We start from the raw sequence: 144,179 nt of genomic DNA on the forward strand, positions 1-144,179 counted from the left end.
CAGAGCACTGGAGGTAAAAACTTGTTAAGTGTGTTTAATTTTTATCAGAGAGGAGGGAAAAAAAATCATTCTTGGACCAGGAAAACCCTGGTAGCACGGCCAAGAGAACAATCCCAGATAGAACATACAGTTGCTTGGTTTTGAGATATTACAGAATGAAACCTGAAGACACTAGCTTAAACTGAAGGAGTAACAAAAAAGGAAATTCAAACAGCTTATACCAATTAAGGAGTTTAACTGGACCCTCTAGATGGAGTTTAGAGAAATGAAGTCATCTTCTTGTACGTGGACTTCTGTAGACAATCCAATTCAGTGTTGTTATCATTACATTTTAGTAGCTGGAGCATTCAAAAGATGAGCAATATTTGTGATTTTAGGAAAACTGTAAAATTGTAAATTTTCTTTAAAACATTTTGTGGGGTAATCTCTATACTACCTTCCAAATTCATCTGTGAGAGAGATGGAGGGGTTTTGGTTAAAATATCCACAAACACTGTGCAGTGTATGTGTTTTCCTCCTTGTAAGGAGCAAAGAAGGAATAGGTGGTGATAGGACTTTTTGCCAGTCAATCAATATTACTCTGAAAAACGACTTATTTCCAGCTTTTCCCTTTTTAGGGATTTTTTCCTGTCACCAATATTTACTATGTCGAAGAGTGAATTATCAGGCTGTGATAATTGTGGAAGTTCCAATGTAATATGCAAAGACTAATGAGCAAATCAATGATATCGACACTGCACAAGTTAGATACCTTAACTTTTTTTACCTTGTTTCCTAATTAAGCATGTGTTCCTCTAAAGTGCTGTTTAGATGGTCATAGTAGTCCCATCAGTCTCCTTCTGCAGTCAGTGGGAAAGTCTGGATGCTTCTGAAGACCTCGAGAAGCTGCGGGCAGACAGGCTGTGAAGAATTTAGCTACAGGTTTTTTTCCATATATTAACATGCTTATCCATATAGAGCCAGGAAGGAACGTATGCCCACGCCTCAGCCACTGCTGCTCAAAGTCCAGCATCTTGACTTCAAATGCTAGCGAAAGTTTGGAGTTGCCTGTGAGCTGAGGACACTGAAAGGTGTCATCTCCAATCCCCAAGAATGGGAAATTCTTTACTTAATTACCATCTTATGTAAAAAATATAGTTAAAAGAATAGGGATAGTGAATTTTACACTTTCAGACTGCCTGAATTCTGTGGTGATTTTGTATGAGAAGGAGCAGTGGTCTTCGATTTTGAAAACATTCAGTTGAATGTATTTGATAGACAACCGTCAGAACTTATAACTAAAACAGTGAGTTTTTTTACCACATTTTTATAACTAACAGTGATATTTTTTACCAGAAAAGGAGATCTTTCAGTAAACAGAAGAAACAAACTACTTTTTATTTGCTTATAAGGAAATCCCCATTACTTTTCCTTTCTCCTTCTCTGGGTGAAAGCCCTAGGGATGCAGTAATGTATGTGTACTGTTTCTTGTCATTTTAAAACATTTTTAGTAAAAAAGCAACGAGTACTGAACAAACTTATGGTTGCCTTAACCATTGAGCTTGATGGATAGATGAAGGTGTATCATGTTCTATTTAAGCTTACTGGGGAAAAAAAAAGCACCAGTGGTAAATAAAGTCTGAGACATGCATTTTAGTTGCACAAATAAAGTGTACGTGGAAAAGAGAATGTGAGTAATTGGGTGTGCGTGTAAAGTATATGTGTGTATATATATGTATGTATTACTTAATTGGAGGAATTAAAATTATTTACGTAGGTAGTGGTGGTGGTTGTCACTTTCCTAGGCGGGAACTTAAGATATTAAGTATTTAATGACATGCTGATCTTGCAGAAAATTCATGAAGATTAAGAATAGGACAGGAGTCTGCTGGAGCCAAACATATGATGCAATGTCTAATCAAATCAAAATCATACAAATCATGTAGGAACTGTCAGATTTGTATAGTTTGCAGTTTGGATATATCATGGTTGTCAAATTCCTACTGTAGAGTTAATAAATCAAAACCAGCATGATTGGTGCTGTTTTTCCTCTCTGCTCTACTATCCTATAAATAGCTCGCTGTTCAGTGAGAGCTGTGGCAACCTTCCCAGCAGGAATACGATAACACAGATGTCTGTCTTCTACACCTGTCTTTGTGCCTTTTTCAATACCACTGTCTCTTAGGGGTATGGAGAAGGCGCTATTCCTACTATGAATTTACTTCTTCTGTTCGGTACATACATATTTCCTCTTTCCCTGAATTACAGTAAAGGTGAAGAGAATGAAATCAGGGTGCTGTCTGGATGTTGTACTGTATTTTTTGTATATCATCACAAATACAAGTAATCTTCTATTTTGACAGTGCTACATTTTGAAAAGCTTCTGGCAAAGTTTGCTTTCTCGCATGCATTTTTATCTCAGTCCAGCCGCATGGTGTTAATTTTGGACTAGACTGAAGAAACAGCACATAATAACGTTTCTTCTTAACTTTCATTTTTTAAATATAATTACTTGTCTCACAGGAGCCTGTGTAAGAACGCAACCTCCCATCAAAAAAGTCCTTAAAAGAACAAGGAAAACTACCATTTAAACCACCACAGTGTTCCAGCTGTGCTGCTGTCTCCAGATAGTCTGACAACACCTAGCAAAGGAAAAACATGCTGTACAGTTGTAGTAGGATTAAATAGTATAAACCTGCAAGCAGAAATGTGATTAATATGGGATATTTCTAAATGCTGCAGTGATTATATTGCTACACTGAGAAAACTAGAATCTGTTTATTAGAAGCATTTTCAGTATGTATACAAATTTTTTTGATGTTATTTATAATTGTTGCCTTTCTCTCAGGCCTGCAGGAGATAATTTTTAAATTAACTGTGCAGTGTAATCAGTATCAGTAGAGTATACAATACTGAGATGGCAAGAATTATGATAAGCCTTATACTAAGCTCTGGAGAAATTTGTAAATGTGCAGTTTGCACTGCCCCATTTTTATTAGCATTTTCATTATAAAGTTGTTACTGGAAGCATAAAGTTAATGTTCTGTAACAAGAAAACAGCAATTATGCAGTCCTAAACACAGAACTCCACATTAAGTATAGCAGATAACAATAACAAGCAGATAGTTACTCCAGACAGATACTGTAGAAAAAAGAAATGAAGCATTTACAGTAAAGCAATGACAACTTTTCTTTGTTAAGCATAAAACTAGTTGCAAAACAACCCCCATAATTTCTGAGCATTCATCTCCTTTGCATTTTCAAATAGGACTTCCAAAAGTGCACAGCAACAGCTTGAGTTGTCTTCTCTTTGAAATCAATGGGAAAATAAAAGTAAGGTAAAAAATATGTGCTGAATAGAAATTCCTCTAAAACCTGGGTAGCGGTGGACTGACTTTTGCCACACAGATGATCAAACTGATGCAACAGGGATAAGGGGCAGTATTATTCACAAGAAGGTGAAGGTAAATTCACTTTAAGCACCGAATATTTTTGTTTAATATAGTGCTTTGAACTTCTCTTTGGAAGAATCCATGTTTTTATTCAGATTTAAAAAAAACCCCTTAAATTATACACCTTACATACCCTAAATTATATATTTAAAATACTTCGAGAACGCTCTCCTTTGTGTCCTCTTCCAGAATCTTCCATATCTTAAATGGACACTGTTGTATACCTCCACAGCTACAGTTTCCCCTTAGTGGAAAAACAGTTTAAAAACCAGGAAGAACTACTTAATTACTTAACAAACGTTAGTCTTTGCTCTCATTAAACGATGGTGCTTTTATTTTAAAAATAATGAAACATGTTTCCTAGGTGGTAATACATGTTCGCCCAGGTTTCTGAGTTGCAGGTGAAGGTGATGGACTCAGACTGTCTCTACAGTGTAAAATGAAAGGTGATAGTTGCACTGATTGGTTTAAAACCTGTTTAATTGACTAAAATTAAAGAAGAGATGTTATGGATCAATGAATAGTGATACAACTCCCATTCCCACTCTCTCCTGTCTGCTCAGTTGTTTCAGTGCGGTTGTCTGTGGGCAGTTGAGAGAACTAATCCAGGTTACAAATAACTCTTTTAAAACAAGTTTTGTTTGTAGATTGTTTCGCAAATTGAATATAGAATCATAACTGTTTAGGTTGGAAAGGACCTTTAAGATCATCGAGTCCAAACGTAAACCTAACACTGCCAAGTCCACCACTACACCATGTCCCTAAGCACCACATCTACACGTCTTTTAAATACCTCCAGGGATGGTGACTCCACCACTTCGCTGGGCAGCCTGTTCCAAGGCCTGACAACACTTTCGGTGAAGAAATTCTTCCTCATATCCAATCTAAACCTCCCCTGGAGCAACTTGAGGCCGTTTCCTCTCGTCCTATCACTTGTTACTTGGGAGAAGACACTGACCCCCACCTTGGAAGGGGTGCACAAAATGCTTGTGGGGAAAAAAGGGAAAGTGATGCACTGCAGTTTAGGTAAAAAGTTTCCCTAACTTTATATGTTCAATTTAAGACATCTAGGATGAGAGTTTTTAAAAGCAATTATCACATTTAAGCACAGATGCTAAAAATTTCAGCTATAGAAATACATAATGCTTTTCAAAGCACACTGCAAGATGCCATGGTGAGCAACCATACAAGGAGGAAGACACAACTAATGAACATTGTTTCTCTATCATACATGAACTCTTTGAGAAAAGTATTATACTCCTGAAAAATCTATTCCTAATTTCCCCCTGTAAAACCTCATGTTTACTTCTCAGTATTTTCCAACTTCTGTAACAAATGAGGCAGAGTCTTGTTTTACAAACAACCCGCTTTGCTATGTAGTCCTAACGCATATCTAGGTCAGGTCCATCAGCAATGCTAAATGAGTCAGAGATCCTGCACAAATGCAGTATATGACCATGATGTTAAAGATTCCCAGAAACAGCTTATGCAAAACCAAATGGAGATGAAAGCTGTACAAGGCAGTACTAATTCTAACTTTTTATTGATTTTATTACTTTAATTCTGTGGGACCACTCATATTGAACAGCTAAGCAAAATGCACTTGGTTTCACACCTGAAACACATTTTCAGTAAAGTGCTTGTCCTAGTATTTGTGAATAAAGCCAAACCACATAACTAGGAAAAGGAGGAGTCAGTATCTGCTGTGCCCTCAATCATAGAATGGTTTGGATTGGAAGGGACCTTAAGGATCCCCTAGTTCCAACCCCCCTGCCATGGGCAGGGACACCTTCCACTAGACCATGTTGCTCAAAGCCCCATCCAACCTGGCCTTGAACACTTCCAGGGACAGGGCATCCACAACTTCTTTGGGCAACCTGTTCCAGTGCCTCACCACCCTCATAGTGAAGAATTTCTTCCTTATATCTAATCTAAATCTGCCCTCTTTCACTTTAAAGCCATTACCCCTTGTCCTATCACTACAGGCCCTTGTAAAAAGTCTCTCTCCAGCTTTCTTGTAGGCCCCCTGTAGGTACTGGAAGGCTATAAGGTCTCCCTGGAGCCTTCTTTTCTCCAGGCTGAACAACCCCAACTCTCTCAGCCTGTCTTCATAGGAGAGGTGTTCCAGACCTCTGATCATCTTCGTGGCCCTCCTCTGGACTCACTCCAACAGGTCCATGTCCTTCTTATGTTTGGGGCCCCAGGGCTTGACGCAGTACTCCAGGTAGGAGTACTCATAAGAGCGGAGTAGAGGGGCAGAATCACCTCCCTCGACCTGCTGGCCACGCTTCTTTTGATGCAGCCCAGGATACGGTTGGCCTTCTGGGCTGCAAGCGCACGTTGCTGGGTCATGTTGAGCTTCTCATCAACTAACATCCCCAAGTCCTTCTCCTCAGGGCTGCTCTCAATCCATTCTCCGCCCAGCCTGTATTTGTGTTTGGGATTGCCCTGACAGTGTCAAATGCTTTGCACAAGTCCGGGTAGATGACATCAGTTGCTCTTCCCTTATCCACCAATGCTGTAACCCTGTCGTAGAAGGCCACCAACTTTGTCAGGCACAATTTGCCCTTAGTGAAGCCATGTTGGCTGTCACCAATCACCTCCTTATTTTCCATGTGCCTTAGCATAGTTTCCAGGAGGATCTGTTCCATGATCTTCCCAGGCACAGAGGTCAGACTGACTGGCCTGTAGTTCCCCGGGCCTTCCTTTTTTCCCTTTTTAAAAATGGGGGTTGTGTTTCCCCTTTTCCAGTCAGCGGGAACTTCACTGGACTGCCACGACTTCTCAAATATGATGGATAGTGGCTTAGCAACTTCATCTGCCAGTTCCTTCAGGACCCGCGGATGGATCTCATCGGGTCCCATGGACTTGTGCACCTTCAGGCACCTTAGATGGTCTCGAACCTGATCTTTTCCTCCAGTGGGCGGCTCTTCATTCTTCCAGTCCCTGCCTTTGCCTTCTGCGGCTTGTGCGGTGAGGCTCGAGCACTTGCTGGTGAAGACTGAGGCAAAAAAGTCATTGAGTACCTCAGCCTTCTCCATATCCCGGGTAACCAGGAGTCCCGTTTCATTCCGGAGAGGGCCCACATTTTCCCTAGTCTTCCTTTTATCCCTGACGTACCTGTAAAAGCTTTTCTTGTTGCCCTTGATGATAGATTTAATTCTATCAGGGCTTTAGCTTTCCTAACCTGATTCCTGGCTGCTTGGACAATTTCTCTGTATTCCTCCCAGGCAACCTCTCCTTGCTTCCAACCTCTGTAGGCTTCCTTTTTGTGTTTGAGTGTGTCCAGGAGCTCCACGTTCATCCATGCAGGCCTCCTGGCGTTTTTACCTGACTTCCTCTTTGTTGGGATGCAATAAGGGCATCTACACTCTCTTCATGGATTCCAGCTCCAGAAGCAGGCTGAAGCTCTGTGCAATACTTAACTTGCTCTATATGTGAACTTTACATTTTCTAGCACTCTGTAGGGTTTTTCATTATAATTATATGAGAGTTGGTTAAGGGAAGTCAACTTGGCTAGACGTGGAGGCTAGAACAAGGAACTACTCAGTGGACTGAAGAGAGGGAACTGGTAGCTGTATTTGATGAACACTTGTGCGTGCAGGAGCTTATCTGCAAGTTGGCTAGACAGAAACTGGGACGAGAGAGTAACTGCAGAAATTACCTGGAAAGAGCTTTTGAGGAAAATAGGAAAGATACACCTGGGAATGAAAACTGGGACTGGGAGCTGAAAGGTAGCAAAAGAAGCCAGACAAGGAGATATGCAAGAGAGACAGGGAATGCATGGGTAGAGACTGGACCTTGAATTTAGTCGATAAGGAAACTAGGACAGAATGAGATGAATAAGCAGACCACGATCAGATTCCCTCGAGGTAAAGGAAGGAATGAATGTATAGAGATCGTACTGCCTTGAGGAGCCTGACTCAAGACTCATGAATACTGTTACTCCTCCGTTTTCGGAAGATACCACTGAAACTCCTTTGTATCTTGGCATCTTCTGTTGCTGTCTACTTTGAGAGGGCACTTACAACTGATGATAGTTATCCTGTTAGCTGGATCAGCTGTTGTGTGTGCATCTGAACTCATGCTGGTGATGAGTTATGTGGGTTTTAATATGACGGCACGTGGTGGAATTTCTGGAAGAACGTGAGGGCATTTTTGTTTAAGCTGTGGAAATTGTGATTCAGAGTTGCAAAGACTTTGCTTTAATCTGGCTCTGTGACCTGGCTAGGCAGCCCAGCAGTGATAGCTTTTCTCCTCCTCTTCTGACCTCCAACAGACAGAGCTCCCAGAACATTTTGAGTAGGCCAGACACCAAAGCTCAGAGATTCCAGCTCTGATTTTTTGTCTTTGGTAAAGAACAAGCCTTTATTCATGTGGCCTTTTACACCTTGTGATCGTGCAAAGCAGAACTGTATGAAATAACTGTGTAAAAACTAACAAACCACATGTCATACTGACGTTCAACCAGTGGTTCTAACTATGTGAAAGATTCGGGACAAGTACTTTTCTTGGCAGGAGAATCCACCCTACTTGCTGTAGTGAGGCTCAGGGACTCAAGGACCAGAGAATGTTCTTTCAATGCCAAGGTAAGGATGAATATTACTCATGTCCTAAGAAGAGCACAATCCCTTCCTTTCACGGGTAGTGAGTGCCTGAGCATGTGCTTCCATCTTTATTGCTCCTATTCTCCAGAGCTGGTAAATACAGTAGTGAGCAGGGATGGGTAGAAGGGCAAAAATGGGCACTTGAAGTAGGAGTCCAGAAGGTGAAGAGGGTGAATCAAGGCAGCAAGCTAAACACAAAGGCAAACTCCTAAATGTTGCTTCTCATCAGGTCAGAATATCCATGACTCTGCTATAATGTTACCCTGTCATTCAGATCAAACGAGACAAATTAAGTAAATTAGCAGAGGAGTGTGTCCACAGCCTCTGGAAAGGTCTGGTCTTCCTTCCCTTCTGCCTTGTATTTGGGTCCCTGACATAAATTCTAAATAACACGTTTCTGTATTAGCTGTCTCATGCAAGTCACTGTAAGCGAGAGTATTGGTGTGGTGAACATTGGTAGAGTACAGCTGCTCAAAGTCTTTCTGCTGGGGCCCCAGACTCAGTCTGGCTCTGGCCAAGCCCTCCTTGGCAGTAACTGTTCTCTGTGCTTTCATATCTGCATCTGTAGCAACTAATGTGGCAAAACTCAACAGAAGACTGTTTAATGCTGTGAGCAGGGTAACAGAGCAGCATGTGACACCAGCTAGGAGAGGCGGCTTTGTTTTACACACAAATTATTTCATTTCTTCACACTCGCCTTTCATACGCATAAGCACCAAGGATGTTTGTTCAGGTAGTCCAGCCAGAATTACTTGTGGTGACACGGAGGACAAGGGACTCAGGCCACTGAGTCCCCATCATCATGTCTTCCAGTTGTTCCTCGATTGGCAAGCCTGGTGTTTGGATGTGTCTTTTGTGCTGTTTAGGAGCTGACAGTAATTTTCATCTTTTTGTGTTCATCTTGCCCCACCCCGTGAGTCATTGGCAATGCTGCTGGTTGATTTACTGTCTCGTGTCTTCTCTGGGTGCTGTCTGCCCTCCACTTTCCTGATCTGGGTGACTCGAGGAGCTACGTGTAGACGTGCCATGGTATCAATGACCTGCTGAGCACACACCCTTCTTCAGCTCCTTCTGCTTCCATTTGTACCAATCTGTTAGAAATCTCCTCGCTCTGACCCCTGCTAGATCCTTGACTGCTGCTTCCCATAGGTCCCGATGAAGGCTAGAAAATAAACATAAAGGATAAAGAGGAAAATTGCAGACATTAGCCCCCACCGTTTTTTGAGATGGGGTGGTGGTAGAGAGGCTGCTTCCACCTCGGCAGGAAGATCACCAAGATTGCACTGGTAACGTTCCAGTGGAATACAGCAGAAATGGCCAGAAAATACCCAAGTGATGGCAGAGATGGCTCAGTCTCAGAGCTGTCATGAACCAGGTTTGGGCTCAGGACTCATAAATATTTTATGATGTGAATCATCAGATCGATATTTTCTAGGTTAAAAACTGTTTTGTCGGACTAAGAAATATATAGGTTTTGTGGCCTTCTGCCTGTGGCTGAATTTTACTTTTCAGAATGAGATATAAGCAGTGATGTTTAAAAAATATTTTTATAAGCTATTTCTCAATTAATATGTATGCATTATTTCTCTTACAACAAGAAATAATTTAGGTTTATTACTGTAATTAATATGAAATGAATTGCTGTTTTCACTGTTTTTACTCTACATTTAATTGAGTACATCTGCTGTATGACAAAAACAATAATATAATACTGTTAATGTTTAGGAAGGATAATGAGATTCCTACACAGTCATTTGTACTGAAATTAACTACAGTAATAGACATTATGGAATTCAACACTAAATTCATTAATATTGAATACATACAGCATTTATGACGATTTAAGAGTGAAAGTGATAAAGCTGGTATTCAGTGGTTGTTAGTGTAGAAACAAAACAGAAAAACAACAAAATAGAAAAACATGAGGCAGAAGTGGGTGTTTATGAGTATTCCAACAGCAGTAGTCGTGCTGCATCATGAAACCACCTGTCTTCAAGCTCCTATTAAGAAAAAAAAAAAAAGAAATAATTTAATACCCAAATTCATAACTTAGGAGCTGAATCAAAAAATTAGGGTGATTCACCGGACTCTTGATACACGTTTATATGAGACTCGCTGAGGCAAATGTGAAACTTGTGAAGTGCACCGAGATAAAAACAAACTTGTGAAACAATCATGGTTTTAAGCATGAGGCTAAATATCCATCTGAACTACACATCACAAATGTGTTTATGGACTTGTTTGATATGGTGGAAGTTGTTTTTTCCTCCAAGCCTGTCCAATTATCTCGTAGTAAATTTGCAGATGTACCAGGTTCATTAAGACACGCTTTTGTAATCATTAGGGGTATATCAGAACGGCTTCGGCATCGAAGGGCTGTGTCAGTATGAGCCTCCTCAGGGTCCTGGGGCAGGGATCAGGCTGTTCCCGGCCGCCCGGTGGAGAGGGGCACGGAGACCTCACCCCAGCGGCTAGCCCCGGGTCCACCGCGGCTTGGGCGGTGACCGGAGGAGCATCCCCCTTGTCTCCGCGTATCTAAGCCCTGTGCCGCCGGGACCCCAGCCCTGGGCAGCCCGCGGGAGGCGGCGGCCGCCCTGCGGGCACGCCTGAGGAGCCCAGGAAGCGCGAACGCGCGCCTGCGGGGAGGTGGCGGCGCCGCAACTGCGCAGGCGCCGCCCAAGGCCGCGGCTCAGCCGTTGGGGCGGCGCGTGCGCTCCCTCCCTGCCCTCGCGCCCCGCCCTCTCCCCCTCCCTGCCCTCGCGCTCTCTGTGCGACGTCGCCGAGGAAGAAGCCGCCGTGTCGAACGCGGCAGATTCGCCATAAGGCGCCGCCCGGCCAGTCGCACCCCGCCGCCCCCACCCATTAAAATAATATTTTCTCTGCTAAAGCGGGAGGCCCGCGGGGCCCCCGCGCGGCCCGCGGAGCCCGGCCCGCCGGCGCGAAAGTGATTTTTGTTTTTCCCTTCTCCCCCCCCCCCCTTTTATTTTTAAACCAGGCCGCGCCGCCTGGCTCCGGGTCAGCTCCCCCGCTGCCCCCCGCCCCTTCCCCGCCGCGGTTATGGAGGCTGCGGCTGCAGGTGAGCGGGGCGGCGCGGGGCCGGCCGCAAGCGGCGGGCCGGGGAGGGCGGGGGAGCGCGCACGGATCCTCTTGCAGCAGGGCCGGCGCTGACTGGGGGGTGGGGGGGAGAAAGTAGTTCCGGCGGGCGTCTGGCGTCACGCTCCATCCGCACGAGAACTAGTTCCTTCACAGGCGGGCCCGTTGCTGCTCCCCCCGTCCCGACTGTCACCGCGCCTTCGCTGGCGGCAAAGGGCGGGGGGGGGGGGGGGCAGTGGCTGGCAGCCGCCCTGGGGGTTTGTGGAGCTGCCTCAGCCGGGGACCCGGGGCCTAGGCCGGGGGTGCCCCACGGCGGGGCTGAGGAGGCCCACGGGCGTGCGGGGAGGCGCCGGGGCTGCCCCAGCGCGGTCTCCCTGCGGAGGAGGCGGCCACGGCCCGCCCGGCCGCGCACAGGTCCCGCCGCGGTCAGGGGGCTCCCAGCGGTGCCCGGGAGCGCGGCGAAGGGCTGGGGCAGCCCGAGCGCGGGAGTCCCGAGGAGCCCCGACTCGCGTCCCGTCGCTCCTGTTGAGCAGTATGTCGGGGAACACCTGGAAAAGAGCAGCTGCCGGGCTGCCTGCTGTTTGTATTGAACTAATGCACATCTGGATTTAAAACACTCGTGCTTTCCTTTGACAGCTTGTGTAAATAGTTTTAGCTCAAGAGCCTAAGAGTTCAGCTGCAGAAGGGAGATGACGAATTAAAGTTAGATGCTTCCATTGCATTGTCGTCTCAGTCCTTTATGTGCCTTATATTGGCCTGACTTTCATGGGGATTACACTTGTAAGTAAAATTACGCAGGCATGACAGCCATAGTAATACTGAGTATGTGCTTTCTGCGTTTCACAATCCCTATGTGTTTGTTGCAGTACAAGTTTGGGAAGTGATGATGCAATAATTTAGCGCTTAGTTAATTACCCTGTATACTCAAATTTGGCTTTTGGTTGTCATTCCTTGAGATGACATTTTACTTTTTAGAATCCTAAGTTATTTCTAGCTGTCCTATGGAGTATTTACAGACAATTGGTTTACAACTCAAACAGGATTTTATGCCAAAGAGAATAGCACTATCAGGAGAAAACTTTTATAGCAGAATCTCTAACAGGTGCTGTATTATTTAAGTACTATTGTAAAAGCATTCCAGGACTGCTTTATATTCTCTGATCCAACTTTAGATGAGAAATTAATTCTCTTACTACTAGTACTACTACTGCTGCCAATAAATTCTTATTTATTCAAGCATGTTTATCTTAATAAAAAGTGTTCTGGGGGCAGCTGAACCCAGAACTGTCACGAGTGTCCAGTGTGTTCAGTGTTGCAACTGCAGAGCTGTGTCTGACTACAGATGCATTTCTGTTAAGTGTGCTTCCAAAAATCAGGTTCAGAGCATTTCAGCCAGGCCATCCTGATGCCGATGGCGGATCACATGGTTCGTGCTTATTTTTTGAGAGGTGCCCGATGTTTTCGGTATCTCTGGTAGCGTGGCTTAGGTTATGATACTGTCTGATGGCGTGTTTTAGTGGTAACGTCAACAGTGTTGCATTTAGCCGCATGAGGGCGATCTTAGAACATTAAAAAAACCCAAAGTCTTTAAGTATATCTGTTAAGGCGCTTTTTTTTTAATGATGGAAAGGTACTTTGTTTATATGTTTGATAAACTGATTATTCTAAACTGCTGCAGATAAATTAATTTTGTAGTTATTAGAACATCCTTTTTCATCCAGTTCTGAATTTTGTGTATTCTAGCCAAGATAAGTGTGTGTAGGCAGTGTCTTCTTTTGAAGAACTTTATTTGACTTTTTCCAGGAATGTTTGTAAAGCTGATGTGTGTAAAAGAAAAAAATACATACACTTTTATTTGCTTTCATTAGCTAAATTTCAGTAGTTTTAAACTCAAGTTTCTTTTGACAAATCTAGTAACAGACTAGTTAAATACAGTATGTTTGGTTATGGTGAGAGTGTGAGGACACGCTTCAGACGAAGAGAGAGAAGTGTCGTGGCTTAACCCTTGTGCCCTTTTCCTGTTGGGGCAGCTGTTTCATTGTGTGGCATGAGGCAGGTGGTATCTTAGACAACTCTGAAGCAAGTCAATGTAACCTGGATACTTAGTCTTCCAGTAACTCAGGTTAGCCATCTAAAATTGATCCACCAAAAAGCAGAACTCTAGCCCATTACTAGTCTGTTTCTCTACCTTTGTATTGGAGATAATGATGTCCTTATGGCAAGTATTTGGAGATTTTCAAAGGTGCTGTGTTATATTGGTGAAATACTGTAATATTTGCATGCTACAGTAGATGAGCTGTGTTAAAGTCTACATTGTGTAGTGCTGTTGTGACTTAGAAGAAATCTAAGAAAACATAATCTGGTTCTTAATTTTGTGACATGCCTGACACATCGTGTCTCTAATGGTGGCTCATGATGGATGTCTAAATAGAGAAGTGTAAGAACAGGGCAAGCACACCGTGACATTTGTGCAGGATACTCTTTTAGGCCTTCTTATGGGCTTGCTGAGCCCCGAATAGTGTCTTTCCACTTGCTAGTTCTTGATGGACTTCCCTTCCAAGAATTTTAACTCCAAGTGGATGTGTTCCCATCTTACAGTGAAGAACTGCCTCCTTCCGTGTTCTCTGCTTCTTGCAGTGCAGGGAGAGATCCACTGAAAAGAGCAGACAGTAGTTTCGGAGGGATCATTTGCTGGTCATCTTCTCCATGACACACGTGATTTCCCTGTTCTTCATTTTACTCTTTGCCTTTTCTCCACCCCTCAGATCCATCCTTCCCAGGCAGAAAAATTCTAATTTATTTAACTGCTTCTCGTATGGAACTGTGCTGTGTTGTTCATTGTCCTTATCTCTGTACCTTTTAAGGATTATTTTTTAATTATTATTTCAGTTTTTTAATTTTTCAAGTTAGAGGAACAGTATCCAAAGATGTAAGCCCGGTATGGACTTTTGCAGCAGTAATCTTTTCCGGTTTTTATAGGTCTACATGTTATAGGACCATCATTTTCATAGGACTGTCTATTAACAACCGTAAGGTTTTTTTTTTTGGGTAGTGCAGTTCTTAGCTTTGTTTTGAGGCTGTCTTTAAAGTGTTTGCCAGAATTGGGAGATCTTTCATAGAAAACCTCTCCAAACCCTTGTAGAGCGACAGCAAATTGAAAAGCTTGTTTTGCTACGGCCTCACCTTCTTTGAAGGGTCTTTTCATGCACAGATTACTTTTTACTACACAGGCTCTCAGGGAGGCCTGTTAATGTTGAGGTGTTTTAAAAAAAATGCCGCATTCTGCTTTTTATTTTTCAAGTTGATAAAATTATCCTTATTGACCCGCCTTGCTGTGTTTTTACATTTGATTTGTCACAATTTCCAATCTTTTTTTGTTTTCCTCGTTTGACAAAACTTTAACTTTTATAAAGATGTGTTCTTCTACTAAAGCTTTCTTTCACTGCTATTTAGCTGTGCTAGTTTTTTTTCTTCCCCTTTCTAAAATCTTTTTTGATGATTAGCATCAAGTATGATGCTTTTAAATAGTCTTCATGCTGCTTTCAAGGATTTAACTCCTCTTGAAACCTTTTTAGTCCTTTTTGTGGTTTGTTTTTGTTTTGTTAAAGATGCTTTTTATCATTATATAGTTCACATTGTTGGAGTTAAACACAAACATTTGGCTCTTTATCACTCTTTTAAAGGATTTTTGAGTGCTTCTTTAATCATGGTTACAAAGTGTGTCACTTTGAATGTGGTCCTGATAAAGTCAAGAACTGTTTCTCCTCATGTGGTTTCCCTGACTGCTTGTTGGGTGAAGCAGTCATTAATGGTGTCTAAACATTTAATCTTGGCATCCTGTCCTGATCTGACATTTAACCAGTCTGCATAAGGGTAATTGAAGCCTACAATATATTGTTGTTTCTGTCTTTGTAAGCTCTTTTATCCCCTTCAGTGTGTCACAGTCATTCTTACCGTTGTGGTCAGACTGTTGCTAATGTAGTCCTAACACTGTGTTTTTCTGTACAGTGCGAGTATTTCAGTCCGCAGGGATTCTGTTACCTGTTAAAAAAGCCTGTTAATCAGATTTGACCCTAAGCTGCTTCTAACAGATGGCATTGCTTCACAAACAATACATCCTGCTTTCCGTCCTCAATGTTTTGAGGTGGTAGTGTCCCGCTGGCATTACAACAATATTTTTCAGAAACTTGTTTGAATGCATGTCTGTCAATAATCCTTGTCTACAGCTAGGTATTCTGGTTTTGACACCTTATTAGGCTTCTTGCATTATTGTAGTAGTATGTAGATTTATCTTTTTAAAAGCAGCTACGAAGAAATGGAAAACAAACCCAACAATTTGTTTCAACTGTTCTTTGTTGTTTCCTGTTAAAATTTTACTAACTCCTGTGTCATCCTTCATTTGAAAATAGTCTTCATGATTTTACCACTGCAAGGTGAATCACCTTGATCGTTGTGGTCTTTTGCACTTGTCACCTACCCTTCAGTCTTTAATTTAAAACCGTTTCCAGAATCTCTTAAATTTTGGGTTGGATGAAGCTTGTTGCTCCTCTGTATTTTTTCTCAACTTGTTCCCTTAGGTATATACGAAACTATAAACTTAGTTCTGCTTACAACAGCACTGTCATGCATTCATGTCCCAAGCACCTTAACTAGTACTTTTTTTTCTGCTTTTGTTTTCTCTGTCCTCGTATATTTGTATTGTATAGATTTTTAAATGCAGTTTATTTCTTAATCAGAAACATTCACAAACTTCAGTGTAATTTAATCTTATATACTGTGTACCTCTCTGTAATGTCTGAGAGCCTCTACAGATGTAGTTTACCTTGTAAACTAAACTTGTGGCCTTGTTAGAAAAAATGTTGAATGTATACGATTAGGTTTTCCATAAAAGCATATTAAGTGGTATTGATTTTAGTATAATCTTTTCGTTTTTGCAGGAAGGCATCTTATATCAACATTGCTATAACTTACTTTTTTAACGTTAAAATAAAAAAATGTTTGTGGCATTTAACTAATGATAATTAAATTGTCCTGATTTTAGTTAGCAGCTAACAGTGAGAACAGACATGGTCAGGTGCTCCTTTTCCTTGATTGAATGTATTCTGTGTTGTGGGTTTTGTCTCGGTAGTCATCCTATGCTGGTGAATTAAAAAATAGTTACTTACTATTCAGGATAGTTCAAACTCAGATGAAGGAAGCCCTGAAATAGCTTTCTGTTCTCTCTGGCCTGCTGCTTTTAGTACAGTTAATTTGTTAGTTTTGAACATGGGATACTTGTGATGCTGCTGTTCTAATGGTAGCATATAGTGACAGGTTTTATATATATATTTTCTTTAACACTTAATGAGGATCATGCTTTTGATTTGGAGATATGCCATAATCCTGCATATTAATTTCATGATGAATCAAAATAGAGAAAATAGCAGGAAACAAAAATTGATTTATTTAATTTTTTTACTCTATTAAATGAAGAGAAATAAAATTAATTTATAACAGTGTCTTTATTAAAATGATAACTAAAATGTTATAAGGTCGAGGAAGAGGTCTAGGGAATAAATCTAAGCCTAAATATAGCCTTCTGAGGTTAAAGTGTATGTAATCAAAACTTATATTAATTTAAAGATCCTTTTTTGTAAGATGGAAAAATGCAGCTGGCAGGTATTTACATTTTACTGAAATTATGAAATAGTACTGATTACTTGAAGGTATTAAAAACACATAATCATACATTTCACAGTATTCTAAAAAATATTTTGATTTCTTTTCTAAACAGATAAAAGTAGATTTTAAGTAAAAAAAACAACATCAAAAAAGTGTCCCTCCAGTGAAGCAATAAAAATCAGAGATACATTATAACATGTTTTTAAAAATTTCATATATTTGAAATAGCATTGAAAATGAAAAAATCTCTAACATGCACAGAGGAATAAGATCTGCTGTCTAAGAAAAATATTTTTAATGTATTTGACATTAGTATAGGATATCATAATTCATTGTACTATGTGCCAATTCTTTCATGTTCAGTTCAAACCATTTTTTTGCTGAGAAGTAATGTTGCTTGTATTAAACACACATTACTGGCTTTTTACATGTTGCTCTCATATTAACTGTTATCTCATGTTTTCAATACTTCTACCTAAAGAAGCTATCAGGGAAAAGTCTTGTTTATTGTCCCTAGATACTGCAATAGCTTACATGTTCAGCATTTGTGTATGAAGAGTTCTTTAATAAAAACAATAGTTTTATTGGAAGATTGGTGCTCACTTTTTATTGCACTTGATATTTGAACAGAATCCCTTGTATTTTCTCAGTAATTCTCATGTTAGTATTATTACATTTAACTGCATTGCATAGAGACAGCTTGTAGTTAATAGAGCTGTGATCTAGTAATTGCAGATTTCAAGGTGCAGGGGGAGAGCAGTTGCAAGATAGTGAGGAAGTCAGGTACTGAAGTAACATAAATAATCTTGTTTTTTATAAGCTTGCGGGACAGCAGTGCAGTGCTATGCTTTGCTGGTAGATGAAACTACAATTTGTATTTGATTGTATTGTAATATTTGTGTTAGCTAGACATTGTTAGAGTGTTAGATATTGGGAGTTTTTATAAACATAAGTAATTATTTTAGGAATATTTTGAAATAAGTGCTGGATTTTAGGCAGTTATCTCTGAATATAGTCCAGTGCGCTGAGATATATCTAGGTGGAACTGTAGGATTTGTTATTCCTTGGTCCTCAAGCATAGCTGTTTTTATAGGTATGGGCTTGGAGATTTGGGAGTAGCACACCTTAAGGAAGTAAAACTTGTTGGAGAAAGATCATAAATGACATTCTGGGGGACTCCCTGTCGCAGGCTGATGGATTCAGCCAGCAGCAAAGCTGAGTACGTGTCCCTGAGACACGCTCTGCAGATACCACGCCAACACGGGAGGCACTGCCTTCAACAGCACCTACGTACAGGGCTCACATAAAATGCAAGTAGAGACAGCCAAGTCCTCTTCTTCGGCTGGTGGAGACTGAAAGTCACTAGCGAAGGCACACACAGAGCACTCTCTAGATTCACAAGCACACACACATTCACGGATCCCCCAAGTACCGGCATGGCCCCGCTGTCTATCCAATGTCACACCCACACACTAGGTTTGGGGAAGATGCAGACACTTGTCATCCCCCTGCGCCCAGCAGCTGGCACCAGGCATATGGGCTGTGACCCGTGGTCCCACACCAGCTGCTGGTGCTGAGCCTCTTACTCACTTCACTCACCCCAGTCCCCCCAGTAGCTGTGCCTGGGACACGCAGCGGTCCCATCCCAGTGGCTGGAAGCGGGGACAGTGAATGGAGGTTGTAGTCACCTCATAACCCTTTGTCTGCCAGTCCTTCCTTCTCACGCTCTTCCCCTGCTCCAGCATGGGGTCCCTCCCATGGGAGACAGTTCTTCATGAACTGCTCCAGTGTGGGGCCCTTTCCACAGGGTACGGTCCTCCAGGAATGGACTGTTCCAGTGTAGGTCCCCCACAGGGCCACAGCTCCTGCCAGAAAACCTGCTCCTGCATGGGCTCTCCTCCACAGGCCGCAGCTCCTTCCAGGACCCTGCTCCAGCACGGGCTTCCCACGGGGTCACAGCCTCCTTCGGGTGCATCCACTTGCTCCGGTGTGGGGTCCTCCACAGGCTGCAGGTGGATATCTGCTCCACCATGGACCTCCATGGGCTGCAGGGGACAGCCTGCCTCACCATGGTCTTCACCACAGGCTGCAGGGGAATCTCTGCTCCGGTGCCTGGAGCACCTCCTCCCCCTCCTTCACTGACCTTGCAGTCTGCAGGGCTGTTTCTCTCGCATTTTCTCACTCCTTTCCCCGGCTGCTGCACAACGTTTTTTACCCTTTCTTAAATATGTTATCACAACGACACTACCAACATCACTGATGGGCTCAGCTTTGGGCAGTGGTGGGTCCATCTTGGAGCCAGCTGGAGCTGACATGGGGGCAGCTCCTGGTGTCTTCTCACAGAAGCCACCCCTGCAGCCTCCCCTTGCTACCAAAATCTTGTCATGTAAACCAGATACACGTCGTCCCACAGACACTCCTAAAGTATCCCAAATCTTCTTGTTCCTCTTGTTTCCCTTTTCTTACTGGTTACAAAGTCCAGGTGGCCTTCTCCAAAGCTGTGCCTGCAGTTTCTTGGTGTCCCATTAATTAGTACCTGGAGACTTTTGGTCCTTGGCATAGTCTGTTATCTCTTGTCTGCCAGGTTTGTGTCTCTGTATTCTTGTTCATCACTTATCCCATTAACTTATTGACCTCCTTTGCATTGAAAATATCCTTGATCAGATAGCCTTAATAAAGCAGACTCACACCTTCCACATACCCTTCTAAATGATAAGACTAAAATCTTGTTTAAGAAGTTGATGTTTCTCATCTCATTCTTGGCTAACTACATTCTGTTTCCTGGATGTACCCTTGGATGCATAACAGAAGAAGGACTTTCATACAATTGTTTTTAAGAGCTTTCATGCAGAGAATGTTAAAAAAACAAAACAAACTTTTCACCTAATAATTAAATTTGCAACAAGTGCTGCATGCTATGGCGTGACTTACCCCAGAGTTGGAAAACCTTAGTGGTGAAGAGCATGTGGTCCTGTGGACCTGCACATCAGGCGAAGGGATGGAGCGTCCGGGCTGCAGTGTGCTCCCCGCTGCACCGCTCCCTCGTAGCTCTTGTGGAGCTGCCTGGTGAGCTGGAGCAGGGAGTTAAGTGACCCGCAACAAACTGGAAATGCAGCCAGACGCTGGAGAAGGAGCTGGTGTTGTGGAACTGGGAGAAGGAGAATAGACCTGGGGACATGGTTCTGAGCTGAAGGCATGTGTTTGTGTTTCTAGCAGGTTCCGTAAAGAAAGTCACACCACCACAAGGCCTTTCTTTGCAAACCTTTATGTGCTTGTGGGTGGGAAGATAGAAGCAAAGGGAGTTTAGGATCAAGCATCTGAGGAACCACATCTGTGGCCAAGTACATGGAGATCCTCTAGCTGTTTTGCTGGGGTAGAAAATAGCAAATCAGTAGCTTAAATTGTGTCTTTACAGGAAGGAGTACTGCTGGAGAAGAGACATGGTGGTTTTCTCTGTGGTGTAACTGGGTGTTAACCCTGGAAATAAAGATACAGTTTCTTACTTAATCTGACTTAAGAATACTTGAATCTTCTGGCAGGATTCAGTAAGACAGTGTGTGATAGCCGTTCGGTATAATATGCCCAATGAAGACTATGGTAGCTTTAGATCTGACATGTCTAAATCTTGTGAAACCTGGAAGCTATGTTTGCGTTTAAGATTTTAAGATAAGAACAAGTACTGTGGGATTCCAACCAGGCCTCGACAGAGAGGGGCGAAGTCCTTGTAGCTGCAAGAAAAAGGGAGGTTGGAAACAGAAGTACCAGTTAACATGAGTAGTTTTAACATGTTGAAAGCTTGGAAGTGCGTAGTAAGGAACAGGAGAGAGAAGAGAGAGTCTGGTAGAGAGCATGGCGTAAGAGATGCAGGAGATGGAAAGAGAAATGTTAAAAATGCATGATAGAAAGTGGGGGAAAAAAAAAAAGAATTGGAAACAAACACTAGTATAACTTAAGAGATAGAGGAGTTACTAAACTGAGAATAAATGCTATATTACATATGCTGAAGATGGAGGAAATCTTTTAGATTTAATATACTTTATTCTTTTTTTCACTTTCACCATTAGCATCACTAATTGTCTGTAATAAAATCACAAATACCTAATTGTCATTTAAAAAAAAGACCACTAAGGAAAAAAACCAACAAGATAAAGTCCTAGTCTAAGAATGATGTATGAGATTTTTCATTGCAGAAAGTTCTCGTTCTTAAGGATTTGATGGTGATGAGGCAGCAAGGTTTGTTTCAGCTCCGCTCGCTCACTCCTCCCCACCCCCCCCAGCGGGACGGGAAGAGAATCGGAAGGGTAAGAGTGAGAAAAACTCGTGGGTTGAGATAAAGACAGTTTAATAGAACAGAAAAAGGGAAAATAATAATGATAATGATAAAATATACAAAATGAGTGATGCACAATGCAATTGCTCACCACCCGCGCTGACCGATAACCAAGTAGCGACCGCTACTTCCTGGATCACGCCTACCCTTCATATACTGAGCATGATGTCACATGGTATGGAATACCCCATTGGCCAGCTGGGCTGGCTGTCCTGATTATGTTCCCTCCCATCTTGTGTACCTAGCTCAGTCAATAGGCACGGGAGCTGTCCTTGGACTAGGAGGGCACTTAGCAACAACTGAAAACATCAGTGTGTTATCAACATTCTCCTCGTACTAAATCCAAAACACAGCAGTAGGAAGAAATTTAACCCTATCCCAGCCGAAACCAGGACAGAAGGAAATAAGTAGTTATTCATATTCTGAACTTTATTGCTGTGCATTGTAGGAAGGTTGACCAGGTGCATAAGTATGCATACTGTCAACTCTGTTATTCCACAGCCCAATAGATATCTGGTGAATTTTTATTTTTGTATTTAACTTTGGAGTTCTAGTTCCTTTTAACAGTTGCAGAACTTCAAAGGCTATTACAGAAGTTTTAACTATTGCCTGCATTGAAAATAGTGGTGAAAAGTTTTTGGTACGTTAGAATGACGTATTTATGGCATATAAATACAGATTTGTTTCCTTGCTTTGTGTTTCTTGTTAATAGTTATTTAAAAACAAAACAAAATAGTTATTTAAAAATAAAACAAAACAATACCCAACCCCTAGCCTACCTTTTATGTAAAATTAACATTTTTGATTAGTTAAAATCAATTAGGCTGGATCGATGGGCTGAGGCCAACTGTATGAGGTTCAACAAGGCCAAGTGCCGGGTCCTGCACTTCGGCCACAACAACCCCAGGCAACGCTACAGGCCTGGGGAAGAGTGGCTGGAAAGCTGCCCAGAGGAAAAGGACCTGGGGGTGCTGGTTGACAGCCGGCTGAACATGAGCCGGCAGTGTGCCCAGGTGGCCAAGAAGGCCAACGGCATCCTGGCCTGTATCAGAACTAGTGTGGCCAGCAGGAGCAGGGAGGTGATCGTGCCCCTGTACTCGGCACTGGTGAGGCCGCACCTCGAATCCTGTGTTCAGTTTTGGGCCCCTCGCTACAAGAAGGACATGGAGGTGCTGGAGCGTGTCCAGAGGAGGGCAACGAAGCTGGTGAAGGGCCTGGAGCACAAGCCTGATGAGGAGCGGCTGAGGGAACTGGGGTTGTTTAGTCTGGAGAAGAGGAAGCTGAGGGGAGACCTCATCGCGCTCTACAACTACCTGAAAGGAGGTTGTAGCGAGGTGGGTGTTGGTCTCTTCTCCCAAGTAACAAGCGATAGGACAAGAGGAAATGGCCTCAAGTTGCACCAACGGAGGTTTAGATTGGACATTAGGAGAAATTTCTTTACTGAAAGAGTGGTCAGGCCTTGGAACAGGCTGCCCAGGGAAGTGGTTGAGTCACCATCCCTGGAAGTATTTAAAAGACGTGTAGATGAGGCGCTTAGGGACATGGTTTAGTGGGCATGGTAGTGTTGGGTTGACGGTTGGACTTGATGATCTTAGAGGTCTTTTCCAACCTTAATGATTCTATGATTCTATGATTCTAAAATTAACTCCGGACTAGGTTTTGTCATACAATGATCGGAAGTATATATATGCCAATAATATATTACCTGATTCCGTTAAATACTGTTAATTTCAGTGATTTTTCCAATATAAGCACTTCTTTCTCCCCCTTTCTCTCCTCCCCACTCCAACTTTAAAGCAAAACAGAACAGGTACTGTTTTATGCTTTGTGAAAGGGATTGGGAATAAGGGAACCTGCTTCCTGCAATTTTCTATTTGTCTTTAGTAATCCATTTGTTAATCTCCCTTTGCTGTATACATGCTCGATACAAAGAAAAAAAATTGACTAATTCAGAAATACGCTGAGATCTTTCGAAGAATTGAAAAAAAAATTGAAACAGCTTCAGTTACGTTATGGCTTAATTTGCCACTTCTCCATTTTAGAAGAAAATAACTGGTATTATTTATTTCAATGTACACTCCACACAGTTTATATGGGCAAGCTGAAGATAATGAATTAACACAAAGCATGTTCAGTGAATGGAATGTTCCAAATTGGTTTTGGCCGAAATTCCTGTTGTTTGTTTACCTGCATACTTGATTACTGTTCCTTTCTTTCTCTGCATATTTAATTGCTGTCTAATTAATTGCTCTGTTGATTTCCTGCATAATTAATTATTCACTAATTAATCATTGATTCCCTGCATAGTTAATTAACTTATTGCTTATTTGATTTTTACACTTAATTGACTATAATTCATTGCTCTATTGCTACACCACCTAATTAGCAACTGGTTAATCAATTATCGTTTGCTTACTTCTAAGCTAGTCGTTTAGGCCCGTGATCAGCACAGTTTATCCTCTGCTTTATGACCTCCTTTTCCAGTCATTCTTCCTAAAATAATTGCTTTGCTTAGTTTTTTTTCCACCTCTGAGCAAAGCACATGCGCCTTCTGCATATTCTCCTGATGCTTTCTGCACCTTCACTAACACACTGTCCTCTGCCACCTGATCTGTTCGCTTCTGGTTTTGTTCCAGCTTTACTTCTGTTTGATGGTTTCCCATGGTTTTACTACTTCGTGAATCCTGGAAAAACTTTAAGCAATGGTTTGTGTAATCAGGCACTTTAAACAACCAAACAGATTTTTGGCGATTTTTCCTGCTCTTCTGCCCCTCTCCAAGTCCTCACTGGGAGGAGGGAGAGAGAAAGTGGCGTGTGAGTAGTGATTACAGGTGTTGAAGGAGGAGACAGGAGACACAAAGCAGTGAGCATGAACTTCTAGGGAAAACAACTAGCTGGTCAGGAAGCAGAAACAGTGGCAAATAAAACCTCAAAACAGAAGTGTTGCTAAATCATGGAGTTTCAATGTTCGGTGTTAGTTAAACCTTTGGGTAAATGCTTATAGGTTTTGTAGTGTGAATCTGAAATGCGCATTTACATTTAGAGAGAACAGTTGTCATCCTCTGGGTCAACAACAGGCTTCATTCACTTTTTAAAAAAAATTAAAAGAATAATACTTACTAGAGCAGAACTAGTTCAAAGGAACATTTCCATTATAAACATACTGCAATCAAAATAGAAATGTCTGTGTGCTTAAGACAGCAGAATGCCTGAGAAGGAACCCTACCGAGCTCCTAAGAACACGTTGAGTGTATTATACATTTTACATAGCTGCTTGTGTGTGTAATATAGAGTATATTTCAAACAACAGGAACAGTATTTAGTTGTTTTTCAGAGATGTTTTAAAAAAGATGAAGGCATACTCTGCCTCTTAGTTTTGAGGTAGTTGTATTATTTCTGAAGATGAGGATACTTTTGTTACAGTTTTGGGTGCAAATAACTGTAAAAGAGAGCCAGCTCTGCTGGTTGTAACATTCAGAACGCCTTAAAGATGGATTTTTCTTGAGTGGGGTGAACCATGTAATTAGTGTGTCATGAAGGGAGGGGAATATGTTGAATAGGGGTAGTGATCTTTGCTTGGGATTGTTTTGAAAACAGATCCCAAAATATAGCTTCCGTGTTCCCCCCAGATTCATCCCAAAGTTCACAAAATATCACTTTATTTCTATACTTATCCAGCTAATCTGTGGTTTGGTTTGTACCTCAAATAACGTTGGTTGTTCCAGTTTGATTTCAGTGAGCGTATGTCCCTAATTTTCCTTACGGAGGTGGAGGAGAGAGGAGCAATTGAAACCAATCTTTGCTCCAGGAGTTTATAGATGTAGCTGAAGAACAAGCATGCTGTTAAAATTGATTCCTGGTTGTTGTTAGGCTTCATTGGACACTGAAGGAAGCAGGGACTGTTGAAAAATCAAACCATTAAAACAAATTACAGCAGTTTTAGAAAGTGAACAAAGTCCTCTGAATTAACTCTCTGCCAAAAGTTTGTAAGCTTTTTTTTAGCAGGATTATTAATTTTGTATTAACCCTTCTTTATTGTTATTTACTCTTTTGTGGCTTTGCTTTCACATCACACCTCTAGTACCTATGAATTAAAAACAAACCACAAAGTTTTATCTAAAAAGTTCTGTAAAATTTCTGTTTAAAGCATTGTCCAAGGAAAGTTTAAATGAAATTCTTCATCTGCTGCGGTTTTGAAAGTTTGTTGGGTTTTTTTTTTAATCAACAGGAATTTTTCACAGAACTTGTATGTCAAAGCGTATGAAATATTAGATGGTTTTGTTAATGTCAAATGTTAATATTGCCTCTGAGGCTGATATGATGTGTTTTGTTTTGAGAGCAGAACTTTTTTCCCCCTCCTTAAATTTTCCTCCTATTCCTGCCCATTTTTCTCCATGTAGATGGGTCAAGATGAGGCCTGATATTTTTTTCAAATATTGGGATAAAAGAAGAAAAAACTTTGTGTTTTTGAAGTGAATGGCCAGAAGGAGAAAGGAAGATGATGTAATTGCATAGCTGTGACTGTCATATGATGCAATATTTTGTGGTCTACAGTGCTGCAGATGTTTTGACCCTTCCTCCCCACTCTTTCATTAGTGGCAGAGCCACATCTAAGGATAATGACTCCTGAAACCAAGCACTTAACATTTTTAACTCACAGTGTATGCTCGTGGTAATGTGCTAAGGCAAAAATGACACATCAAAGCATACATTTATTATAAAATATATTTATTTTCTAACAAACGTTACTATAGTGAAGGAAAAATTTCCTTTTATCTTTTTATGGTATTTAATTCTTTCTAACCTTCTTTTGTTTCCAGCATTTACACAGCTATTTAGAGAATTAGACTTGCTTAGGTGAGGTGAGTAGAAAGGTTAAGTACATGTAGTAAAGAACAGTGAGGTCTTTGAACATAAGTTAGTATTTGGGGCCCAGCTTCTCTGTATTTCAGAGCTACTTTGTAAAGGATAAAATGTTTTGCATTTTATTGATGTGATACACATCAAACCTGGACAATGACTTAATGTCTTATATAATTTTATCAGATGTTTGAAAAATATGAAATTGTAACATTGTCTGATGCTGGAAGAGAAAAAAAGGTCTTAATCTGTCCTGCTTCCTTTTGGGTCTTGTTATTTCTAAGATTTGAGCCAGAAGAAATTTTTTGCCCTGTGAGGATCTGGGTAGAATTTTAACCCCTTCTTCAATTAATTCATTTTGGGATTTATTATGAATGTCTTAATTTAACGGTGTAACATTCTTCACTTCAGCTTATTACTGTCTGTTAAGTGTATTAAGTTAACTGATAGCTACTGTGTTAACTGAACCGAAATCTCAATAACTAGTGGTAATATAAATAAAATCTAAAATCTGGGAATATTAACTCCTCTTTTTAAACTTCTTTTTCAGGGATCAACTCCATCTTCATGTGCAAGCTTTGTAACTTATTTTCACCAAATCAATCAGAACTATTGTCTCATGTCTCTGAGAAGCATACAGAAGAAGGGACCAATGCGGATGACATCATTATTCCGCTCCAACCTCTAACAGTACCCACAAACATAAACAAAGATGGAGAAGGTACATTCATAAATTGAGAGGAATGTAATTTATTTTTTTAATAAAACCTGTGGTATGATGATTCTACATTGTGTACAGAACGATTTTCATAGCTTGTTTCTGTAATAGTCATTGTACATTGCCAACCTGAATTTCATTCAGTGCAGAGAATATTGGAGGACAGATGTGGATAAACTCGGCATGTGACAGAGGATGATGACATTGGTCCATTAATTTTAAGTGTCAAGTATAGCAAAGTCTGCTTCCTACGGCTTTAATTTGAAGCTGTGTAATAGCAGTGGGAAGGTTGTGTTAATAGGCATGGAAAGCAACCAGGACACCATGGATGGAGGTCTTGGGCTTAGGAATGGTGGTATGCTTTGAGTTGTTTAACTTGTTCCTTGTTGTGTTTCAGATAATATTAATAGTTCTATTCCAAAAAGGAAATGGCATGACTCATGATTTATAACTGTGCCTTGATATTGGCACTAGTAAATAAAGCAATCTGCTAGGCAGAGGTTGAATTAGTTATACAGGACTATTTTACTCTGCAGTGGAAGAAGTTACATTCGTTCCATTTTTAACTGATTATAATTGCAATCCCTTGTTATATTAGCAATGAGTTCAAAATAATTCAGACTTCATAATTATATCTTCTTTTAGACCCTTACTGAGCAATGGATTTAAATTGTTGGCAAAATTCTTATTTAACACAACTACTAGGATTTTCCAATCATTATGTTTTCTGGATTTTAAAAAGTATGTGCTTATGAATAAAAAACACTTTAATATCATACTTAAAAGAATTCTTTTTATCATTAACATATGCATGTGATATTTCTTAATTTATTTACCAGCAGTAATTCAATAGTTATATTAACTTCATCAACACAGAAAATATTTCTAATAATGGTCATGTAGTATTCAACTGTAGCTGCTGTCTTGCCAGATGGTTGATGAGGAAAAATTGCACCAGATTATTAGTTCACACAATGCCTAAAATTAACAGTGCATCACAAGAAAATGAATAAATATCAGACCTACATCAAGTTTCAAAATGCCATTATAATTTTATTTTAATTGTACAGAATGAATTTCTCGGGCATGCAGAATGCATCTTCCTTTCTTAAATCTTTGTTTCCTTAGCCCTTCATTAAACTGTATTTCTGAGCACAGTGAGACGAGTACTTTGTAACATATTCCTTTTAGTAAAAAGGCTCTTCTGTAAACTTCTTTTTGCATTTGTGTCAGGGACTGTCTGCACTTTCTGTATTGTATGTTGTTAAGCATGCATTATCCATTTATGAGAACAGTATGTGTCGTGGTTTGATCCCAGCCAGCAACTAAGGCTCACACAGCCGCTTGCTCGCTCCCTGACAGTGGGATGGGGGAGAGAATTGAAAGAGTGAAAGTGAGAGAACTTGTGCCTTGAGATACAGACAGTTTAATAGGTAAAGCAAAAGCCGCACACGCAAGCAAAGGAAAACAAAACAAGAAATTCATTCACTGCTTCCCATCGGCAGGCCATCTCCGGGAAAGCAGGGCTCCATCACGCTTGGGAAGACAAATGCCATCACTCTGAACGTCCCTCCCTTCCTCCTTCTTCCCCCAGCTTTATATGCTGAACATGAGGTCATATGGTATGGAATATCCCTTTGGCCAGTTGGGGTCAGCTGTCCCAGCTGTGTCCCCTCCCAGCCTCTTGTGGACCCCCAGCCTCCTCGCTGGTGGGGTGGGGTGAGAAGCAGAAAAGGCCTCGACTCTGTGTAAGCCCTGCTCAGCAGTAACGAAACCATCCCTGTGTTATCAACACTGTTTCCAGCACAAATCCAAAACACAGCCCCACACTAGCTACTATGAAGAAAATTAACTCTAACAACTAAAGCATCTGTGTGTAATCAACATTATTCCCATCCTAAATCCAAAACACAGCACTATACCAGCTACTGGGAAGAAAATTAACTCTATCCCAGCCGAAACCAGGATACTTAGTCTATGGACTACCCCTGTAAAATGTCCATAACTGTCCACAAAATGTCCACCGAGTTGATTTAGTCCATGAGTTTGGGCTCCATCTCTTATGGTGGTCACTCAGGACAGGAGAAGCGGTGTGTTGTGTGGAGTTACTGAGCACCAAAGCCAGCTCAGGTTAGGTCACTGCTGCACTTGCACTGCTTCTTGTAAGGCTTGTCCTCCATTTGTTCAGGTGGTTCCTGCTATAATAATTCCTGTAACATGCACCTCAAATCATGGGTTACAACAATTTAAAGGTATTTCCATTACAATCTCCAGCCCTGGTCCCTTTGGGCCAGGTTATAGGGTTTAACATTCCAAACATTCCAAAACAACTTTGCAAATCAAATTACATAAAATATAACATTCATATATTAACTTACGTATTCATAAATTACATTTTTCATTATTCTTGGTGAATACTTTTCGTCATCTGATATGATTATATGATACCACGTTTTCCAGATTATGTAGCCCAACTCTTTGCCATCTCCTGTCAGTAAGAATGTCAAGGTAAATTACTTTCACATAGATTTCAACTCGTATTATAGACATAGTCTAATATTCTTCTTTTCCATCACACAGATGATTGGAGAATAGGGTAGTCTGTTCTGAAGTCCTATTCAATTATCTCCTGTGTCCTGTTTAAAAAAATAGGGTATTTCACAGTTGAATATAGGAATTTGAAGAGTTGTTCTTTCAAGGCACCAATTTTTTCCCTCCTGTTACAGAGTCTGCAGCAGATAAAACTTTAAAGGTTTATAATATACATTTTTTTCTCAATGGACCGTTCTTTGTAGTAATTCAGTATTGTCATTAAAAGGGGGAGTGATTGATCAATGACAGTCTAGAAATTACAACTTCCTTTTAGTACTCGTTGGCTGATAAATGAACATCGTTTTGTCCTTTGAAAGCATATTTTCTCTTCCAAGTATTGGTAAACACTGTAGCTACTCCAGGATTGGTATAGACTAGTGAATGCTGAGTTGTTAATGGAGCTCTGTGTTCTGCCTGAATAATAAATTAATGATTTTATAAGTACTATGAACAAGTAAAATGTTAGGCAAGTAGTACGTGTTTATTACTTTAATGTTATTTTATTGGCAATGCTCTCTGCTGAATTTTATTTAGTCCTGCCACTTTCCCGTAGTTAGGTCATGATATATTTAGAGTTGATTTGTCCTAACCATTTTGGTAGGATGATGTTAGAATTTTGTTATCAAGTGGAACCAAGGATACTGGGCAGATGTTGCTGTTATACAAATTATGCATAGGTCACATTTTGTTGAGTGCTGGAGTGTGGCATCTTTGTTTGGGAAATGACAGGTATTTATTGGTTAACTGTAGTCACTCCTACTCCACTTCTGCATAGGGTTTGCTTTCATAACTTTTCATAATGACCTCCACCTCCTTCAAAGTGCTTGTCAAAACTCTCTGCTTTGGTTTGCTTCTACTTAGATTGGTAATGGTTTGAGAGACAGCATGCATGGCCATAGCTTCATCTGTTAATAATAATATTCCCTGATGGATTGTTGTTTTTTTTAGGTTATATCTGTATTATGGGATACATGCTCTTTGCAGCACAGTCTCCAGGCCTGATCTATTGATTATGAAACCGGGAAGAGAGTTAGAATCTGGGTATCGTAATTTTCTCCAAGAAGTTTAACTCATTAAGGTCACTTAAAAATGTGGCATATGCATCAGCTGCATCCTTACTTGAACACAGGATGCAACTAGAGCATGCATTCAGGCTTGGGGGCTGAGAGGGGTTTCTAGGTGCTGTGATATATACACATAACGGTAACAATATAAGGCTGTGGATGAGATTTATTTGCATATATTTGTGTGACACCCTGTGCAGAAGATTGTGAATACAGACATGTACTGTTGTAATTGATTAAATAAAATGTAAACTTTTTATACTGACAATTGAGAAAGGATTCATGTTGCATAATGCATCTAGCTGTTAAAATTTGTTCAGGATGTTTAAGTGAAGACTTGCACAAGCGTCTTGTGACTTCGGACAAACTTTTTGTTTGAATCATGCTACAGCTAACAGTGCGGTGACTGTGTTAAGCTACTCACTCACACAGGTTTGGAGAAAAAGAGCCATTTGATAGGGATCACTTAGAATCATAGAATCATAGAATCATTAAGGTTGGAAAAGACCTCTAAGATCATCAAGTCCAACCGTCAACCCAACACCACCATGCCCACTAAACCATGTCCCTAAGCGCCTCATCTACACGTCTTTTAAATACTTCCAGGGATGGTGACTCAACCACTTCCCTGGGCAGCCTGTTCCAAGGCCTGACCACTCTTTCAGTAAAGAAATTTCTCCTAATGTCCAATCTAAGCCTCCCTTGGCGCAGCTTGAGGCCATTTCCTCTCGTCCTATTGCTTGTTACTTGGCAGAAGAGACCAACACCCACCTCACTACAACCTCCTTTCAGGTAGTTGTAGAGCGCGATGAGGTCTCCCCTCAGGCTCCTCTTCTCCAGGCTAAACAACCCCAGTTCCCTCAGCCGCTCCTCATAAGGCTTGTGCTCCAGGCCCTTCACCAGCTTCGTTGCCCTCCTCTGGACACGCTCCAGCACCTCCATGTCCTTCTTGTAGTGAGGGGCCCAAAACTGAACACAGGATTCGAGGTGCGGCCTCACCAGTGCCGAGTACAGGGGCACGATCACCTCCCTGCTCCTGCTGGCCACACTAGTTCTGATACAGGCCAGGATGCCGTTGGCCGCCTTGGCCACCTGAGCACACTGCCGGCTCATGTTCAGCCGGCTGTCAACCAGCACCCCCAGGTCCTTTTCCTCTGGGCAGCTTTCCAGCCACTCTTCCCCAAGCCTGTAGCGTTGCCTGGGGTTGTTGTGGCCCAAGTGCAGGACCCGGCACTTGGCCTTGTTGAACCTCATACATTTGGCCTCAGCCCATCGATCCAGCCTGTCAGAGATATTTGCCCCATTATAACATTAAAACGTGTATTGAAGATGTTCTGTGCACGTGTAACTTTAGTTATACATGTAATTGAGTTAAGGCTGAGGAGTAGAAAACCAGAGGAGAAAAATCTATTATATACTTACAGTGTATAGCCTTATCAATTTATTGCATTTTCCTGTATATAATAAAATAACTTTGGAAAATCCTACCCTTTAAAGGTGTTGTCCTTTAGTGAACCAATTTTGGTAAAGCCTGGTTTTGAGGCAAACACTGTACTGAGCATCATTAAGCCCAGCGGAATCCATAGTGCTGGTGTGCCATGATCTACATGGTCTACTGTCTAATCTAAAAATGCTCAACAGGGAAGTTACTGTTATTTTAATTTTATGCTTACTTTTATTCAACTTTATTTATTTAAATAATAAGCTTTAAAAAATGTTGTCTAGGACCCAGTGCTCTGGAGGTCTGGTTGTGGACCTCTATTTTTATGTAGCATGATCCCAGACAAGTAATTCATGGGAATTATCACACACCTCAGTAGAGTTTGATTGAGAGATATATTTTGCTTAGCTAAACCTCAAGGGATTAATTAAATATAATTCTGCTGTATAATAACATGAAGGCCTCATAAATGGAAATGTTCTGTGCTACTCATGTTCTGAACATTTTTGAGACAATTGATTATTAAATGGACTGATTTGGAGAAGCTTATGTGAATGGAACTGAAGGAACAGTATAAAAATAGGCTTATATAGTTTATTTCGTTATTCTCTTTCTGAAGTACCTTTTTATGTCTTTGTGTATATAATTATATAGAATAGCACAGAATGTCTTCCTAGAATATTGTCATTGCACATCCAATACCAGTCAAAGATGGGTTTCAGTGAGTCTGTGATGAGTGTAAAATCCCCAGAAACAACTAAGATGTTCATGGGGGAACAGGATCTTACTTTTAAAATCTTTTTAATGACCAATTTAAAACTTCTACTTCTAACTAATCATCCTTGAAATAAGTGTTTGGGTTTTTTTTAATTTATTTAATATACTACTTAATTTTTAACAGTTAAGCGAATTCTTTCTTCTAGGCAAGCGATGATACTTCTGATAGACTTGGTTTTGTGCTAACAGATGAATGGCAATGTACTACCATTCAGTTACTGTGTTTTCTTAATCTTAGGTGGTGTTTTGAACTGCGATTAGTACAATGCAGCGTGAATGGCTAGCTGATGGCAAGCTGGGGAGAGAGCTGGAATTTATGGTCAAGTGCATTGTTAAAAACTTAATTCTGGCATTGCTAATTCAAATTGAGATATGTTTTGTCCTGGAAAGAGGAAAACAAGGAGCAAGGAAGTGAAATGACTGTCATAAGCCTCAGAAGTTCTGGTGATATATCAGTTGCCCGTAGGAGTCCTCCTGTTCCTGTGTATGTTGCTACCCAGCGCTTGCCACCAAGCCTTTTTAAATGTTTGAGAACTGCTGTAAATTCTTCTGATACAGTTATACAACAATATAAAAGAGTGCTTGCAGTGTAATTTCTGTAAAACTGTGGCACTTTGACATCTGCCAGTCTCAGTAGTGCAAATGTTACTGCTTTGAAGCTAGCAGAAATGCCAACAAATACCATTGCTTAAAAATAAATTTGTGTGAAGCTAACCTTTTTTTTAAGCTTTAGGGATAGAGGCTATTGAACTTCATTTAATATTTCTATTTGTCAAAGATCAGATGGATATTTGCTAATTAGCTGTGGAATTTAATTATAGCTTCTTCTTAACTTTAACTTTCTTTTCTAGAGCTTCTTGTAGTGAAGAGGAAAAGGGGCAGACCAAAAGGGTCTACTAAGAAGTTCTGTGTGGATGAAGATGTGGCAGAAAATAACCCTGTTCCAAGCGAAGAAACTCTGCCTGGGACAGAAGAAGGACTGGAACTGGCTGAAGTCTCACCAGGCAGCTTGGAATGTAGGAAATGCAATCGGAAGTTCTCCAACACACGTCAGCTGAGGAAACATATCTGCATTATTGTTTTAAATGAAGGAGAGGAAGAAGGAGATGGAGGTAAGAAAATATCCAACAAAAATATATGAAGCATGTTGTAAAACAGTGTGTTTCCATCCTTTAACCTGATTGGTAACAACTCGTAATCCCCAGTGTTAATTTTAAATGGAATTGAATTGTCTGCTTCTTTTAACGTAAAAAGCATGTTGAAGCAAAACTGAGAATAAAGTTAGACAAGGTATTTTTAATTTTTTTCAAAAAGGTCAAAGCTTATTGCGCTAATGATTGTCTTAAACTCCCTGAAATGCTTCTTTTGCACAAGCAACTGTTCTGTTCCTCACAAAGAGGATTACAGTTTTCCAGTGAGAAGTGGTATAGGCCGCATAGGTAAGTATCACACATAGGTGAGGAAGGATGATCCTATAGAGGTGTTTCTATCATGTGACCTGGGAAACCTGAATTCTGTCCTGTTCTTTTGATAGATTTAAAGACTGCTTTTCTAGATGGCTTGTTTTACTGTATAAAAAATAGTGCCAAACTCCCCTCTTCTATTTTACAAAACTTTATGTGAATTAAGGTTCCCTGAATCGACCACCCCTCTAGGAAGCCTATTTAAAAAGACAAGAGTGAATATTCATTTCGAATAGAATAGAGCAGAACAGAACAGAACAGAACAGTTGGAAGGGACCTACAACGATCATCTAGTCCAATTGCCTATTTAACTTTGCTCAAAGGTGAATGTCACATGCATACAAAGTTATACATTTGTCCAAGCTTTGTGTTTGCGTTAAAATTAAGTTTTTGCTTTTGCTATAATTGCTTAGCATGATATCCTGTTGATTCTACTTGCAGGCAAAATTTGCCATTGATTTTTCTCCAGTTTTCTATTACCCTTTTGTGTCCAGTCTGTCATTATGGTACACAACTAGTATGATTATTTTACTTTCAGTGAGATGTAGAATTTAACTTCTGTGGCAAAGAATAATTAAAATGGGCTTAGAATATGTTGACAGAGCACAGAAACTCTTGCTTTGATAAAGTACCTTGTTATTTTTTTACTATCATCAGTGGTAGGATTTTTCAACTATGTAAAATGACCTTCACTCCAGCTGTCTCACCTGTGACATCACAAGTGTCCGTGCCCTTTGCTGTTTGTATGTGCTAGGTACGATGCTAACGTTTGCATTATTTTGGCAATGTTACCTTTTCTGATGTCCTTTTAAAAAAATCTCAGATTGGAGTATAAACTCAAATTAACTGTTCTTGACCTGTTAGCTCATTAGAGCTCCTAAATCTTATCTAGATCTGTTTTGCTCTACAAAACACACTGGCAGATGTTTCAAAGTAAATCGCTCAGCCTTTTCCTTCTTTAAAAAGAAAACAGCCACAATTTTGGGCAAATGGAACATTTTTTATTTATTCTCTGGCAAAAGCAAAGCAGCAAGCGAAAAAAGTCATTCTTGAGCAGCAAATAACGAGGACTTCCAGTTGTTGGTGACTAGTGCAGCTAGAACGTCTCCAGGCCAAAGCTTCCTACCTTCACTGCAAACTGTGAAGGTATTGTGGGCTGTTTTTGTCCTGAAGGGGTAATTCTTCCCCGCAATACATCTGGCAAGTTCAGTCTTCAACCATCTACTGATTGCTGTCCCATTACAGGAAAACTTTTCACTTCTGGCTTTACCATATGAAGTGGTTGGGACAACTTTTCAGTTTCTGAATACGTAGATAAAAGTAGCATGTGTATTATTATTATCCTTTAAGAAAATGTGATTACATTGAGTAGCTCAAAACTTTCTGAGGAGTGGACAAGAACAATATGGTCTATGTCTAGGATTGTTTGTCATACTTGTGTTGCTTTACCAGCTCAGAAAACATGTTCTTTAAAATTTGAGCTGTTGAATTATTATTCAGACTCAAATTTCGTTATGAAGAAGGTTTTGAGAATGATGGATGAACCTTCTAAATGTGAACAAAAAAGTCTAAAATTGAAAAGGCAAGCAAATAATGAAATTGTAAATGTACTTTTTATCTGTTCATGTAATTTCATGAGGACCTGTTCATAATTTAAAAATAAAAATACTTGGACAAATGCACCAAGGTTCTTAGTTGTCAAAGTTGTTGACAGTCCCTGAACTAGAGGTTCAGAGGTTCACCCATATCACTGGCAACTGAAAGCTGTTAAACTCTTAATGTATCCAGGTGGGTTACAAAGCTGTCTGGTTTCTAGTTTTCAGTATGTTCTGTGTTAATGAGGTTAAGAGCATTATTACATAGTTTGTGAAATAGTGGTACATTTGATTGTTTCTTAAACCTGATGCTGCTCATTTCATTGGGTGCCATCTTGCTCTCTAACTCTGGGAAATGGTGAATAATAATGCTGTATTAACCTCTTGCATAAGGTTCGTAATTTAGGAATCTTCGTATTTGCGTTAAAGATTATTCTTATCCTGTATGAGTCTTAAGTAACAGAGTAACTAGACTATGTGGAAATTGCTTATGCATCTGGTCAGTCTTATCATTCTTATCAGCAACTCTGCTGTAACTGTTTTGAGATGGAGGACCAGAACCACAAGTGGTGCTCAAGACTCAAGAGCATCTCTGGTTTACACCATGGCATAAATTTTTTATTTTTGTTTTCTGTTCTACTCTGTTCTTAATGATTCCTCAGATTATGTTTGCTTTTCTGACTACTGCTAAGTATTGAACTTACGTTTTCAGGGAACTATTTAGACAGCCAGCCAGATCTTTCCTGTGTTGTAAGAGTCAATTTAGAGCACATCATTTTATCGGTATTTTTCTGTATGTGTTTTGCTTTGCATTTATTGTCACTGTAGGTGGGAGTCCAAACTAGCACCTGTCTGCATTTATGTGTTTATGGTTTTCTAAGCTTCAATTATACTCAGCAGAGATCAAGTCAGTACTTTAGGGGAGCCTGTGGAGTGAGATAGGGTTAGCCGAGTTGCTCGTAGGCTCCATTGACTGTATTGATTAGAGCTCTGTCTATCATGGCAATTTAGAAATGTAGCTTGTGGGTGCCTTAATCTGGTTTAATTCCAGGTTATTCTGTCACCAGTTACTGATTATTGCGAGATCTTTCTGTAGCTTCATTGTCACCAAATGGTGTTGAATCTAAATGTAGCATACACAGATAGTGGTGTAGCTGTCTCAGCACATAGTACTGCAAGTATTACACCAGGTATTTATTTTGTGTGTGTGTTTTTGTGTGTCAACAAATATTTCAGTTACTTGAGCAGATGTGGTTGATACCAACATTTTCTAGAGTAAACTATCTCTGAGACAAAAACTTCTTGAAATCACACTGATTTTGGTGTATATGAGAAAAGGAGTACTGAAACTTCTAATTTGATGGGATTTCTCCTTTGCTGAAATTCTTAGAGCTAGATGGAGAATTTTATTGAGGGTCTTTGAACCTTCCATAGTTACAATATCTTTCTCATTTCAGACACAGACATTTCAGACACAGACACTTCAGAGTAGATGGCTAAAAATCATAAGGAGCTTTGACTGCAAGTTATTCTCCCTTAATATTTGACCTCTTACTTAATACATACAGGGTGTTTTTTTTCCCACTTTTTATCCATGTCTTTCCAACTTGAAATTACTTTTATCTGTTTTTCTAATGCTTCTGTGATTTTTCTGTAGTATTTTTTTACTACTTTCTCATGTTTTTAATTTCTTGAGAAGTTTAGCACTGTATGGACATCTGACTAATAATCAAGTATGTTTTCACTTTGCACTGGGTCTGGCTGGGATGGAGATAATTTTCTTCATAGCAGATCATATGATGCGGTGTTTTAGATTTGTGACCAAAATAATGCTGATAACACACTAATGTTTTAGCTATTGCTAAAATATGCTAAACATATAAATATTGAAAAGGTATATATTGATATTCTGTGTGATATTCTTTATTGAGAGAAACATAATATATGTATTGAGCTGAAGTTGAAATATTAGGAAAGGTTTCCAAGTAATAAAATGTTCTGCTATCTTTTATAGATCGACAAGGGAAGTGTTGAAATCCTTATCATATTGGATGTTTAAAATTACAATTAATAAATCACTGTGTTGATTAAATAAAAAACTGTGTTGAAACTGTAGTATGTATTGGTCAGAGGAATAATTGGTGGATGTAATAGGCCTCTGCTGTTCTTTGCTTCTGTGATTAGTGATCCACATTGACCTCTCAAAGGTCAGGGTCTCATTGACTGTTCTTCCACTCTTTCAGGAGTCACCAAGCCTTACTGGTTACTGACATCCTCTGTGCATCTAATTTAATCCTTTGATGCCTAATGATTGCCTTCACCTTGTGGGCCCATTCACTGAAACAGTGAGAAAAATGTGTTAATTTTTTGAACAGAATTAAAAAATGTCTGTTATGCTTACAAATCCCCTGTGTACATGCTTAGTAAATACATTTTTTTAATAGAGGGCTTATTTGCCTAAGAAAGTTGCTGTGATTTAAGCAGAGCTGTGTGTACACCTATTTCTGTTTTTATTTGGTTAAACCAAATTTACAGTTTTGGTTAGTGATTTGGATCTGGCCGGCTGGAGGTACTGCCATCCATTCCTTTTGTCCTCAGACAAAACTAGGAGAGTTGAGATTCTTCCTGAACCGCCATGTGTCTTCGCTGTGTCTGCTCCCAGCCAGAAGACGGAGCTGGTTCAGCCCCCGCCGCTGGGATGGGGTGGGTTTGGGGATTTTGGCTGTTGCTGGATTGGATCAGTTCCCCAGCAGCTGCCTCTAAACTTGCTTGCTTTGAGAGACAGACAACAGGTAATTATTTTAACCGCTGTCCCTCTCCCACACTGCAGTATAGCTGAATCTCTGGCAGATATAAGAGAGGACATTTGATGGCTGGGGAATGGGATTTGGGTGGAAGATGGATTACAGCAGTGGACAGCCCAGATTCTCTCCTTGGAGTGAACCATTCATTCCTAGTGAAGTAGGAGCCTGCATAATTCTTAAAGATGGCACTTTTGGCCTTAGTTTAAAATGTTTTTGCCATCAACTGAATTCTAATTTAACTGAATTCTTTCTGCGAGTAGTATGTCCGTCTCTGCAGGAGAAGCAATTGCATGTGTTCATTTTGAATGGCCAGTTTACTTTTTTTTCCCAAGCTATTGTCTTGCTACTATGAAATACCAGCATCTTTTAGGGGATAAAAAAATAATTTGAATGAAGAGTAGTTTAAAAACATGTCAATTAGGGATGTGTAGCTGTGCCTGCAAAATGTCGTACATCCAATTACGAATGCAGAGAGCAGTACCTTCAATTAACGACTCAAATAGAATCATGGGACAGATGAACAATCTAGTTCGATGGCACTCTGAAAGCAGTGATTCATTCAGAGTTGACAGTAGCTTTACTCGTCAACACAGACACGACCATTCCTTAAATGTGTTAGAAGGCGCAGGCACAGCATTGTATTTCTTGCACAAACAGAAGCAGGCATTTAAAATGCGTGTCACTAGATAGGGGAGGTCAGTTTATTCGTCTGTTGAATCGAAGTGCCAGCTGACAAAGTGCTAAGCTGACTGCTTAGCAAGGGACATGTAAAGTGAGGCAGTTTGTCTAAATAAATCTGTTTAGGAGCAAGCAAAGACCCTTACCGCTTGGAGAAACTTTGCTTAGCTGTTCTAAGTTGCGGATACTCCATTTTCTCCTAAATCATCTTAAAATCACTTATGGATGTTACTTTATAATACAGCAAGCACTGTTGTATTATACAGATGAATTGTCCTAGTTGTGAGAGACAAAACTTATAATCCATAATAGTAACGGTTAAGTAATTTTTTCCAGGAAGACAACTAAATTACTGATGAGATGGTCCCATATTATGGAAAGGCAGTTTGAGCCCTGTGGTCAAAGTTGAAAGTCTTGTTTGTCATTAAAACATTCTTTTGTCTCCCTCTCTATCCTTTCCTAAAACACACCTTCTAGTGCAGGGTTTTTTGGTGTAGAGAGCGTTCAGGAAGAAAGCAGCTGTCATTGAGAGTTAAGATTTTTTTTGTTTTGGTGATTTGATGGAGAGTGTTAGTTTTGGTGGGGTTTTTTTGAAGGTTGATCAGGTTACACACAAACTGTGAGATAGTTGTTTGTGGCAAAAGGTGGTGGCAACGTGTGCAGCTCCAGGTCCTCATCAACAAATTGCTTCTGGAAGATACTTGTTCCTCTCGGAAGGGGGAAGAACGGGACTACTGCCATCAACATGCATCAGATTAGTGAATAAATTTTAATGTTTAAGTATCAGAACTTGACTTGACCACTCTGTAGAGAAGAGAGTTTGTTTCTTTTTTTTAAATGTCATGTGAGTGTTGAGAGTGTTCATACAAATATTTAGTACTATTTGAAGATGTATGATTAGTAAATAAGTTGCATTTTCTCTCTTGCCTGTTTTTGACCAATACATGTGTGAGCTTTTTTTTGTGTTAACAAAATTTGCATAGCACTCAATACCTTCCTCGCATCTTTGAAGGTACTGAATGTAGTCCTGTTAGTTGCTGGATGTTCTCAGCTCATATTGAGAAGGTGGAAGTGGAGATTCAGTCCTTTCTTTGAAGTACTTGCCAGCTTTGGGTTTATTAAGAAAATATTTTCAGATGGCCATAATCTTCATATTTAGTGCTTAGCATCTGTGTACAAGGTTTCTGTGCATATGAAATACCGACATTTTAATACAGAAATATTTTTATTTTGCAATCCTGTGTATTATCTTAAAATCTCTTTTTAAATAGCATTCTGGAGTTCTGTTTTGAAAGTAGGGAGTCGTAGTCAGCTATATTTTTCGTAACAGGTCTGTTCTTTTCCACAGCTTTTACCCTTGGTTGAACTGAAGGAACTAGCAAACTGATCTGCCTGATAGAGGCACATTAGGAAAGAAAAACAGCATGAAACATTTGTTAGCTTGTTACTGTGGTGATAATAGTTAGTTATTCATTAGTGTGGATCACTAACAAACTCAACTCTGTGGTTCGTCCTTTTCTTCCTTTTCTGTTTTTTAGTAGAATTCCAATATTCAAAAGTTAATAGAGTAAGAGATTAACACGAAGAGACAATAAAATGGTTTTGTCTTTTGGTTTCAACCACTTTATTTCCTCATTAAACGGACTAACTCTTACTTTGTAATGGTTAGAAAGGAGGATTTAGGAGTAGGGTGCTTCATTCTATTCATATGCCTACGAGGAATTCATGATGTGATCCCAAGCAAAATGGAGAAAATTCTGTTGTCCTAATCATAGCTTTCCTTTCAATCCATAGTTCTGGATTTCTGTTAGCTAAAACATGCAAAAAATCACTGAGAGTTTTGTCCACAGGTATATCAAATCTTTTTTTTTTCTTCCTAAAACTGTCACTAATTCTTACTGTCCACTGAACAAAAGCAGATTAATTAACTAAATTAATTTTTGTATTTGTTTAACAGTATGTGAAGTAGTCTCAGGGAAACATAATTTAATAAGCAGCTTTCATTCTTTGTGTATTCTGATTCTTTATGAGAAGACTTTCTTCTGTTGGTGGCCTGGTCCTGCTGTGAAATTTGTGACTATTCATTTCATTGTTGATAATAAACTAACAGAGGCTGTTTCATGAAGGGAATGTGGAAAAATGTGTTTGTTTCCTCCCACCCCCGTTCATCCCACCAGAAGAAAACACTGCACAAGCAGATTCTGGTGGAAGGGGATATTTCTTTATATTCAAATATCCCTTTGAAGTATTGCAGAGAAATGTTGGTGTTAGAATTACGTGGTTTCAATATCAATCAATAATTTACAACTATATTAAGGAGTTAAAGGCGGACATAATGAGACCCTTTATCCCTATAAAGCAGCAATATTTTCCAAAATCATAGAAATCTACAGAGAAAAAGGTAGTTGAGAAGAGGCATACATCAGGGAATTTGTCTAATGAAATTGAAGAAATCATTAGCAGACAATGAAATGCAGGGGGATCTCAAGGCAGAGCATAATTTTCTGTAATCTAGAAGCTGGAAGCTGGGGCAAAAACATTGCTAACCTGACTCCATAGAAAGATGGCTTGCTAACCGTGTTTGAATTCAGTTTGCTATGTGGTTGTTGCTCATTCTAGGTATTGTAAATATGAATTTCAGATTTACAGATTAGCATCAAGTCATTAACAGTTGTCAGTGTACACATTTCTGCCTCAGTATGCCTGAGAAATCTAAACTAATTCCTACATAGCTTGTTTCCCACTGGTTTTGTATTTGGTAAAGAGCTTGCAGTTTATCCAGGTGCTAGTTACCTGATCCAGTCCTAACTATGATACTTTAGTTTGTGCTTGTGCGTTTCATTTTTTTAAGGAACAGCCAGCACTCTTTAACGCCTTGTTCCATTAAGGTAAGACCATGGGGGACAGACTTGTTTGAATCTCAGCTGAATATTAACAAAATACTACTGAAATTAAAACACAGCCATTTCCATGTAGCATATCTTTCCACTGCTTTTGCTATTTGCATGCTATAAACAACTCTAGACACGCTACAGCTTTGCTGTTACTGTTTTTTATTTATATATTGTTTCCCTATCTCAGCAGAGCAGCTACAGCACGTTATGAATATATATTGAGTGACTTATTCTGGGGATTGTGTCAGCTGCTTTATATACAGGGAAGAAAAAAATCTAAAATTCACTGGGTTCATTTATAATTTTCTTTCTTCCATCAGTTTTTGCTTTCCTTACTCATTACCTCTGGAACGTTTGCATAATGCCTTAATTTGCCAAGATTGTTTTCTCTAGCCTGCATTTTCTACCACTTCATCTAATATAAAGAAATCTTGTTGGTATAAACTTGCAACCCTCTGTTTTTATTCTTTATGCTGGTAATTCTTTATATGTAACCTTTTTTTTTTTTCTTTTTAGAATTTCAGTAAGGAATTCCTCATTTTCTTTAAGGAAGAAATAGCTTCAAGGAACAACTTTATTGATTATTCATTCTTATTTCAGATGAGCGTTTTGAATACAACTATCATGTTGCTTTCTAGTTAACAGGTCCAAAAGTTATCCAATTTAAGAGGCTGAAGGCATTCTGAACAGCAACAGTTAGGGGATGATTTAGAAGTGCAGGCCTTCAAAATGAAGAGTTACATGTCAGGAGTTAGGTTGAAAGAACTGTTTTGAACCTAAATTCTTTTTGAATCGACACTGAAAAAGAGAAGTATGTTTCTGGCTATTTATTCAGAGAACCGTGGGGAAAAAAAGCCTAATCCAGAGAGGCTATTGGAAGACTTTCCATTAAATAGATGGATAATGAATCCGGTACTACGAGAAATAATCCTAAAGTCATCAGAACAATTACATATGGAAAGGAGAAAAATAATTTGTTTATTATGGTGAAATCATAAGAAATTCTGCAAAGTTTGTAGAACTTTCATAAAAATCCACAATAATGTCAAGATAATTTAAAACCACAAATGTTTCTGAAAGTCCGTTTTTAAAATTTTGATTCTTTTCTTTATTTTGTCTATTTTCTCTATTTGTGTAAGTATCACACTAGTTTTATTAATTAGAGGGAAAAAAGCTCCCCTTTAGGAACTCATGCAGCATGTCTTGTTTTGATAACATGTATTTCTTTCTACAGTAACATTAATTTTCTCCTAATTCTTTCTAGTAGTGTTAGTGACTGTGTTACCTGCATTTCTTTTGTACATCGTTACATTCTTTTTGATGTTTGCTCTTTAGGTAATGATTCTGACGTTGACCTTGACAGGAAGGAAGATGAGCGAGAAAAAACTCCAAAGAGGCCCAGAGTTCAGAAAACAGAGAAAACTCCATCAACTAAGGAGACGGAACAGGTTTCAGGAGCTAAAAATCCTATTATAAGTGTGGTTTTGACAGCCCATGAAGCTATTCCAGGTAATCAGAATCACTGATATAATCAAATTTGGTTTTATCCATGCTGATGCTGTATAAAATAGTCATTGGTCTAAGACTGAGCTGCTTAGGATGTTTATTATCTGCAAAATATTTAGTATTATTCGGTTATCTTGATACAGAATCTCTGCATCTGGCAGCTACATCATTTTAGAACTACCGTCACATTTCTTCATAGATATGACAAATGCTGGACCTGAGTGTAATTATCTGCATTAACATCAGTTATGTTTAGTCTGTGAATAGTTTTAAAGAAGAAACTGAAAAAATCAGTGACCAGAGAAAAGGAAAGTATTTTTCCCTTGGAATATCTTTATTTCAGCTTTTGATTTGTGTGTATATTTATGATAAATGTAAATTTGATTATGAAAACACAACCAGCTTAGTATATATATAACTTAATATTTATGCATACAAATAGTTTGACAGAATATATGTATATATATTTGAAAATCAAGTAAAGTTTCTATATAATGATTAAAGGATTCTTCATCCATAAATTTTTATAGTGCCTTTTCATTGAAGGATTTTTGGAATAATTTCAAACTATTTTAAAACTAGACTTGCATTTGCCTCTTTATATAAACCAGCAACTCCCCTGACTGACAGAATCCCGTTTTATAGTTTTGTGCATTATTTTCAGCTTTGTAGCTTTATAGTTCTCCTTTTCTTTATTGGTAACATTTCTGAATGTTTGTTTTGCTTATAGCTCTCAGAAGAACTAGAATGTATTTACTTGTTTTATTGTTGTGGGTTGGAAGCTAGCTGGATTTTCTGTGTTGTTCTTTAATAACTTTTGATATCGAGATCTGTGATATGCTTGGACTTTGTTTGCTAAAATGCATTTCTAATGGCGACGGTAGAGGAAGCTGGATGAGCTCACCTACGAATATCCTGTGTGCTTAGAAGGGAAGTAAAAAACACCTTCAAATTCATTGTTTGAGAAACATCACACAGGCTTTTGGACTTACACTGAGCTGTTAAAAATTTGGTCTTGCAATGTTGTAAATACCAGATTTCATATTTAGAAAAGGGAAGGTTCAAGAGGACCGGTGAGCACTGGAAGTGTGGAAATCTGGCTTCAGGGTGGTTTGAGATCTGCACCTCTTTGTTTCGCTAACCGTAGGCACCTTTCTCTTGTGTGATGGAGCCCTGGGCTCTTTCCTAGATGTTGCTAAACACTTACTTCCCCGCTATATCTCCCACCTCTTTTGGCTCTTTCCCACTGCACGTAGCTTCTCCCCCATCCTGGTGCCCAGTCCCCTCACTGCCACACGTGAGGCTCCCCTCACGTCCTCTGCTCCTTTGTCTGGGCAAAGGGGAACACGCGATGGCTGGTTAAGGGGCTCATGTAGGTGTTAGTAAGTGGGTTCACATAGATGTTAGTTTATGGATTTATACATGCACCCTCCCTTCCTCAGGGCTGTTGGGGTCTCCTCTCTCCAGTTGCTAAATTTTATGTACCTTGTAAGAATTTTTGTCTTTGAGATCTTTACATTTCTGGCAAGGACTAGAATTTTCAAGAGGGGAAGGAAAGACATGGCAGACAGTGCAATCAAAGACCCATTTTCTTAGGAAACTAGCCTAAAGAGTTGAATGAAATAATAGTAAATACAGGTAGTGAAGAAAACGTAGTAAGCATGTGATGTGGGAGAGGAAATGAAGATCTAGAGGAGATTGGTGCCTTAATTACTGCCTAGTAAATTTTTCTTCAGACAACAAAAAGTTCGGGTTTTCTTTACATATATGCTTTTTGAGTCACTCAAAATATTAAAACAACTTCAACTTTGGAGCTATCAGTGCATAGTACATATTACATTCAGAAGGCTTTAATGAACCGAAGGGATTTACGGTCAAATGTGAACCTGCAGCTATTTTTTAAGGTCCTCTCATTTATTCGGTTGACAACTAGTAATCTTATTATGTTCAAGTTCTCGACTAGAATACGTAGAATGAAAAAGTTGGTGTTAAGACATTTATGAATGATCATCCTACTTTTCAGAATTTGGAAATTCTAGAAGATATTATATAAGTGATTGACTCTTTGAAGATTCAAAAGAAAAATATTTCATTTACTACAATTATGTTTTACTCTATTTTTCATTGCTTTTCCTTCTATTTTTTTCATTAATTTCCATGATCTAACTATATTTTAATGTCACTAGCAATTTTTAGGCTGTTTCCCTTCCTCAGGAATTACTAAAAATAGTAATACTATCTTTCATAGTTTTTATTAAATTTTTCTGGAGATTTATCATGTGCTGAAGAGGTGAGTTACTGCTACAGACTGCTGTTGAAGAATATAAACAGATAAAACATTTCTCCCTTCTTCCCTGCTTTCTGTGTACTAGATCATCTGTAAAGTTAAGTTGAAAATAAAGTTTAAAAGTGCTTAAGCACTATCAAAACTTAGTGATCTTTCTGCAAGCATTAGCATTCTCTAGCTACCTGTTATCTAGCTTTAAAGATACATGGAAGTATCCCTTTTCGTGTCCAGTGCAGTAAAATCCTGTTGAAGATGTCAGATAAGCGTTCTGTGAATTAGAAAAATAGAGAAGGCTTTAAGAATTAGTTGTATTTTATCCACGGTATAGAGGAAATATTCAGACTGTATGTCTCCCTTTTTAAATGAAAGATGCTTTTAGGAGTATTGCATTAACAGTTTGCTGTAATTTTGTTATATACTATTTAGGTTTGGGACACTGTTTTACATCATATGTTCAGTAGATTATGACTAAATTGATCTCAAAATCCCTTCAAACAAACAGATCAGTTAGTTTTTAACTTCCCAGAAAGGACAGTCGGGCAACATTGATTTTTCCCCATGTTCCTTTTTTGTAATGTTTACTTGGGAGGCATATGAAAGGTAATAGATTTACAGCTTTAGAAATTTGAAAGCTTGCATTAATCCACAGAGTAAATACAGTTTGAATAAAAGTGATAGATTTTTTTCTGTGTAGGTGTTGAAGTACCTTGACAAGCTAGAGGGGTGGGCCCATGCGAACTTCGTGAAGTTCAACAAGGCCAAGTGCAAGGTCCTGCACCTGGGTCAGGGCAACCCCGATATCAATACAGGCTGGGGGATGACAGGATTGAGAGCAGCCCTGCCAGAAGGACTTGGGGGTACTGGTGGATGAAAAATGGGACATAAGCCGACAATGTGTGCTCGCAGCCCAGAAGGCCAACTGTATCCTGGGCTGCATCAAAAGAAGCGTGGCCAGCAGGTCGAGGGAGGTGATTCTTGCCCTCTGCTCTGCTCTGGTGAGACCCCCCCTGCAGTGCTGCGTCCAGCTCTGGAGCCCTCAGCACAAGAAAGAAAACAGGTGCAGCCCTCTGCACCTGTTGGAGCGGGTCCAGAGGAGGGCCACGAAAATGATCAGGGGGATGGAACACCTCTGCTATGAAGAAAGGCTGAGGGAGTTGGGGTTGTTCAGCCTGGAGAAAGAGAAGGCTCCAGTGAGACCTTATTGCAGCCTTTCAGTACTTAAAGGGGGCTGACAGGAAAGATGGGGAGGGACTCTTTATCAGGGAATGTATTGTTAGGACAAGGGGTAACGGTTTTAAACTGAAAGAGGGTAGATTTAGATGAGCTATTAGGAAGAAATGTTTTACAATGAGAGTGGTGAGTCACTGGCACGGGTTGCCCAGAGAGGTGGTAGATGCCCCATCCCTGGAAGTGTTCAAGGCCAGGCTGGATGAGGGTTTGAACAACCTGGTCTAGTGGCAGGTGGCCCTGCCCATGGCAGGGGGGTTGGATGATCTTTAAGGTCCCTTCCAACCCAAACGATTCTATGATTCTACAACTGGAGGGACCCAAAGACCTTGAAGAGAGGGAGTGCTGCGTTCATGAACACACGCATCTTTTATCAGATCAAACGGAGTACAGTTTTTTGTAGGCATCGCAATTAAGAATGAGAATGAATAACTACAATTATATGCACATCTAAAAATACTTTGTTGTGAATGGCAGATACTTTGTTCATAGTCTATTTTTAAGAACCAGTGAGTAAACTCTGCCAAATATTCAATCTTCTGGTTTTTTATATATTTTATTTCCCATGTTTAAATCCTGTAATATTATCAGGGCTTCTAAAACCAATTTATTATTCATGCTCAATTAGTTTGATTCAGGAGAGATTCTACTTTGAACATTTAAATTGTTGTTTTGTGAGTCCTGTAATATTTTAAAAACTCAGTTTGTTACTAGGAGAGTTCTTTCAAGTTCCTGTAAAGATGGTAAATGGTAGAATTCTTGGGTTTTTTGGTAGAGCTCAAGATATACAAAAATAGCCTAAAATACTTAAATTCTTGATGCTTATTATTTTTTGATTTCTAAAGGAGTTGGATTTTTTTCTCCTACAAATTCTCAACACAACGCTGTGCAGGTTTTTCTCTCCCCAATTTCCACCGAGGAACCACTTTCCGGAAAAGGCCAGCTGTGTTCTCCTGCTGCTGTAATTTATGAACACTTGGTTCCTTCTCCCATCGAGATTTTGGGAAGCGGGGAAGAAGTGGAAGAATGTCATTTTGCTTACTGTTTTGGGACTGACTTAGTTTAACTGATGACAGTCTTTTCTGTTAAACTGATAACAGTCTTTTCTGTTGAGGATGACTTTTTTTTTGTAGCTCACGGAACGATGGTTGTGGGTTTATGACACATCTGAATGGATTCAATATCAGACTGTTGCCAAGGAAGCTTTCCTGCTTGTCTCTTATTCCCCGTTCACTTCCCCTTTCTTGCACCGGCACTAGTGCTTGTGTCAGCCTGCGGTAAAGTGATTCAAAAAACTGGCAAAATAAATACACATACATGTGCACATGCACATAGACATACTCATTGTCTCTGTCAGAGAATTTTTTTCCTACTGGTTTGCTTATTGAACTGTTTCACATTGGGGCTGCATAATTTTGGAAAGTGGGAAAGTGGTGATAAAATGAGTCTTTCAGGGGAAAGGAGGAGGATTGAGGCTACCCCTTTTCAAAGTATCTGAGTGGCTTAAGTCATTAAGCCCAGTACCTATAGACTGCTGTCCCAGGGGCAGTGCTGTCCTCCCACCCCACCCCCTGGCCACAAATTCCTGTCCTTTGGAGCATTGTACATGTTTATGCAGTTGTGTGGTAAAACACACTAGAAAACTAATTATATATTTGCAGAAGGAGACATGTGGTGTAAATTTTAGCCAGATCCATTCTCTGATCCTCTTCATCTTTATGAATACCTATGCTGGCACTTTTAGGGCATCACGGACATGTAGTTGAGTGGAGGGCTAGAGAAAAGAAGCTAGCCTTATGTTGATTTAAAGCAAATGTGGAATTAAGCAAGGTACGGAAAATTAAAGCTTTCCCCTCTGAATGTGCGCAGGTATCTATCTTACCATGGGGTTACAGATTGATTTAGCTCCGCCAGTCTAATGTACAGCTCTGTTGAAAGGGGTAGTAATCTTCATCCCACCAAACACAGGTCTGTGATTCTATTTCTTTGTCCGAGTTAAAATGGGTTTAACCTCATCGTGAGCTAACCTATAAAAATATTAAAAGGTTCCTCTGCTTTTTTTTAAACTTTATTTTGGGGGTGAGTGGTAGGTTTGCATGGGGAGTGTTGAGGGTTATGGGTAGGGTTAGTTTCTGTTGGTTTCACTTTCAGAACTGTCTTATGCATTTGGAGCACATTCTATAGGATATTGTAGAAACGAAAAAAATACATTTGTTCAAAAAGAGATAGTAAGAAACAAATACTCACTTCATACCCTTAAAAAATTATTTCACCTATACAGACCAAAGTACCTACATTATGAAGAGTTTTTTAAACTTAAAAAGAAAAAAATAAAGAAAAAATATCCATAGCTTAAAGATTGGTCTAGTTGGATCAGTTGTCTCTAAAGGCAGCTTGCAGCATCTCTATAGGAAGGAAATAAGAAACTTATTATGTAAAGCCTCCCAGATTTTGACAGCCATTGAGTTGGTAGTTGCATCTGGATCGTCGTCTTTAATACGTATCTATTAATTTGTCTAAATCCCTTCTTGAATACATTTATATTTTCAGTCTCTGTAACATCATGCAGTAATTGTTCCGTCATTTAATTACACACAGGGTGAAAGTGTACATTCTTTTGTTTTGTTTTAAGCCTGCTGACTGCTTATTTCTTCAAACTGCTCTTTGTTCATAGTTTATGAGATAGAGAATGATTATTCACACTTTTTTCACAGGTCTTTCTGATATTCCTCTTTCATTTATCTCTCTTCCAAGCTGAAGGTCTCTGAGATGTGTATGTATTTTCCAAACAAAATACTTCTGATTTTGTCTTTGTTACTGTTTTCTGGTTCTTCTATACCCTTCTTGTTGTCCATACTTGAAGTTGTAGGAGGTTCACAGAATTTTGTTGGATTTTAGTAGGAATTTGGTTGATGATGTCTCCTCTTTTATTTCTCATCCATTCCTAATAATTCCTTCCATTATGATTACCTTTTATACTGTTGATAAGTATTGGAGAGTTCTATAGTGAAGGGCAAGATACTTTTCTAAGGGACAGACTGTAAGAGATTAGAACCCATCACTGAGTTTCAGGCAGAGATAAGGCATACTGGGTGATACTTATCTGTAGAAGTTGCTGTCATGAGGAACTCAAATCTTTCTACTCTTAAAGCAGATTTACTTAGAACAGATGATATTGATTGAAAAGAGGAAAGCAAAAGGCATAAATAAAGTCTAGTAAACTAAAGTCCATTCTGCATTTAAAGTAGAGATATAGTAGTGCTGGAGGAAGAATTTTTTTGACAGAAATGATCAGTACAGTTAACCTCTTTTTTTCCCCTGGTATTTCTATACTCTGTCTTCTTGAAATGATTGTCCAGGGAAACAGTTAGGAAAACTTTTATCTTCCTTATTGTCATATGATATTTTTAATGGAAACCCAGACCTTGTATCTGTTTGCCTTGTTCTTACACTTTTCCCTAGCCTGTGGCTGCTTTTAGAGACACGAATATTGAGGGCGTTCTCTTGGGATGTGGGACATGTGGGTTCACTACCTACTACGTTGGTTAGAGCCTAGAAACCAAGTTTCTCACTTTCTGGGCATATGCATTAGTCATTAGTTTATGATATAGCAGTGATTGCTGTGGCTACTGGTCCATTAGTAGCCCATATTTAGGCAGCATCCCAAGTGGATGGAGGCATCTAATCTTAATGTTTCTGTATCTTCTAAGGGTAGGAAGTAACTACCTAACGTGAGGGGACGTGATTGCCTACTGTGAGCAAGTACTCTGTCAGTATGCTCGAAGAATTGGATCTCCTTCTTTAGGTTTTTGGAGGTATTTGCCTCTCTATTAACTGCATGGGGAATGTAGGTGGTAGTGTTAGGATGACCTGGAGCATTCTGTCCACTCCAAGTATGCAAAATACTGGTGAGTTAGTACTTATCTAGTCCACCTAATTTAGGTGATTAAAATTTTATACTGATAACACAAAAGTCTATTAAACAGTTCAGCAGTCTTTTCAGGAAATGCTTAAACATCCTGAAAGGCAGAAGAGCACAGGGAAGGTTTAGTGCAGAGCATTTAATGAGGATCTTTGTCTCACATTCAGGAAATAGGAGGCCTGAAAGAGGTAGCCATGCATATAGATCTATTTTCTTTTAACTGAGTCGTTCTAAATATAGAAGAATTTGCTTCTATTTTAAAAATATTGGAGTATGGGAACACTGGTCTGGTGTCTAATGTCTGTTTTATCATCTTTATACTGAACCCACTGGTTGAACCACGTCTCCTGTACTGTAATGACAAGCTCCCATCTCACTGGGCTACTAGAGTGCAATTTGGGAGGTGCAGTCCTGCTGGACAACCTGGCATTTGTGGGAGAGGGAGTGACAGGAAGAACAGAAGTTTCAATGTTCTGGTAACATTTAGGTTGAAGACTTGGACGATCAGTTCTGATCAACTGGCAGAATCTTTAGTACAGAACTGAAAGCATTATTAAAGAACAGTAGCCAAAAAAAGCCATTTTTAGATCCAGCCAGTTCAGTGAGCAACAGAGCTATTACATTCTGTTTATTTACAGAGTTGGCTGATGTCCCATCTGGTACAAAAAGCTCCAATAGCCTTACATACTCCCAAATGGCCTCTTCTCAAAAAATCTCATTTTCCCTCTTTAAATCACTCTGCAGGACCCACAGGATCTCCATCTTTCTCCCTTGTCTCGTCTACAGCACTGCTTTCCTCAGCTTAATGTCCCTAAGTCTTTCACACATGTTGTTGAGTAACCCCCACTTATTGCTGACTTTTCCCATATACTCTGCCTGCCTTTTTCCTGATGCTTTTGCTAGTCTGCAGGCTAAATGTTTTTTTAGGAAAACTAGATTTAGTAATTTGCTAACCAGCTAGTTTTCTTTGGACAGTGTACTCTCTGTGGTTTAGTTTTGCTGTTCTTACAATTGTTGTTTCAGAGACTTTATGTTAATACTGCATATATTTTGTAAATAGTGTCTTCAGGAATGTGCTCTTTGAGTGGAACAAGAATTCATTTCATCCTTTGGTTAAAGGAATAGCTCATGCATCATTCTTTGAACTTTCTTCTTTCTATTCAGGTGTTTCATTTTATATATACTTACATATGAATAACACAGTTAAAAATATGTTGAGTATGTTTGCTCTGTCTTTTGCTTTTTAGGCTCTTTCTAGGCTTTCGTGTCTCACATTTCTTTGATTCTTACTGTAAATTCTTTCCTGTCACAAAAGTGTATTGTACTTTTTTTTCCCCTCAGCTTCTAATCAGGTGAATTGAAATGAGATGAGATACTAATGTAATACCCAAGAAAAAGAAATAAATGGAAACTTATCAAATTTCAGTTTTACCTGAAGTTGTTAACTTCGTTATTTAATTCAAAGCTATTTTCATGTGCAACCTCTCTTGCTTCCTTGTCCCCAGTATATGATATCACAATCTTTAATTACAGGTCCTGTAATACTTTTTTCCTAGGGTGGATGTGTGTTCATCTATTACTACATATTGATTGTCTTGTTTTCTTTTTGTTATTCAGTATATGGTCCCTCGTTTACTATTCATTTTTCAGTATCAGACCAGAAAGCTAATTTTTTTTTTCAAAGATTTTTCTGTCGTACTTGTTGGTAGAATATGAAGATTTCACAAATATTTATATAATTGTAATATATATGTGAGTAAATACATAAATATACAAATATATATAATTTCAACTTTTGAAGATAATAGCATTCCCATTGAACATGTGGGTGGATGAGTTACAGACAGACAAAGAAGTTAAAAAGGAGGGAATCAATCAATAATGGGTGCTTGGCTGGATATACATGAGGTTTTGGTTTTGGGGTTTTTTTCAGTGTAAATTAGTATTTACATAGATTTTCATTACCTTCAGTGGAAACTATGGATGCCCGGCATTAAGTTTTTCCTGCCACTCTTCAGAAAGTAAAGAACACCCGCTAAATAATCTCAACTCAATCACATCTCAAAATATGCTTATTTTTGGCTCAACTAACTGTAAAGCTCTGAGGGATAGAATCTGATCTTATTGCGTTCGGTAGAGCCCCTTTACTCCTGCTTTTAATGGACGTTGAGAAGTGCACATGGAACACACTCTTTTATTCTGAGGGCATGGCAGCACGCCCCAAAATATAAGCAATAAAATCTATTTAAGGAAAAGATGTGCAGACTTTTGAGTATAGGCTAAACAGTGTCTTTTCCCAGCCTTATTTGTGGAACTTATTAAACAGCTTGGCTGAAGTTTTCAAAGGATGTAGTATGAGGCAGAAACAGAAAAATTAAAATTTCATTTTGAAAAGTTACAGTTTTTTAAAGGTGGAAGTATTTGGATATAGGATCTTGTAATAGTAGACATCAAGCACCATGAATAACCCTCAGAACCAGCAGTCCTGGCATGTTATTTGAGCAGATCTGTAGTGTAAGTACTAATGTCTTCTGGAAGTGTATCCATCATTTTATGCACATGAATTTAACAACAGAAACTAAAACAGTTGAACTAACGATTACAGAGTTTAATGTTTTGTTTACACTTGTATATTATATTAAAACATGCATTGTCTATGACAATTTTAATGAGCATTTTTTGTTCTTGCTTTTAGGAGCCACAAAAATTGTTCCTGTTGAGGCTGCTCCCCAGGAAAGTGAACCCGCGACTCCAGAGGCGACAGTTCAAGACCCATCACAACGAAGAGGATATCAAGAATATGCCATTCAGCAAACCCCATATGAACAGGCAATGAAATCTAGCAGGTAATTTTGAAGTACTTATATTTATATACATGCAAAATATGACTGAAATGCTTCCCTATCCATTTTCATGAAACTGAAATATTTTCTGAGCCTTTTAAATAAAGGCATAAGTTGTAGAATTTAAAAAACCTGTCGAGAATACCTTTTTAAAATAAATTAAAGTAAACATTTCTGTCCATAATGAATATCTAGGGAAATTCTGACATAATTATGTCACTAAGTTTCAATATTGTAAATATAACTGGTTTGGTTTGTTTTTAGGTTGGGTCCAACTCAGCTGAAGATTTTTACATGTGAATACTGTAACAAGGTGTTCAAATTTAAACACTCCCTCCAAGCACATTTGAGGATTCATACAAATGAAAAACCTTACAAGTGTTCATACTGCAGTTATGCCAGTGCAATCAAAGCCAACCTTAATGTTCACATGCGGAAACATACAGGGGAGAAGTTTAGCTGCGATTATTGTACGTTCACTTGTCTCAGCAAAGGCCATCTCAAAGTCCATATTGAAAGAGTTCATAAGAAAATAAAGCAGCATTGTCGCTTCTGCAAAAAGAAATACTCAGATGTTAAAAATCTGATCAAGCACATCAAGGAAACACATGACCTTCAAGATAAAAAAGTGAAAGATGTTTTTGATGAGCTTCGTTTGATGACACGAGAGGGCAAAAGACAACTTCTTTATGACTGCCACATTTGTGAACGCAAATTCAAAAATGAACTCGATCGAGACCGTCACATGCTTGTGCATGGTGATGAAAGACCCTTTGCTTGTGAGCTCTGTGGTCATGGAGCCACTAAATACCAAGCCCTTGAGCTTCATGTGCGAAAACACCCGTTTGTTTACGTGTGTTCTGTGTGCCTGAAGAAATTTGTCAGTTCTGTAAGACTCCGTGCTCACATCAAAGATGTGCACGCAGATTTGCATGAGACTTCTGTTTTTAACAGTTCTATCAATCAGAGTTTCTGCCTCCTTGAGCCAGGAGGTGACATCCAGCCAGAAGCCCTTGGTGAGCAGCTAGAACAAAGTGTAGATGAATTGACTGTCATGAGTACTGATGCTATTAACACACCACAACCATCTGCTTGTAAAGGTGAATCAACAGCTGCAGAGGTAAACCACAATGGTCAACATAATGGTGACTTAAAAATTGATACAGTCCCTTTGTTAGAATTTGAAAATCCTCCAGTGGAGAATGTAACAGAGACGCTGTGTCAGACAACAGACATAGCAGTGCCAAACGTTCAGTCCTGTGTAGCATCAGATTGCTTTCTGCTGAAAAACGGTACTTCTGGTTCTGATGAGTTAAAAGTTTCTCCTGCAAATGAAGAGGAAGTTAATCACTGCAGTTCTGTAAATGAGCAGAGTGAAGAAATTCAGCTTTTGCTGTCTGAAGACAAAAGTTTAAATCTGAGTCAGAACAATGCAATGACTGAGAACCTTTCAGTCTCTGAAGATAGAAATCAATCTGTTCCTTCTAGTGAATCAGAAACAAGCAATCCACCAATTCAAAATTCAGCAGAAACCACAAACCCTTCGCCAGCATCCGAAGCTAATGCAGCCATCAGTCCACAGGCAGCCTCTTCTAATGCAGTTACATCAGACAGTGGGAGTGGAGCTGTTGCCTTTATGCAGATCTTGGATAGCTTGCAGAAGAGACAAATGAACACGGAGTTGTGTGAGAGGATAAGGAAAGTTTATGGAGACCTGGAATGTGAATACTGTGGTAAGGAGTAGTAGAATGATGGGGTTTTGTTGGTTTTTTTTTTTAATGTTATATAGTGGGCCATCTTTTTCCGGCTCCACTGGTTTAGTTTTTGATATATTTGTGTATCTTTGTAGCAGTATCAATTTTGTAGTTCAGTATGGATTCTGGGGTCCAGCAAGATGTACTTTGGGCTGTATAAATAGTGTGAAATGACTCAAATCTCAAAAAAAACACTAGTGGAATATAGCATAGCAGTGCTTTGCTAGGCTCTGTTTTCAGTTGATGTGAAATTTGATAGAATTAGGTTATTTCTGTCCATGTGCCTCTCCCCACCTCATAACTTTCACTAGGGCCAAACACAGCAGATTTAGGCATGTGATCAGCATTAGTCAGTCCATGCTTTAATGCTGAAGCTTCGTTATCAGCTTAGTATAAAATTCAGAGTTTTTTCCATATAGTATGGAAGGATGTATGATAATACACATTCTGTACGATAGACACATATACTAGTACATATGCATTTTTTTGTGACTTGTTTTGAACCAGTTTTTTGAGATGAAAAATTTTGTTACTGATACTATCAGATCAAGACTGTTCTGATTATAATTGGTTTTTTGAGTTTATGAAAGTGGGAAGAATACACTGTTCCCATTTATTCTAACTGAAAATTTTTGTGTTTGCATAGCTGGAAAGGAAACAATTTGGGATTTATTTTGTATCCTCCATTCTTGAGAAGGGAAAGGAATCAAACTTTAAAAAAAGAAGTTTTTGAAACACTATAACATTGTATGTTAGATGAATTGCCATTATGTCAGAAAACCTTTTAGGAAGGAATAACATGAAAGGAAGTGAAAAACATTTTGAAAATCTCTTTTAGTGTACAGTTACATTCAGATTCTTTGTATAGGAGAACAGATTTAAAGGACTTCCCCATTAGGAAGAAGATCATTGACGTGTATTGAAGTTGCCCTTGTTAGTCTGTTTCAGGACATATGACACAATCTTTTTAGACAAAAGTGGTTTTGTAAACATATTTTCAGTAGTGAAGGGTCTTTAGGACAAGTGTTCATTAAAGACAAAAGGAACAGGATTCAAACTGTGTTTTGCCCAAAAAGAAAACTGAGTATGTGTTGGAATTTTCACTGACAATTGTTTAGAAATTACTTACTTCTAATTTTATTTACAGGCAAGTTGTTTTGGTACCAAGTGCATTATGACATGCATGTTCGTACACACACTCGAGAACATCTATATTACTGCTCCCAGTGCAATTATTCTTCCATCACCAAAAACTGCCTTAAGCGTCATGTCATTCAGAAACACAGTAATATTTTGCTGAAATGTCCCACAGAACATTGTGACTACTCTACTCCAGATAAATACAAGCTCCAGGCACATCTTAAAGTTCACACAGAGCTGGTAAGTAACAAACAAAACAGTATGTTTGTCTGAATTCAGTGTCATCATCATAATGTTTGCAAGTGCGTGGCAATATTTGAAGACATAGGTCAGAGTTCTTACCTGAGCGCTCTCTGCATACTTCTGTACAGGGAATACATGACTTACAGCAGCTAGATATTTGGTCCCTCTCGTAGTAGTTTCCAGTAGAGTATGTCCATGTTCTCCCTTTGGTTTTCCCAGTGTTCTCAGATTCTTAGGATCTTGAGAGAATAAAATGAGGTCGGTACTATTGTTACTTTACTTCATTCCTTGGAGCTGAATTCCCTTCCTTCATAAATATTTGATTGTGGTAAAATGAAAGTATGTTTCTCTCCTAATTACTATAGACAGAAGAAGTTTAAGTTGTTGAAAAGAATGATTTTTTTTCCAAATAGCTCCAGCTAGTTGCAGCCAATGTCTTTGAACATCTGTCATTTTCTGTTGTAGTTACAAAGATGAAGAGATCATGTTTTAAAGGCTCCTATCTTATTCAGTAAGCCTTCTAGCTCTAAATTCCATTTTGTTAAAAACAGGTTTGGTTTACTTCTTCAGCATGCCCTTCAGCGTTACATACATTCTTTGAGACTATGCAAGGGGCTGCATGCCTGACTGGAAGACCTCTTTGTGCAAGACACTGCTTTGTGATCTTGCTCTGATCCAACATTATCACATGAATAATCTTTTGAGGGAAATGTTTTAAACATCAACCCTGCTTGCATCTTTTTTCAAAAGTATGTTTTAAAAAATATATTACGGTATTCAGAGTAAGAAATACTTTAAAACTAAGGAATGACATTTTATTCTCCATTGTTGATTAAGATGCTTTTTTAGAAGTGAAATTATTTACATGCTTTTCTTGGAAGATTAAGAAGAAACAATTATCTTCTTTACATCAGTGTTGCCTTCTTTTCCTACCACGTGGCAGGATCCTTTCTGCGTGCAAGGTATAGTTGGTCTGGGACATTCTAGACTTGTGTATACCCAGAGAGGTTATAATGTGCATACACTCACACAGTGTGTGAATACAGGTAAGTTCCTTCCCGTTCCAAATTGACCTCTAGAAAAGGATGTTTGGCATGTGCCTGCTCTCCCGGAATAATGAATTTAGTCCACTTTTGATTGTAGTCTTTCCTGAAGGCCATCTGGAGTGCTTAGGTGAAACATGTGACCTCGTGCGATTTTATATGAAGATACTGGTATTGAATAAAGTACAATTTAGGGTTTCATAAAATGTTTGACAAGCATGCTATTTGTAATTAAATTTTTTTGACTGATAATGCCAGAAAATTGGCATGAACTACATCCTTGCAATTTGGGTTTTTAATAATTTATGCAGTAAAATACTTCCAAAAGGTGATTTACCCTTCTCCTGAATTTGTTTTTATCCTTATTCCAGCAGAAGAGAAAATACCAGTTGTTTAATTGCAACACTCACTCTTCTGTCCTTTAAGAACAAGGAAATAATCACACAGATGGGCCTTTCTTCATTCTTTACACAAGATTATGGTTTTTGCTGGCATTGATATGTAAATAACTCTTACGCACCCTTGACGGAATGCACCACATATGACACATTCCTCCTTATCACATGAGAAAGCAATATCACAACTCACTTAGTCCTGTGATAAATACTGTTATTACGCTTCTTTTTACGAGTGAAATGTGATGCTTGAATTAAGGATTTATGTTAATTTTTCCCCAGATGTGGACAGTTTCTGCGTAGCTACTTAAAAAAGCTGTTAACATACAGCGCCTAGTGGTTTCAGGTCGTCTTTTGCAGTCAGCAGGTGGGCTCTTGGCCGATATTTCCAACAGCTGAAGTTACCTTAAAGGTGTTTGTAACAGAACAGAACACTTCACCTCCTACTCTTGTTAGGTACTAGTCTTTTGTAACTGCAGGACAGCTTTAAAAAACAAAACAAAACAGATGGCACAAAAGAGAACATTTTTTCCCCCTTTTGTCCCCTGATTCTGTAGTATTTTAAACAGAATCCAAATTTTTTATGAAATGTGCAGAAAGCTTACATAATAGACATTCTTTTAGACTGCTTTTGAATTTATTATATTTATGATGTCCAGCTGATGGCAAAAATCTGTATAAATGATATCTGAGACTACTTAAGAAAAAAGAGCCTAAAATTAGATATCCTATATCCTTATGTCAGTACCTGTTTTTCAAGTGTGATGGATGTCCGACAGCTCCCACCAGGAGGATAATTTTCATGATACTAAATAGAACCGAGAAAATGCATTTCATAATTAAAAACAGTGTGACAGCGAGATCTTTCGGAAGTATACTTACTGATGCTTACTGTCATTTTTAAAGTATTTAAATGGATTGAAAAAATCATGTGTTAGAATTTACTCAGTAACTAAACTTGGCAGTTCTCATATTGGCCTTTGTGCCCACTGCTTGGTATATTTACTTAATGCATACCTTACTGAGCAGGACCACTTATTCCAAAACATAGTACTTTAACAAACTATGCACAGTTAAATGTGGAAAGCTACTTTAATGTTAATTTTAGTTTTCAAAATCAATTCTTAATAAATATTAAAATTAAAGCTTCCCTGGAGACAGAAGATATCAAAATCTCAGTTCAGTTCCTTGCATGAATGCCAATCTTTCGTTACCTTGTTGCTGGCTGCTTTTCAACTGGATCCCTGTCTTATTTGGTGAACAGGATAAATGATGGCTATTAAAAAGCAGCTTACTGTTCATCCCTGTCACTCAATATATAGCCACCCATTTTATTCTCTATGCACCACCCGAGTCTTGCACTGAATTTGGGATTATTTATTCCCTGGGGGATGGAGACTGTTTATGTGCTGCCTGTTGCCTCGGTATTGGCTACACATCATTGCTACAGGGAAGATTTTTACTTTTGAAGTCTGGGAATTGAGGCTCGGCTTGATCTAAAACCAAAATTTTGTGTATATTCTCTGATTTTCAGTACCTGTCTTTTATATCTAAGGCTTATATCTAAGGCTTGTGTAGTAGTTTTTGACAATTCTTGGCATTTATGGAGCTCTTTAGAAGTTCAAACCATGACACGTGTAAATCACTTCAGTGTCATAGTACCTCAGAAAGGGATGGGCAGTTTATAATGACTTTAGAATAATTTACAGTTATGAATGAGCTAGTGGTAACATTAGGGACTGGTTGTGGAACTAAACAATGCCGATGTAGGTACCAGAGTTTGTTTACAACCTCCGGTGGGTTTTACAATACTTAGTATGTTGAGCAGATAAACATCACAGAGAGGTTTGTCTCTGAAATTATTTTAAATCCATACAGGTAATTGATACTGCAAGATAAGCACCTCTATAAAACTGGAGTTCAGACCCAGAACCACCACTTGCTTTTAGGTGCCTACATCTGCTTTCACATACATTTCGGGATGTAAATGATTCTTGTCGTTGGAAGGATGCTTAGGAATTTCATTATGCTGCTGACGTTTTGTGTGATAGCGTAGTTAGAGCTTTCAGTAGGAAGTGAGATACTTGAGCTCTCTGATGCTTATTTCCCCTTCCTGAGGGGTGTTCATTTTCAGACCGTCACTGGTCTGGCTGTGATACCTTTGCCTCTGGAGCAGTGCCACTATGTAGTCAAGAATGCAAGGTACTGGAAAGGGAAGGAATTAATCAAAAAAATCTATGACGTGTAGATGAGGCGCTTAGGCACATGGTGTAGTGGACATGGTGTGTTGGGTTGACGGTTGGACACGATGATCTTAGAGGTCTTTTCCAACCTTAATGATTCTATGATTCTATGATTCTATGATTCTATGATCTACACGTCTTTTAAATACTTCCAGGGATGGTGACTCAACCACTTCCCTGGGCAGCCTGTTCCAAGGCCTGACCACTCTTTCAGTAAAGAAATTTCTCCTAATGTCCAATCTAAACCTCCGTTGGTGCAACTTGAGGCCATTTCCTCTTGTCCTATCACTTGTTACTTGGGAGAAGAGACCAACACCCACCTCACTACAACCTCCTTTCAGGTAGTTGTAGAGCGCGATGAGGTCTCCCCTCAGCCTCCTCTTCTCCAGACTAAACAACCCCAGTTCCCTCAGCCGCTCCTCATAAGGCTTGTGCTCCAGGCCCTTCACCAGCTTCGTTGCCCTTCTCTGGACACACTCCAGCACCTCCATGTCCTTCTTGTAGTGAGGGGCCCAAAACTGAACACAGGATTCGAGGTGCGGCCTCACCAGTGCCAAGTACAGGGGCACGATCACCTCCCTGCTCCTGCTGGCCACACTAGTTCTGATACAGGCCAGGATGCCGTTGGCCTTCTTGGCCACCTGGGCACACTGCCGGCTCATGTTCAGCCGGCTGTCGACCAGCACCCCCAGGTCCTTTTCCTCTGGGCAGCTTTCCAGCCACTCTTCCCCAAGCCTGTAGCGTTGCCTGGGGCTGTTGTGGCCGAAGTGCAGGACCTGGCACTTGGCCTTGTTGAACCTCATACAGTTGGCCTCAGCCCATCGATCCAGCCTGTCCAGGTCCCTCTGCAGAGCCTTCCTACCCTCGAGCAGATCAACACTCCCGCCCAGCTTGGTGTCGTCTGTTGATCTGAGTAGATGCAGGAGCAGGCTTTGGCTCTGTGTTCCTCTATGAAATTATATAATCAAATGCTGTGTTAATTGAGTTGTTAACTTTTGATGGAAATGCTCTCAGATCACCAATATTTAGTAGAGCCTTTTTTTATTTCCTCATAAAATCATGTCAGTACTACTAAAAGGAGGGGAATGGATTGTTGATTTCTGTAACATATTTGTCTAATTTGGGCCTAAACACTTTTTATTATGGCCGAGGTCTTAATTTTACGCTATTAATGAAATTGATAACAAAGCAGTCAGTTCACACAGTCTCTTTTGAAATTAGTGGCAGAATTACTGTATAGCTCATATAATACATGATCATATCTATTCTATGTATGTTCATAAGAGAAGATGTTTGTGTCATCAGAATGGTCTCTTTACTGATGAGTGCAATAGAATAGCTGCTAATGTTTCTGAGTTTTGCAGTGTAGGTCATATTTAGTACTATTTGATTCATTAAATAAGCTTCAGAGTGGTCTGTTGGTTTAAACGCTACATATACAGAGGCTTTTCATTTTTCTTTTCATGACTGTATACTAGTGCACCTACCCCTTGAATTATCTTGAAACACATGCCTTAGAGAAACAAAACTCTCTTCAGAGAACTATAAACTGGTAATGCAATATAGCTGATGCTTTCTTAGCACACTTTTAATTTATTTATGTAAAGAGAAAGGCATTGTGATTCCTATGTAACTGGCCTTATTTTATACTGAAACATAGCATAAACAAGAAAATTCTGTGATAGCATTAGATTAATTTTTTTCACTAGGTTTAAGAATATTTATGGACCTAATTCATTCCTGATTTGTGGAATGTGAACAGTACTTTCAGTCAGAAAGCTAACTTTATTTTGAAATTATGTTAAGTTTCTTCTATTTTCTGGAATTGGCTAATAGGGGGATTAAGCAAATCTCAGGAATTGTGGAAGGGACCTTGAAATTTAAGTAGGTAATTGGTCTATGCAGCTGGTCTCTAACAAAGGTGGATCCAGTTCTTTTGATACTTTGCTTCTGTTTGTGTTCTTCAAAAAAAACCTCAAAGGCATTTAAAAGGCAGGCACTCTGATAAGGCACAGGGTAAGTATTATTCTTACCACAGGAGAACTTGCATGCTGAGAATGTGATGAAGGTATTACTACAGCCTCAGCCTAAGTCCTTCAAAGTGCCTCTGTCATCGGCTATGACAAGGGCACCCTGAAGAGCTAGAGCTGTGGTGGAGAGACCTTCTTTGGGGCTCCATGTTGTGACCTGGGTGCTCTGAAATACTTTGTTTGCAACAGAGGATTTCTTAAAGGCTGTTTTTGAGAGTGGTGGGATTACACTGAAGGACTAGCACTGTCACAAGCTCTCAGGGCAGCAACAGAAGTACACTTAAACATTCAAAACTAATAACGTAAGCTCCAAAAGTCTGTGGCACTGCCCTGGACAAACAACAGTGAAAGGTTTAGCTTCAGCTGGATGCTTTCTGTAAGAGACTGGAGCTTGACAGATACACTTGGAAAGGACTCGGTGCTTGGAAGCGCAATCTGTTTATTAGGCTACAAAAGATACCCCTTTACTGCAGAACTTGGTATAAATGACTTTCTAACTGCTTGGAGAAAGCTGTTTGGATTATTTTGTTACTGAAAAATTTTTTTGCTATCATCATATGGAAAGATGTGTTCTTGGTGCCTGTACTTTCATGTGTTCTAGATCTCTTGATACATTTACTGATGATTTTTATTTTTTCTCTCAGGCATAGGCTTACAGCCTTGCCTTCCTGAAGAGTATTAGCAAGAATGTAAAGTTGTCACAACAGTGGAGTGTTGGGGTTTTTTTGCCTTATTTAAGTTTATGAAACAGCAAGGTGTATTTGTCTTAGTGTTCTGGGCACACTGAGAAATACTTAATACAATGAGTATTAAAGACCAGCAACACCCAACTGTACATTAAAAGTATACTAATTTTTTTTTCTTCATTTATTGTATATTTTGAAACCAGTTACATAAAAAGTTTGAGGAGCAGACTGAGATCTGTCGACAGATATCAGCTGGCCCCTCAACAGCCCCTAAATGATCCTGTGTTTATGTTTTTCTTATATGTGCCAAATTATGAATGTGATCATGCAACCCAGTCTTTGAAAAGGTGCATACATTGTTACGGAGTTTTCTTAGAATTAATCTACCAACTTTCATTTGAGTAATGTGTTCAGGTAGAAGTCCAAAATCATCAGTAGCAGTTTTAGGGAGAATAGGTTATATCATTTGAGAGACCCTAATTCCACAAATTAACAGTACTTTCTCGAGAAGATTTTGTCAGCATTGTAGGCTCCTTGAATCTCTTCTTCCAAAAACCAGCTAGTATTCTCTGCTCTTCCTTCTTCACTTGAGATTCTCAGGACTCAAAATGGTGACTGCCCTAACTCCATCATAGCAAGATACTGTCCTTGCTCTACTCAGGGCAGTAATCCTTTAGATCCTTTAATCCAGCTTCTAAAGTCCCTGGTGTAGGTTTTTTCACAGGAGCAAATGACCGTCTAACAGCGCAGGCAGAATTCTCCTTGTGCCATTGCCATATTAATGGCAATGAGAGCTTCATATCCCATATCCCACTGTCATGAAATTATTTATTGCTATTTCAGCCCATGATTTCTAGGGCTACTTCTGGTTTTAACTTGTAGGTACTTCAACATAGGGATTTCTTTCTCAGAGGTACATGATACTGAATGCAAATACCTGCATCATATTCCAAAACCTGTTTGCCATGAAAACCCATCAATTTTTGCTTTTCTTTTTAGGGAGATGTCCACTTATAGATGTATAACTGTAGCATATGGACAATAATAACCTCCTTGTACATTTTTCCTCGCTATTCAGAGATGCTGTTTGGTCTCAGGTCAGAAACTGGTAGAGTCCAGGACCCTTATTCTCCTTGTTACCTCCAAATTTCTCTTTCATAACACAGGGGTCTGTCTCTTTTTGATTCCGTAATCTTCGTTCCATGCTCTTCAAGAAGTTTTCTGTCCTCCTGAAATAGCTAGTGAAATATCTGCTCTGTAGCTTCAGCTTGCCTTCTACAGTGATTTCTTGGTAGTTTGGTAGGTATACATCTCCCAATATGTTATCTGGTTATTTGCCTAGTTGTCAGGACTAGCTAGACTTCAGTCCATCTGTTGCTTTGATAATCTATTCATATGTTAATCTGGTCAGTGCAGAGGTGACTAGATGACCCACTCATTTGATGGAGCATCCAGTCTGCTGTGTCAGCAGGTGCTTCTGGAAAGAACAACCTCTTCAATGTATATAATAAGCAGCGAAGTTTATTTAAAATTGGGTAATTTACCAATTAATGGAGAAAAGTCCTACATTTTTATGTGGAGTTAGATGCATTTGTAGAAACATTAAAATTACAATTACAGTAAAATTGCATATAGGAAGAAATTGCATCAAAACTCTCCAGTTCAACTTGTTTGATGGTGTTAAATCTTTTATAATATCAGTGACACTGATAAAAGCCAGAGTAGTCTGTAATTTTTTAAATCAAAATAGTAGAATAGTACTTTATTGGTGATACATAAAATGCTGAATATTTATAAAGTAGTTAGAAATGTAGACACTGAATAAGTAATGGCATCTGTCATTGTTAACTCTTCTGCTCAATTTCAGGCCATTAAGTAGTAATCTAAATACACATACTGGTGGATGTCTTCAGAATAATGAGGTCTGATCCTTAGGTTTCAGAACGGTGGACTTGTGAAAAAAATGAAAAAAACCTGAATATTACTGCTTATATCAAATACTTTTTTTTCTGTTATGTGACTTGGTCTTTCGACTCTTGATTCTCTAAAGAGTCAGTCAGAAGATAACGCTTACATTTATTGTGCATATTCTCATGTGCTGTAACTTGGAGCCCTTCATTCATGAGGATTAATGATGTGCTTAGAATACTTTAATATTTCTCCTTCACTTATTTCACTATAAATACCTTCATTTTTTCCTTAAAAACTGAACGTTCAATTATAACTTTGTTGAGCACCATGTATTACTGAATAATGACTATAGTGATTACACCAGTGGACTGATAATGCAATCTCTTTCTTTCTTTCTTTCTTTCTTGTTCACTTAAGGATAAAAAGAGTTATTCCTGTCCTGTGTGTGAGAAGTCATTTTCTGAAGATCGACTTATAAAATCTCACATCAAGACAAATCACCCTGGTAAGAAAAAATCAGGGAAAATGTCTCAGTCTATTGCAATAAATGGGTAAAGGTTTAGAGTGAGCAGTGTAATGTTATTACATTCCAAAGAAAGAGAAGAGTGTAAGTCTAATTTAGCTGGTTTAGAGTAAGAATTGTATTGGGTTTGCAGATGTTAGAATTTAGAGTGGAAAAAGTTATTGTTCCAGCTTGTGTGTTGTGGAGTATATCAGGTAATTGTGCTGAGAAATCTGTCTTCATCTGGCAAAGATCTCATTTCCAAAAGAGGACCTAGGTGAATTCAAATTAAGCATTGGGAAGTTTGGAATTAGGCATATAGACATCCTGTAACAACCCATGAGACATAAAATTCCCATTGGCCATACATAAGCTGACAGAATTGCGTTTATTGCACATTATTTTGTCTGTAGGTAATTGATGTGAAGGCAGAGGTCCCTGAGCTGACTCTCTGCATGCTCAGTTAGTGTGTGGCTGGGCTTTACCTCCAGGTCCAACTGAAGTCTGCAGCAAGGCTCTTACTAGAACCAGCTGTGATATAGTATGGCCGGTATTAAACTGGAGCTGACAGGCCTGGCTGGATCTAAGCTAACCACTGCAGTCCATTCAAACTCTGTTTATACCTTGCATTCTAGTGCCCTGATTTATCAGTGCAAGCACAACGTAAAATGAATGCGGTAAGTCAATGTGCTGTGCCTGAGTAAACAATCCTTTCTCAAATCTTGGGAATTCAATGCCAAAGTGCTCAAGTGACTGGTGCAGGGATTGATTTAAATCTGACTGATGTGAACTCGGCAGAGCCACATTGGTGTGTCCATACTTTCCTCCTCAGTATCTGTGTTTTGTTGGATAGAAAGGCCCACTGCTACCGTGGATGAAGGAGAGCTGACTGCATTGGCCAACATACTTTAATTAACTCATCTACAGTGTTACTTATCACCTGACATAATGTGATATTAAGAAAGAAAATACCAGCCATGCTCAAACTGAGTTTGGGGAAGAAAATGATGTAACTTTTCTTGTCTTTGTCAGAAATACAACATAATAGGTAAAGCGGTAGTTTCTTATCTTCCTACTGCCACTAGATAGTGCTAGACCCGTGTTTTAAACAATTTCCTTCACTTTAATTTCAGACTAACTCCCACTTTAGCTCTTTAGTTACCAAACCTCTTTATTTGCAGACCACTCTACAACAGTGTGGTTGGAGGGCTTGTCATACATCAGCGGACATGTCTGATGCAGCAAATTGAGATGAGGAAAGGCTTCTGAGCTATACTGTAGTCAGGAGGTATGTCACCCAGTAAGCATAGAAATTGAATCTCAAGAGCTGTGCCTATAAAGCCTTCGTGCTGTCTGAGCCAGGGAGTATAGGAGGCCTCCCTAAATAATGTGATCTGTGAACTAGCAGTACATTATGTACTTACCCTTACAGGTTGCCATTGGTCTGTACTGGTCCATTGACTGCTGAATTATTAGTGTTTGCTGTGTCTGGGGTCCAGAAATACCAGTTAACTCTGGAGCCCTGACACGCTAAATTTATGCATTTAAACTTTTGAACAATTCTTTTGGTATCTGAACCCCTCTAAAAGTATAGTGTAAATTTTTTGATCCAGGAAGGTGGGTTCCTTTAAACTCTGGGTTATAGTAGAGGTAAGGTTAAAAACGAACAGCCGATTATTTTGTGTCCTCATTTTTAATTCATATATCGCAGGCAAATAGAACTTAGAAGCAAAATACCAGATTTATTAGATATATCCTCATGGTACTAAAGAAATACTACGTCTAAGATATGTCTTTGCAGTAGTTAAGCAACAACACTGTTTTAATATATGGAGGAGCATTAATGCACAAATCTTTTTCCTGTGCATGCTGGCCTTGTAATCAGGAGGAAATCCTTTATTCATACAACATACTTAATTACAAGCCAAATAAATGTGAGGGGTCTGATGGTATAAGCCATCAAGTACTGCAGTGGAATGAATGAAATTGTTTTTAAAAATGTAAGTGGAAAAGAATAAAGATGAAATGAAAAATGGATACTGTTAAAAGGAATTGAATTTTAAAATGACATATCAAAAATTAATTTAAACTGAAACCCTTTCATATTTATCATTAAAATGCTATTTCTGGAGCTCCCCTCTTCTTCCTTTCTTAATATCATTCAGCATGACCCCTCTCTTGTCTCTTCTATTTCATGAAGTAGAAAGTATGAAATAAAACAGTACTCCTTCCTCTTCCAGGTTTGCAGAGAATAGGAGTTGAATTCTGGTCCATGAAGGCAGTGGGACAAAAATCTCTGTAGACTTTGGTAGAGCGGTATTTCAAACCAAAGAGATATGAGAGCTTGGCTTTATTGCCAAATGATTTGGGTACTCAGCAGCGAAGGAGGAGTCTTGGATTCTGGTCCCAGCTCTTGGAAGCTACCTTTTCATCGTTGTCTGATTTAACATGATATTTGTTAATAGTCCTGAGACATGAGAGGCATCAGCCTTCGTAGATCCCTACTGAGCAGACATACTAGCCTGCAATCATGAATGAAGTATCTAAGCCATAGAAGGCAGATGAGGGTTCAGACTTGTGTCTGTATTTTTCTTTTTTGGGTACTTTAGAACATATCTCTGCTCAGTTTACGGGCTTTTGTATTTCCCTTTTGAGGTTGTTTTCCTTGTGCATATGAATTCAGGCAGGATTTTTGATTCCACTCTGGGACCAATCATCAGGAGACTAGGTATAACAGTTCAAATTTGGTAAAAATCTAAGTTTAGACTGTAACTTTCAAATTTTCTAAGATATTGGGCATAATAAGTCATCAGCTTTCATGTCTTATATTTTGATTGTATGAGTGCTGTACTTTCATTGAGTCGTGATATTTAGAATTTTATTTGTCTGAAAAGCATTGAGTAATTGGATTTATTTTTTAAAAGCATTTGGTAATGTTTTCATTATGTGTGTTTGGGATGTTTTATTTTAAACTTCATTATTTTGCGCTTTTTCACTGTGACAACCAAAACATTAGATCGTATGAAGGAAAAACTTAGAGAGTTGAGTTTAGTCTGAATAAGCGAAGGCTAGGAGAGGAATCTTAGTTGCTGCCTTCAGCTATCTAATAGGAGATTAAAAAGAAGACAGAGCCAGTATCTTCTTGGAACTGTACAGTGAAGGGACATGAGTTGAAGCAAAGAAATTCTGATTAGAAATTAGGAAAATAATTTTGAATGTAAAGGTGGTCAAACACTGGAATGGGCCAAGAGAGGTTGTAGAATCTCCATCCTTGGATATGTTTAGAACAGGACTGGATATGACCCCGAGCAACCTGATGCGACTTTGAAGTTGGAACTCCAAAGTTGGTCCTGCTTGGAGCAGGTGACCTTGGAGGGCCCTTCCAATCGCATTTATTCTGTGAGTCTGTTTTTTCCTTTAAAATTTCTGATTATTCAGCATTCTGATCACTATAGCTGTGGCTGAAGTGAATTGTCTTCAGATCCTTGACATCTGGAAATATGGGGTGAAATCTTGAATAAAGTCTTTCGAAAATATTGAAGAAAAAAATGCCAAATTAGCTTATTGGGAAAGTTCATAGTTGGAAAATGATTTCTAAGCCAGTGGCATACCCAAGTTTTTTTTATACTTAAATTTTTTTTTTTTAACCAAGCAGTGGGGACACTGAGTTCACAGATCAGGAGAGAAAGGACAGAACATCCTAGAAGCCCTAAAGGAAAAAAGATCCTTACGTTCTTTGCTCAGGTCTTATCTGAGTGGCAGTAGGGGAAGTAGAGCTTTTAAAAAGTTGGAGTGAATCAGGATCTAGCTCTTCAATATTACTTATAGAACAAATCCCCTCATGTCCTTCTGGTTTTTATTACCTTTTACATTTCTCTCAGAGGTTTCAATGACTACTATTTCTGAGATTCTTGGCAGAAGAGTTCAGCTGAAAGGACTTATTGGAAAACGAGCTGTGAAATGTCCCTACTGTGATTTTTATTTTATGAAGAATGGATCAGACCTTCAACGTCATATTTGGGCTCATGAAGGTAAAACTCTGGTTTTAAGCTTTTGGGCATATAATCGGTCTCATATTCCACACAAGCTTTGCTGACATACAAAAGGAATTCAAATTTATTGCTATACCTGAATCAAAAACCTTAAGCTACAGTAGAGGTTAAATAATTAGTTTAATTCAGATTCCAGGTCACATAGGAACTGTACACTCATAACATGAATAGACAGCTTAAATGTTTTATAAAATTCATAAGTTTCTGATTCAATTTTTTCCAAAACACATTCATAAACATCTATAAAGTATTCTATAATAAATGTGAGTAAGGAGGAGTGAATTAAATACATGCTCAGTCTCTTAAAACAAGTAATTCTCTGTATCTTCTCATGAATAACTGCTGCTCTTTTCACATTTGTCCAAAAATACTTGGTCTGGAAATCTATTAGTAAAACAATGGAAATCCAGTTGCTTTGATGTATACATATAAATTCTGTGTGTATTTTAATTAAATCATACTAAGCATGGCAGCTAGCTGACACGAACATAAACAGTGATGAAAAACCCATAAGATAATGCTGGTCGTATCTATGACTTCTTAGAGAGAAATTCCAGTAATATGGCAACATGCAGGTTAAAAATCCCTTGAACTTAAAATCTGCCCAGTAAAATCTTTTGTCTACCCAATCTGTCTGTTTTTATAACAGGTGGATGTTACACTCTTGTATGCTCTTTTGTTGGTTAATAATCTATGGAACAGATTGCCTATGGTGTTTGAGCATTATTTTGGATTCTTTAGCCATCCCTCTGCATAAAGGGGATAACGGGATTTGGTACTCCCAAACTGGTATTTTGGTTCCAAAGTGTTTGTTCCCATGCAGATAGTTCAGACATTTATACTAGTACTGCGTATTTGTTTGAATGCTTTAACTATGAGCTTACCTGCCTGTGTACTAGTGGTAGTAGTAGTGGTCCTCTCCAGTAGCCTTTACTCCATTAAGGAGTTTAGGTGATGCAGAATTGTAGGCTTAGAGCAATTACTTGTGTATTCCATAGATACAGTTTGTTTATTCTGCCAAGAGAACTTGGAACTCATCTCATGTAACTAGCAGGAGGAAGAGGTGAATAGAAATTTACTCCCAAGTCAAAGTGTGCAATCAAGTCTACTTAACGTAGGCTATAATTCCTCATGCTTGTAAATCTAGTTTTAATGTCATGAACATCAATCTAAAACTGCCAGAGCCTCATGAAACTGTTCAACTACTCTGCCAGTTCAGATTTATTCAACTTTTCTTTGAAGGATTTACTTTTTCCTGTAGACCTTCTGCTAGATGACATACTGTGCATCTCTCTATTACGTGCTTTGGACTGTTTCAGAGAAGTGAAATTGTAAGTGCTTGCATCTTACTGAGGCGGGAGCGGGGAAAGTACTACTGCGAGAGCCATTAGCAGATCTGATACTAATTAACAACAAAACACAGCTTTGCACATTTAACTTCTGCTTACATATTAAGTACCTAATGAACCAGTCCTCCTTAAAACAGCTTTCTTCATTCTTTATTGTAGTAAATAGAGAATGATAGTTATATGAAGATTTTTAGAGGGAGATTGGGTATGTACACCAGCTAGGCATCAACTTAGGTAGTCTGTATTCTGCTTTTAAATGAAGGATGGACACACCAGGACCAAGATACTAGTATTTGCTTGGTTAAACTCAGCACCTGGATTCAATAGGGAAGTATTTAATTCTAAAAGAACTCCTCCTTTCTCTTAGTAAGTTAAATGATGCTGTCAAGAGCTCGGTATCATTTACACAGAAGCTATAGATGAAATTTCTTAAATGTAGATATCCAAATTTTAAATGTTGACCTAGTTGTCCATGTTGCTCACATGATCTGAAATTTCTTCCAAGCAAATGTCCACCCTCTCATCAAAAGGTACAGCTTGTTTGTTTCATAGTATATTTTTTTTATTTTTAGGTGTCAAACCCTTCAAATGTTCTCTCTGTGAGTATGCCACTCGCAGCAAGAGTAACTTGAAAGCCCATATGAATCGTCACAGCACTGAGAAAACTCACCTTTGTGATATGTGTGGGAAGAAGTTCAAATCAAAAGGCACTTTGAAGAGTCATAAACTCCTTCATACTGCTGATGGTAAGTGCATGTTTATTAAATCCAAGTTTATTTTAGGGCAATAAATACTGGCTGTACTATAGGACCTTATTAACAAGCATTTTTCTTTTGAACACTAAGTGCTACTTACCAATTTTGTTTATTCCCAGGAGACACTGTTTGTGAAATAATTCAAAACTTTGCAAAATTAATTTCTGTGAGAGAAAGACAGCTGTCTCTGGAATACACGATTTTTCTGAAATTTTGTGTTGGCTTTATATCCCTTTATATTCTTACACAGAATTGTTGATCTCAATAGAAATTTGAAATACAAATAGTTCCGTGGATAAGTCTCTTACTACTTTCTTCTGTAAGAATGTTGTTAGGAGTTGCCAAATCCAGTAGTCCGACAGAAGCAAGGCTGCTGCAGCTCTGTGTCCCCAGGTCTAGTCAGCCAGTGGCAAGCCTGAGCATGTATTCTCTATAGGCAACACATGCAGCACATGCATTTGGTCCATAATTTGAATATTTCTGTGATGATAACAGAAAAAATGAGATGCAAATCCAGAAAAATATCATCTTTTATATCAAAATTTGGGACACCATAATACTTTATGCCTCTGTGATTATCAAACTGAAGTAATTGATTTAGCAGAGTAAGTTGTACATGTATGTTTATATCTGTATGTATAAGAGAAAGAGATGATCCCTTTTACATTGATACGATACATAATATAGGAAGCATATAGTTACTGTAGTATTACCAAAGTTACTGCAGTATTACCATGAGTTAGTAAATCACTCGTTATTCAAAAAGTACTTTCAATATTTTGAAATTACTTGGTCAATAGCAAGCAGGTGTTGCACATACATCTAAACTTTATATGCAAGAATCAAGATTTTACTTATCAAATGCAATCCTCAGCTGATTCCTGGCTGGGAGAAGGAGGCAGGTTGTATTTGAATTAAAAGGAAATTTGGAGCATGATCAGACTATAAAGGGAAAAAAAAGGTCTCTTTCTATGGTGCTGTAAAAAAAATCCCTGCATGGGGTTTAATTGCAAAACCTTTCTGTTTTGTTTTCACCATCTGGCATGTCCAAATAGTGAAATTCAGCAATGAAAGTTTAATTTGTTTTTACCTGTGAGTTGGTTCTATTTCTTGAACAAAATATATATGTGTGTAGGTAATTATTGCAGTTCAGCTGAGGCTGCTTTGAAATTTGACGCTGTTAGGAATAGCACTATAATTGTGCAGGAGTTAGCCTTGTCTGGATTTGGTTTAAAGGTGTGAAGTTAGTTTTAAACATTTAATTGCATGCAAGGAGCTATATTCTCTTATCATTTACTGCTAGGTCAGGCTGAAACCTTGACTCTAGAGGCAATGTTATTACAAGGAGCCTTTTTTATCTGGCTTCAAACTGTCATCATCTTCTGCAATATGATGCACTGCTTGAGCTGACTGCATGTTCCTTTTTGATGCACCTCCCTTTTTGACTGATACAAATAAATCCAAGACTTACACTCTTTTGCCTTGTTTTTTACGCTTCCAAAAGTGTTCCAGGAAATTCCCTGTACCTTTGGAAAACATGTTTTGCCATTGGCTCCAGTGGAAACAGAATCTCGCTGTCTGTGGAGTCTTAAGTAATTTTCCTCACTAAGTCCACCCCAGTAAACTCTTCATGCATTTCAAACACTTGTGAAAAATAAGATAACATTTGTCACCAGGAATGTAGTGTATGATTTGTCAAGGGACTTTCAGCCTCTTGAATCCTGGCAGTTTCTCTTTGCCCAGTGTCCCTTTCTATAGTGACAGCACTTCAAAAGTTCTTACTAGTGCACATCTAGTGTTCTTCAGTTATTTCACAAATAAATGAATTTGAAAGATGTTTTGCTATTTATGAGTCTTGTCTTCCTGACTTATGAATCCAGGCAATTTTTATTCAAATATCAGCCCTGCAAGGTCAATTTAGCCGGTGGAATATAAAGTGATTTTCTGTCTGCTTTATTCTTCTCCAGAAGAGAGACTTCTCAAGAGTGGCATGATAGAAAACAATTCCATAGGCCAGGCTTATTACTGTTTGTGATTAGAAATAAACCAGAAAACCTGGTTTTCGTTATTTTAATGAGATATCAGAAATTGTCTTAAGGTTTTTCTTAGCTGTGTTTTATGGAAACTTTCACACTTAGTATAAAATGCTTGTAACTTTTTTGAGCAAGATCCAGAATCTAAAGAAACTTGATCTCTTCAGGATAATACAGAATATTCTGTATTGTATTTCTCCATCCTTCCTTTTGGTTCTTTTGCTTTTGGAGTAGTTTTTAGTACATACTTATTCCACTTCAGTCAAATACAGTTTGCCAGCCATGGGCATTTAATATAGGAATGAAGTCTTTCTGTATTTAATATACTTTATAATTTGGCTGGAGGTAGCAGGACTGATAGAATCTTAAAGACAAAATATGGAGAGAGGGAGTATGAAACCCAGAGAATAAAAGGAAGGAAATTGTGTTATTTTAAATCATAAGGGGAAAAAAGATTTGGGAGAGAGAATGCTTTGAAAGGAAAGTAAGAGAAACCTACTGTTGTGGTTTAACCTCAGCCGGCAACTAAGCACCACGCAGCCGCTTGCTCACTCCCCCCCCATAGTGGGAGGGGGGAGAGAATCGGAAGAGTAAAAGTGAGAACAGGGGTTGAGATAAGAACAGTTTAATAATTGAAATAAAATAAAATAATAATAATAATAATATGAAATTAAAAGGAAGATAACAAAAAGAGAGAGAAATAAAACCCAAGAAAGACAAGTGATGCAAATGAAAAACAATTGCGCACCACCAACTGACCGATGCCCAGCCAGTCCCCGAGCAGTGGCCCCCCAGACAGCTTTCCACTAGTTTATATACTGAGCATGACGTCATATGGTATGGAATATCCTGTTGGCCAGTTTGAGTCAGCTGTCCTGGCTGTGCCCCCTCCCAGCTTCTCGTGTATCTCCAGCCTTCTCACTCGGTAGAGCATGAGAAGCCGAAAAGGCCTTGACTCTGTGTAAGCACTGCTCAGCAATAACATCTCTATATTATCAACACTGTCTTCAGCACAAATCCAAAACATAGCCCCATACTAGCTACTACAAACAAAATTAATTCTATCCCAGCCAAAACCAGTACACCTACAGAATGGTAATATGCACTCTTTGCAAAGCCACAAACAGCAACGGACGTTTCTCAAAAATGTCAGAGAGGATTCATTCCTGTTACAGAATCCTAAAAATACATCATGACAAATTCTGACTGTCTTGCCTTAAGAAGGACTCAGACTAATATTTCAGGGCCAAAAGCAGACTCTTACAATCATGAAGTCTGATCTCTTGCAGAGTACAGGCCATAACTTAATCTAATAATTTTGCATTACGTTTCCACTGGATTGTAGTATATCTTTTTAGGAAGGGCTAAGCAGACTTGATTTAAAGACTTTATATGACAGGGCATCCATCTGATTTCTAAGTAAATTGTCATAGTCATTAATCATGCCCTCTCTTAAAATATTGACTGTATTTTAGACTGAATGTTCTGAGTGTCAGCTTTCATTAGTTGAAATTCCAGTTATTGTTCTTCAATTTTATTGTTGCTATTTCAGGTTGGAGGGTTAGTACCTTCACTATTGATGCCTGACTAGAAAGCTCACAGTCGTATAAAGAAATTTCAAGTATCATGTCTTGTCTGTGGAACTTAAAGTAATACCTTTCTTTGGATGATACTTCTGAACAGAAGTAATTTTTTTTCCACAAAGCAATATATATAAATTGCATTGACTCTATTTAATTACATTATGTTGTGTAGAAGACCTGCTTACAACGCAGACTTTCAGTCTGCTCGAGAGACAGAGACTGTCTCAAATCTTTCAATGACTTTTCAGGTTGGTCTCTGAAGAAGCAATGTTTATGCAAATATGCACCCATTGTCTTTACCCTTCTTCTGGTCCACTCTGATGCAGAAGAGTAGAAGTCCAACAGTTACTTTAACGCCATACATTTTGAGAAAATTTGTGCCTACTTAAAATAAAGAAATATGAGTCAGCACTCTCAAAGAACAGGTCATGGAACCTACCCATTATCCCTAGTGTTTGGCAGCCACCAGCGTGTAAGTCACCACATATAAAGCGTGAACTAGTTCCAGTACGTGCTTTCTCTTGCCTTATGTGACTGTATGTGAGACTTAGGGTTACTGCAGAGATTTAGATGACAAAGGACAAAATGTCATGATGAACAAGGCAAGCAGGCATCATTCAGTCTGATGTTGATGGAACAACTTGCGCCCATTGTTTTAAAATTGCGTGAGCAGAAGTGAAAGGTCAAAACACAAAACCCACTGTATTATTATTCGTTCTAATCTTATTTTTGTCTATAGCATATTTTATTTCTCCCTGTATCCAGGGTTAAGCCAGTGTAGAAAACTCTTTTATGATAGTTTGAGTCATTATTGGAAGAGTAGTGCTAAATACAAATCTTGTGGTAAAAATAATAGGTCATGTCATACCCTACCAGAAATACATCAAGAAAACTTAAAGTGGAAAAACCAAGAAAATTTAAATATATTTGAATCATAACAATTCAGTGCTTGGGACAGAAGTAGGTAAAAACATGTGAACATGACCAAACATCTGTGTTTTAAGAATTTCAAATCTGCTTTACAAATAGCAAAATAACTGTCCCTGGAGTTGTAAATAATTGATTTTCTACTTCCATTTAGGCTGCACTGTAATGATTCTTTTTCTTCTTTCCCAAGTGGCTATCCCAGGAGCATCTAGACTATTTAATGCTTATAATTTAAAGATGACACTCGAGCCTTTTTTCTTCCTTACTCTGCTCTTAGCTCTATTTAACCAAAATTTTGCAGAGCAAGTGCCAGACTTCTAGTATTGTTCATTGTTCCTTCTTAGCATTTTGGAAATCATTTTTATGAGGAAATATAATCAGTAGTTTTCTGAACTTAAATAGAAAGAAGTTATTCCATTTTCTATTCCTATTTCAGGAAAGCAGTTTAAATGTACAGTGTGTGACTATACAGCTGCCCAAAAACCACAGCTCCTACGTCATATGGAACAACATGTCTCTTTTAAGGTAAGAAAACATATAAATCATGCTTATTGATAAGTCATTTAGAAATACATGGAACTTCAGACAACAGTTTTAAAACTGGCACATGTTTGGTGACAATTATGGCATCTTAACATTTTAATATTTTGGGAATTTTGACTTTATGTTCAGACTTTTGAGATAGGGTTATTTTGTTCGTGGACAATTTGTAATTAGTATCTTTTACTTGCCAAAAATATATGTATGTTGCAATATAAAACAAACATTATTGGGTTTTTTGACTGTCAGTCCTTGCGAGAACTAATCTAATATGTACCTTAAAATGTCCTATGGAAGTAGGAAAGCGAATCCCATACATCACTTTTCATTGCCCACCTTAATTTTCTCTGAAAGTTTGCCAATCTCATGTACTATAGATGAGTTCATATACTTGAAGAAAATTGAAGAGAATTAATTTGAAAACACCCCATTTATCTGAAACGTGTCTTGGAAAGAGTTTTGTAATGTTTCTATGAAGCGTTTAGATTAGAGATACGGTTTATTTTAATAAACTGTAGTATGGTTTTATTCCTAAATTTCACATTGGTTCTCAGCATGATAGGTCTTGATATAATGAATTGTGAAATGTTATATTCAGGAAATAGAAATGATACTAGTTTTCCAGAAAAATCCAGTCTTTTATATGTATGAAAATGTTCATTTTAATGTAACACTTTGTCTTGGCAACGAGCATATTTCTTATTGAAAACTTCATGCTATTTTCATATGCAACATATTTCATTATCTAACAAATCATTTTGCTTCTGTAAAGAGTACACTTCAGCCATTCTTAATAAGTATCAATGCAACGTACCTCCATAAAGCAGAAAGGAAGACAGTCTTTTGATTCATGGTTTAAATTTTGGAAGACAAGACATATAAGAAAATGAAGCAAGTCATCTGAAGAGATGATACATTTTGAACAAATAATTTTTCTTTCTTAAGTATGTAGTTTTGCTCTGGACTTATCTTTTTAAAAGGATTTTTTGTAAATGAAAATATATCATTTTCCTTTTTTAATGGCTAACAGGATGAATGTACTCATAATGCAGTTCTTGAAATAAAGCTGGTTCTGACCTCAGGATCAGCTTTAGAACTGTTGACTCAGCACCTCTTTTCAGTTCTTTGTCAGCCTTTATATAAGTGCGGCTATTCAATGCGTTATCAGGAGAACTGCAAAACACTGAAATAGGTCAATCAGGCGTTCAAAAAGTGTCTATTAGTAATGCGTTGCCTCTTTCTGGGAATTGTTTGCATGCTTATAAAACTGAGGAATGTCAGTGGTTATGCGACCTAACGATAATTTAAAAAATCATATTTCCAAGCTCCATGAATTTGCAGTCCTGCTATCTGACAGTAGATAACATACAGGACATGCAGGTATGTAGAGAGTGGTACAAGAACACAGCAGTCTGTCTGGATTATTTTCTTGAAAAAAAGACAGTTTCAGCAATAGAAAAGGAGAGTACCCCTCTCTGAAAAATTGAATAGCTGAATGTTACGGTACCCTCTAAATTGTAAAGTTAAGGGAATCTGAACACCACTTTTCTTTCTTATTTTTGCCGTTTGGAGCCTGAAGGAAGGTCATGAGCAACAAGCTTAGGGGACTGTTCTGGTCAATAGACTCTGACTGCAGACATTTCCCTGCTTTAAATTCAGCTTCTTAATAAACATTTCTGTACCAACCATTTTCTGCTGACTAGCTTTAGGTGGGCCTGGTTGCTGTGCATGAAACATTTTGCATCCCATTCTGAGGTACTTGACTTTTCCCCAAGGACTTTGGTCAATGTCTGCATTCTTTTCCAGGACCCTAATGGTTGTGTCAAGCTTCCTGTAACTGTGACATATCTCAGTCAGAAGGTTATTCTCAAAGGCTAACTTTAAGCACAAATGCTTGTTTTCCTAAACTTTTTTCTTTGGAAATGTTTCTCCCTGTCAGTTGAAGGGAGACATATGTTATTAAAAACTAATTAATTTAGTTCCCAAAACTTAGCTCACCAAATGGTTAGATGAATGCAAGTGCCAGTGAAAGGGAAGCAGTTGGGAGCATGTTGGAGAGAAAAGGAAAGGAAAGGGAAGAGACCAACCCTGTCAGGTACGGTTATCTGTTAAATTAGGTTGGCTGTACAATCATATTGTACCTTCAGTTATTTTAGCTCTCTTACTCCCCCTTTTCAGACCAAAGCTCACGGCAGCTGAGTCATTTCCTTGTAGTAGAAAGTCTCCACGTGGTCAGACCTGTGATCATCAATTATGAAAACACAGAGTTTACTGAATTACGAAAAGTAGGTAATAATCTTATAATGTTGAGAATACTTGGTGTCTTGCACATAATAAAAAGTACCAAATTTTAGGTAACATTTAGTTACAACTTCCATTTATACTGAGTTTTGGAAGGTCTCCTTGGAAGATGCCTAAACCAGAAATGAACATGGTTTCTTGGGATCAAAACATTGCAGCTTAAACCTGTATCCTGAAGAGATCAGGAAATATGTTCTAACATTTTCCTTTTTGCCCCTAGCCTTTCCGTTGCGCACATTGCCACTACTCCTGCAACATATCTGGTTCCTTGAAGAGGCATTACAACAGAAAGCATCCTAATGAAGAGTATGTAAATGTAGGTTCTGGGGAGCCTGCAGCAGAAGCCCTTATCCAACAAGGTACATCTCCACCATATAAGACTTGTTTTTTTTTTTTTGCTGAAGCAAACTTGGTGTAAAGGTAAACTTCTGTGCGATATGTGTTCCTCAGTTTATTGGGTGTTACGTGATAAATCATTAGTATTTTTTAGTAATTCTGAAATGGCCACCTTTTATCCTTCATTCAGAGTCCTTTGTTCTTGGTTTCTAAGGGTAGATGAACCAAAGTTTTGATTTACCTTGCCTGTGCTATTCATTGTTGCATACATTTACTGTTTTCACTTGTTTGTGTCCTTCTGTAAGTAAAGTGTCACTATGTGTTGAAATGAATGATAAATATCTATCATTCTACTGATATATTTCTGTGACAATTTTTCAAGGTTGAACGACAGGTAAGGTTGAGCAAATGTAGGGAAAGAGACTGAAGAGTAAATGGCAGAAAATTATTCCCCCACTAGAAAAATGGGGGGAAAAAGAGAGTACAGGTAAAACAGGTTACAAATTCTTATGCTCAGAATCTTGTTTATGGGCAAAGGAAGCACATCTTATCTATGTAAGTAAAGCCAAGAATTTATTCTAAGTATAATGGAAATCTTAACAGTCTAGTTCAAGAATCACCATTAGTCTAGATCTAATTATTATTTTTAAAAAATTATACAATGTAGTTAGAGTACTTATATACAGAAGTCGTCTCAATAGTATTATTACTACAGTTAAAATGGTAACACGCACACTTCTTAGTTTCTACTCCTTTTCCTGTTGTTATGGTCATGCTTCCAGTGTTTGTCTGAGTCCTAAGATGGGTGGTTTCCCTCTGGGGTTGGCTTTGGGATGGGAATATGATCTTCATCTTGATGGCCAAAGAAGGGCAATGAAGCTGGTGAAGGGTCTGGAGCACAAGTCTTATGAGAAGCGGCTGAGGGAACTGGGGCTGTTTAGCCTGGAGGAATGGAGGCTGAGGGGAGACCTTATCGCTCTCTGCAACTACCTGAAAGAAGGTCATAGTGAGGTGGGTGTCGGTCTTTTTTCCCAAGTAACAAGTGATAGGACAAGAGGAAACGGCCTCAAGTTGCATCAGGGGAGGTTTAGATTGGGTATTAGGAAAAATTTCTTCACCGAAAGGGTTGTCAAGCACTGGAACAGGCTGCCCAGGGAAGTGGTTGAGTCACCACCCCTGGAGGTATTTAAAAGACGTGTAGTTGTGGTGCTTAAGGACATGGTTTAGTGGTGGACTTGGCAGTGTTAGGTTAATGTTTGGACTTGATGACCTTAAGGGTCTTTTCCAACCTAAATGATTCTATGATTCTATGATCTTCTCCCCTTCCAGCTGGGGCCATTGTTGACATGTTTGCTTACACACATTTATGCTTTTCTTTTTCATTGCTCTGTAGTAGCAGATTAAATCCAAATGTACTGTTTATGGTATGTTAAATACTATTTTTGTTGTCCCTAAAACCAGTTTTATCCAGCTCTGGATTTGCGTATTTTTAACTGATCATTTCTGAGTTGTTTATAGCTGTGGGTTCTTCAGTGCCAAGCTTGTGCCTCACTTCTTATCGCTCCATGCCTGCCCTCCTCTGTGCTGCATCCTGGATCTCTACTTCTCAAGGCTGTCGTACCAGGCCTGCACTTCTCTACATCACATTTCTGTGTTAGAGTCCTAAATACCTCATTCTGCCTAGAACAGCTGCTTGTTACTGCTGTCTGTGTAAAACTTACAGTCGTACCACACAAAGATAAAGACAAATAAAACTAATTAGATATAGACACCTGGTCAATTAGAGAAATTGCTGTCACAGATAAACTAAGTAAAGGCAACAAGGATTTTGGGGAGGATTGAAAATTCAAGGTTAAGTATAAGAGCTAATGGAATGCCAGGGGGAAGGGAAAATCAGATTGTAGTCATTTTTACCACATTTATATAGTAGCAAAAAAAGTTATGTTCCTGGCTATTGTTGATTTTGTTTATGAATTTCATCCCAGCTGAAGTCCTATAACCTTCTGAAAACATGGTCAGTGCCAATAGTTGCTTTATTTCTGTTTGATACAGGAATCGCGAATTGTAACTCATTCCTTCCAGTGTCTGGGTGCTAGCAAAGGAGACGTGTACAGGTTGTCTGAGTCCCATAAGTAGTTTTGTTATTGCCCACTGGGCAAGTGACCCAAAACAAACAATTGACTACACAGTCAGATTCCTCTTTGGGTATAAAGCTCCTTCAGTTCTAGTGTGGGGGGAAGAGGAGGAGGAGAAGCCAAACTAAATACTAAATTGTGTTGAAAATATTTCAATGCTTGGTAGAGTTGAGTTTCTTATTTTGTTTCTGATAATTTCAGAAAGTGTTTTCCCTGTTGTCGTGGTTTAACCTGACAGACAGCCAAACACCATGCAGCCACTCACTCACTCCCCCCCTCCCTGGTGGTACAGGGAGAGAATTGGAAGGGTAAGAGTGAGAAAAACTCGTGGGTTAAGATAAAGACAGCTTAATAGAACAGACAAGGAGCGGGGGAGGGGAATCATAATAATACTAATAATAATGATAATGATAGAATATACAAAATGAGTGATGCACAATGCAATTGCTCACCACCCGCTGACTAATAACCAAATAGCGATCACTACTTCCTGGACCACACCTCTTATTTATATACTGAGCTTGACGTCATATGGTATGGAATACCCCGTTGGCCAGCTGGGCCAGCTGTCCCAGCTGTGCTCCCTCCCAGCCTCTGAAGAGTCCTTGACTAGCAGGGTACTTAGCAAGAACCGAAAACATCAGTGTGTTATCAACATTCTTCTCATACTAAATCCAAACCACAGCACTAGGAAGAAATTTAACTCTATCCCAGCTGAAACCAGGACATCTATTTTTTTAATAGAAACTACCAGCCTTTTTATAATATCTTTCGGGATCTTCAAGTTTTCTGGTTTTGTTGAAGAAGAATAGAGACCAAAATAATGCTGTTGTATTAGATAATGAATTAAATATAATTCTTCTAAGATGACATTATTTCTAAATAGTATTTCCAAATGATGCATCTAATGCAGAACATTTACCTATTGAAGGCATTAATCCATGTTAAAATAAAACTGAAATTATGTGTGCTGGTTTTGGCTGGTGTAGAGTTCATTTTCTTCACAGTAGCTAGTATGGGGCTGTGTTTTGGATTTGTGCTGAAAACAGTGTTGATAACACAGGGATGTTTTTGTTCCTGCTGAGCAGGGCTTACAGTCACGGCCTTTTCTGCTCCTCACCCCACCCCACCAGTGAGTAGGCTGGGGGTGCACAAGAAGTTGGGAGGGGACACGGCTGGGACAGCTGACCCCAACTGACGTCATGCTCAGCATGTAAAGCTGGGGGAAGAAGAAGGAAGGAGGGGACGTTCGGCGTGATGGCGTTTGTCTTCCCAAGTCACTGTTACACGTGATGGAGCCCTGCTTTCCTGGAGATGGCTGAACACCTGCCTACCGATGGGAAGGAGTAAATGAATTCCTTGTTTCGCTTTGCTTGCGTGCACGGCTTTTGCTTTACCTATTAAACTGTCTTTATCTCAACCCATGAGTTTTCTCACTTTTACCCTTTCGATTCTCTCCCCCATCCCACTGGGGGGGAGTGAGCGAGTGGCTGTGTGGTGATTAGTTGCCGGCTGGGGTTAAACCACAACATCATGACACATAGAAGGGCACTCAAAGTCTGAGACTCTCCATTTAAACTTGCACCATGATGGAGAAATTTATAACACGTTAAGGACTTTGAGCCTGTGTTATTTTTATGTGACATTTCTTTGTTTCCTTTTTGTCAAAAAACAGAAATAATTTTTAAAGTGTCGTGGTTTAACCTGGCAGGCAGCCAAATACCACGCAGCCGCTCACTCACTCCCCCCGCCCCCCAATGGGACGGGGAGAGAATCGGAAGGGTAAGAGTGAGAAAAACTCGTGGGTTGAGATAAAGACAGTTTAATAGAACAGAAAAGGGAGAATAATGATAATAAATAATGATAGAATATACAAAATGAGTGATGCACAACGCAATTGCTCACCACCCGCGCTGACCGATAACCAAGTAGCGATCGGCACTTCCTGGATTACGCCTAGCGTTCATATACTGAGCATGATGTCACATGGTATGGAATACCCCATTGGCCAGCTGGGCTGGCTGTCCTGATTATGTTCCCTCCCACCTTGTGTACCTAGCTCAGTCAGTAGGCACGGGAGCTGTCCTTGGACTAGGAGGGCACTTAGCAACAACTGAAAACATCAGTGTGTTATCAACATTCTCCTCATACTAAATCCAAAACACAGCACTAGGAAGAAATTTAACCCTATCCCTGCCGAAACTAGGACAAAAAGATTCTAAAAATTAAAACTTTTGCATCCTTCTTTCTCTTCCCTTCCTTATACAGCATTTATATTTCCTGTGCTACCACTGGTGCTGTGCCTGCTTCCCACGTGTTCACCTGCTGTGTGGAGTTTTAGAGCAGTAAAGGGGCTTCAAATCCATGTAGAAGTCAGAGTCAGTGCCTCTTATCAGGCCTCTGCCGTGAAGAAAGCCATGTTATTAGGTGCCCTTTTCCCACATGCAACGTTCTTTGCCAGCTCCATTTCCTGCTCTATGACGCATCACATGGATCTTACACGAGGGCTCAAAATAAAAACAGGAGACCTGCAGATTTCTTATCATACTGTAGAAACGTCAGTTTTTCTCAATGTTTTGGTGTCTCACTGGGGGGGAAAAAATGTTCCTTGTGGGAGACTTGAGTTGATTAGGATTTGCATTTGGAGTTGATAAACATGAGTCCTACTGAAGTTAATAAAAATTTTCCTGATTCTGAAATGAGAAGATCTTCTGTATCTGGTCACACAGCGCAAACAGATCATTGTGGATGTATTATGCAGTATGACAAGGTATGTGTTTCTGACCTGCTTGGGCCAGCAGTTGCAACTTGCTGCCTTACTAGCCTCTATCAAGTTTCAATTTACCGTATTCATAGATCTGAAAAGCAATTTTGGAAAATTATTCATGTATTCATACAAGGGAAGAAGACCCTTCAGACCTGATATTAAACAAGTCCTTTGAAATTAAAGGGCTATAGATGAAAAGGAAAAGGCGGGAGAAACAGCAAGTGAAAGGATTTGGGAAAAAAGTGAGAAGGGAAACTAACAAAGATTAACGTCTAATAAAAGCTGTCTATATCTGTTCATATTGTATTCTGCTTGTTCCAAGTTACCCACTGAGCCCAGAGTGAATTGCCTCATACTTGCTTATCTTTTCTTCTCTACTCTCAACTGGTTTTTGACTGCATTGCAGACATTGCAAATAATCTTAATTGGAAATATTTATACGAGTGTAGACTGCTGGACTCTACTCAAGATTCCTAGAATGAGTTTATAAGTAAATGAATGATTCATAGAATAGAAGAGGGACCACGCTCATTTGAGGAACTGCATTGCCAGGGATAGACAGCAGTATTTCATTTCTGGGCTTATATTAGAAATTAGGGTCAGCCAGGATCAGATAAATGCTTGGGGTTTTTTTGGGGGAGCGGGGGGGTTGTTTGTTTGTTTACATGGAAGTCCATGATCTGACATTTATTTTAGTATTTTAAAGAAATAAAGGAAAATAAATTCTGTAAGAATTTGATGTATTCTGCATAGAGGACAAGAGTATTATATATGCATTACCCATTAGTTTTTTTATGAGACCCTGCCTGCTTGCTCATTTGATAGCTTTCTTAGTTTCATTTGCTTTGTGCTGGGAAAGTCACATAAAATTTTTCCCAAAATTGTTTCTTTTCTCTTCACTGATATTCCCTGCCATCCATTGTTTTGTTTACGTATTTCTGCACTCTCTGGGAGATGGATTTTCTGTTTGTGTCTGTGCAGCAACTTGTGCAGTACATATGTGATGATCTAGTTGTGGCCTCTGTGTTCTGTTATACCGCTATCAGCACATGCTTTCTTTTAACATAAAATAATAGTTGCCTTATGGAGATTTTAGGCCAATAAATAAATTGTTTGGAGAGCACATGTCAGTGCCATGATGGAAAAAAGTTGTGGAGCCGTATAATACTTGTGTGCGTTATTTTATTGCAAACCTCAGTTTTGGTATTGAAAGTAGACAAGGTGTGTAATTCATTGACTTTCTCTGTATGTTGCCCATTACTTTAAAGAATCGTCTAGAAATTAATTTCCCTGAGCTTTCATATCAAGTCACTGACTTGGAGTTCTGTATTGCCAGTTTAATTCTATGCTTCCATTATTTGTTCTTTAATTAAAGTCATAATGACAAAAGTTACAGCTTTAATTTATCTGGTGTATTGTTATAATAGTTTCAATATCAAAGTAATGCGGAAAAGTGTCCCCTTTCACGACAGCAGGTTTTTCCTAATACTACAGATTGGCGTGAAATGAATGTTTAATTTCATTCTCTGTAACTGATAATATCTTTGTCCTAATCTGAACAAAGGTATTTTGCTTTTGTGAACTGTTGAGTGTTAAGCCCCTTGATAGGGAAACTATTTCAGTTTTGTATAGAGACGGAGTTTTGAGCATCTGCTATAATGGTGAAGACTTAAAATACATTGAGAGCAAAAGAAGAAATTGTATAGGGATAATAAGTGTCAGTGAAAGACCCTGGTGACTGAGTGTAGTTATATGTTGTTTTATCAAAATAAAAAGTTTATTTCTATTTACCTGGTAGAATACCATATGGTAGGTTTCCATTACTGTAAAACTGAATGCTTTTTCTAATCACCTTATTCATAAAAGACTTATGTGCAATGAGAACTTGGCTTATAACCATCTTATGAGAGTATATTTGAAGCATTTGAACATGATGGGCAAGAGGCATCATTTGCCATGGTAATGAGGAGACAGCCATCTGGTGGCATAGTTCCTAAAGTGGCATAGCGCCCTTCCCTAGCCATTAGATTTGTTAGAGTGAGTTCTGGTCACCTAATGCAACAATTTATCACATGCAGGTTATTTCTGTTCTGCTTTAGTCAGTAGGGGGGGAAAAAGAGAACTACTTATTTGCATAATTACAAGCAACTGAAATCTGACTTTTGACCAAATGACTTTCATAAGAAAAAGAAGTAAAAGCTGTTTAATCTAGTGTAGAAAATTGATACTTATGATTTCGTCATGCTTAGTTTTTTACCTGTAATGCTGCATACTCAGACAGTAAACATTGTGCTAAATTCGTGCTATGTATAATTTTGTAGATAGTCAGAAAACTTAGGTTTACATTTCTGTATGTTAACATAAACAGTCGAAACTCTCAAAAGCAAAGATAGTTGGGTGAAGATGACATTACACTGTTAACTCTTCCTCGTTTGCTTTGATGATGTGCCAAAAAACTTAATAATATTTGTTTGAAACTTGAGAAAACTAGAGCAGCTGTTTTAGAGAAGATACACTTTTTAAAAATTATCAAAGTATGCCACCACTGTGTATGTTAAATATTAAGAACTCCGTGTTGTTTATAAGCACTTAAAAAAAATCCCAGCACTTATTGAAAGAGTACATTGCAGTGTGGTTTTGCCTTGTGCCCTGAAGGCCAGCACACCAGGGCTTTGTAAGACAACAGGGAACTGATATTTAAAACTGAAGCTTGTCAGAGACCCATCTTGTAGATTTTTGGACTATCCATACAATTTACATTTGAAGCTGCAATGATATGTAACGGAGTAGGCATTACAACTAGTTTCTAAGGAACTCTGTGATCTGAAATAAAAGGGTGTTTACAGGGCAAAAGCATTAGTTCATAATTATTTTAAATGTGCTAGGCTTTGGTTTTGGTGGGCCTAAAGCAGAACATAAGTCATAGACACCCTCAGACTTGAAAAAAATTTCACTTGGAAACTATGACTAGTCTTCATTGGTGCTGCTAAACTTGAATTTCAGCCAGAATCGTGACTGGGGGAATGATTCTGCACAGGCTGAAGCATCCCCTAGGTTTGCAGTATTTTTTGTGGCCAGGGGAAAAAATGGAGTGGGGTTGGTCAAACTTAGTGCGTTGTCATTCCTTGAAAAATCTTTCCCCTCTCTAGTATATATGCCACTTCTAGAATGGCTTTTGTTAGCAAAACAAGCACAAGTTCTCACTTGTGAGATAAGTTATTATTTACATTGCAATTTATGTTCTCTCTGTCATAGTTTGGCTATCTCCCTTAACATCTAGCTCTTGAGAGATGAAACCAATACTTCTTATGTGGACCTAATTGCGGAAACGATGCTGTATCTGAGACTAATGCAAATAGTTGTCTGTTCCTGCTCTTTCTCTCTAATTGGTCTGTGGTAGGGATTCCCCAGGGATAAAGGTGTAGAGGGAGGGAAAGATGGGAACAGTATTCCTGCAACTTCACATCCACCAAAGAGGGGCATGCAGGCAGGGGAGCAGGATTGCTGTACCTTCCCAGGTATATGAGTCGTTCCAGACTCCTTCCATTATCCAAAATTGCCCTTTAAGCATTGTGAGAGTTCAACTACTTTTTTTTCCCCCCTTTTTTTCATGTTGGACACATGGCTAAAGGAAACCTTTTTAAATTACAGTTATGTGGCTTCATTGAGATGGGGTCAAATTAAATGGGTCCTTAATGCCTTGAAAAAGAATTTGTATGAAAATAACTCAAGGATTTATTTGTGTTTCCTTATAGGTGGCATTAAGTGTCCTGTTTGCAGCTTTGTGTACGGTACAAAATGGGAGTTCAACAGACATCTTAAAAACAAGCATGGGATGAAGCTAGTGGAACATGATGGGGAGACCAAGTGGGAGGTAAAGCAAAGTTGCCATGGCTTTGGCCCTAAGATTTTAAAAAATTCTAGGGAGAAAAGTGAAGATAAGAAGTATTCAAAAATGTGTTCTTGACTTTATATAAGATCAGGAGGTCATGTGATCTCATCTCCATTTTGAATGCATACATTGCTATCACTGTTAAGCTTGACTGCTTTAATATCTGATAGGATTAACAACATTGTAAGTGCTTATTTCTGCATTTTAGGTCTCTAGTCCTCTATTTGCAGCAGAAAGGGTGAAAGTTTTAGCAAGAAAATGTGAAATTGAAACACTGCGTTTTGTTATATGCTAAATATTCACTGGTGTTAACTGCAAGCTTATATTGCATTAATGAAGGAAGCTTATGTCTTGGTCCAGAAAAGGTTAGAATCTGGAAAACTGGATTTGTAAATTGATCAGCTAAAAAAATGGTGCTATTATACAGAGTAAGCGTTCTGTCATTTTGGTCTGTGTTTCCAGCTTCAATCCAAAGTATAAAGGAAATCACAGTGTCACTAAGATTAAAAAATTCATTAGACCTAAGAAGCTGGGTTAGAAAAAACCAAACCAACAACCTGAATTTTCTCGGTTTGGGTGGGGTAGGGCAGCTACTTTGAGAGGGCTTACCCCTTCAAGCTTTCCTCTGCTGTCATATGTGTAGCTATTTGTTTTAAAATGAAAACTGTTACTCTCATAGAGCAGAGCTGACTGTAGATGCAAAAGCTATGGGAAAACCACAGAACTATCTAGACACTTTTATTTAGAAAATTACAGTTGGCAAGCTGAGTCTTTTCCACTGCCTGAGTAGGCTATTGTTGGTGTCCAATGAGAGGAAAAAGCCAGAAGTCAACTGCAGTTGGCTGACCTCCACAGTTTAAGACCTGTTCTGCTAAATTTCAGGCAGTCTAGCCCCTGTTACAAATCTAATGCCTGATTTGGAAGAGCCATCCTGCAGTTCTTGTTTAACAGTTTTTGAGTATCCACAGATAGAATGTTAAGTCCTTGAAAAATATTGGAGAAGGTTCTATATGGACAGTTATTCAAAGAAGACAGGCAAGCATTTTAAAATGTAGTCCTTCAAAGTCTTGTATCCACATGCATTTTACAAACGATTCTCTGCACGCTCGCCCAGAAGATGCCCAAACCTGAAAAAATAAGAGGACATCCAGGATGCAAGTGTGTCTCTGCTGCTGAAACAGCTATAAGTAAAAAAGTCCTATCAGAGCAGGAATACATATTGACAGCTTGTCTTGAAAAAACATAGTTATGAAAAGGATAATTTTTCTAAAACAAAATGCCATTTTCAAACTTCAGAGGCATTTTACCAGATCTGCAAAGACATGCATTATGAACTGATTTTGCCCAAAAGGTCTTTACTAGACCCTGATACAACAGAAGTCTATTGTTAGTTGTAAAATAACTGTGCAACAAACATGAAGTCAAGATAATTTAGCATGCGTAAAACAACTTTTGAAGCAGAATCTAGAAGACGACTATGGGATGGTATCCTGACTCCCATGTAATATTGTTCTTGAATTCTGTTTCACCCAGTATTTCCATAACTGTTGTTACAATATTTGTTGTCCAAAACTCATTCCTTTAAACTCAGAACTTTCATTGTTATCTGAATTGCTAAAATGAGAGTGAGATTATTCATGCCTTGGCTGGGTTTTGTTTTCAAGTTAACTGCTGAAGTTTCTGAAGAAGCATCCACTCAGTATCTCCATATCACGGAGGCTGGAGAAGATGTTCAAGGCACTCAAGCTGCCGTAGCTGCATTACAGAACCTTAGATATACTTCTGAGAATGGTGAGTTACCTTTTTTAGGTTGGAACACAAAATATATCTTTTTTCATAAATATCTAATTCTTTTGAGTATACTGGGCAATATATGGTCTCCTGTGAGACTATTAAAAATTACAAAATTTGTCATCCAGAACTTACTTCTAGGGGGTTATATTTTCCTTTGAGGATAAATAGTGAGAAATGACCATTCTTTATGAATTTCTATATCCTTAAGTCATTAATACTTATCACGCTCTGTTTTGCACTTTATTATTAGGTGTGTGGAATTTCCTGCCTGTATTATTAAATATATTGTGAAATCAGCTATCTTGGCAGAGTAGATGGTGTGTATCTAATGGCAATTCTCTAGCTATTATTTTTCTCCCTGCTTAAGTCAGCCAGACTGCAGAAGTGACACAGTGGAATAGCTCATTTACCATGTTCCCGAGACAGTACTAACAAACTTAATTCTGATGGTACGCAAAAGTAAGCAAGCTATTCTGTATCAGATTGAGGAAGAACAAGAGTGGGTTTAGATAATGATTCCTAAGTGGGAAATAACAAAAACTGGAAGAAAAGAAAAAATGTCCAGGTTTCCAAGAGTGTTAAAACATCAGAGACTAGAGTAGGTGTTCATATGTTTTGGTTTTGTGTATATAAATAAATGTGTTGGTTATCAGAAGATAGCATTTTACAATTGGTTACCACTGTGGTCTTTATAGTTCATAATACAGATACATTTTGAAAACTCCCACTTTTAATGGAATTTCCAAGCATGTTGCAATTAAATTACGTTACTGCCAATTTCTGTATATTATTTTATTTTAATGACTGGGAATTCTGAATGAGTAAAAACCTCCTGAGAACTTTTCTTAAGCTTTTATATATTTAAATTAAAATAAACGTGATCATGGAATATGCTGTACATAACAGTTTTGATTTTAAACATGAGGCTATAGTTTTCAGAGTAGAATGATTTGCTTTTTAGTGCACCCAACTTCAGATACTCTTCCAGCATATTTCCAGCATGTTCCCAAAACCAGTAGTATCTTGTCTAAAGGCAGTTATACAGAAAAAAAGCTAAAGCAAGCAGACATTTTTCAGTACTCATATAAGCTTGTTTCTTGCATAGATAACAAAATATAACTACTTTCTGTTTGAAATGAAATTATCTGTCCTAGATCCCCATCACAGTATCAACCTCAGTTTAAAAGGGTTTGGGGTTAAGAGATGAGCTTTATTCTATTTACTGTCTCTTTTCTAGTTCCAACAGTGATTACAGCAAATAGAAGGTAGCTTTAACATGACCCTGACAGTTTCTTTCCCTTTCTGACATCTCTCTCATGCTGACACTGGACGTGTGGGAATGGTGGGCCACACATTCCTGCGTAACAAAAAACGTTTTTCATCATCCAGATCTTTCCTTTTCACACTTTGGGAGAAGTGAGAGAACAACTACGTGTGGGGTTTTTTTTGTTAATTTGCCTTTCCTTTGGCAGGGCTACACACATCAAGAGGATTTTAAAAAAAAGGGCAAACATGTTCTGATCCCATGCTTATAAAATGATAAGCATGAGCTCTCTCAAGCAATTAACTTTTCCCTTCAGCACATTAGTGATAACAGTACTTCTTTTAGGTTGAGGGGTATTGCAGATGGCCGGACAGATGGTAAACACAGGTTTGTAATATACCAAATAGCTGTTGTAGTTATAGGTATAGAATTCAGGTTCTTTTTAAGCTGAATGTCTGGCAAATACACATTTGGATTTGTAAAGTCTTGCAGCTTCCAAATTTACAGTTACTGCTCTGAGTTGTACCTATTGTTTGTTTATTCAACGTATTCTTTCAGATCTCTTTCAAATAGGCATAAAAATGATCAGTGTGGTTTCACTTGCTGATTCATGTATTCCTCGGGCAAATTTGTTTTGTGAATACTTTCCTGCCATGGATCTATTATTAAAGTGTCATGTTATTGAGCTATTTGAAATTTATAAACAGCGCTGTGAGTCAGGGTTAAGGCAGGCGGGGAAAGAGTGCCTGTAGCACTTAGATTCATGTACCCGTAGAGCTGTTTAACTATAATGATCTTATGGTTACTGTCTTTCTGATAAGGTGAAAGACTTGATCCAACAGCTGTAAACATCCTGCAGCAAATCATCGAGTTGGGTTCGGAAACCCATGATGCCGCTGCAGTTGCTTCTGTAGTTACCATGGCCCCTGGCACTGTGACAGTGGTAAAGCAGGTAAGAGATCTTTTCTTCTCTGAAACAGCTATATTTAATTTTTGTATATTTATTGTGAAATTAGTATTATTTTGCAAGGACTAGATTTTTATGACTGTGCAAGACATGTACAGAATTTTTCCTAAACTCATTTTTTACTACGTGTTGTGTGTATGTGTGTTTATATGCCCACAAACATACATGTTTATACATATATACATAAATATGTTTATACATATAAAAAATGCATACATTTTTGCATGTATATAAAATATGAGTGAACAAATACACATATATGTGTACCTGTGTGTGTGAAAATACAGCTTTTTTCTAGCAGGCTTTTTAAAATAACATACTTGCATTGTGTGTGGGCACTTAGTTCCATTGTCATCTAAAAGAATCAGGAGGTCCTTGGCACAGCATTCATCGCGGTACAGAAGAGCATGAAAGAGCATTGCTTGTGCAGAACTGTGTGTGCTCTGCAAACGTAGTGCTGTAGGACCATACCCAAAGAACTCAACCTGGCCACTGTCGTGAGAGACAACAAAAAATGCTTTTATAAGTATGTTAATGACAAAAGGAGAGCCAAGGAGAATCTCCATCCTCTATTGGATGCGGGGGGGAACGTTGCCACCAAGGACGAGGAAAAGGCTGAGGTACTCAACGCCTTCTTTGCCTCAGTCTTTAGTAATCAGAGTGGTTATCCTCAGGGTACTCAGCCCCCTGAGCTGGAAGACAGGGACGGTGAGCAGGATAAACCCCCCATAATTCAAGAGGATGAAGTTCATGACCTGCTATGCCACCTGGACGTTCACAAGTCTATGGGGCCGGATGGGATCCACCCGAGGGTACTGAGGGAGCTGGCGGAGGAGCTTGCCGAGCCGCTCTCCATCATTTACCAGCAGTCCTGGTTAACTGGGGAGGTCCCGGACGACTGGAGGCTCGCCAATGTGACTCCCATCTACAAGAAGAGCCGGAGGGAGGATCCGGGGAACTACAGACCGGTCAGCCTGACCTCGGTGCCGGGGAAGATCATGGAGCAGTTGGTTTTGAGGGTGCTCACGAGCCATGTCCGGGACAACCAGGGGATCAGGCCCAGCCAGCACGGGTTCATGGAAGGCAGGTCCTGCTTGACCAACCTGATCTCCTTCTATGACCAGGTGACCCACCTGGTGGATGAGGGAAAGGCAGTGGATGTGGTCTACTTGGACTTCAGTAAAGCCTTTGACACTGTCTCCCACAGCATTCTCCCAGAGAAGCTGGCGGCCCATGGCTTAGACAGGTGCACTCTTCGCTGGGTAAAAAACTGGCTGGACGGCCGAGCCCAGAGAGTTGTGGTCAACGGAGTTAAATCCAGTTGGCGGCCGGTCACGAGCGGTGTTCCCCAGGGCTCAGTACTGGGGCCAGTCCTGTTCAATATCTTTATCAATGATCTGGACGAGGGGATCGAGTGCTCCCTCAGTAAGTTTGCAGATGACACCAAGCTGGGTGGGAGTGTTGATCTGCTGGAGGGTAGGAAGGCTCTGCAGAGGGACCTGGACAGGCTGGATCGATGGGCTGAGGCCAACTGTATGAGGTTCAACAAGGCCAAGTGCCAGGTCCTGCACTTGGGCCACAACAACCCCAGGCAACGCTACAGGCTTGGGGAAGAGTGGCTGGAAAGCTGCCCAGAGGAAAAGGACCTGGGGGTGCTGGTTGACAGCCGGCTGAACATGAGCCGGCAGTGTGCCCAGGTGGCCAAGAAGGCCAACGGCATCCTGGCCTGTATCAGAACTAGTGTGGCCAGCAAGAGTAGGGAGGTGATCGTGCCGCTGTACTCGGCACTGGTGAGGCCGCACCTCAAATCCTGTGTTCAGTTCTGGGCCCCTCACTACAAGAAGGACATGGAGGTGCTGGAGCGTGTCCAGAGGAGGGCAACGAAGCTGGTGAAGGGCCTGGAGCACAAGTCTTATGAGGAGCGGCTGAGGGAACTGGGGTTGTGTAGCCTGGAGAAGAGGAGGCTGAGGGGAGACCTCATCGTGCTCTACAACTACCTGAAAGGAGGTTGTAGCGAGGTGGGTGTTGGTCTCTTCTGCCAAGTAACTAGCGATAGGACAAGAGGAAATGGCCTCAAGTTGCGCCAAGGGAGGTTTAGATTGAACATTAGGAGAAATTTCTTTACTGAAAGAGTGGTCAGGCCTTGGAACAGGCTGCCCAGGGAAGTGGTGGAGTCACCATCCCTGGAGGTATTTAAAAGACGTGTAGATGAGGCGCTTAGGGACATGGTGTAGTGGGCATGGTGTGTTGGGTTGACGGTTGGACTCGATGATCTTAGAGGTCTTTTCCAACCTGTGTGATTCTATGATTTTATGATTCTATGATTGTCGTTAGTCTTTGCAATGCTGTCCTGTGACTGAACTTTGACAGACTTTTAGGGTCCTAAAGTCACGTACCCTGGGGACAAACGAGACTTCTCCTCAGTCAAAGTTCACACTGCTTTTCCAATGAGGGTTGCAACACAAGTGATCTGCAGGCGCGTAACAGCTCCAAGAACATTGCAGGTGCTCCTTACAGCAGTTGCTTATGTGAGACAAAAGTCAGCGTGGCCACCCACATTTGAGACAAATAAAGGAAAATTCATTTGAGTTGTAGTTGGTTGAAAAGATCTGCAGTTAATTTTGTTGTTACCAGGGAAATTGTGCAAGACCAGAAGATATAGATCAATATAAAAAACCCCATGTATAAGATTGATTGTTAATTTCAGGCTTTTGCACGAATTCTCTTTCCAGAAAAATGGTAGATTCAGCTGATAATTAAGTGACATAATTTGTGGTAGGCAGTGTAGTTCCTCTTAAAATGAGAAAAACCTTATAAGATATTGGTAGAAGTAACTTTAATATATGTATATTTTTCTTGAAGTTTGGTACTGCACAGTTTTTGCTAAAAATATTTGCAACATACGGTATTACAGTATGTAATTGTAAGTAAGTGCTTATTAAAGCACTTCTGAAATTAAGAATGATAAGATATACAAAATCAGCAAGTAAAAGGAAATAATTTCCAGTTGAGGTGGCTATTGAGTGCAAACATCAAGACTTTTGCTCAGTATTTCTTCCTGACAGGTATATTCTAACTTTGTTGCTGACATTTTATGTTTCTCCTCACAGTATTCTCCAAGCCCCATTTGTTCCTCCTCATACCTCTCTGCTTATCCCTTTTCCCATTCTGTTCATTGATTCATTGGGGTCTCTGCACTCAACGTGGTTGATAGGTGAGGGAAGGAAGGTACATGAGAAGTCTGAAATTCCTGAAGAGTTTAAGTAACTCCTTTTATTTAAATGAACCAAAACTCTGATTATTCTGAGTACTAGAAATTTTGAGTTCAGTATTTTTTGTAGTGTTGTGAACATTGAATTCATGAGAGCTCCATAGAAGTGGGAAATCCGTCGTCTGTGAATGCAGTATTTGGATAATTCCTAAACTTGTTGCCCAGATGTCAGGGAGACAAGGCAGCATTTCAAGCAAAGCATTTTGAGATGTTCTTTTGCAGTACTTAACAGGTATTTTGATTAGAAACCATGTAAGAGTGTTTAGGTTTTTTGAAGAATAACAGATCCAAATTTGGAAACTAAATTCAGTCATTAAAGAGAAGAGACATTTTAGTCCTATTATGTGCAAGTTTCAAAACAACTGTAACAGTAGAGTCACTGCCAACAGGCACGCTGTGCTATACACATGACCTATTTAAGGGTTGAATGCAGTATTAGCCATAGGTGTTTGTCTATGCTGTCTGTCAATATTACTGAAACCTGTTCTTCCCTTAAAAATGCATCTTTTGAGGCCCTTCTACTAAAAGGGTAGGAGAAGGTGACCGTTGAACTAGCAGCTGCCAAGGGGAAACTACGTTTTGATATTTGAATCTTAAACTTTAAAAATACATAATTAAAAAAAATCAGTGATTCTTCCTCCTCCAAGTATTAAATCTGATCAATGTCTGAATCATCCTAAAATCTACCGTCTTCCTTGTTAGACCATCTGAATTTGCTGATAGCTTTTTGTAAGTAAATGTTTATATTCCAAGTTAATTTTCTCCCTCACTTTTTAATCCATATTTCTAGCCTTTTGAGTTTACAAGCCGCTAAGTATTGATCACTGCTTTTTCCTTGCCTTGAGTACATCAATGACTCTCACTGGTCTGATGTCAAACTGTTAGAAGCTCCACTCCTATATCAAATCAAATATTGAATTCTCAGAGCACAGAATTTCTTTGCTGCTTTTCTTTTTCGTTTTCTTCTCCCCCCCGCCTTTAGAGTCTTCTTAATATAAACCACCTTTTTTCCCCTAACTTGAAGGTGCACAGAAGCAAAATCTGTGAAGAATTTAAGTACATCTCAAGCTGAGTGATCTTGTGCGACCTCTGTTTACGCTGGATTTTACTAATGCCTTACTTTGATGCTCGAAGCACCGTTCCACTATTAACATGTTACTTGCGTGTTCTGGAATGCCCACTCATTTCTTTCTCTGGTAGCCTCAGTGACTTTTCACTTTGTGTCTGCAGAAGCGTGCAGATCTGTGATTTCCCAGGGGAGGATCAGGTGGCAGTATGCCTCTGACAGCTGACTGACTGCTGAGTTACCTCTAGTGGGCTTTATGGAAGTAGAGCAAGGACCAAGGGAGGTCTGCAGATGATGATGATGGTGATTATTTCTCTTTTAAATTTTTCTCCTTTCATTTTTCTCTTTTAATTTTCTCTCTTTTACTTTTCTATATAAACCAGTGTATCAGTGTTTTATCAAAGTCTGTTTGATCTGTTATACAGCTTTAGTTTCCAGTTCTTGTCTTCCCACCAGAAGATTGCTTCAGAACTACAGCCACACCCATTTTTAATTTGAGGGAAAGAAGTCTTTAAATGTTATTAACGTGACTGTAATCCTCTCCTGTTCAGAACTGTCAGCTTTTCTCTTTTCTTCAATACTGAGTTGCTTTCTGTGGGATATCACTCATTTATACCTACGACTTTGTCAGGTTTTAATTATGCTGAGTTCCTAATTGTTAACCTTGAAATGATCTTAAGACATGTTCATATTTCACTTTCCTACTGGAAAATTTATTCCACACTTTCTTCTGTGACCTTCAGCTTCTCTTGTGGATTGTGAGACAAAAAATTCATTCAGGGTGTCAGCAATATATCAGCATCATCTGTCACTGAATTTCCGCTCTTGTTCTTTAATGGCCTCACCGAGTCCTTGCTTAGCAGCTTGGTTCCATTTTTTTCCTTAACAACATTTATTGTAGTTGTTCTGATTTTTATGCTGTTATGTTGGTTTTTTTCTTTTTCTCTAAGGACATACATTATCCAGTTTTTTCATCAGTTCTTACCTTCATATCTCATTTTTAGCTAGCCCTTGCAAATTGCTTTCATATTTCTGTATTTGCACCAAGAAATTTCTTCTAAATCCTAAATTATTAGAACATTTTAAAAGTATTTTTTGCTGTAAATGTTACACTATATTGTTGCTATCTTTGTCTCCCATTTCCTCCCTGGAACTTTCTCCCACAGCTGTCCTCTTCCTTACTTTTCACCCATAGAAGTGCCATTTACACCTGATCCTTAAAATTATGGGTAAATCCAGATGCATCTATCAGTAATGCTGCCATCTTCACGCTTTAGCACTTCCCCTAACCTCAGATACCCCAGCTGTGCAGTACTTCTAGTGTTTCAGGTTAATGCAAGACTTTTGCCTGCAGAAACAAACTCTGTCTTTATCCATAAGTCCTTTTCAGCATTTTGCAAGATTTGCGGTGTATTAGCTAGATCTGACTGGTATATTTTTTAAATTGTTTTCTATTAAGTCACAAGACAGAAAGGATACCATGTTTGAGGTGTTCTTCTATTAAATTATTGTTCTGGGTTGCATGTAGACTTATTGCCAGGATCTTAAATCATGAGTACACATTATAATGGAGGTGAAATCGAGTTCACATTGTCTGTTCAAAGCCCCCAGCTCCTGAATTGGGTGCTGAGAAGAAAAAAAACTCAGTTCTGACTTTGGAAACTTTTAATTTTTTGTTCATAGGAATGACTTTATAAAAGAAAACACTTTGACAACATAGCAATAACCAATCCCATCCTGAATTGGGTTTCAGCTTACGATTTTAAACCCCAAAAATGCAGAGTTAGCCCTGTTTAGCTTGGATTATGATTGGGAAATAGGATTAGTTGTTGACTTTGATAGTGTCATGTGTATGAGGCCTTCCAAAAGCCCGAAATGACTTCAGCTCATTTCTTGCTGGAGAGTCAAGTATGCTAACCTGTTACCAAAGTTAAACTTTTTCTGGTATCTAATTTGGGAGAAATCTTGTTGCGTGACAGCTGTGAAAAGATACAGCTGCTGGGGAACGTAATACGCACCAAATGCCCGAGAGAAAAAGTTAATAATGTGAAGTTTTACCAATAAGATCTGAGATTGGCAAAAATCCACACTGAAGCTTTGATCACAGCATGGCAGGAGAAGTGTATCCTTGTCAGTTTGAGTCCTTTTCAGTTACTAGTGATCCAGTCTGGATCTCCTTCTGACGGAGTTAATCAAGATAATTCTTTATGGCATGATATTTGAGTTGTTCTGCACTGCTTAAAGACAAAAAAAAGTAACAAGGTAGGGAAAAAGTGAGAGCAAAGAGTGCTAAGTTTGAAGAATAACTAGGAAAGAAGCTAATAAATGCTTAGAAAAGGCAGGAAATATTGTTCATAGTGGATGGTAAACACAGACAAGAAATTGGGGAGAAATGGACATGCCTGAGGGACGGGATCCATCCAGAGGGACCTGGACAAGCTCGAGAAGTGGGCCCATGTGAACCTCACGAGGTTCAACAAGGCCAAGTGCAAGGTCCTGCACCCGGGTCGGGGAAACACCCGGTATCAATACAGGCTGGGGGATGAGGGGATTGAGAGCAGCCCTGCCAGAAGGACTTGGGGGTACTGGTGGGCGAAAAGCTGGACGTGAGCCTTGATGTATAGTTATTTCTTTCAGTTATCATATACATGAAATAAGGATATTAATTGATCCTGAAGAAGTAGTTTGTTCCAAGTTAAACATTTGTTTGATTTAAATACTGAGTTTCTTGTGAAGAAACATTTCCCTCAGAAATGAGCACTTCTGTTATCTCGTTTTTTGCAGAGGGGTAGTGTGTAGTGTCTGTAAGTTATTCTCCAACGAGACAAGGTTCAAAGTGCATTTTCTTGGTTTCACAATGTGAACATCCTTGAAAGTTTATTTCCTGAATGCCTCACTGCATTGACCAGAACATCAGAAGAGTTGCTCCTTCTTGGTCTGTGTCTGTCAGCTCTAGTTTTTGTTATAGTTGTTGCTCTTTCATTTCTAGTGCTTGATAGCGGGAAAGTGTGATGCTAGCAAGACACTTTCTGTTTTAATTAATTTATTTTTCGTAAATGCAGTGTATTACTTGTACCAAATCTCTTCGAAACAAAAGGTAGAAACTATGTACTGTTTTTTGTCCAAATTTGAATTTTTCTTTTTGTCTCAAATTACTGAACCAGAGCAGTAGATTTTTGGATTCCCAGTCTCAACCAAAGTTTTAAATCAGTATACTATAGTACCCAGTTAAATTTGGTTGCATGTTATCTGTTTATTGGACTTTTTTCATTTAGATACTGATAGACAAATGTGCTTCTAATTTGCCATGGTTAGGGCTGTAATGTGTTTTTATGTGTCATACCAGACCAGAGATTATTGTCCTGATGTGAGAAACAGATGATTGAGTAAAGCTTTAAATCTTTTCCTCAATATTATTTTTCCTATCTGAACAAGCCAGATCCCTCTTCATTCAGAGCAAATCCTGACTGCCTTGTATACAGAGAACTGCTAGAGAGCAGAGCAGTAGTCTTTGTTCTAACAAAACAAAACCAACACCCCAAAAAAACAACTAATCTATGCCCATGGTCTTGTTCACCATGTCAACTCCCCGTTCTTTTCCTTAATTTCTAATTCTTCAGAACAATGTATCTGGGTGAGCACTGCAAACAGACATTTTTATGCCACCTTTCTTGTAGCACATTAGCATGTAAAAGCTTTAGTCAAAAGTCCAGAGCTTCACATGCTATGTAATACGCAGACATTTGACTGCTTGCATCTTTGTTTGCAAAATCTTTGTTTTGCAAATCTTTGTTTGCAAAATTACATTGCCACTCTAGACAATCTTCTCCTATCCCAAGTAAAGATTGCATCTATCCTCTAAATTCCTGTTACTCTAGAGCCATCACTTCAAGCTCACTCTGAAGATGGCCAATAAGATTGTATTAATCACTAATCATTATTATTAATCACTAAGATGATTATATCAGTCTTTCTGCACAACTATTCATCAGTAGTCCACTTTCTGTTTCAACGCTATGGGATGTAAGTCTTTCCTGCTATTGAAGCCAGAAAGCTGATGTCCTCTTCAGGTAGGATTCTTGTGCCTTGCATGCAGGTGATTAGCTAATCAGTGCTGACTTGTTCTGCATGACGACTTTTATATGGTCTCTTATTTCAACCACTTAGCTAAAATGGTTGTCTAAGCTATCATTATTTTATGCTACAGTTAACTCTGATAGTCTTTTTTCTGACATTCACAGATTATGTTTTGCCCCTTTTGTATTCTTTCAGAAGAATTCAAAGATTACTTTTCTCTGCCCATCTTGACATTACTCTCTCTTACCGTGTTCACTTGATGTTCCTTTTTTGCCACATCTAACAAAACCTTGTTGTCATTTCGAAGGCTTTTTACTCCTTTCTGACTTAGTGTCCCATTTCTCATTAGCTGTAAAGATTTTGACTCTTACCTTTGCTCAGTCCATGAAGATTTAATTGCTCGTTAGTTTTTTCAAACAAGTTTCTTAATGCCTTCTTCCATATTGTGCTTAGTTATGTGGATTTTTAATGAAGAGCAATTTGTACCTTATTGTCTTCTCTCAATTACTCTTCAAAAATATGATGACAGTAATTATCTGTGGTTAGGCTATTGGTATATTGATACTAATGCCTGTCACACAAAACTACCACTGTCTTATTTATGTTGTACTCCCCCACCTTTTTCTGTGTCTGCTTACTCTCTCTTGGTTTATATTGAAATTTTAAGGCCTTTGGGGCGTGAAATACTTTTTGCATGTACCATACCTGATACAATCCAGGTCCTGGTCCAAAGCACTACACTAATATTAACAATAAAGAGCAGTAATTGGCTACTGAGTTCTTTCTCTTTTAATCCCATACAGAAATAAGAGACAGGACTGATGTTCTCACTACCACTGTAGCTTAGAGTGTAGGGTTAACTGTATTCCTGAAAAGCATAGTAACCTCTTTTCAACCTAGACTTCTACATAATTTGCTCTGATGAGTAAGTATATCAACTGTTTCACTAACTAAGCAGATCTTTATCAAGCTTAAGAAAACACTGGATTTCCATGTATTTCACCCTTTATTTTAGTTCCTTTCATCCTTTTATTCTGTGATCTCTTCAGGCTCCAGTAAAATCCTACCATGGTAACAGTTGCTTTCTTCAAAGTGACAGCGGTAGCAATGCACACCAAAGATTACGCATCAGCTTGAAGCTGATCACCGAACAGAATTTTATAGCATAACACATCTTCAAAAATAAGTATCTAATAATATTAGCATGGCTGTCATGTCAAAGGCTACTGCATGTTGTACTTCAGCAACAGACCTAATATTTCAATCTGGCTCTATTTTGTGCCTATATGATGCTGGGTGCTGGTGTTCATCTAGAAAATTTGCCAATACATGCCAATTTGATGCTTAACCTGACGGTACCAGCAAAGGGATGGGGGCAGATGGCCCTGTTTTCTCAGCCTCTGTGGAGTTCTTGTCATTTGTGTAACATATAGAGAAAATCTTATATCAAGATTACTGTCCTGTTAGAGGTCTTGGAGTGATGGCAATGTTGCCATACTTCCTCAGAAGGAAATCTGGTGAAACGGTGTTTTGCCAGATGAGTGAAGTTGCCAGTTACAGTCTCTCTGTCAGGATATATTCAACCAGCCAATTGCTAAAACTTTTTAAAAGTCTACATCACCAGTGTGAAGATTTGTTTGCCACCTTGCATTTTTTATTTTATGCAAAGCAAGTCTTTCATATTCAAGTCTCTTATTATTATGAAACGATTGTGCGCCAGATTGTCTTTGTTTTGTAGTTCATTATAGAGGCTCATATGATCGAATTACAGTGTTTTCTCTGTGTGTCTCTGTGTGTTTTTCACACAATATATCCATATGTCAACTAGAACCGAGAGAGTGAGTTCAAATTATTCAAATGGCACTGAACAAAATGGTAGAGACAGTCCTGTAGGCACCAACGTAAGCTGGCACGTCACATACCCAGGTGCTCTGTGTGATCTAGAATGCTTATATTCACTTTTCCTTTTAATCCTTTCTGTAGATATTTTGTATATTTTCTTACTGTGTTGTCTTATGATATAAATAGGAGCATCTGTAACCTACTGTAAGATTTTGAAATCCTGCAAGATCTTTGTGGTTAACTTTTCTTCTTCACGGAAAACTGAAAGGCAGCATTCAATCTGAAATCAAGGGAGAGATTCTGTAGAGGATTTTGGGTCAAGCCCAGCGAGACTGTTTTAAACACTATGGACCTGCAACTCCTGCTGACTTCAAAGACAATTGAAGATATTCATAATTTCTTAGGATGAGCTCTAGAATAAGAAAGCGGCTTTAGCATCTTACTGCAAATATTTTTTTACTCCTTTTCAGGGAAGGGAAGAAGTATATTTTCCTTAATGGCTTGAATTAATTTCTCTCAAATTAAAAAAGACTTGCTTGTTTTGAGTTTTGAGAGGAAGAGATTCCTCTGAGATACCCGTTTTTAATGTCACTTACATGTATTTGGATGGTCCTCGGATATTTAAATTAAGAACATTTATAATTTAGAAATGTTGAGCTTCTTATGAAGACATGGGGGTGAAAGTCCCATTGGCTTTTGTGAGAGACACATTTAGCCAGTAAAGAATATTTATGCAGGTACTGAATTGATTTAATATGCCAGCTGTGTGTGGCTTCAGCTTCTTGCTGTCATTCTTTAGCGAAGGATAAGCAGCCAGATGCTTTTCAGCTGGCTCTCAAACAGAAAAGAGGTCTTGGATGCTACTCTTCAAAAGATTTCAGATGCCAATAAAAAGAATTGAGCGTAGTGACTTCATTCATTCTGATGGCAGCTGTCCCAGTGTTTCATCAATTTGAGGGATGTAAATTAACGTTTTGAGATTATTCCCTGTGGAACAATCTAATAGGAACCAAGCAGAAGCATGTAAACATTGAACTAATTTGAAATGTAAATATCCAAAATAATGTGGTGATTTGTCAAACTAAAAGGATTACAGATAGCTGTCCAAAAAAGATACTGGAAGCTAGAAACACCAGAAATAAGGGCATTAGTCTTCTTTACCCTGCATGACAAGGGTAATAAAACCACATCAATAAAGTCAGGTAGGGAGGTTAAATTAACTTTCTTTATTGGCCATTTTCATTTCAAAAGCATATAAAACTGAATAAGTATTAGATTGCTGCTATTGAATTGAATGAGATTCTGGTTTCATTTCATTTTCGTGTCAACTGTGCTTTATTTATTTTCCTTTCTTCGTTATTTATGTACACTCACAAAACTATATTTAAAATTATTTATGGGTTTTGATTTAGAGTGACTAAAATGAGACTGTATGAGATCCTTCTCCGACTGTGTTTTGCATTCTTGCAGCTCTTAGCAAATGTAGTGTAATTTTTCTGGCCTGAGGCATGTTGTCAGAGGATTATGTATAGTGCACTAACACAGGAGAAGTTAGTGTACATTACATAATTAAAGGGCCAAATTTTAGACACCCCTACTTGTGTATTTGTTTGAGGATCTCTAGCATCAAAGGCTGTAATTGTGTGCTGATTCATAACAAGCTGTGAGATTTTAATTATCTAACATTTTTAACTGCAGCTTCTTAACTGAATTTGCTAGTGATTAGACTTTTGTCTGCCTATTACGATCTTCATTAGTGGATTTTGTGTATGGCCTTTCCTTTCACACAGGAGCTGACACTGGAGCAGGTAGCCTCAGGAAAGAGGAGAGGACAGTTATGAAAAGGGAGTCCTGTGTATGAATTCATAAAATTCCTATTGCTTTCTGTAGGACTTAGGGTTTCTTTAATAATTCAAAAAATAAAAATAATAATTCAAAAAATTTTTAAAAAAAAAGGGGTGCGTGGGGAGGACAAGAGAAGAAAGACTGCTATGTTTCTTTTCATGATTTAGGTCCTTGCTTTTCGAAGAGAGGCTCCAGCTTCCGTTAGCAAAGGGTACTTTGGTGATACCCACATTTTGTGACAATGTAAATTAGTTTTTCTGAGGGTGGTTGCAAATTTCATTGTGTCAAGACAAGCATCCAGCATCACCCACTTCTGTAGAATGTTGAGCTTGAACTTCAGCAGGAGCTGTTTAAAGTAATTTTCAATTAAAATGTTCAGATATGCTGGTAAAAGAAACAGAACGTGGAAAGGACTTCAGCCCATTCCTGTAGTTTTATCCCTACAATCTGAATCCTGTGCAACAAAGCCGGAGTCAGCATCAGTAGGTACGATCGTGCTGTTACATTAAGGTCAATGTCAATGGCAAGATTCTCTTGAGATTTTAAATCTTTCACCAGATAAAATCCACATGTATTTCATCAATATATTACAGGCATATTGACTCTGGGACCTCATACTTGTTATTGTTCAAGAAAAAACTTTGTATAGCCTGATAATTGAGTGAAAGTTCAAAGTGATAGGAAGCCCTAAAGGGTTTGTGTGTCTCTGAAATCTTCTTCATCTGACAGGTATTTTAAACACGGAATAAAAAAGTTAAAAGAAAAGTCAGTGTACAATAATGGGAATGGTTGCTTAGGGGGAAAAAATGAAATTAGAAAAGAGCATACAAACATATAGAACTTCTTTTTCTCCTTGCTGGTCTCTAAGGAGTCAAACACACGCTTGGAAGCTTCTCTGTAGTTCTTCCCTTCTGTTCCTGCTCCCCTCTTAAGCAACAAATACTGATCTTAATTATATTTTCTTGAACTTGATTGTTCTAATACTACTGTTTACAAAACAATGTCGTATAAATGAGAATCGGAGAACTTTTGGATCAGCTTCTAATTAAAAAAAAAAGCCTCTTTCTAATTTACATAATTTAGATTCCACACTTTATGGAATCTACCATGTTTGACCTATTCTTTTCAAAATCGCTTACGAGTTCAGTGCTGCCAAGAGCACACTGTATACTGCTCTGAGATACAAGGGTACACTGAGATCCAGTAAATTGATCTCTATCCATCCTTTGTTCTCTTCGTATTACACTTTATATGGTTATTGGAAATACCATGGAGTTTTGTTTTCCATCATGAGATGTAGGTGAGCCAGCAAATCTGTCTTCGTTCCCTGTTTGTGTAAGTGGACAATTTACAGATGCACTTGATGATATGAAAAAAGTATTTGTTGTAGAGAATGTGACCTCCTACAAATCCAATCAGCTACTTTCTTACAGTGAGAAATAAACATCATTTATCTCTGAAAGCTTACTTCATAAAACATTTACTAAACCTAAATGAAAGAGAAATAGGCCTTAACAAAAACAACCCATTTTCTGAAAAGAGAAGGAAGAGAGGATTTGGTTAACTGCATCTTGCAGTTGCTGGTGGGTTGGCATTTATGATCCAGCAAATAAAACAGCTCTCTTCAATGAACACAGGGAGTGGTGTTGTGCTGAAAACATCTAACAAATGCCTTTGCATATCAAAAAATTTGCTATTCCATTCTCTCCCCAAAGTACATTATTTTATCTCTGACACTTGAGAGAATGCATTTCCTCCACAGGACTTAGAGTTTTCTGATGTGTTGTTACTGGCCTGGAGTACTGTGCATAGGAATTTTGTATGGATCTGGTAAAGAATTAAGATTTGTTCTTGAATTCTAGTAAATACTGTATTTTAATAATTGACAGACAGATGTTGGAACTTCGAAATTCGATACCAAATTGTATTGTTGTTTTTCTTTTTGACAAGAAGCAAAATGTTCAGTAAAAATTCTGTTATTTTCAATTGTCACTATCCTTTCAATAACATAAAAATTGCTGCCTCAAAAACAGTAGGTCTTAGGGATCTATTTCAGTAACATTTAACATTTCACAGTTTTCTAATAAAATTCCATTAAGGTTTACAATGAAATTTTTACTTCTATGAGCAATCAGTTGGCTGGGGGTGGGGGGTGGGGGGAAGAAAGAAATGGGGACAGTAGATATTTTTTCATGTGGTTTTCAATGGATTCTCATCTTGGTGCTACTAGAGGAATTATTTTACTTCAGATTTATTCAGATAAAAGCGGTTCTGAATGAATGACTGCGGAGAGATTAAAGCTGCCTCCAAAGACCTGTCTTCCTGGAACTTTGCAGCTCTCTGTGAGATGCTGTGTTACTGCTTTCAGTATTCTGTCTAGCTATACACTTATTAATCAAAAGTGCTCACTACAAATTTTGTGTAAAACTGACATTTTCTTTCAAAACTATCTGATTTCTAATTTCTGTGCTGTATTTCCATTAATCATCACAATACCAGGTACTTCTGGGAAAGGTGAAATTTCTGTAACCTCTTCAATTTCTCCTTAGGTAAAAGAAGAGGAGCAATCAGCCAATCACACTTTGATGATTCAAGAGACACTGCAGCAGGCTTCAGTGGAGCTGTCTGAACAGCATCACCTGGTAGTCTCATCAGATGAAGTGGAGGGAATTGAGACAGTGACTGTCTATACGCAGGGTGGAGAGGCTTCAGAATTCATAGTTTATGTTCAGGAAGCTATGCAGCCTGTAGAAGAACAAACTGTGGAACAGTCGGTGCAGGAGCTCTAGAGAACAGTGTTCAAAGGAGGTGGCTACGTGATTTGCCAAAGCCAAAAGTTTGGGGTTTTTTTCCCAGCTAAAAGCAAGCAAGCTGAGAAATTTTCAGTTAATTTGTGAAGCGAGACCTTGTTACTAGATAGTGATCTGACTGGTTGGATTGTATGAGTAACTTAGACATATTATGTACAAAACTTCCTCAGACTTTTTTTTTCTAAAAAATGTTCATATTTTGAGGAAAAAGTATTCTTCCCCTTCTTAGAAGATCTCTCACTTGATTCCTGTAAATGCCCACAAATATTGTCTGTTCAAAACCGTGTTATCCCACAATAATAAAACATCTATAAAGGTAGCTAGAATGTCTAGAAAAGTCCATACATCCCATTTTATACATACTTAATACGTGCTTGACTTGACTGGAAACAGAGTTGTTTTTTCTTTGAATTAGAAGGGCTTCTTATTTCTGAGTACATGCTTAGAATGCGTTTGCCGAGTTGTGGATCTAAACCAAACAATGGCTCAAGACTTTAATTAGAAACATACCACAGATGGACTGTAGTTTGTACTTGTGAGATGATCCTTTGAGTTCGGGAGGTATTTAAAGCCATATGATAATTCTGGGTACCAGTAGGATGACTGTTATTTAGATTATTGAATAATGACAACTGTTTCCATCCCACTGGATAAATCCCTGTCCGGTACCATATGATGAAACCAAATCTGTCAAATCAATGAAATATTCTTTTGTTTTTAAGAAAAAAATTATATTCAAATTATTTGTAAATGCTATAAAAGATGTATGTTCATATGTTTTAAAAAAACATGTTTGTAAATATGATTGTGTGAAAGAACTTGTACAAAAAACTTAAGTAAATATTGACAAGAATCTAGATATTCTTAATTATGCATGTATATAGTTCCAGATTTTTCTTCATGAATCTTGAATTGTTTCTGATTTAATATTTTTAAATTTGAGCTATAAAAGTTATTAATTAATAACAACAGTGTCATGTTTTCTTCTAATGCTCTGATTTCTTAAGTGTTGGCTTCCCTTTCACAGCTAAGTAAAAAATGCTATTTTGCATTGCCTCTGACAAACTATTTCTCCAGTTAGTAATCTGTAATCAAGAAAGTAGCATAATGAAGTCTAGGCGGACCTTTCTATGTGATTGAATTTATTTATGGGTGTTCTGGGTAGAAAAGTGGAGAAAAGCTTTTGACTAAGTTGATGTAATGTAGTGAGTTGGTTGTCTGCCTCTTCTAAGTCTGCTGGGTTCTATTAATGCTATACAAAATCAGAGTGCAAACATTTAGTGGTAGCTTCTCCCTTAACTGTGGTGATAGGGAAATTAAATTTGTTAATGGAAAAGAACTGAAAATCGTTTGACTTTGGTGGTAGCTATGTTTCCTCTGGTTTAATCTTGAAAGTGCACAAGAAGGCCCCTGTTGTAGGGGAGACCTTTTTGTTGTAGAATGGAGACGTTTTTGCCATTTGGTGTAACTGGCTGGAGCTGGTCACAGATGTCAGTATTGATTTCTTGTATGTTCAGTAAACTTGACTAGAATGAGCCATGAAATGTTTAATAACATTTGCAATGTGATAGAAACTGATGCACCAAATGTATCAACTTGATTACTCTGCATAAGAAACTTTGTTTTTGTAATTACTGGTTAAAATTCAGTGTTGATTTGCAAGAATAATGCTTTCTATTATCTAAAAGAGAAGAAAGCAGTCTCAAAAAGTTTTTTTAGAATTTATTGAAATATTCACAGCCCACTTGCTGTTAAAACCACATTTGGAAGAGCATCATGATCATATGTGGTTACAGCTGTGTTCTTAACGTAAAACCTTTCTGAATCAGTTCAACAATGTATTGTATTATTATCTGACTGTGGGGGGAAAATAGAAGCGTATTTTGCTATGCATCACTCAAGAATTCTCAAGTAAGTTATTTCCAGATAGACTCAGTACTTATGTCTATGTATTGGAGGAAGGGTTTTGGTTTTGGTTTTTGGTTTATTTTAATTCAGTATATCACGGCCATGCATACCTACTGTAATTTAAGGCTTGATTTATAATTGACGAGTTATATCACGTTTTCCTACACTAAAGCATAAACATTTTTGTGAATTTTCTGTATCCTTTTTTTTTTCATTTTAAAAATACTTTTCAATTCAGGTCTTTTCTTAAGTTCCAGGTTTTTTCCCAGCTCTGCTTGGAAATGCAGTGGTTGGAAACATACAAGATGTAAGTCAGGAAGGACTTTCAGCTGTGTTGAGTACTGCACATTGATTTGTTGCCTCCATAATTAATACATTTTCTTCTTTCTGGAATATGCAACATCTGCAATGCTATGAGGAGATAAGTACTTCCTCTTTCATGTAAGCCATTGTAGTTTACAAAGTGAATGGCCAAAGATTTGCATTTTTTCAGAAGCATAAAGAAAACAAAGAGAGCTTTGTTTATACCAGGCATTTGTTTTCAGGGGCCACGGCTGTTCCAGTTGTCTTTTGTCTGGATTTGGAATGACCAAAAAGGTAAGAATTAAATCTTTTGCTTGGCAAGCTCTGCTTCTGTTATCACCTAAACAGCACAGATTGTTTTTAGTGTAGATTCAACTCCTTTTATCCAATTAATCTTTTCTGAGGGTTAAGTGACATTTTCAGTTCAGGGGAGACAAGCAATTATAGTTTAGTCAAGTAGCTCCTGTTTCTGAGCATTATACATTCTTCCCACACACTAGTAATTTTCATTAGCATTTACTACACTATATGATCTTCTGTTTTTTCCTCTTTCTGTGACACCTGAGGAGTATCCTGGCCTTCGTCTAACACTTGGCAAACATTACTCTTTAAAAGCTTGTGCATGCATAAATCGAGTAACTGATGGGCTAACTGATAGCTAAGAACACATCAAATGTTTCTGGGAATGCGTTGAGCACAGAGGGGAGATAGGTCTTGGAATCGTGCAAACGTTTTAAAAAATAGAAAAAGGAAGCTGCAAATAATTTTAGTGGCAGCAGAGTCTTATTTAATGGAAGGTAAGGTTATGATGCTTGAAGCTGACTTCTTCGAAAGGTCTTACAGATATTAACTAGGAACACTGGTTCTGGAAGGACCTCATGTTATAGAATGGTATAAGCACCTGTACACAAAGGGCAAAATTTGGACCTCACAGGGCAAAAGGCATAGGAGAGGATATGGGAAATGGAGGTTCCAAAATTTTTTACATCCCTAATTTATTATATCCACAGAGAGTAATTTCTCTTTCCTGAGTACAGAAGAAGATGGGATCTGCCTGCCTTTCTGATGTGGTTTGGTTTTCTGTGACTGGTTGTGGTTCCTCTTGATCACAGCACTGTTTCTTAATACTAGTGATTTAAACCAGCTGTTGTAGCATCCTAACTTACAAGAAGCTGCACTAATAGAGGCTTTGTACTGGATCTGTATCACTTACCTGCAAAACCCATGGGATGAAAAGACAAAGGAACTGTATACTTCTACTTTGCTGTTTTATTGGGTTGCATGAAATCACAGCTAGAGACAAAAGTACTACAGAGACTATAACGTTAGACTAATTGTTCCTACTATAATAAGTGACGCCGATCTACAAGAAGGGCCGGAAGGAGGATCCGGGGAGCTACAGGGCTGTCAGCCTGACCTCGGTGCTGGGGAAGGTTATGGAGCAGATCATCTTGAGGGCTATCATGCACATGTACAGGACACCCAGGCCCAGTCAGCATGGGTTCATGGAAGGCAGGTCCTGCTTGACCAACCTGACCTCCTTCTAGGACAAGGTGACCCACTTAGTGGATGAGGGGAAGGCTGTGGATATGGTCTACTTAGACATTGGTAAAGCCTTTGACACTGTCTCCCACAGCATTCTCCTAGAGAAGCTGGTGGCTCATGGCCTAGACAGGTGCACTCTTCGCTGGGTAAAAAACTGGCTGGACGGCCGAGCCCAGAGAGTTGTGGTCAACGGAGTTAAATCCAGTTGGCGGCCGGTCACGAGCGGTGTTCCCCAGGGCTCAGTACTGGGGCCGGTCCTGTTCAATATCTTTATCAACGATCTGGATGAGGGGATCGAGTGCTCCCTCAGTAAGTTTGCAGATGACACCAAGCTGGGCGGGAGTGTTGATCTGCTGGAGGGTAGGAAGGCTCTGCAGAGGGACCTGGACAGGCTGGATCGATGGGCTGAGGCCAACTGTATGAGGTTCAACAAGGCGAAGTGCCAGGTCCTGCACTTGGGCCACAACAACCCCAGGCAACGCTACAGGCTTGGGGAAGAGTGGCTGGAAAGCTGCCCAGAGGAAAAGGACCTGGGGGTGCTGATTGACAGCCGGCTGAACATGAGCCGGCAGTGTGCCCAGGTGGCCAAGAAGGCCAACGGCATCCTGGCCTGTATCAGAACTAGTGTGGCCAGCAGGAGCAGGGAGGTGATCGTGCCCCTGTACTCGGCACTGGTGAGGCCGCACCTCGAATCCTGTGTTCAGTTTTGGGCCCCTCACTACAAGAAGGACATGGAGGTGCTGGAGCGTGTCCAGAGGAGGGCAACGAAGCTGGTGAAGGGCCTGGAGCACAAGTCTTATGAGGAGCGGCTGAGGGAACTGGGGTTGTTTAGTCTGGAGAAGAGGAGGCTGAGGGGAGACCTCATCGCGCTCTACAACTACCTGAAAGGAGGTTGTAGTGAGGTGGGTGTTGGTCTCTTCTCCCAAGGAACAAGCGATAGGACGAGAGGAAATGGCCTCAAGTTGCGCCAGGGGAGGTTTAGATTGGACATTAGGAGAAATTTCTTCACTGAAAGGATTGTCAAACTCTGGAACAGGCTGCTCAGGGAAGCGGTTGAACCACCACCCTGGAGGTATTTAAAAGACGTGTAGATGTGGTGCTTAGGGACATGGTTTAGTGGTGGACTTGGCAGTGTTAGGTTAACATTTGGACCTGAAGATCTTAAGGGTCTTTTCCAACCTAAATGACTCTATGATTCTAAGGAATTACACTCCTTGAATAGATATACTTGAAATGAATGCTTTTAATGCCATGTTTTCAAACAAGACTATAGAAGTGACATTGCTGCAAGTCTGAGATTTTCAAAATGTTTTAATATCTGCTAAAGTTACAGAGTTCTGAGTCCACACAGAATCCTAGCACTGCCATATAAAATATGGCACTTAATCCATTCGGTTTCAAAAAAAAAAAAAGAAAAATGCTTTCACGTTCCAATAAATTTGCTCATAACATGGACATGTGCTTTACAAACTTAAAAAAACCAAACCAAAAGCAAAACTAAAAAACATTAAAAAAACCCCTGCATCTGAAGAATAAGCAAGTACTGTTAGCACAGAAAGGAAGAAAGTAACAGAAATAATATTGCAAGATATTCAAATGTTCATATAAATGTTTTAAGATCCAAGTGGGAAAGAGTTTGGCATGTGAGGGAACCTTTTGGAGCTGTGTTCAAGTGCAGGATCAGGACTTGATTTTTGGCTTGAACTCGTCGTTCCTGCCTATGGAGGAGGCTTTTCATTAGCTGCTCCAGACTGTTGAAGCTTCAGTAAAGTCGACGGAGATGTGAAAATTCACCCAGTGTGGAAGTTTTAAGTACCTGGCCCTTCAGTACCTGGGATAAAAGCATACTGAATACTCGAGACTGACCACTTTGGGAGAACTTTTTTCCAAAGTTGCACCTGATCTTTTATGGAGGTGGGAGAGTTCTCAACCACTCTTATGCCTTAAAGGACTCCAAGCCTGTTTTTTCTTGTCTTGCTTAAATGTGGAGTTGTATTTCTGTAAGACCAGTGTCGTGGTTTAACGAAACCAGGACAACCAGTGAGGTTCAACTGAGGACTGTGCAACTAGTATTGAATTGAAAAGAATATTGATTTTTATTTTTTTAATTCTTTTGATCTGAAAATAATGATGACTGTTATCAGAGTGCACATAGCAGAGCTGAGTGAAACAGATGGTGTACACAAATTGGTGGTATATGGATTGTTACAGTTTGTTTTGTGGTTTGTGGTGGGTTTTTTTTTTTTTACACCAGATTACAATTTATGCTTTTTGTAGGTATGTTTGAGCTGTATCTGCAAGTTTAAACTGGGAAAGACATGAGCTCATTTGTAGACTGCATCATTAGCAAAAATGTGGTTTCTTTAGGTAATGCTAATAATACAGTCTTTGCTCATAACGTGATAAACTGCAGATGTTCTTCTCCCTTTTGTAATATGGCAGTGAGGTTACTGAGTGGCACTGCACATGGCTTGACAGCTTCTCAATTTGCATTTCCAGCTTTCCCATCGTTAGCAGACGTCATTTCCATCAATAGCAGCACTACTCCATTTGTCTTTTTTTCTTCCTTGAAATGAGGACAACTTTTCATCTTGGAAGACTTTCATGTTCACTCAGTCACAAAGGTATTTTGGCACATCCTGAGAGTATCAAACTTGATATTATGACATAAATACACAGCATCATATTCATCTCTGCTATAATTCCACAAGGTACAGGTAATTGCTTAGGTCATCTTTCATGTGTTCCTGTTCTCAACTTGCCTGTATTGGGCTTTAAGTGATTAAAAGCAGTGCCACACATTTCAAAGGAGAGTGCAAATTACAAAGCCCTTGTATGTTCCCAACAAAACATTCTGTTCAAATCTGTTGTGTTCCCCTCTGTCAATCTTCGAGATGGTTGAGGCAGAGAAAGGAAGCCATCACGTGTTTCTTGGTGAATACTAATGCAAAAAAATGCTCTGCTTATATGTAAACATAATTCTTTTCAGTCCTGTACAAAGCAGATCGCAGTGCAAACTCGCCATCCCAGAATGACTTTTTCTTTCTCAGAACGAGTGGCCAATGACCAACCTGATCGCCTTTTCTCAGATTAACCAGCGAAATGTTTTAGAGTACACAACATGTTGATGCTTATGGGAATGACTTGCCACATTGATAAAAAGCCATCAACTATGGCAGATATTTGTCAAGGAGTACAGACTCAGCCCCCAGTTGTAGTGGAGCTAAAGTTTAACGTAAGAATGCTAGAAAGAGACTATTGCGGCTGCAGCAGCATCTGGTTGGCAAGTGACTCCAGCTGGGCAGTATATTCCTGATCTGGTAGCACTATGTGCAGGGGGGGACTTCAACTGAAGAGTTGAAGAGTTGCTTGCTACCTATTTTCATAGAATCACAGAATCATAGAATCATTAAGGTTGGAAAAGACCTCTAAGATCATCAAGTCCAACCGTCAACCCAACACCACCATGCCCACTAAACCATGTCCCTAAGCGCCTCATCTACACGTCTTTTAAATACTTCCAGGGATATTTTCCTCCCTCTGCTCTCTAAATGAAGTTTAAGGTGCCTAATAAATCTTAAATTAATTTGTAAGCCCTTTGGATGAAAGAGAGGGATGGCAATAGTTATCCTAGTTTTAAAAAAAAGTTCTTTCTCTTACATGCACTTATTGCTTCCCCACTGCCGACCCCTCTCCCCCCGAGGGGCGCAGGGGGTGGGGATGGGGGTTGCGGTCGGTCCCCCCCAGCCCCTCTCGGCCGCTCCTCCCTCCTCCCCCGTCTCCCTGCTCCAGCGCGGGCCCTTCCCGGGCTGCAGCCCTTCAGGGACAACCTGCTCCCGCCGGGGCTCTCCACAGCCGTAGCTTCCTTGGGGGAAGGTTACACTTAGTACAGCTTGGTGTAACTGGATTGGCCTTTTTTTTTTCCCCCCCCAACGTCAGTGGGGTTTTTTCTGCTGAGTTCAGCTGGTTCCATATCAGCCTACAACTCCTCAGAAACCAAGAGAGGAAGAAGTTGGAGCTAAGGATTATTGAAAATGTTCTTTGTCCTTTCCCTTCTCTCTCTTGAATTGGGTTTATGTAAGTTGACCAGGTGATTGATGCCAAGTGCCCATGTATACAGTGATCAACAATATTTAAGGATTTAACGAGAGGAGAATGGGCAGGGCTTAGTGTGATAGAAAAACATAAAATGGTGGGATGTCATTGAGCAAAAGAAATATTGGGCCAAATAACAGTATTAACGTACTGTTGGGGAGAACTATTAGCTTGAAAGATAGCACCTGAAACAGTAGAAGCTCCTCTTCTTGAGTTGCTCTATTATTGCACTGAATAAAATACAGCCAGACGTTAGGACTGAGCCTGGTGGGAAGAACGGGGCAGCTGACCTCAAAGGATTCTCTTACACCTGAGATTTCTGGGCATTTAATAACAACAAAGGAGAACAAAATGACAATAAGACCTGTTTTATATTCCTAACAAGGGTGCTTGTCAGAGCTTACTCTGAAGGAATTGATGGGATGGGCATTGATGGGATGTTAAATAAGAGCAAAATTGTCACTCTCATTTTCTCATTCTTATGTCACTTATTCTTCATGAAAAGTCCAGTGCAAGACTTGAAGTGAGTAGTGGTTGCCAGTAAAATACAAAAACAGAAAATAAACATCTCTGACAGTGCTATAAATGACCTTTTTACTCTCTATGAAAATATTTTTTACAGTCTTGTTTGCTAAAAGTGGATGAAGAGGGAAATTACAGTCAATACATTGCACAGAGCTCTGCCTGATTTTTTAAATGCTATAAATTTTTCTGGAAAGCTGGTAACTTTATCAGCCTAGGTAAATTAAAAGGGATCAAAAGGTCTTCAGTGTTTTGGAATGAAATCAAACAATTAGTAGGAATTTATAGAACAAGCTTTGTTATGTTTTTTTCTTCAGTTCAAGGAATGTTCTCTTCTGGAAAATAAGGGATCATTTTGTGTTGTGCACCCAAATGAAATACACTGTAAGTGTATTTTACAGGAACACATAAGATATATAAAAATGAGACCATAGGAGCTACCTCATTTGTAATATTCTTTATGGGCTAGCAGTGAAATAAAGGACAAAATGTCACAGTGGATTACAGAGCTAGTCAATGTTTTTACAATTTGTTTTGGAAATGGTTCCCCTTTTTGATTAGCCTTGATAGCATTTATTTTGCTACTACTGTTAAGAGTGAAAATACTTTCTTGGAGCTGAAAGCTGAATGGGCTTGGAGTATTAAAAATAGAGTAGACTTTTTTGGTGCTAGGTAGCTTGTTCAAATCCATGTTCAAATGGTAGTAGTCAGGTATTATTTCTTTCATCTAATGGTAACTGAATAAGTTAAAGAATTCAAATCCAAGATATGATAGAAAAGGTCCAAGTCAAAAAATCTCCATGTAATTGGGAATGAAGTAGCATGTCAGTTGTTAATAAAACAACAAAACTTCAAGCAGCCACGTGGAGCCTGAATTTAGGTCATCCTCAGAATAGTTGAAAAACACGTTAGTAGATCAGTGGCTGTTGTGGTACAAGTTCTGTGACACGCCTGTTCTTCTCTGAAAATATGGTTTATAATTTTGGTGATGACAAGTGTCAGGTACTTGACTTTTTAGATTATTCTGTCTGAAAGCTAACATCCAGTACAGAGATATTTTGTGTTAGAACCATCCAGTCCGAGCTGCCAGAATTGGAATTTAAAAAAAAAAAAAAAAAGATTTAAAGAGAACACGTTGCTGATGAGAGCACTCTTCATGAGTGGGACTGGAGTCAGAGTGGGAAGTAAATAATCTTAGGGCAACTGTAAGAACTTCAAACTAGAATAAGAATGGAAGACAAACAAAGAAACTTTTTTTTTGTGATCATGTTTTCATCATGTAACAAGCTCAGGGCTTGTAAGACACCCCCAAATTTCGAGAAAAAAAATCATTGCTGATTTCACCTTGTGGCTTGTGTTGTCTCATTACAGCAAGTGCCTGTTCGTGGCTCAACAGAAATAGGGTACATGAGGGATGCTCAGGAATACCAGTATATTGTGATTCTCTAACTGATGTAAAAAAGCCTGGATTATTCATCCCCTATCTTTAACTCTTGGAGTTGTTTTGTGCATACCTCTTACCCCTTGATCAAAGGTCAATCAGTTTATCCAGCAGAAACAGCCATCCTTCACTTGCCACAAAGTTAGCCTAGACAGCGACATTCGATTTCAAGTTTGGTTTTAGCTATTCAGGTTGCATTTTAAATCTTTAAATAATTAATTGCATGTGAAGCCTTGTCTATTTAGAGTGCAGTCCCACTTGTGTGGAGCTGCTTTCCATTTCTGTTTGGGTGATTCCCCGGTACCTTGGGTTTTGGCTTGAATTCCCGGGCACTGCCACGGCGCAAGAACTTTTTACTACAAATCGTAGTACTTGCAAGTTCTTCTGGCATAACTGTGCTGTTTTGTGAGGTCAGAAAACAGCTGGGGGACAGGAACACTTGAAACATTTCCGTGGCAGGGGTCCTGGAAGCATGAAAGACCCGATACTGGCTGACCGATGGCAGCGTGCTTTCAGTTGTTTTGCTGTTTTTCAAAGTTTCATTTTTGGGGAGTATTCTCAGCATGGGAGTCTAGGTGGGACTAGCTTTCAACATCTGCAGATGCATAAAATGAGTGTATTTTGTCATATAGCTACTGTCTAGCCTCTAGTGGTAGACGTTAGTAGATACCAAGGTAGGAGCGTAACACCAAGGCAAGTGTAAACACAGCTTGCAAAACCACATGTAAGGGATATTCCTGAAAAGCCCAAATTTACAGTGTTGCAAGAGAGAAGTATGTCTGTCTTGATTTAAAAATATTATTGTGTTTAGCAGCAAATTTCTGTATTTATACTATTCTATAGGTAAGCCACCAGGACTTCTTTCCCTCTGCTCACCCCTCGAAGCAATAAAAGTGCGTTGTCTTAAGCTACAAACTTTGTTTTTTACTTTCTTCTCTCTTTTCACTGCCTACTTCACTAGCTGCTAGCGTCTGTACTTTATGCTTAAGTTGTTTCACAAAGACTTCAGGGCACTGAGTGCTGTGAGGCATTAATAAGGTTTCTACGCTAGATGTCCTCCATCACAGCTCAGCGTAAAGTCAGATTTTCATTTAATTGCGTATTTCCCAGTTGAGCCAAGAACCATCTGAATTGGACATTCATGCTTATTCCCTTGTGCTATATATTCGGAAGAATATGCCTTGCCACTTTTGCTCTGCTTTCAGCTCTCTTGACGCTCTTTTGTTATGCTGAATGCTTAGCTTGGTTCATTTTTCAACCTTTGTTCAAGGCAGTTTGCTTCATCCACATCCTCAGAAATTTAAAAGGATTCTGTGTATTAAAGGATTTTACTTGTTCTGAGATGATAGATCCTGCTTATAAACCAGAAGGCACTAAGACTTGGATACTGTGTGATTTACTGCGAACCCAAACCATTTCACTGAGGCTGACTCCAGAAGGGTATATGAAATTGTGTTTAAATCACGCTCCCAGTGATTTAGAAGGACTAGTTAAATACCTGATTTAGAAACTAATAATTGAGCCTATGTGAGCTGGCAATTATGCATGCAGTAACAGGAGTTATGCATGTGTTAGGAGCATGTATCATGAAAATGGGAACCAATGGGATTATACCACTTCTCAGGAGGTCTTAGAGATTGAGAGGAACAGCTAGTGTGGTTAAAAACAAAATTAGCTATGCATATGTAGAGATTATAAAGCATCAGCACACAAACAACAGGACTAATTTTCCAACGCCGGTGAGCTTGGGAGCTCATCGCCGCTACGTGAGCATCCAACCGCCCGGAGGGTCGGGGTGGGAGCTGGGTAGTGGTTGCTGCGCTCCTGACACACGGGTGGCTGGGGGACTCCTCCGATATCTGGAATACGAGATGAAGCTGCTGTAAATATAGATGCAGAAGAGTTGCTCGGGACTTGCTGAAGAGCTGCACCGCCGGTTTCTCGGCATCCAAAGGTCAAGTCTTATTTGCATAAAACCAGCATTGCAGCAGCTCTGCGCGCAGGTAACGGCCGGCAGAGATCCCAGCGTGCTGCGGTGTGTTTTGAGCCAAGTGCCCTTGTGATGATTTTTGTAGAGTTGTAGGCGGGGGGGAGCTTCTAAGAAGTCAGTCCAGTGCAAGAGGTAGTTTAAAACTTTCACCAGTAACATGTACGTTATCCCAGCAGAAATGCCCAACTAATAATAAAACATTTCTCCCTAGATGTAACCCTCTCTTACATTCAGTTACACAAAACTTGTGAAGCTGTCTATAATAAGGTTGTCTTCTGACTGCAAATAGTGTCACAATCCTTCTGAGTTATTCTTGCCGTCCTTCTTTGTCATTTGTAAAACAAAAATAGTGGAGGTTAAAGCAGTATCATTCTTTAGTTAGTGACAACTTAAATAAGGATGCAATTCCTTTTTTGATTGAAAATGAATGTTTAGTAATCTTAAAAAGGAAATTCATAGGATGATGATCTTGAAGATTGCACAGAGCTAGATGTCTAGGTCCGGTCATCAGAGGTGAGGAGTACTTTGCAAGCCCTCTGAAGTGTTTGAATATCATGAAGTTTTTGAAAATCAAGCAGTATGTAACACAACCTGGCCTTCCAGTCTTAGTTTCTCCTTTCTTAACATGGGTATCAAGAGTACTTGCCTACATCACGACTGTAATCACAGTATGCTTATTAAGTCTGTATAACAAGAAAACAACAGACCACAGAAGCATTTTGGAAGCTGGGATCAACATTGAAAATGTCGTGGATATTTTGGAGACATGTCTGGCCTTGTTTCCTAAAGGGACCTTGGACCTTGGTTGTAGGTAGCTTGTCACCAGTCCTGCCTCTGCCCGTCTCCTGGATGGACCTCAGACCTACACTGTAGCTTTGCCTGCAGCCGTGCCTCCTGCCCAGTCTCCTGCTGTTCCTCCCTGCGTTCCCGAGGTGAACCCTGGACCTGGTTCATCACCTTGCCTTGCCCGGGACTGCTGATGGACCCTGGTGCAACCACCCAGCTCTCCCATGCAGTTTTAGGTCTGATTGACAGACTGAATAAAGCAGTTGGACCCTAGTGCGTGACGGCCTTGTGAGTGCTACTGCAGTATGAATATTTGGGAATAATTAGCTTGATCATTTAAGCGTGTCTAATACTCTCTGTGGCCTTTACGTAGCTGCAAAGCACAAATACAAGCCAAAGCAAGTACATCTATCCCAACTTCATTATGTATATTTGTAAGTAATTTGAACATTGTTTTCCTAAAAACTTTTTAAATTTATAGTGTAAACTAGAACTTCAATTCTAAATCCCAAATTAAGTGTTTGGCATTAAAAAGAAACCTAGAAAATTAATTCATCTCTACATGAAGAATTTTTAACATCGGAAGACGTCTTCCACACTATCTATCTATGCTAAGGCCTGAGATGTCGCTGAAATTTTGAAAGGAAAATATTACCTTAATGCAAAGTAAACTACTCTATTTAATTTTTTTTTCTAATCTGCATATTAATTACTATCACACAACTGATGCATTGGGCTGCAGCTAGATTCATCCCATCTAATCAGTTTAATCCTTTGCAAGCTTGCGAAAGTAATTATTCTGCATTTCCATCTAACACTGTGTAATAGAAACTTCAATCTGTTCAGCTCCTGCTCCAAGATCTTCATAAAAGATGGTAAGCTCTTACCTGCTGGATTACCCTTTGAATAACATCTCTCTCTCATTTTTACTTTTATCAGCCGCAATGTTTGGGTCATGCATTTCATGGCATGGCTTTCTTGTTCAGCACGTCGACCATATTGCCATTAATTTCTGGTAGCGTTCCCTTGCTTTGGCCAGCACGGCACTCTCTGGGAGCACAGCAGCTTCTCTGCATCTGCTCCGTGTGTTACATTTCTGCCTTGGCAACGGTACGTTCTGTGCCGCTTAATTTGTCCTTTGGCTGAATTCGTCTGCTTTATCAGCTTGATTTAATTGACCATCTAGTGAAACTGAGGTGTGAGCCATTTCATCTGAGGGGGGGCAGCGTATTCCAGTGGGTAGAGCCACTTTGTGGTGGGGATGCAGCAGACATATTAATGTGGCTGAGCTCTCCCTTAAAAGGCTTGAATTCCGTTCTACTTTAGGATTATATAGTCCACAGAAAATTGCAGTAAATCACTTCCTCATGGATTTGGGTTTCAGATTCTCCCATTTATTCCTTGCATCTTTTGCAAAATTCATTTCCAATTCAGAGCTCATTGAGCCTGAGCATTTCTTCTGTGACCATCATTAACACAATGATGGTAATCACTCTTTCATGAGTGTTGCTATTATCTTGCCTGGTTTTCAGAAGTGTTGAGAGAAAACAACAAAGACATATATATATATATTTTTGCATGACATTCAGATGAACTGAACGACTTCCAGAGCTGTGACTGTTTCTAGCAAGTGGCCCAGAATAACTGAAGTTACCATTACAACAGTCTTGCAGCCTTTCCTCTGGGTACAGGTGACAGTTTATTGCAATCATTCTACATAGCTAAACAAGATGTAGCTCTATAATACAGGGCAATTTCACAACTTTTCAGCCTTCACAGGTGATTCAGAGATTAGTCCACCTACAGTTTTTCTTACATTACTTAGTATGTTATTTCCATGTGTATGTTTAATCCTTTTATATAATCCTGCTTCCTTGTTCATCTTTCAAGGGCAGGTAATTACCAGTGTTTGAACTGACGTGGAATCTCAGCCGTGTTGAGATTACTGTGGGGATCCAACAGTAACGCAGAAAGGTGAGCACGATGGAGCTTATTGCAACTGCTATATTTAGATACGTGCATCTTATTAACTAACAGATACCATTTTATGATACATAATGAAATCAGAGAGCAATGATAATCATTTACTTACCGTTATTAAATATTTCTGTAGCTGTAGCAATTGAAACCTCAGCTGGGGTCCTTCATAGCAGGTGCTTCCTATGCACATGAGAAATTACAGTCCCTGTCCAACCAGTCCGCAAGTTGAATTCTGAGGCACTTGCGTTGTCCAGTAAACCCTCTTACCTGTAACGTATTCTGCCAAAACTGATCAAACTGTTATTGCACTGCAGATAAAGGACCTAGTGTCTTGGCATCTTGGGAATGATGATGATCCTCAGCTGCCCACCCTTTCGCATTCTCCCCATGGTTTTTTTGAAGCGTTGCTGAACTTCTCCTGATTTGCATTCTGATAACACAAGGTAATCTCAGATCATATTCCCATTGTGCGGCGGGTTCAGTACTTGCTTCAGGAGCAGCTGAGCTGTTCGTAGAGCAAGAGAGGGAACCCTTAATGGAAGGTAATGTCAGCAGCTGCTGCAGCCATCTAGGCACACCGCCTCTGTGCGCTGGTCAGAGCCCTACAGGTATGAAAATGAAAATTTGGCCCCAAATGGTCAAGGAAATTGCAGGAGGAAAGGAAATTTTGGTCTCCCAACACAATCACTGTTGGATCAGTTTGTCCCTGCCTGAGATGAAGAAGAATTTTGTTGATAATTTCAAAGGCAAAACTCAGTGTGCTTTCCCACCATGGGGCTGGAAAACATAGCAGTCTAGATGAATATGGAAAAACGTAATATAAAATCAAATTCTCAAACACTCAAGCAATAGGTTTCATTCTGTATAAAGGAGAAACCCATCTGGCGGCTGCTGATGATTCAAAATGTCAAAGATTACATGTTAATTGACTCTCTAGCTAGGAGTTGCTTATTACCTTTCCGTAAAGTCTGTGTGCAAGACGAATTGAGCTTTGAGAAACGCGTGGAACAGCCGTGAAAGTACTTTAATGGGAAAAAACACCATGTGCAAAGGACATCAAAAGTCTGCCCGTTTGCTGTTCTGCCTCATTCTTTCTCCCTTTCTAGTTTCTAATAGTTCCAGCCCCGCTGTGCAGCTTTTTAATTAACATCTCTTATTTTATAAAAATGGTGGGGGTAATTCTGCCCCAACCTCCTGTCGCTGGGTGTATAGATTGGAAAAAATGGTTTCTAGTCACAAACATGAGATGGAGAAGTAACAAAGGAATGGAAAAAAAAAAAACCCTGCTTTCTAAACCATCAGGTCTCTCTGAGTCTGATCCAAAATCCAATGAAAGAAAGGAGATTCTTTTTGCATCGGCTTTAGTGGGCTTTGGAGAGAGCGCTCTGTTCGAACAAGTGCCAGCTGTTCTCCTTTAGCGATTGCAATTGGTAACAGCGCTGCTGTAGCTAAGGATAAAGGAAGCGGCATTCAATGTCTCCATGGGAAAAAGAATGCCCTTGTAACATCTTGTCCCCTGTGTTTATAATAGCAACACGCAGTGAACGTTTGCCGAGGGTATGATGGTTGAATGCTGGATGTGCCCCATTAGGGCGCTGCAGCCTGCTCCGAGGGCTCGGTGGATTCAATAGGCTGGTATTGGCATCTCTAGCTATGATGACTTAATCCTTGTTTTGCACTTGCCTGCATCCATTTATCTGGGAAGATCAAAGTGCTGGAAATTAGGAAACTCATTAAGGCTCCCAGCCCGTTCCTGGAATCAGCATCCTGAACAGGTGCTTAGATACTCTGTAATGGATATTGCACATTAAGTGAATAGAGCAATTTTGTCTGAATGCATCAAGCATGTGCCCCCCTGTTGCAGGCAGGGAGGGAGGGAGGGGGGCTGCAAGTCGCTGTCGGAGTCAGAGGGAGCCCCAGAACACTTTGTGCTGCCCGTCACAAACAAACCCACCACTTCCAAGCATCTGAGAAAGGAAGCAGGATTGTTTTCTTTACGAACCTCTGCAAAGCAGTTTGTGATGCTTCAGCACATAAGGAAGGTACCCGGCGTGTCCTGCACGTGCTGTCTTGCACAGGTTTTGGGAAGCAGTGCTGGGGGTTACACCGTGCCCTGCCAGCTCAGCCCCAAAAGCTCCTTAGCACCGATGGGAAACATATAGTTCTTTCCACCTGTGGTCTTTTATTATCTGTCCTAAAATCCGGCATTGTCTCCTATCACTTTTGCTAAAAAAGAGCTTTTTTTTTCTCCCTCAACCCCCTGGAGACACATTATCATACAAGCTGTAGCTGGGTGCTGATCCCAAAGCAGCATTTAAAGTCTGTGCTTTTCGAAGCGCAGTCAATCCAAATGTGTAACCGGAGGAAAAGCAACCAGCAGAAGCAGACCTGCACATCACCAGGCATCGTTAACATACAGCTTCTTCTTTGGGGGACAAGAGTGCAGACCGCACATGGAAAAGTGGCAGATTTCTGTTATCGGAGGGTGAAGGGAATGACAGGGCATGCCAGCATTTGTCACAACTATGTGAGGGATTGAATGACAAAGGAAGGACAGCAATGTGTCTCTCCGGGCAGATAGTCAAAGATAGTAGCCTGGAGTCAGAGCCACCGTTGTCACTCAGCCATTGTGAAATGCGACACAGAAAGAGCGGCTGCCCTGCCGTTTAGAAGCAGCATGAATTATTAATAGAGCACTTGTAAAAGTAAGTTACCAAAAAAAAGAAAAAGAAAAGAAAAAAGTCAGCATGCTATGCTGCAAATATAGTGATAACAGTTCCCTCCCCTCTTCTTTTCTCTTTTTAATCAGAAGATGGAGCATTCTGTGTTGGTTGCTTCTATTTCCATTTAATAAGCGAGCGGGGTTGGAGTGACACAGCCTGGGTTCTGAACAGATTCTGCATGGGTTTTCCCCAGTAAATGTTTTGGATCTCTTTCTTCCTTTACAAAACCCTCTATATAAAATCCTGAATGCAAATGGTAAACTTTCTCTCCCCCCTTGCCCCTTCCAATAATATAAGTTCTGTTTTCTTTTTTTCTCTAAAAAGTTTGTCACCTTGTGCAAACTGGCAAGATCGGGTCAGCTCTGCTGTTAAATTTTAAGTGGAATACCAATTTTTTTCTTCACAAAGTATAGGAGATTGTGGGGTTAAAGTCATGAATTGGATTTTAAAGTTTCATCGCTGCTGGTCTGTTGTCCAGAGAAATTTCTCCTTGAGTGCTCAAACTGAAAGGTGGCTGTGTAGGCAGGCAGTAAATAACAAACTTGAGATGATTGGCTTTAGTGTGTTTAAGGGAATCAAGGATTTATAACCTATTACTTTGTACTGGTGCTCTTCTAAATCCCCGCTACAGCATTTCTTTGAATTAGTGATGTGCTTGCGCTAGCCTTTAATTTTTTCTCAAATGTTCTTAGGTCCCGTCCTTCTATTTCGCCCTCACCAAGACACACAACTTGGGTCTGACAGCTTGAAAACATTCTTGATGGGTTAAAATTAGCCCCTTTTTTCACCTCCTTTGTGTCTGAGGTGCACTTGTAATGCTGGAGATGATTTGTAACCGCGCAGCCAGCAAAGCATGGAGAAATGGAAGTTCTGAGTCAACATTTCCATAAACGTGGTTTGTAGGACACCATGGGGACCCTTCTGGGGTGTGAACGGTTTCGTGCTCTGCTGGATTGAGGGAAATGCTCTACGTGTCTTAATTCCAGTTCATCCTGGTTTTCTGTCAAGCATTTGTTTGTTCCTGGCCCTCTCTGATCCTCAGCTTACAAAATAACTCGCATATTCCATCTCCTCCTAACTACTGCGCCGTACAGCTGCAGAACGGCAGCGGAGCCCATCTGTAGTGTAACAAAATGTGAGAAAACAGAAAAGGGCATTGGCAGCACTATCGGATATCGCAGTGAATCCCTGGGTGCCATGTTTTCTTATTAAGTTCATACTCGATAGTCATTCTGAGGAGTTGTTTTACTGGGCTCTGAATACTTTCCCTTAGGAGCAGCCAGGATAAACTTCACACCGGTTTAAGGAAAGGCTGTGATAAATCTGAGTGAGGTTAAACGTGATATAAATATCTGCGTTAACAAAACAGCAGCTGGCAGCGGCTGTATCTCACAGGGAGAGATGAAGGGAGCGAGATACACGTGGTCTAGCGGCAGCGTGGGCTCTGTGCGGAGGAGGTGATGCCCCGCAGCCCTCCCGCCACGGGGCCCCAGGACTAGAAGTGGGGGAGGAGTGGTCCCTTGGGCATGGGGAACTGCCCGGGCTGTTTTATGGACAGATGAACCAAGGATTTGTGTTTATGGCATTGTCTGGCACCTTCCGACAGCGTTATGTACAAACACGTTTTAAAAGGAAAAATAAAATCCTCACCTCCCACAAGGAGTGAATAGAAATATGTCTTCTGCTGCTGCAATGCTGCCTATAACATAAATAGAGCTTCACACTCCTCCAAAAGCTCTTTCATAGCCATTTAAACAGACACAATAAACTATTCTTAGTAGAAGATAATAAACCTTTCTTTGCATGATTCTGACTGACAAGCAGAAATGAACATACACTGCGGCCAGCTATGGAAAAAAACTGACACTTTTTCATTTTTTCAGTTTAGTTTCATTGCCCTAAATTTTCAAATACCATTTGTTTTTTTTTCAAATAATCTTAAAATTAAATGAGCCCTCCTCAGTCTGGAGAAGGCAGCCAGAAATATCATCCTTCTTTTCTCAGTCCTGCCCTGTGCCAGTGTGGTCCTGGGTCCCTGGGTCAAGACAGTAAGAATCATAGAACCATAGAATCATTAAGGTTAGAAAAGACCTCTAAGATCATCGAGTCCAACCATCAACCCAACATCACCATGCCCACTACACCATGTCCCTAAGCGCCACATCTACACGTCTTTTAAGTACTTCCATGGATGGTATTTGAAAATTATTGTTGGAAGGATCATGGATGTGGCCTGTTTAAGGCTGGAAAAGCAGAAAAGGTCTCAGCCCACCCGTTTCCTGAGGCCTCGGTAGCTGCCCTGCTCTACACAGGCTGAGCAGTTGCATTTTCTGATTGTAAGGCATGCTTTATGCATGAAATACTGTGAGAAACGGAAAGCAATTTTCCTTTCAAAATGTTGGCACTATTACATCCAGCTGAGACGCGGCTGCACAGGAACACATGAAAATGAAAACTTACTTAGGAAGAAGGGAATTGAACTAAATATCCTGGCTCATTCCAACGACACAGCACAGCTTTGGAAGCACAGGTAGTTTTCCAAATGCTGCCTCACTCACCTCCACCCGCTGGCCCGGTGGCCGGGACATCGGTGTGACTAGAAAGAAAGATCATCTTCTCCATAGCTAAATTTAACAAGAGGGCTTTGTAACGATGTAATAAGTAAAAGTCATTCTCTGTGGGGAAGATGAAGAAGCGATTCATTTACCTTGTTTTATAGAGGTGTCTTCCAACAATAATTTCCATACAACTTACCCTGTTGGGAAGATACTGTGCACAGGGGAGTCTTGAATCTCTTTACCTCTGCTGTCAATAATACATAAAAAAGGAAAGGGGGGAAAAATGCCTGTAATAACAAATCTTTCACTCACAACAACTTTCATGTGCGGCTTGCGAGGAGGAGTCTCTATAACATGACAGCATGCTTCATCAGTTTGAGGTGGTATATTGGTAGCAGGACAGAAAGAGACCAGCCTTGGGACTGGACAGGCTGCCGTGCGCTCTTGGGGTGGGCAATGGTCGCCCACTTGCACTTAAATCCAAAACTATAAATTAGATTTTTACACAAACCAGATTAAAACTTTACATTATTGAATTACTTAGCTCTTGGCTTTGAGTGCTGTAGATCGGAAAGCTCACCTGTGTTATATTCCCAACTCCTTCACCTTGTCATTCAGCATATAAATAAATATATACATGTATGGATGCTGTGGGTTGTTGTTTCTTTCCCTCCCCCAAGGCACTTAGTCCCCTGCATGACAAATGTAGAAGAAAAATCAAATGTTATCGTTCCTGCCTGAGATGGCGTCATTGAGATTCACAGCAAAGAAAAGAACTTTATTTCCTATTACCTAGTCATGGCTGCTGCTATTTCAAATGAACCAGAAATACTTTTGAGTTTCATCTTTCTAAGTTATCACACTTTCCCCTGCTGGGCTGAATGTAGCAAAAACTCTGTTTGTCAAGAGACTGGAGAAACTTTGACATGAAGCTGTTAAAGAGAATTCTTAAGGAGACGTCGATCACGAGCACACGCACCAGAGGCACCCAGGGCTGTCTCCTCCTTCTGGTTTTATTCCTAAGGTGATTTATCTGTGGTTTCTGAACAGGTTTCCAGTCTTCCTTTCATGAAGTGACTGGGATATTCAAGCTTCTCATTTTACAAGTAAAACCAAGTAAAGACTAGTATTAGTAGGGAGAATGCTTGGCACCTCCTGAGAAACAGAGCGCATCCCAGCTGTTTGAACTGGACACTAGATTGGGCTCTTGCAATAACCTGCTATTTTGGAAAAAAAAAATGCATTCTTAATATATATAAATAGGTGAAGATCACTTTTTGGCTGCTGACAAGTGTACCTTCTGTATGGAATCATGTAACTTCTCAGTCTTAAAAAAGTTATTTTTCTTGAATCCAAGTTACCTTCTCATAATTCAAGTAAATGTGTTTATCATGTCAGATTTTCCACTCGGACTTCACTGAAGTTCTGCCTGCTTTTGCCAGCAGTGTATTTGACCTCTTGCCCTTAATTTAAAGACGGTATTTTTCTTACAGGGACATTTATCTAACAGGGACCTGTAAGGGAAGAAAAAATTTGGTTTACAGATGACTTGATTCCCCCAAGGTATGCGAATCAATCACATAAATTGCAGTGTGTCCTGCACTTCAGCTTCAATCAATAGGGGATTAAAACTCTAGTTTCAGTGTAGGGAAAATAAATGCCTATACTGATGCTATTAATAACACCTGGGATTACTAAAAGTGTATTGATGCTTTAAAAATCTCACTTTTTAGCGCTTATGTGTCTTGATCGGTATTTCCACTGTTCCTCTCTGCTGGGAGGGTGAGAACAGAGGAAGAACTTTGACTTATCCTAACTTGCTGCCAGGCATTGCTAAAAAGGTTTATTTCCTGCAGCTCGGTACCCGGTGTGTTGTGTCTGGCTTCGCCTGGCTGCAGCAGAATATTAACATGAAAGTAACTCGTGAACAAAATTAAGAAGGACCTAGTTTAACACAGGCATGCTCTGCCATGCTGGTCCTTGCTCTGCCACACTCTTCCTACGTTACCTTGAACAAATCACTTAGGTAAAAACCACCCATGGTCGCATGGCTGTAGCATCCCTAATTCGAAAGCAGGTATTTCCGTAGAGCAATTCAGGATGTCTCTGTACCGCTGGATTGGCATACCTCTCCTTCGACTCCAGGTTTCTGCTCCATCCCCATTCTCACTAACTGCCTACTAGTTTTTTCCCCATCTGCAGTGATTAATCTCTTTTAGAATAGTTTGTCTGAGATCCATTAAGATCTGTATGGCGGGGGGGCAGGGATTGCTCTGGTCCCTCCACGAAATACCGTCTCTGGGAGCAGGCTCCCTCTCCAGGGGGTGAAACAATGTTCTGGTAGAAGATGTGGGGTGTTTTTCACACTGACTGGGAGCAGCCTGGGGGCGAACAAAGGAAAAACAAGTGCTTGATGCGGTGTGGCGTGTTATGCTTGTTGGTCTGCTGTGTGGTCAGAGCATTTGGTCTTCTTGCAGGGATGATACTTATGTTGTATCATGTCTGTTGAGATGAGTCTATTTTATATGTTGACTACCTTTTCCATGGCATGTTCAAAGTCTGGGAGACCTCCATTCAATTCCTTCCCCAGGATGAGAAGACTCAAACTTGCATCCTTATCACCTGGATGTGGCATTTTCTGTAAAAGAGACTTGGTTCACAACGAAAGCCACCGAGCCACACGGGAGAGCAAACAGCAGGAGGCCTTGCTTTGTGGAGTAGGCACATCACTGGGTCCTGGTCCATGCTGCAGAGACCTTTTCAGTGTCTGGTGTCAGACAGGATCCTTCAGCCCATTTCACAGGCACCCCTTGACTGACCTCTGAGATCTGTCTGACCTCTTACAACCTTTTGGTTTTTATACAGGGCTGGAGAGTCCTCTCCACAACTTGGAGCCTGACCAGTTTGTAAGGAAATCCTGAACTCAGCATGTAAAAACCAGTCCTCGTGTTGCCTACCCCAGTAATGCTATTTAACTAATACTTCTGGCTCTACAGCTGCATCTATAACTTCACTTGAGGCTGGTACTGAACATTTTCTCCTTATACAAGCTTAAAAAAGAGACAGAAGTAGGTCTCTATTTTTTAAATGTGTAAAATACTCTTTAAAGAAAGGACCATTCTTTGTTGGGATTAAGATCTGCTGCCCTAGCCTATACTACATCTGCTGACAGGCCTTTCCAGTCCTAGACAAAAAGCCAGATTTACTTATATATATTTTTTTGCTGGCCCACATCTATTATCACATATTTTGTTCTTTTGTATTTAGAAATTGGAGCTTAAATAATATATTTCTTCAGAAATTAAATCGATAGAATATATTATGCCACATCAAACGTTCTTTCCATATCAGTGTGCTTTTGAGCTAATAAATCCATTTCAGTTGTTAGTGAGTTTTAGAACGATCTCTTGTCTGCTTTAGATGGTTGTCATTGATTTTGAAAAGTGCTTGATGTACATGAAATATGGTTTTGTAGATTGCGTGGTTTAAACTTTGGAGACTTCTGCTTTAATTTACTACAGCTCTCAAATGCTTTTGGCAAAGGAAGCAGGCTGCCTCATGTAGGTCTGAAACCAGATGTAATTAGGAATGTTTCCCATCAGGAGTCGTCTGTCCTGGCTCTTCACATGATTTTTTTTGTATCATCATTTTCTGTGAAAGCTGTTGCAGGGAATCGGTGTCTGTCTTCACTGCAATCTGTCAGCGACTGGGAATCTTATAAGCTTTTTGGTGAATTTTGACTCACCAAAGACAAGATCAGCGTTAGCCAAGCCATCCTGGCAGATGATGATCTAACCTGCTTGTAGACATTTCTGAGCAACATGGGCTTCACAATTCGCACAGGCAGTGTTCTCGCCTGAACTGGTCATGCTGAAATTAAAAGTCCAGCATTCTTCATCCATCCCCCATTTGACCTATTTCTTTCCTAAATTACCCAAACTAGTCTCCAGCTGAGGTCTTACAAGGGCTGCATGAGGAGGAAAGATGTACTCTTGTGGCTGTTGTCATCTTCTGCTGTCGGTGCACTGCGTCCATTGATCCATGGTCTTGCTTTTCACAGCATGACCACAGGCTTGGTTTGGTGGCAAAAGATTAGTCCAGGTTTATGAGCGTGGTGGGTTGAACTTGGCTGGACATCAGGTGCCCACCAAGCCGCTCTATCACTCCCCCTCCTCAGCTGGACAGGGGAGAGAAAATATAATGAAAGGCTCGTGGGTCAAGAGACATGAGGACTGGGAGATCACTCAGCAATTACAAAATGGGCAAAACAGACTTGACTCAGGGAAATTAATTTAATTTATTACCAATCAAATCAGAGTAGGATAACGAGAAATAAAAATAAATCTTAAAACACATTCCCCTCCACCCCTCCCTTCTTCCCAGGCTCAATTTCAATCCCGATTTCCTCTACCTCCTCCCCCTGAAGTGGCACAGGGGGACGGGGAATGGGGGCTGTGGTCAGTTCATCACACGTTGTCTCTGCTGCTCCTTCCTCCTCACACTCTTCCCCTGCTCCAGTGTGGGATCCTTCCCATGGGAGACAGTCCTTCACGAACTTCTCCAACATGAGTCATTCCCACGGGCTGCAGTTCTTCACAAACTGCTCCAGCGTGGGTCCCTTCCATGGGGTGCAGACCTTCAGGAACAGACTGCTCCAGCGTGGGTCCCCCACGGGATACAAGTCCTGCCAGCAAACCTGCTCCAGTGTGGGCTCCTCTCTCCACGGGTCAACAGGTCCTGCCAGGAGGCTGCTCCAGCGTGGCTCCTTCTTCACTCTCTTTGGTGACTGCAGGGCTGTTTCTCTCACATACTCTCACTCCTCTCTTCCAGCTGCTGTTGCACCGCAGTTTCTTTCCCCATTCTTAAATACATTATCATAGAGGTGCTACCACCGTCGCTGATGGACTTGGCCTTGGCCAGTGGCGGGTCCATCTTGGAGCTGGCTGGCATTGGCTCTACTGGACATGGGGGGAGCTTCCGGCATCTTCTCACAGAAGCCACCCCTGTAGCCCTCCCAATAACCAAAACCTTGCCACACAAACCCAATACAAGTGGGTTAACCTTGGACAGCCACCAAACTCTCACTCAGCCAGTCACTCACTCCCAGGGCAGGGGCTGGGGCAGCAGCTCGTGTCTCTGACCAGGGTATCGGGGCTCTCCCAGTGCCCTTGTGCCCCTGGGCTCCTCTGTGCGTGTGCAAATGAGCCTTTTATCATATAACCTAATATTATGCACTCATCAAAACAATCCTGTGTTATTTTGTATAATCTAGAAAAGTGCACATTCCATTCCTGGCAAAGGATGCCATGCACCCTGTGTTTAATAAATTTGTCTCCCTTACCCCGTTTTTACAGGACTGTTCACCTTGTGACATCCTCCTGACCTCCTCAGCATTATCTTAGGCAAACAGTTCATCTATGGTCACATCTTCTGTGAGACCTGCTCTCACTACTGTGTCAGCAAAACCTTTACATGATTACAAATATTAATCGATGTCTACAGCAAGGTCTGCAGCTTCACATCTTCTGTAGACCGCATACTGCTTTTCACACATCCCAGGATCATTTTTGCTTTTTCACACACCAGGACATTGTTGACTCAGCTCCAACTTGTGACTCACTATATCCCCCGTCTCCTTTTCTGAATAGCTACTGCCTGGGGAGTTAGTCCATATTGTGTGTTTGTACAGTGGATTCTTCCTGCCTTGCATGCTTTCATATTGAATTTCACCCTGCATGTTTCAGACGTCAAGATCATCTGGGAATTTGACCTTGTTCTCAAAGAGGCTCAGCAGTGTCTTCACGCCATTTGAAAATTCATTAAAGACTCGCTGTTAAACACTGAGCAGAAGGATGGCACCCCACCTGATGCATTTTTCCCAAATTGGCAAAGAACTACTGATAAAAGTCCTGACCAACACTATGAACAATACTGGTGTGAAATGCAGGTATGATGTCCTACTATTTCTGCACTTACTATATACAATTTTGTTTAGACTGTGCTCTTTCTTATTTATAATATAATATCCTGGAAAATAGTGTCCAAAACTGTGCCAATTAAACTGTATGAAATCCAAAACTTCATCACTGCCATGTGAACTTGTATCTAGTTTTGGACGGAAATTAGATAGGTTAAGTCATGATTTAATTCTTGGCACATCAGTATTTTTCTTATCTTCTCTTCCGGATTCTTAAACATGGCTGGTCTGATGATTTGATCCAGAACTTCATTATGGATTTAAGCCAAGCTGAAATGTCTGTATTTGCCCCAGGTCCTCTCTATTTCCCCTTTTCAGGACTGGGAATGCTTTTGACCTTCACAGTCTGTTGGTAATTCACCCACCCTTTACAATTTCTCTCAGCTGACCACCAACACACCCCAAGGTTAAGCTCATAAGGCCAAACTGCATTGACAGTATCAAAGGCTCAAATGAATTTTTTAAAAATAGAGTGGCATTTGGGATGCCTGAACGTGTCTGAGCATCTGCATAGTGTGTGGGGTGTACTGCATCTTTCTGTACCAGCAGCTGGAGGTGGGGTGAACATCTCAAATAACACTAGCTACCTATGTGCATACCCGCCTTCTGTGCATACCCGCCTTCTGCTCTTTCCCATTGGCATTAAATGCTTCCTCTGTTCAGCAAAAAAGGCAAGTCCCCTTTTGAGTTTCTCACCATCATTTGTCAGCAGTTTCCCCTCTCTACTGAGAAGCTGATCGACAATTTCTGTGGTCTTCCTGTTATTACTAAAGTAGACCTGGTTTCCTGTTCCTGTTCTTCTATGCAGAGACCTCTTTCTACCTTCCTTTTCCATAGGCATAGTTTACACTTTTGCTGTGAGTATATTTTCTCTGAGTAACTGCCAATCGTCCTTTGCTCTTCTCTCTTTCAGACTGATGTCCTATGAGATACTACTGTCTGTGTCGGTGAGATTTGTTCAAGACCAAATGCTAAAGGTGTTTATGGAGTGAGTGAAAATTCTGGATCTGAGATTGCACTCAATATGATCAGGAGCTGCTCTTTTGAGAATAGATATTGGAAGTTAGAGGACTCCCACCACTCACAGAATCATCAAATCATCAAATCATTAAGGTTGGAAAAGATCTCAGATCATATGAGAGAGGAAATGGCCTCAAGTTGCGCCAAGGGAGGTTTAGATTGAAGATTAGGAGAAATTTCTTTACTGAAAGAGTGGTCAGGCCTTGGAACAGGCTGCCCAGGGAAGTGGTGGAGTCACCATCCCTGGAGGTATTTAAAAGACGTGTAGATGAGGCCCTTAGGGACATGGTGTAGTGGGCATGGTGGTGTTGGGTTGACGGTTGGACACGATGATCTTAGAGGTCTTTTCCAACCTTAATGATTCTATGATTCTATGATTCTATGATCATCAAGTCCAAACGTAAACCAAGTCTACCACTAAACTACGTCCCTAAGCACCACATCTACACGTCTTTTAAATACCTCCAGGGATGGTGACTCCACCACTTCCCTGGGCAGCCTGTTCCAGTATTTGACAACCCTATTGGTGAAGAAATTTTTCCCGATATCCAATCGAAGCCTCCCCTGGCACAACTTGAGGCCATTTCCTCTCGTCCTATCGCTCGTTACTTGGGAGAAGAGACCAACACCCACCTCGCTACAACCTCCTTTCAGGTAGTTGTAGAGCGCGATGAGGTCTCCCCTCAGCCTCCTCTTCTCCAGACTAAACAACCCCAGTTCCCTCAGCCGCTCCTCATAAGACTTGTGCTCCAGGCCCTTCACCAGCTTCGTTGCCCTCCTCTGGACACGCTCCAGCACCTCCATGTCCTTCTTGTAGTGAGGGGCCCAAAACTGAACACAGGATTCGAGGTGCGGCCTCACCAGTGCCGAGTACAGGGGCACGATCACCTCCCTGCTCCTGCTGGCCACACTAGTTCTGATACAGGCCAGGATGCCGTTGGCCTTCTTGGCCACCTGGGCACACTGCCAGCTCATGTTCAGCCGGCTGTCAACCAGCACCCCCAGGTCCTCTTCCTCTGGGCAGCTTTCCAGCCACTCTTCCCCAAGCCTGTAGCGTTGCCTGGGGTTGTTGTGGCCGAAGTGCAGGACCCGGCACTTGGCCTTGTTGAACCTCATACAGTTGGCCTCGGCCCATCGATCCAGCCTGTCCAGGTCCCTCTGCAGAGCCTTCCCACCCTCCAACAGATCAACACTCCCGCCTACCTTGGTGTCATCTACAAACTTACTGAGGGAGCACTCGATCCCCTTGTCCAGATCGTTGATAAAGATATTGAACAGGACCGGCCCCAGTACTGAGCCCTGGGGAACACCGCTCGTGACCGGCCGCCAACTGGATTTAACTCCGTTGACCACAACTCTCTGGGCTCGGCCGTCCAGCCTGTTTTTTACCCAGCGAAGAGTGCACCTGTCTAGGCCGTGAGCCGCCAGCTTCTCTAGGAGAATGCTGTGGGAGACAGTGTCAAAGGCTTTACTGAAGTCCAGGTAGACCACATCCACAGCCTTTCCCTCATCCACTAAGCAGGTCACCTTGTCCTAGAAGGAGATCAGGTTGGTCAAGCAGGACCTGCCTTCCATGAACCCGTGCTGACTGGGCCTGATCCCCTGCTTGTCCTGTACGTGCCACGTGATGGCCCTCAAGATGATCTGCTCCATAACCTTCCCCGGCACCAAGGTCAGACTGACAGGCCTGTAGTTCCCCGGATCTTCCTTCCGGCCCTTCTTGTAGATAGGTGTCACATTTGCTAACTTCCAGTCACTGGGACCTCCCTGTTTAGCCAGGACTGCTGATAAAGGGTTGAAAGTGGTTTGATGAGCACTTCTGCCAGGTCCCTCAGTACCCTTGGGTGGGTCCCATCTGGCCCCATAGACTTGTGTGTGTCTAAGTGGTGTAGCAGGTCACTAACCATTTCCCCTTGGATTATGGGGGCTTCACTCTGCTCCCTGTCCCTGTCTTCCAGCTCACGGGGCTGGGTACCTGGGGGACAATGGGTCTTACTCTTAAAGACTGAGGCAAAGAAGGCATTGAGTACCTCAGCCTTTTTCTCAGTGTTTGTCACTATGTTTCCCCCTCACATCCAATAAAGGATGGAGATTCTCCTTAGCCCTCCTTTTGCACTGAATGTATTTATAGAAACATTTTTTATTGTCTTTTTCTGCAGCAGCAAAATTAAGTTCTGTCTGGGCTTTGGCGCTTCTAATTTTCTCCCTGCATAGCCTCGTGACATTTTTGTAGTACTCCTGAGTTCCCTGCCCCTTCTTCCAAAGATCATAAACTCTCTTTCTTTTCCAGAGTTCCAGCCAAAGCTCTCTGTTCGGTCTTCTTCCCTGCCGGCTTGTCTTTCGGCATGTCGGGACAGCCTGCTCCTGCACCTTTAAGATTTCCTTCTTGAAGAATGCCCAGCCTTCCTGGACTCCTTTGCCCTTCAGGATTGCCTCCCAAGGGACTCTGCCAACCAGTGTCCTAAACAGGCCAAAGTGCCCTCTTGAAGTCCAAGGTAGCAGTTCTGCTGTCCCTGCTCATTACTTCTAAGAGAAGCAAAAACTTATGCCCAAGACGGCCTCCAACATCACATCACCCTCAAGTCCTTCTCTGTTCACAAACAGGTCCAGCAGTGCACCTTCCCTAGTTGGCTTCCTCACCAGCTGTGTCAGGAAGTTACCTTCCACACGCTCCAGGAACCTCCTAGACTGTTTCCTCTCCGCAGTATTGTATTTCCAGCAGACATCTGATGATAAGTTGAAGTCCCCCACGAGAACAAGGGCTAGTGATTGTGAGACTTCTCCCAGCTGCTTCTGTGCTATTTCATCTGCCTCTTCATCCTCGCTGGGTGGTCTATAACAGAATCCCACTATGATATCATCTGCCTTGTTGGCCTTGCCCTGATTCTTACCCACAAACACTCAACCCTTTCATCATCATTGTTGAACTCTGGACAGTCAAAGCACTCCCTAACACAAAGGGCTACCCCACCTCCTTTCCTTCCCTGCCTGTCCCTTCTGAAGAGTTTATAGCCATCCATTGCAGCACTCCAGTTGTGCGAGTCATCCCACCATGTTTCCATGATGGCAACAAATCACAGTTTTCCTGCTGCACAATGGCTTCCAGCTCCTCCTGTTTGTTGCCCATGCTGTGTGCGTCAGTGTAGGTGCACTTCAGTTGGGCTATTGATCCTGACACCTTTACTAGGGGAGAAGCCCTAATTCCTATGGGACTGTTCTCAGGTGCTTTCCTGGTTTCTAATGCATCGATGACCTTTACGTCTTTGCTGCTGCATGGATCTCCATCCCCTACCTCCACTGAGATGCCTAAGCTGCTATGTGCATTAGTAGAGGGACATTTCAAATGTGCTCCAGCGTACTCAGCACAGTGTGGAACAGACTGAAGGACCTTGTCCCTCAAATATTGGCGAGCTGCCTCCAGGCTTATCACTAGTGAGCCTGCTTTTATCCCTTTCTCCCTTCAAATCTATTTTAAAGCTTTTTCAATGAGCCCTGTGTCCTGGTTTCAGCTGGGATAAAGTTAATTTTCTTTCTGGTAGCTGGTGTGGTGCGGTGTTTTGGATTTGGTATGAGCGGAATGTTGATAACACACTGATGTTTTAGTTGTTGCTAAGTAGTGCTTACATAGTCAAGGACTTTTCAGCTTCCCAAGCTCTGCCAGGTGCAGAAGAAGCTGGGAGGGAGCATAGCCAACACAGCTAACCCAACTGGCCAACAGGATATTCCATACCATATGATGTCATGCTCAGCATATAAACTGGGGGGAGTTGGCTGGGAAGAGGGGATATCAGCTCGGGGACTGGCTGGGCATTGGACGGCAGGTGGTGAGCAATTGCATCATGCTTCACTTGCTTTATATATTCTATTATTACTATTTATAATTTTAATTACTACTACTATTTTACTTTATTTTATTTCAATTATTAAACTGTTTTTATCCCAACCCACAAGTTTTCTCACTTTTACCCTCCCGATTCTCTCCCCCATTCCACTGGAGGTGGGGGGAGTGAGCGAGTGGCTGTGTGGTGTTTAGTTGCTGGCTGGGGTTAAACCATGACACCCTGCTAACTCAGTGGCAGATACTGTTGCTCCCTCGTGGAGCCGGCAGAGTTGCAGCGCCCGCCCTGCGTGCCCTTCCATGCAAACTGCTGCACCACGACTGTTTGTTTGCACTGTTCGTGGTGCTCCCCAGGGGTTTCTTTTGTACGTGTGGGGGCTTGTACGTTGCTCCTGGCCCCAGTCCGGTCTCGTCAGACGCGGGGGTGTGAGCTGTGGGCTCCTGGCAGGTCTCTCGGTCCCCCTGAGGTTCCCCCGGTTCAGTAACCACCCCGCCGTGCACTGCACTAGAGCGCTCTGCTGCCGATCGTGCCGGCACCGGAGCTCTTCGCCTCGGCGACTGAGTTTCCATTTGCTTCTTTCATTTGCTTAATTTGCCGTCAAAATACAAAGTTTCTGGCAATTCTTTCCATCTTTAATCTCCTCTAGGGCTTCTCTGCTGAAAAATGGTAGCATTAAGAGAATTTGCATTTTCAATCCAGTGCACCTGATAGACAACACAGTGCTGTGGGGCAGTTATAAATCAAATTTTTCAAGTAAATCATGGAAATGAAGTGTTGAAGATTATCAGCATGTAGCTGTTTAGAATTTACTTAAATGACTTCATCATAAAAGAATATCTAAGTTGTTCCAATAATTAAACTGAACCAAGTTCTTTGCTCCCACCTGTTAAGTAATGCCAAATGAAAACTGGTTTTCGTTATGTCTCCAAAATTGAAAGCAGTTTCTCCATAAAAAATTAATTGGTTTAATCTGGCTTTGCACTTACTCATAAGAAATAACTATGTTGGCTGTAGGCCTGCAGCCGTGAAAACAGCATGGTATTGAAAATCTTTACTTCTTTCAAGCTTCTCTTTTGATCATCAGCACGCTGGTTCCATTAATAGCTCTTTAGGTTACTGGAATCTGTGCTTTGAGAATGGAAAGAATGACCTTCTTATTTAATTACATCCAAACTTTCCCTTTTTCTTCTCTCTTTTTGTTGCTGTTTTGGTAAGCTGTTTCTGAGAGAAGGCACTTATGATTCTAGTTCCACCAAAATCCTTGGCAAGAGATATTCGTGGACCTTTAAAAAGCTAGTACTAAGGTACTGGCCAAAGCCTCCTTCCTCTGTGTTAATAGCACAGCGTTTCGATACCATGGAAATGGCATCCATCTTTAATAGTGTACACTTAAAAGTAGGAGATAACACAAAATCAATGCAGCTTTCAAAGAGAATAAACACACAGAACATGATATACTCTGCCCACTTTTAAATTTCACATTTGGATGAGATAAAACCAGTTTTTCTGTTAGTTAAGAGAAGCCACCACCAACTTTCTACTATGAACAATAAAATCAGTACTGCAGCATTTATGCTATTATTTTCATCTTAAATTCAGTTTATTTTATGCTGTATTTTCAGCTTTATGGTGGTTTTTTTTCTATTAACAATGCAATGTTGCATCATGAAAATTAGTTCTTGTTAATTAAATAAATTAGCCTGCAGTGCTTGTTAAAGCTCTAATTCAGTCCAATAGTTTAAAGAGATGCTTAATTCCTGTGTATTTTTCAGGCCAGTCACAAATAAGGACAATTTCCTGAGTCATGGGTCACTGTTCTTCGGTACCTTGGAAGATCAGGCTGTGCTATTTTACTTTACCTAGAATGCTAGACTAGAAGGATCACCAGACTCTGCCTCCTGCTGTTACAGGTACGCACAGTTTCTTATCTCTGCGATCAGCTGATCAGGATCTGTCTCAAAACTGCTTTGTTCTTGTTATTGATGTTTACTGGCCATGATCCAGGCTTTCGGTGCTCAGAGAGTTGCAAACTTTCTCCTGGTTTCTACCTAAATATATTCATGCCCAGTTTATTTGTCCTGCATTAACCTGGTTCTGCCCCTCTGGAATTGAAAAAATGGAGGGAAGGAAGTAATTTTTAATAAAATCTTTCCTCCTTTTGCCATGACAGCTTGAGCAAGCCCTATGTGCCCAGTTTCCTTTCGCACAGCAGCCCAGCCGCATGACAGGCCTTTTCTTCACCATGCCCAGTCTGGGTTCTCGAGTGTGGGACCTCGCTGGCTCAGAGTACAGCAGGTGAGGTTTCTCCAGGAATAAGGACACTAAGGTGCTGTGAGATACATTGATTTGTACTTCACTGTGTATGCTAGAAAAATCTCATCTCATATGTCCTAGGAACACCTTTGCCTTTCTCACAGATGCAGCAGTGGTGACTCTCAGTCACTTGTGATGGGCAAGTACCAACCAGCCTTTTCCTCAGTTGTTCCAAGTTATTTACTGCCCTATATAAATTATTCCACTAGCTAATTGACCTGAAAACTAAACGTCACCGATCATTTCCAAATAGCATACTTAAATTTCCACTCTTATTGATACTATTTTGACACATTCTCTAAATATCATTTATCGCCATATCTGTCAGGTGTTTGTTCTCTACATCGTATGCTGTAAATTCCTTTAGCTGTTTTTCTCATGTCACACCTTGAAATTCTTCTGTTGGACTTACGGCCCTCGTCTGGCATTATTCCACTTTATCTCAGACTTTTGGATGCCAATATATATCCTGTTTCTGCATGTCACAGCATTTGCAAGGGTCAGCAGGAAATGTGCCATTGTACAGAATTCTAGTGTCTAGGCAGATCATCCATTAGGCGAAAGAAACAGGAGACATTTCTACTACTTCACTTGATATCCTAAAAAAGAAGAGTTGCTTCATGTTACATGAACTCTTTGGGACAGCCTGTGGAAGCAACAAAATTTAACAGAAGGTTTAGAAAGCATGGTGCCATTTAAGTAAACTGTGGCTCCTCCGTAGTGCTTCAAGCTAATTTGTTGTTTTTCTGAAGCCCAACATTTTTATGTCTAAATATATATCCATGAAGGAAATGTATATATTAATGCATACGTATGTATAAAATAAAAACAAGCAAATAGTAAACCAGCCACTATTAAGAATTAAGTTTTTAAAGACTATAAGAAAATACTATGGAGGTAAAATAGGTGCTGTACGCACTCGTGTCTCTGTGAAATATTGTACTCATTCAAATCAATTATCCTTTTACAAATGTGATTTCATAAAGGGATAATTAGTTCATGTCTGGAATTGCATCAGCAAACCCAATCTATTTTAATTGTTTCTGTATCAGTGAACTGCAGCACTTTTTTTTTCTAGCCACAAAACAAATTTAATCAACTCTGCCAAATAAGAAGTCATTTGTCACTTGAAAAATGAAATTGTTCATTTTTACTGTCAGCCAAAAAAAAAATCTGCCATATATCTGCATGCATACGTTTTTTGCATCTATAAATGCACCTGTTTTGGACTTTTGTAAAAATCCACTTGCACTGGAGAATCATGTAGGTGATTCTCCTTTTCTTCCATTACCTTTCATAGAAGTTGCTCGTGGGTCTACAAGGACTGTGCATGGCAGAGGTCCTGTTGACTCCTATTTAAAGGCTGCTTTAACCAGGTGAAATTAAAAATCTCTGCCTGGAAGGTCATTTTTCACAGTCATATATGACACGTGAACGATGAAGCATTGCCTTTTGTTTTTCTCAAGAGGAATTTGTTAAACGGACCAAATACAAAGGTGAGAAAGTTCAGTGGATAAACAGCACATTTTGAGTGAAATTCAGTCAAAATGCAGTAAATATTTCCCCGTATACATCAATATGGGAGATGCACCCCAAAGACTTTGCTCCATCCCAGCAGAGCGGGTGGATCTGGATGTATAGACCCATACAGGACGCACTTTGCAAATCTCAGGCTCCAAGGGCAGTGAATTTGCCCGGTCCTCTGCAGTCAGCAAGCACGAGCCAGTGCCCTACAACCAGCACGGGGAGCTGTGGATCTGTCCCATCCAGCCTGGATATGCTGGCACTGAGGAGGGAGCAAAGCACGTCACCAGCCCATGCATTCTAGTCTTCTCTGAGCCGCGACTTCTCTATTACATGATGGACCAGGTGCTCTAATTCATGTGTGCAGAGTAGCCAGTCCTATTGGTGACTTTCTTAACCATATCATGAGGGCTGGTTGCTAACGAGCCCTACCACAGACCTTTCCATCACCATTCCTGCCCTACCAGTGAAGTACCAGTTCTCAATCCATTTGCATGCCAAGGCTGCCCCTGTAATTTCCAGCATACTTCTGGGCACAGGAATGTGGCTTGATGTGCTGGTAAATCCCTAGACTGTTCCCTGTCAAGAATTTGTCCTGTTCCAACTTGCGCAGTCCCCAGCAGTCCCTGGGTACAATTCAACGGCTGGCATGGTCCAGGGATCATTCCTCAAAGTGGTTTGTGTGCAGCCACCTTGTTTTGGGGACTACCATGGTTTACTACCGTGGGTGTGGGCTGATGTGTACCGCTTGACTTCAAGGTCCAGGAACATTTATTTGTCATCGTAGGCAGCCAGCATGTCTCACCACATCCTTTTTTCTGTGCCTACCCTGTGGCACCTGCTATTTCAAATCTCAGCTACTGCAATAGACCCTTATTTGCTCTCAGTCCAAACCATTTTCGAGAGCCTCCTGCATGTCAAGATCATGTCTGCGCTCAGAAGTGAGCTAATCCCATCACTCAGCAGCAGGCACAAAGCTCTCTGCTCCTGCTGAGGCTTATTCCACAAGGTGCAGTCTAACCGTAGAGCAACAGCTCTCGCACCTCTCAGCCTGTCATTGATGTAGCTGCCAACTGAAACATTAACTGCAATAATAGTCAGGATTTTCCCTAGAATATGAACAGCAGGGATCTATTTCCTGGCGCATTTCTTTCCTAGGCCTTGGAATACAATAATCTGATAAAATTCTTATTAATATTAATAATAATATATTGTCACTACTTGATGAGACAGTTGGAACAGCTGAAGTCTACCTGCAGTATTTTGAATCATGTCTTTTCTGATACGAATTAGACCTCTGGAGTAGAAGGCAGAGATTTGCAGCGTGACTGTCATGACTCTCTGCGCATTGATAGCTGGATAATTGGGAAAACAAGGGCAATTCAGACTCTGATTCACATTGGATTTACCTGCAGTGGCTGAAGAGGTTACCAGCCTGGAAGATAAACTCTTCAACTGTTGCAGCTAAATCAGACATGATTGTGAATCTGAGTCATCAGCCTGCACAGTTTACAGCTTGAAGTTTTAAAGTCAACTGAGATTGATAGTGGTTTACGTTTACTGGCAATAGCGAAATCAGCACCACACCTAATCAGTAATCTCGCAGGGACACTTGGGGATGGCAGGCTTTTAAATCACCCTGGCCTGAAGTGTCCAGTCTTGTGAAAAAAGTGGCTTTAAGGACAGGACTATAATATCTGACTCTGAATTCACAAGCCCATGTTCATCAGCCCTGTGGGTTTCAGTGGACTAATGAAAAATAGCTGACCTGTCATATTGTGATAAGTATTTTTCCTCTAGACAGTTTCTCTGCATATCTCTTGATCTCATCAGAGATCTTGTCAAATCAGATGACTGGAGTAGATTTATCGAAGTGGGTGAAAAAAAAGAACAAACTGGTTAATTAAATCCCAATAAGTTTGATGCCAGTTATATCTAAGACTTGAGAAGAAATTTTTAAGGAAAATACAGATGTACAGAGAAATAAATTAATATGCTACAAGACTGTTAAAAACAGGTTCCTCAGAATAATCTGAAGTCGTCTTTGATAAGATATGAGATTCTCTACATTAGTCAACAATGCATTTTTCTCTTGAGACGTAAGAAATTATTATTTAAGATGAATAAACTGGATATCAGTAAAGGACTGTGAACTGAGTAGGGATGAAATCAAAAGAAAATTTACAATAGGTTGTGATGAGGGTTAAGTTATCACAGGGGGAAAAAAGGTCTCTGGCTTTGGAAACTAGTATTTAAAAGCAGGCATTAATAACCTCTACAGAAAAAGCAGGGGTAAATTTAAGAAAATT

At 39.8% G+C, this 144,179-nt stretch overlaps 1 protein-coding gene across 4 annotated transcripts; it reads left to right on the forward strand.

Moving 5' to 3' along the window:
- Window positions 1-10,802: 10,802 nt before the first annotated feature.
- Window positions 10,803-108,305, forward strand: ZFAT (zinc finger and AT-hook domain containing). Of its 4 annotated transcripts, XR_012672245.1 has the most exons (17): window positions 10,803-11,114; window positions 26,533-26,703; window positions 33,426-33,686; window positions 43,344-43,517; window positions 53,646-53,796; window positions 54,058-55,526; window positions 56,695-56,927; window positions 65,656-65,743; window positions 69,622-69,771; window positions 71,714-71,887; window positions 76,876-76,964; window positions 79,501-79,639; window positions 88,274-88,392; window positions 90,075-90,201; window positions 92,290-92,420; window positions 96,937-97,075; window positions 107,086-107,161. XR_012672245.1 is itself a non-coding variant. In XM_075141124.1 (16 exons), the coding sequence occupies exons 1-16, from the start codon at window positions 11,096-11,098 to the stop codon at window positions 107,323-107,325; spliced, it is 3,735 nt and encodes a 1,244-aa protein (XP_074997225.1). In that variant the 5' UTR covers window positions 10,803-11,095; the 3' UTR covers window positions 107,326-108,302. The 4 variants fall into 4 exon arrangements, 2 of the variants coding, with proteins under 2 accessions (XP_074997225.1, XP_074997226.1); XM_075141124.1 differs by lacking the exon at window positions 96,937-97,075 and having other exon boundaries at window positions 107,086-108,302; XM_075141125.1 differs by lacking the exons at window positions 10,803-11,114; window positions 26,533-26,703; window positions 96,937-97,075 and adding an exon at window positions 37,876-37,988 and having other exon boundaries at window positions 33,597-33,686; window positions 43,372-43,517; window positions 107,086-108,305.
- Window positions 108,306-144,179: the final 35,874 nt, after the last annotated feature.

This window comes from Calonectris borealis, chromosome 2 (genome assembly GCF_964195595.1).
Source record: "Calonectris borealis chromosome 2, bCalBor7.hap1.2, whole genome shotgun sequence".
Classification (NCBI taxonomy): domain Eukaryota; kingdom Metazoa; phylum Chordata; class Aves; order Procellariiformes; family Procellariidae; genus Calonectris; species Calonectris borealis.

Bases quoted from the DNA above. Each gene is read 5' to 3' on its own strand.
- ZFAT (XM_075141124.1), top strand. The intron at 56,928-65,655 runs GTAAGTAACAAA...TGTTCACTTAAG, and splicing joins TTAAAGTTCACACAGAGCTG to GATAAAAAGAGTTATTCCTG. The intron at 90,202-92,289 runs GTGAGTTACCTT...CTTTCTGATAAG, and splicing joins TAGATATACTTCTGAGAATG to GTGAAAGACTTGATCCAACA.